Below are 144,179 nucleotides of genomic sequence, written 5' to 3'. Positions count from 1 at the left end.
GTGGCCTTTACTCGGGGTTCATAATACCGTGGTTTATGTTCACTTGGCCCTCACCCGGGAGTAACAATACTGTAGCCTATACTTACGTGGCCGTTGCTTAAGGGTAATAGTACCATGGCCAGATATGTATGAGATATTGAGTTATTTGATTATGATTTGAAAGACATATGTGCACGTAGATCCATATGATTGCTCTATTTCTAACCTCTTTACACATTGTTGTTCACTAGGCTTTGGCTCACAGTTTATATTTGTCATGTAGGTGATCAAGCTCAAGAAAGGACTTGAGGGCGTCAACCTATCTTCTAGTTGTCAAGCCAACCCTTTCGGGTCTAACTCTACGATTTTTTTTGGGTGGTGATGTATTCACCCTTTTGTTAAGTGATCATGTGTCTCATATCAAAGATCTTTTGTTTTATATATATTACGTAAAGGAATAATTCCCTAAGTATTGTATATGCTTTTGGTACATGTTTATGATAGGAGATGATTGTACAGTGATAAATACAGAGTTGTTTTTTCATTTTAATTCCACAGCTCATTGGACAATGTTTTGTGATATTATTGGTTTCCGCCAGCCCCTTATACTATTGACTGTTAAGCAGGCCTTTGGTAGTCTTGAATTATTGGCCAGTTACGTCTCTAATCCTGTAGGGCGGGGGTTAGATCGTGACAGATTGCCTTTTCAAAATGAATGTAATGACTATTGTATTTCCTATGATTAATAAAAATACATTTTCTTCTTAAGTGCTTGAGTTTTCAAATTTATGGCATGGTAGACTATGACATATTAATTATGGATCTTTGCGTATATTAATTAATATGGAATGTTTACCTAAATTTGAAATTGATCCAAATCATAAATATGAAATTTGTGTTGAGGCAAAATTAACTAAAACTCTTTTTCATTCAATTGAAAGAAGTACTAAACCACTTAAATTAATTCATAGAGACATTTGTAATTTTAAATTAATTCAAACTAGAGGTACTAAATATTGTTATGTTTATTTAATTTGAACAACGGTTGAAGCTTTAGAAACTTTCATTCTATAAGAATGAAATTGAAAATCAATTTGGTAAGAAAATTAAAATTCTAAAAAGTGATAAAGGTGATGAATATGAATCACCTTTTGGTGATTTTTGTAAAGAATATGAAATAATTCATCAAATCATCGCCCCTTAATCAACTCAACAAAATAGAATTGTTGAAAGGAAAAATAGGACTTTAAAAGAAATGATGAATGTCATGCTAATAAGTTCTAGATTACCTCAGAACTTGTGCGAGAAAGCAATACTTTCTGCTAATTATCTTCTTAATAAAGTACCCTGAAAGAAAGTGAATCAAACACCTTATGAAATGTGGCATGAGAAAGTACCATTCTACAAATATTTAAAAGTGTGGAGGTGTTTGGCTAAAGTGACTATTCCTAGTTTTAAAAAGACTAAGATAGATTCGAAAACCGTTGATTGCATATTCATCGGTTATGTCAGGAATAGTAATGCATATCGATTTTTGATTCATAATTCAGAACACTCAGAAATGCATATAAATACTATTATTGAATCTAGGAATGTATCGTTCTTTGAACATGTGTTTCCTAATAAAACTAGACAAGAGAATAGTACTATCAAAAGATCTTATGATGCTATTACTAGCCATGATCACGAAAATGGTCAAGTACAAGAGTAAAAGATATATCAAAATGAAGAAGAGGAATCTATGCATAATAAATGTTTTAAAATCTCAAAATCTTTTAGTTCATATTTTCTAAAATTTTTGTTAGAAAATGAACCTTTAACTTTTAAAGAAGCTATGTCCAGTCTTGAAACTCCTTTATGGAAAGATACTGTAAATAGCAAAGTTGAATCCATCTTGCAAAATCACACATGGAAATTGGTGGATTTGCCACCAGGTTATAAACATCTTGGACACAAGTGGATTTTCAAGAGGAAAATGAAAGTAGATGGATCAATGGACAAATACAAGACAAGACTTGTGGTCAAAAGATATAAATAAATAAAAAGTTTTGATTACTTTGACATATACTCACCAGTTACTAGAATAACATCCATTAGAATGCTAATTGTCATTTCGTCTTTATACAAATTACAAATTCATCAAATAGATGTAAAAGCAACTTTTCTTAAATGGTGAGTTAAATGAAGAAATCTATATAAAACAACCAGAAGAATTTTCTATTCTAGGGAAAGAAAAGAAAATACGTAAATTGGTTAAATTATTATATGGTTTAAACTAAGCGCCAAGACAATAGCATAAGAAATTTGACAAAGCAATGATGTCAAATGGATTTAAAATTAATGAATGTAACAAATGTGTTTATGTTAAAAATATAAACAAGGTTATGTTATAGTATGTCTTTATGTTAATGATATGTTCATCATATGTAGTAATAACGGTATGATTAAAACTTCGAAGAAAATGTTGAATAAATATTTTGACATGAAGGACATAGGGATTGCTAATGCAATTCTTAGTATGAAAATTACCAAAACATCAGAAGGATATGCTTTGTCACAGTCATATTACATTAAGAAAATACTTGACAAATTTAACAATGATAATAATCGTCTTGCTAGAACACCTGTGGATGTTAATTTGTTTTCTTTCTAAGAATGTATAGGAAAGTATTTCTCAGTTAGAGTATGCCCAAATTATTGAAAGCTTAATGTACTTGATGAATTGCACTCGCCTAAATATAGCTTATGCAGTAAGTAAATTAAGTAGATATATGAGTAATCTAAGAGTAGAAGACTAGAAAGCTATTATATGGGTTCTAAGAAAGCTCAAATTTACTCATAACATTGGGCTAAACTATACGAGATATCCAGCGGTGCTTGAAGGATACTGTGATGCAAACTGGATATAAGATATTAGAGACTCAAAACCCACCAGTGGGTATGTCTTTACTATTGGTGGTGCAGCTGTATCTTGAAAATCTTCCAAACAGACTTGCATTGCTAGGTTTACTATGAAATTATAGTTTATAGCTTTAGATAAAGCTAGAGAAGAAGCAACATGGCTTCGTTACTTCGTTGAAGATATTCCAATGTGCCTAAAACTTGTATCTACTATATGCATACATTGTGATAGTCGATCAGCAATAGGTAGAGTACAGAGTCATATGTATAATGGTAAGTCACGACACATTCGTTGTCAACATAACACCGTGAGATAATTACTCTCTAATAGAATTATTTCCATTGAATATGTGAAGTTTAAAGACAATATAGCGGATTCACTAACCAAAGGGTTAGCAAAAGAGTTAGTTGAGAATTTATCGAGGGGAATGGGACTTAAGCCTATTTAATAAGAGTTACCACAACGGCAACCTAACCTAATTGACTGGATATTCCAAGATCTAGATTCAAATAGACAACCGAGTTGTGTATAACTCATAAGGATAACTAGGAATTCGAACTCCTACCCATTTCTATGATGAAATAGTGATGTCTGCAGCATGTTAGGATAAACAATACTTTTAATGATTTTTATATCTAGGAATACCTAGTGGAGTATAGCAGATACTTTTCATAAGAATCATCTATATGAGTATGAACTGGGTCGGTTCTATGAGTCTTGTAGGGGCTACAATTCTCTAGAGCACTTATAAAGTACCAGGTTGTTCATGTGCAAAATGAACACAATCGTAATAACCAAACTGTGTCTGGAAATATACTGTATGAGTTTTATTGTCTTGTTTTACACAAATGGCTGAATAGTTCAAGACATCATGCTCATTGAATAGCTAGTAAATCCGATAGTGTCTTATAAGGGAAGGTTCAAAGTCAAAATCCGATAGAATATCTCCGATTTCTGTACTCTTTTTAGAAACATCATGTTGTTGCATTTTTTCTCTGTCAATTCAATTCATGTGGGGGATTGTTGAAAATTTGTGGTTTATAGGCTTATTTTGGGCCATCTTTGAGCTCAAATTTAAGTGGGGCCCACACGTCTTTTGAGGTGGGTTCAAGTGGTGATGTGTTCCTTGCCGCATAGCAAATCACACGGTGAAAACGGATCGTCAAAACCATTTATGAGTGAATGGGAAGTTGATGTCGTTTTCGCGTTCATGAAATGAAAAGTTGAAGAGTCAAATGTGGGTTACCATATTTTGGGTGTCCCACATAGAAACTTTAAGAGAACTTATATGAGTGTATAAGTTTTAGATTGACATACTTGGGTTAGGCCCAAAGGAGCACCCCAAGTTTTGTAAGGAGGAAAGTTATGGACAAAGTGAGCTTGACATCCATTACACGCACGTCGCTGCTGCTGCCCTCCGGCTTGGTGTGGGTTGTGGATCGGGGCTTAATTTTTTGGGCAAAATTCATTTGAATTTTTTCAAAGTATTGTGAGAAAAATTTGAAATCCTAATGGATTTATTCAAACGTTTGTGCCAAAATTTGAATTCGAATTTTGCTTCCCAGAATTAGTGCCTCTCCAATCACCTCTCTTCAAATTCTGGTCACACCTATTCGAAGGGTTGTCTACCCTTCCGAATAGACACCTCTTGCCCTATAAATATAGGGTCCCTCCAGTAGATTCATTCATTCCAAATTTCCTTTTCGTTTTCCTTCTGTGCTACATTGTTCTTCATTTAGTTCATAGAGTTTTCATACAGTTGTAGAACTCAGGTTTGGTTCGCCTGACAAATTGTTTGTAGTGCTATTACAATCTGTGATTTTGATCATTATATCTTAGGAGATAGACACCATTAATCCATGAGCACCTATGCGCCGACAAATCTATCTTAAGGCCAGAGTGTCACACACTAAACTTGATCACTGTCTTACTGGTTTTATTTTCCGAAACAAGAACTTTTTGTAGGTATTTTATTTGTTTCAGTGTTATTTTGTTTTTTACACAGAAGATTGTTCCAACATTTGATTCAACATGGAATCTAAAGATTCAACATGGAATTTGAAACTAGCATTTGCAAAACAGAGAATAATTGTGTGCATTTTTGTAGTGTGCATTTTTGCAATGTGCTACAAGACTAGTAGTTATTGTTTGTTTTAGGGGAAATTGTAATTCAGGGTCGACCAAAAAAATTTAACAAATACTCACTTTGTGATAGAATACAACTCAAACATCAGGGCCCGGTTTGTTTGGCTGCTTTAGTGGCCGAACTGGAGTAGGATTGTTTTGGGTCTACTCATAGCACGTTTGGTGTTGTTTGAGAAGGTCGGCTTCATAGTCTGAGCGATTTAGTAATCCTCCTCAGTAAGGGGATTAGCTTGGCTGGGAAACGAGTGAGATTAAGAAAATAATGAGCGGCTTCAATCTGTCCAATCTTCTGCTTGGATGTCCACCCAGACATTCGGTACAGTGCATTTTTTTTTTCTTTGTATACAAACATAGCCGATCGACCAAAAAAAATAGCTAGCCAACCAATTTATTTTATTTTAACAATCCCAAATGCACCTTTTTTTTTAATATTTATTTTAATTTTTTTAATATAAAAATAATTTTTTTAATTTAAAAATAATTTAACAATCCCATCATTAATCATCTCCCAAACTATTACTGAAACAAATACACTTTTACTTAATCTCCTCACTAACAATCCCTATATTAACAATCTCTTCCCTAACCATTCGCACTCCAACCAAATCTCCCAAATAAATGTGACCCAAGGGTGCAACTCTCTATATTTGTGTAATTCTCTCCTTTTTCTTTGTTTATTTTTATTTTTTGCTATTTCCATTGAACTATAATTCCCCTTTGCTTTGAGGGAGTCGGTGGTCAAGCTTTTTCCATTCATGCTTTCTTATATTAATCATGGCAGCTGGTTACTTGTGAACCCTTTTAAGCTGAAAATTTAGTGGTCTTAGATCATGGTCCGCTCCATTTATGGTGAGACAATTGTTCAGTTGTCTTCTTTAGACACACGCTGAAAATTTAGTGGTCTTAGATCATGGTCCACTCCATTTATGGTGAGACAATTGTTCAGTTGTCTTCTTTAGACACACACACACACACACACACACACACACACACACACAAAAAAAAAAAAAAAAGTAACGAATTAAATATAAAAATCAAGTTGGGACATTATCTCACCTTAGTTTGCTCCAAATAATTTTTCCTTCGAGCTTGTGTCCTAAACTCGGTGCTATATGTTTTGTTGCCTGATTGTTAAATCTTGAGGCAAAATCAATTTACTCCCTCTGCATTTTACCCTTTCTTTTTTAAAAATAGTGAAAGAATCTCCATGTCAACATTAACCCACGAGTGAAAAATAGCTTCAACACCCGTCTGCTATGTAATCACGTCATGTTAACCAATTAAACAACACATTAATCCAAATATCCTTAATTTTATAATCTAATTTTTATTTGGACAAAATTACACTAATATCCTTTTAACTATTGTCCAAAATAAAACTCAGCCTCACTAGTATGGAGAAATCACAAACGTCTCTTAATGGGCCTCTAAACTTAAACCCACTAACAGATATTATTAATAGACTAAAATGCCCTCATATGTTTAAAAAACAAAAACTTCTTCAGACAAGGTCCATCCTACTCCCTTCCACCCCCAATTGCCACAGTCGCTGCCGCTGCTGCAGCTGCCACCATGACCCACAAGCCAAGCCGCCATCACCTCCATCTCATTCACACCCCCCAACTTCCACCCCAAAGCCACCATTATTGAAACCCCAAAGACATACAATTTCTTTTGCAGTCAAATGCGAAGAATTGAAAAGAATCACATTTATTGACTATAGCAGACAGACTGTTCACATAATCTGCCGTAATAAAGCTTCATAGTAAGAGGTGGTCTGCCCCCATATCTGAAAAGACTGTACATAGGCGATCAACTTCCAATATTTTATTGTTTCAAAAGAAAAAGAAGAAGAAAATAAAAATACATATATTCAATAGGTAAGCAATAACTTCAAACACTTTGTGGTCGGACCAGATGTGACCAGCTCACCTCAGTCAGCATTATCAGTAATAGCTTTCACCAAACATATTGATAAAGAAAGTATGTATTGAAATGACTTCAATTTCATACCAACATTGCTGGTCATGCCACCACAACTATGATCACAATAATCAGAATGATCCCAAAGATCAATAACAATAGACAGGTCTGCACGAAAAGTTTAAAAAAACGTCAGATATTTCTTCCCCCCAAGAAAGAAAAAGAAAAGGTTGCTAGAGGTCACATTTCTACGACTTGAGGTTCACTCAAATTAGCTGCGCGCCTTACATGGTAACTTTCAATTTGAATACACCAAAACAACCCAACTAGATATTTTACTCATTGATACCATAACTACAATATTAGTCTATAAGCATATACATATATATATATATATACACATATAATGCTTTAAAAAAAAGATACTAGGCAACATTGCTTTTATGACCTTTGGCTAGACTGAAAATCCAATGTAGTTTGAAAACGGCTGACTGGTTGAACTCAGAGCTTTAAAAGTTTCAAATGAAAATTTCACCTCGTAATGTCAATACCGCCTAGGACCATAGTTACTGAAGCATAGTATGATGGTCTACATTTGATATTCATGGCATGATAGTCTTTTTTTTTTTTATTGGGTGCATCCGACTGATGGGAAGACCACCAAGAGCGTTTCCACTGGGCCAAACTACTCACTTGGTAGGCTAGGGTACTTGATTTCAATGCAAATACAAGCTAAAAAACTTCAAAGGCAATGAAGCTACAAACATTGATAAGCTTTTTGGTGTGATGCATACAACGCGAAGCCCACACCTTGGATATGATGGAATTAATAGCCTATATTTTCATAGGCCACTCTAGACAAATATATCATTTAAGTTTATATCACATTATTAAATAAACATTTAAAAGATGAAAATTAAACATAAATATTTACCAGAGACGAATTAGATTTTTGCATCTTGGATGCTTTTGCCAGATGGGAAGTAGCTTGTGCAGTTTGAGCATGAGAACTATCAATGTTCGAGCTAATGTCATCTGAAGGAAAATATATTGCAGATTTTGTAAAATAATTAGACTAAAGCTTCATACGATCAACAAAAGGAGAAATTTTACAAATTAAAAAATAACAAATAAATAAAACTAACCAATCATAACTCCTTGCTCATGAACCAGCACCGCCAGATCCTTGAAAATCTCACTCACCTCACCAATCTGCTGCTGAATTTCTTTGATCCCTTGTTCTCTTTCTTCAATAATGGCTTCATTGAAAACACTCTCATTCTCCAACATGACAACCTCCTGCCTGTATTAAATCATTCCTCCAGGGACGAATTGTGAATACAAATTCGAAGAGCATTATGATAAAGTACTTGAAATTAACACAAATAATTATGCTGCAAGGCAGTTTCCTATTTCTAGTCAACTGGATTTAAACTGGTAATTATGTCCTCTGTTCAGTACAGGATTATATGTGATAAAGGGAATAAAAAACCAATATTAATTAATAATAATAATCACTCGAAAAGACACAAAAGTGCTGCAGCTGCAACCCTTTAGCAGTTTATTATGTGCCTGTTTGATGCAGCTTAAAAACTGCTTATTTCAGCTTTCAGCTTAATTTAAGCTATTTTGATGTGTTTGGTTTAGCTTAACAATGCAGCTTATAGCTTTTTGTAAGTTAGAAATCAGCTTATTCTTTGAGTGGGGCAGGAGATGCTTAATTTATAAGTCAGAAATCAGCTTATGTTCATAGTTATAAGCTATAAGTACTTTCCCACAGCTCTACCAAACAGGGCCTATATCCGTAAGGCTAGGGCCATGCCCCATTTCAGCATTTTTCATCAAAACTGCAAGAAATTGGATCTAATCAAACCAGGGACGAACCATACTTCAACAGGAGTTGATTGGTAGACTACATCATTATTATCACTCGGGAGGAGCACATTTATAAGAAAGTCCAAATGTTCTAAAATAATTATGAATATAAATTGGATAGGCAAGCATGTTTAATAAATAATGATAATAAGTAACACAAACCAATCAGTAATTTACAGCAATACAACCATTATAGTAGTCTCTATACTTGCTAAAAAATCAGGCCTAAAGTTTTCTAGCTCAAGTTTTAACAGGTTGCCCACCTTTTAGATTCCACGAGAAGAGCAAACTGTTCAGAACTCCTTGATGAATCTATATCCAGCTCACTGCTAGCATTGCTGATCAAAATTTAATCAAGGACATTAGATGAAATATTCGAAGTCAATTTGCAGAAAATATGTGAGACACCAACCCAATTCTACATAGAAATCCAATAGAAGTTTTATTAAGTACCAAATTTCAGCCAATACTGACCAAATAATCCATGGTGAGAAGAGACTAGGATCCATATCACAATGTAGGTGTACTCAGAAACCCCCCAACACCCCACCCCAATATAGGAGTACTCAATATATCATACTGATCATTGGCACCCGTCATGTGTATAGCTTTGGCAATCTGCTGGGCAGCTAAAGAATGCAGTATTGATAAATGATAACTCACTCATGACTATATCAGTGACAGAAACACAGGGTCTAGAATTTTTACTTCTTAGTTTTCCCACACTTCTATGCCCAATCGAATCATCCATAAGGTTCCTTATATAAATTGAATGTACCAAACGGCTAAATGACATAGGACGAGTGCGGGGAAAATCTATACCACTAGTAGTGTGTCTGAAACTAATATAAGGTAGCAGAAAGAGTAGATAATAGAGGCAGAATTTAGCTGGCTTATAGTAGCTAGAAGGTTGATAAAATATAGACTTTTTGAAGGGTTTCTAAGAGGGTAATAAAAGGGGCAGCATGCTTGCATAATCTTTTTTGTTGATAATAAGTACTAAACACTTCTATAATGTTTCTCATATCATCAAACAATTCAACATTTTTTGCTCAAAAACAGTTGATGGTTGATGCCAACTAGGGAACTTGTACAAATTCCTCATTGAAAGACACTTTAGCCAAGAAACAAACAAATCTATAACACACCCAAGTAATTAATGAGTCTAGCCAACATACCGGGAAGGAAGAACATTCTTAGGAACAAAAGGAGCATATGCAGTCTCCCTCTCAGCTGCAAGTCGTTGGGCCTTCTGAAATTCTCTAAGAACCGACTGGAAATCTTTTGCCAACTTGGCATCCGCAATCTTCTTGCTGGCCTGAAGTTGAATGAAAAAATTTCAAGGTGGTCCTCTGAAGATAACTCTTTCCAAATTACAAAATATAATTTTGACAAAGCGTAGGGAAATTTTCTCACAAACAGTGACGCAAAGCTTTGAAAATGAAGTGTAAAAAGTGGTTGTCTAAAGGAAATCAAGAAAGAAAGAAAGAAAATAATAATCTGTAAAATAAAAATGTATAACATAGAATGCTAATTGCACATGCACTCACACTGACTTCAGTGTGCTGATCTGTTTCACTAGCTTCCTTAAGCTTAGCTGACGCGTCTTTCACCAATTGTCCAATATGTAACCTAGTTTTATGCCTGCCAATGAACACAATTTTATGTAAGAGCTATAAATCACAAAATAAGGGTAGATCATAAAGCAAATCCATCTAAATTACCTCTTTCAATGAAACCCAATAGAAGAATAACTCATTGAGGGGAAAAAAATATAAAAAAAATTACTCCTTTTATAAGGAAAACTGTAAACTATACTGTTTTAATCTCAACTATTTCACTAATAATTCTTCTTCAAAAATCTAATGGGCGTTATCAATTGAACTAAATTTACACAAAATTTAAAATTTAAAATTAAAGGTTAAAATTGAGCGGTTACAAGGACTAAAATGACACAATGACACAAGAGGCCAAATACAGACTAGCAATGTAATTTATCCTAAATTTTTTATAAGCAAATCCCACAATTTTTTGTGAGAAACAAAACTTATTAATTTTGAAAGTGGTTTGTCTTTCTCACCTCAATTGTTTGGACCAAATATATAAAATAAAAAAATAGATCCAATCATGCCTAATACAGCCATTGAACTTGGTTATTGTGTGATCATGATCCTGATCACGAAGAACAAACAACAAATTATATAATACAATGAGGCATTCAAAGCACAAAATCAAAGGGGGGAGAGAGAGAGAGCGCACAGTTTTTGACGGAGTTCAAGGGTGTCCTTGGGGGTTCCAAGGGAATTGACGAGACGTTGGAAGGAGGCAACGGCGGTGTTGATCTGAAAGACGCCGGCGGCGACGGACTGTGAAGGATCCTGTTGTCGGTGTTGGAGATGGGTACCATTGAATGAAGTCAAAGGGCGTCCCGATTCAAGATCTTCAAAGCTCATACTGGTTCTCTTCTGTTCTTCCTTTCGTAAGAGTTGTGGAAATCACTACTCTCTGTGAATTAAATTCAATTGAAGTCAATAATACAGATGTATGCACGCACATACATCAGAGATGAAAGCTCAAAATAAGGGTTGATGAACAAAAATGGCAGATGGGTTAGATTTTTGCTTGTGTTTCGTTGAAAAGTCGGATGGATTAACGGAGAAAATATAGGTGGAAGGAAGGCAGGAATAATCTACTGAGGGCTAGGTTTCTCTCCGGTCCATGATTGGATTGGATGGTGTTATGCGATCCGTCGAAGTTCAGGTTGGTTTGGGATGTTCTAAAAAAGTGTACTTTTTGACTTATTGGCTTATATGGGTTGGGTTTGGGTTGGATTTGATGTGATGTGTTAGATAGATGATGTGATTTAAATAAGATGATGTGACTTAAATAGAATAATGACTTTTTGACTTTTTGTATTATTTAATAGATCACAAACTTGGCCTTATTTTATTATGAGTTTTATTTGGTTGATTTGAATATTTCAATATACAAAACTTAATGAGTATTTTATTTTATAAAAGATTATATTAATCAAATATCGATAATTATTTGATTGAATCAGATTTTTGTCAATTATAAATATAATTTTTAAAATAAGTTGTTAATAAAAATTTGATTCAATTAAGTAGCTATCGATATCCGATCAACGTGATTTTTTATAAAAATAAAGTATTCAACAAACTTTACATATTAAACAGTTCGAATTATCAAAACAAGACTCGTAGTAGGCCCCACAAACCGAACAACACCGTTAAATCTACTTTGTGAATTGGAAAAATTATTTAGTGTTCATTAAGCGTCATGTATTTATACTCTAATCATCATATACTATATTTCTTATTATTTCTCACTTATTTAATACAAAAGGGAAATTATAGAGGCTCTTGGTTGTTTGAGATGATCTAAATAAGTACATTTTTTAACTTTTTATTAAATGTGAGTTGTGTATGAATTGGATTTGAAATGATGTAATAAAGATGTGATGTGATTTAAACAGAATTATTATTTTTTGACTTTTTTAAGTTATGACAAGGCCTAAATAACCGACAGAGCTACCGAATTCCAATGTGACATGACACGTATGTAGGGATTGTTTGGGATGATCTAAATAAGTGTACTTTTTAACTTTTTATGAAATATGGATTGAGTTTAGGTTGGGTTTGAAATGATGTATTAGAGAGGTGATGTGACTTAAATAAGATGATGTGACTTAAATAGGATAGTGACTTTTTGACTTTTTGTCTTTTTCAAGACATGCCAAACTTGGCCGTAATGTCCGACTCACCATTTCAAAATCAAAAATATTAGAAATCTTAAAAATTTTATCAAATGTCTTATATGTTGTGTGGGATCCACATGTCACTCATATTGTGTGAGTCCTACATTTATGTAAGATATTTTGTAAAAATTTTTATAAAATTTTTAAGATCTCTAATATTATTTTTCAAAATTATTTGAGATATTAAACTCACGTGAGCCGTACATGATCAATTCTACCCATTTGTGTAGATTGTCATTTCGATGACTATTTCGATTGCATAGATTTAAATTATATTTTTTTATTTATTTTAAAAAAAATATTAAAATATTACAACAAATTAAATTTTAAAATAAAAATTTAGAAATAATTTTTTTTGAAAAAATATCATTATTATATTTTTAATAACCAAATTAGATATTTAATAATAATTTATTATTCTTTTTTAGACCAAATTACTTTGGCTGGCATTTTGGTTAAAAATTAATTTTTTGACTTTTTGATTTTTTTAGGTCATATCACTTTTATATTTTTTTTACAAATTTAAAAAAAAAAACCAAAATAACTAAAAAACTAATTTTTAACATATTTCCCAAAATAGGTTGCTAAATTATTTTTTTTTAGAACTTTTCGGAACAATTGTTTAGCGACTATCATTGTGATCGTGATGATAAGAATTAATTCCTAAATATTTGCTACAATAAAATTTTTACTTTTAGAGATAAAACAAGTTGATCCTGAAAACTCTTATTTGTTGTATTTGGTTATTAGTATCTTCTTAATAAAAAAGGTGGAATTAAATTTTTGAGTAAATTATAAATATATCTTTTGAAGTTTATATAAAATATAGATTATCTCATGGGATTCTGAAAATCATATCCCGCACCTTTAAATTTCCAATTGCATAACAGATGAGATATTTTATTAATAAATCATCAACTTAATTAATAATTTTTAATAACTTCATAAATATATTTCAATTAATAATTTAAGTAATTTTATTATTATACAGAAGAGTAGTTAGAAATTTTATTTTTTCTATTAATTTTGTTAAATAATTAATTCTAACAAAGAGGTACATTTATTTTTTAGTACTATAATGGGCACTTCATATTTTAAGCAAATCTCAGAAAATATATTTGTAATTTATAATAATTTTTTTTAGAGACTGAGGTAGCTTAAGAGTGTATTTGGCAATAGACTATTATAGTAAAAAAAATCAATAACAATTAAAAAAGTCAAAAAGTCACATGAAAAAGTCAAAAAAAAAAAAAATCAATCTTTCAAGCTTTGAGTATTGTAAAGAAAATAAATTATGAATTTTTAATTTTATCAATTTAAATTCTAATCTTTTAAGTTGTTTTTAAGCTAAATCATTTATATATTTTCGTTAAGTAAAATTAATAAAAAAAATTAGTTATTAAATTCAATAGAAAATAAAATATTAGATATTTTGTGTACAACTACATTGAGTATAATGATTAAAATATTATATTTTTATCAATTTTATTTTAACAAAAATAAAAAATAATATAAATTAAAAACATTATTTATATTAATAAAATTAAAAATCTAAGATTATTGTAACACTCAAACCTTAAATTTTTTCTTATAACTTTTTTATCAAATTCATTTTTGAATTTTTTTAAAAAACAAATTCAACTAAACCAAAAAGAGAATATGAACCTTAACAGATAATCAAGTGACTAGTGTACAAAGGTGGGGCCTTTTTGTTGAGTTGGCATCTAAGGTAGGGTTTGGTAATGTTTACATTTTTTGTTTATGTTTATAAAAATTCTATAAATTGGTTTTTGTTTATTTTTAGAAAAACATAAATTATAAATGTGTTTGATTTGAACAAAATATTTAAAAAAATTTAAAAACATAAATTAAAAAATATGTTTATTCAGATCTAAAATATTTATATTTGTTTTTATTATTTATGACAATGAGATCACACATTAAAATTGAAAAAAAATTAATTAAAAAAATAATTGAAAAAAATTTAATTGGGAAAAAAATTAATTGAAAAAAAAATATTTGAAAAAAAATAACTGAAAAAAAATTATTTGGAAAAAAATTATTTGAAAAAAAATAAAAAAAAAATAATTAAAAAAATATTTGAAAAAAAAAATTACTTGAAAAAAAAAATTGAAAATAAATTATTTAAAAAAAATTAATTGAAAAAAAAATTGAAAATTGAAAACTGAAAACGTAAACTCATTTTTTTAGTTTAGGTTTTTTCCTCAAATTTATAAACTGAGACAACCATTTATAAACTAAAAAAATTATCAAATAAGTTTTTATGACAGTTTTTTAAATTTTTGTAAAAATAAACTAAAAATTGAAAACGGAATAGTTACCAAACAAGCCCTAAATGTATTTTCGGTAGTTCAGTGGGTCGTTTTGTTAGGGTTTGTAGCATGATTGAATGAATTTTATCATCTTCACCAATCATAATATTTTTAAAATATCATATCTTCGTGCCTCAGGACTACCAAATAATTTCTCCTACCTTTGACCGTGAGGTAAGGCAAGTAGCTACCGACTAGGAAATTGCTGGTTCGTTTTAGAGTTGGGCTAGGGATTATGAGGGAAGAAATTATTAGTGAAATTGCTGGTTCGTTTTAGAGTTGGGCTAGGGATTATGAGGGAAGAAATTATTAGTGTGAGAGTAGAAAGATTAAGAAAAATTATATTTATTTGATGCCTATGGGTATTATAAGAATTTTTTTTTGGGGTCATTTTGATATAATTAAATCTATGAAATTTTATAAATATTTCTATTATTTTTTTTATATTCTTTAAAATATATATATATATATATATTTGGTATAAATATATTATTATACTATTGTATTTTGATATATAAGAATTATTTTTGTAAAATGATGAATAAAATAGTCATTTTAACTCTAACACCATGAGATTATATTTGAATATTACCTTCGTTGCTAGTCCCCTCCTTCGATGCTTATAAATCTCTCATCTCTGTTAGTTTAATCCCACTCTCCATCTTTGAAAATAAACAGATCGTAACTTCCTTTCTTTTAAAGTTGCGGAGGTGAATGAGGAGACTATTAATGATGGTATTAAAGTCTTCGTTTGTCTAATTTAGTTGGGTTAAAAAAGCACAAAATATAAAATAGGTAAGTCAATAAGATAAAATGACATATCTAAACCATAATTATTTTATTTTTCTCTTATAAAAGTTAAAAAATAAACCAAACGAACTTTTTAATCCCAAACTAAAAAATTTTAACTCAAAAAAACTAATTAAAAAAGCCAATACTAAACGATAATTAAATTATATTTTGTTCATATACTTTATATCTAATTTTATTTTGATTTCTCATTTTTCAATGGTACATATCAACCCTTTACGATATTGACGAAGTTACAATATTGTCATTTACTTTATAAAAGTTGTCATTTGATCGTCAGATATTGTTGCGGTCAAAAATATATATATTTTCCTTTTAGTTTTTTTAATATTTTCTAAACTTAACAAAGAAAGGTTGTCGTCGGTGGTAAGTTTAAAAAATATAATAGCATGAAAAAATGTTATAAAAAAATATGGAACAGTAAAAAGATTTAGATTTGACTTCTTCCATATTGAGAATTCAATTGGAGAGAGTACTTAAGCTTAATGGGTATATATAAATATATTTTTTTTTTGTTTTTTGAGCAACTGCAGTGATTTAGACCCCCTTAAATTTCAACTCCCACCACTCCACACACACGTGGCGGGTGGTGATTGGAGGAGAAGAAAAAAAAGAAAAAGAAAAAGAAAAAGAAATAGTGACCAATCAAAAAAGAAAAGGGGTCAAAGGGGTGAGAGGAAAGGGGGTCTCAATCTTTATTCAAAGGAATATATATTAAGGGGTTGTTTGGGGTGTCCTAAATAAGTGCACTTTTTGTCTTTTTGGACTAAAAAATTGAGGTTGAAAATATGAATGTTTGGGTTAACTTTTTGACTTTTTATGGAAAAATGTGTAATAAAAAATTGTAAAAATTGATTTGTAGGGAAAAATTTGAATTGGGAGTTGTGCAGCCGTAATTGTTGACTTTTGGTGAATAGTGTTAACTTTTTAACTTTTTTAGTAACTTTTTGACTTTTTGACTTTTTTACTTTTTTACAAGTTTCCAAACTTTGCCTAAGATGTAGGAGGATAAACATCCAGGTGAGCCAAACAACTCAATTCCTGAGAGGGTGTAGCTACCTAGTTAACAAGCAGTTGTGACAGGACACATGTATGGACGCCCCAGTATGCAACATGGTTAGAGGTTCGCTTTGTCCAGCAAAAAAACAGGGGCCAAACTTGGGAAATACATCTAATGTCAGAGAAAACTACTAAGCTTAATGGGTATATTGTAAGTCTAATTTCAGTAATTCAAATCGTTCACTTTTTAAAATTTATTGAGAAGAATATTAATTAAAAAATCAACATGATTGGATTTTAATAACTATATGGTTAAATCACATTTAAAAAATATATGGTTATTCTTACAACTATATTTGCCGTCCATTTTTTTAAAATAAATGTGATTCAAACATACAATTATCAAAATCCAATCATCTTATTTTTGACATAAATATTCTTCTCAATGAGTACTAAAAAGCTAATGGTTTGGATCACATAGATTGGGTTCAAAATGGGCCCACTAAATCTAAATGCTCTCTCAAGTTGGATCTTCAACATAAGAGAAGTCAAATCCAAAAACTTTATAATTTGTTCTTAAAAAATGCTTCATGATAGAGGTGGCAAACCCAATCCAAATCCATAAACATGCTCAATTATATCCATTTAAAATCCATATAAACCTACTAAAATTAATAAATAGCCTTAAATGGGTTGCTCATTGTCAACCCAATTAAAATTGGATTTAAATGGGTTTAATTGTTTAAATTTATCTAGATGGGTACCACTTTTACCACCAATTCACCTTCATCACCACCACCGCCACCATTACCACTGGCACTCTACCGTCGCCGCCGACACACCACTATCACCACCTCCTCCAGCACTACTACTACCACCACCACCACCACTTTTTCCACCGCTACTCCACTACCACCACCACCACCACTACTACCTCTACCACTGCCACTCTACCACCATTGCTACTCTACCACCACTGTTGCCGACGCACCACTACCACTACCACCACTTCCTCTACCATTGCCACACCACTACCACCACCACTTCACCACTACCCACCACCATTATTATTGCCGCTACTCCACCCCCACCTCTACCACTATCGCCACACCACCACCATTACTTCACTGCCATCATCTCCATCGCTTTGCTACTACCATCGTCATCATAAAAAAATTAAAAATAATAAAACATGAAAAGAGATGAAGTAAATGGGTTGATTAGGTTCTGTAGCTTGACTTTTCATGCTCCTTTCAGATACGACTAGCCCTACAGTTCGGACTCCCATGGTTCTAAATCTGATCTCACAAGTTCAATGTGAAATAGAAAACCACAAAAGAGTCCAAATCTAACAAATCTTTTGGAAAATCGATTTTGAATCAAAATGCCAAAAATGGACTACTTTGCCAGATACAGAGTCGCTACCTTAATATTTTTGAAAAATTTAGAAAACCCATGACTCGTGCCAAAGGCCACGTGTCCATCATCACCAAGATTGTCTTTGCTCAGGAACTTAGGCACGAGAGAGGAAGGCCATGAATTGAGCACCCCACTCACCCGATCAAAGAGCGGTCTTTACTAATCATGATGTGATTTTTATTTACATTAGATACTCTTATTCCGATTATTAGACTATTGTTATTATGTGATGCGCACACTAGTATAGATTAATTTGCAAAAATTGAAACACTTTAATTTCATGTTTGCTTTGAAAAAGTGTTTGAATATGAACCACTTGAAAAAGTGATCGCATATGTACATTACTCAAATTATTCCAATTCAAGCAATTAGAGCATTTAAGTAATTATAGCAATTAAGCAATTAACCTCATGGAAAGCATGCTAGACATGGCAACAATCACACTCATGCAATATGCTAAAGCAATAAAAATGCTTACCTAGTACTCCGAGGCAAGCCAAAACAAGCAAAGTAATTAGAAAACATGCATGCTCCTAATTAATGTAATATGGCTAATGCAACACATGTAATATACAATTAATAAGTTCGGCTACTAATTATGACGTATGAATCAATTTGATAGCATACGGTTTTAACACGTTTTCAATGAAGTATGTAAACTATAATGCTTGTTAGAATAATGAACCAAGCCTCGATTCATACAAGACAAGTGGATGCAAACATAGAATATGCTGAAAGAAACATGATGTTTTATTCTATCCATTATAAGAAAGTAAAATAAAATGGAGAAAGACGTAGGATTGGAAGACATACATATTATTACAAGTTTTGGCCCTCGCACAAGAGGGTCTGAATAAATGAACTAGCTAACTACTACGAATTAACTAACTATTACAAACCAAATGAATAAATTAACTACACTAGCTAGTTAACTAACTATTACAACAACAAATTTAACTAACTACTTTAGCTAATTAATTAAGTACAACACAAAACTAACTAGCTATTCTAACTAATTAATTACAAATCCGTTACTCCAAGCTCAATATGCTATTATTACAACATCATTTCACGGATCCCGAGGATCGAGGGATGGCTCATGCATGGATGTGGATTTCCACCCGATAATGCTCTCCGTTTTTCTACCGGAATGCCTCTGTTGCACAGTTAGAAAATTACATTATTTTTCCACCTCAACCTCTACTTTGCTGGAAAAAGGACACTACTTGCCTGGAAAAAGTGGCTGGCAACCCAGAAGTAGTGGCCAGCCGCTACTAATGTTGTTTATTTCCTGCAGTAGCAGAGGACAAACAGAGCACAAACCAGAGTACTCTCAGGGGATATTTGTCCACCCTGCCTCTCCTTTTCAGCAAACGGGTCAAAGAAGGGGTAGACTTGATTCGCAAATCATCAATCAACGCAATTTCATTGCATGATGACTTATGAATCAAGGTACACAATTTCAATAAATGTATAACAAAAGACCAACAAAACCTCCTTCATATATCATAGATTGATCAAGAAAAGTGGTTGACCTTGGAAACTTGAACCATGTCATCACTAACAAGTATGAAATGACTCAAGTCTCCATGTGTTCAATTAACGTCCGATTGAACACCAAATTATTTTATTATCTTGGTCCATTTTAAGCCATGTTTTATTACTTCATTTGAATTACCTTTCCATTCCTTAATTCATTTGGTCCATAAGTGAAGACTAAGTCCTTTAATGGAAAGAAGTACCAAACCAAATGTTATTTTAGGCATGAGAGAGATGTCATGCCGTTGGTAATGAACCCCCAAAGGGATTAAACCATTAAGCATAACAACCTCAATCTTAAGCTTAAACAAACAATCGGTTTGAAACCACTCTCAAAGCAAAGGAAAAAACCAAGAAATTGGGGAGGTTGCAGAGATGATTAAAGGTGATCACAAGTATGGAAAGCTTGAAATAAATACTATCAACTCAAATAGGTTGGTGGGTAAGGCCTAAACCACTAAGCCTATGAGGACCAATACACTACAAGCATGCAATACAAAGCATGAATGAAGCTAGCTCACAAAAATAGTCCTAAAAGGTGCTAGAATTAAGACAAAAACAACTATAACAACTAGCTAAAATATTGAGGAATTAAAACTAGCACACAAACACAAGGAGTGGAGGCTAACCCCTCCACTTTTGAGACTTCAAAACATGTTTTTTACCTCTGAAAAATCTCAAAAAAATAGTGGTAAAAAGCTCAAAAAAAGTTAATGAAAAGGTGGGAAACACAAGGGCAAAGGACTTAGAAGCAAGGTTCAAATAAGGATTCTCAACCCCTCTACCTTTAATGGCCTTAAACCACAAGTTTCAGCCCCAAAAGACAGGTAATGAACAACTCAAAAAAAACAAGAAAAGATAGAAAACAAGTAGTGTAGAGATGGTACAAAAGCACTAGGATATATACCTCTTGAAAGAGGAATGATCCCTTGAGTTATAAACCACCAATTCACACTCTTAAGTGCCTCAAGGGCTAGAATACAAGCTCAAATCACCTCAGCAAGGAACTCTCTAGGTTTTGTTTAGAGTATTTGAGCAAAGGCTATGTAAGTTGCAAGAGAGAGAGAGAGAGGATTGTAGAGAGAGAAATTTTTCAAAATTTTGCTCTTCAAAAATATTTTTTCACTTCTAAATTTTTCTAACCTCTACAACCAAAGAGAGGATTATCTATATATATAAATATATGAGAGACCCTCGAAAATATATTTACAAATATAGCTGGAACGGTGCATGCATCTGTAGGGATAGTTGGCAGAAAAATCTATTTTTTTTTTTCTTCATTAGTACGGCATGCCACACTAGTGGGTCTGTAGGTCTCTGGATGCTTAGGCCTGAAAAACACTATTTTGGTCCAAAACAAGGCACAAGGGTTGGTTCAAAACTGAGATTTCCTGCTGAGGCAATCAAGCATTTGACAAGCGTACACATTCATCATTGAGTGATCAATCAGTGGCGCCCAAGTTTTAAGGGCTGTCAAAAATGAGATGTCTACAGTTGCCCCTCTTTGACAGAGCTTGAAGTCGTGACATGACGTGAGTGAATGTTACAGCCTGAAGACGACTTATTTTGACAAAGCCATAAGACTTGGGCAAGCAATCAAGACATAAAGTAAAATTGGTTGAACTCACAAGCTGTCTACATATCCCTTCGTAGGGAATCAAACTAGCATAGTTCTGGGGCAGGACACAAATGATATGTATGAAAAATACTTTGAAAGCTGGACTCACATGCTTTGCGAACCGGCTATTTTGAAAACTCATGATCATGCAAGATGATGCAATAAGCAATAATAGATGCGATAAGCAATAACAAGATAACAACATATGAATGAGCTTTAAGCTTAAATCGAAATAGGTTCCACGCGGGACGAACTAAAAACACGCACTCTAACCACGCTAAAGCCGTGAGAAAAGGAGAGAAAAACCACTCAAGGTCTCGTTTTCACGTATCCTGAGATACTCTAATCATGCTGAAATCATGAGAAGAGGAGAAAAACCACTCAGGGTCGCATTTCACGTATCCCGAGATACTCTAATTATGTTGAAATCGTGAGAAGAAGAGAAAAACCGCTTAGGGTCACGTTTCATGCGTCCTAAGATAAAAATCGCTCAGGGTCGCGTTTCACAGATCTTGAGATAAAAACCGCTTAGGGTCACGTTTCATGCGTCCTGAGATACTCTAATCATGCTGAAATCGTGAAAAGATAAGAGAAACCGCTCAAGGGCACGTTTTACACGTCCTGAGATAAAAATCGCTCAAGGTCACGTTTCACGCATCCTGAGATAAAAATCGCTCAGGGTCACGATTCACGCGTTAGTGTGCGATAGATGCACGAAGTGAACAAGTACGGTAGATGCACAAAGTGAACAAGTGCAATAGATGCACAAAGTGAACAAGATTATAAATCAATACAGTGACAACGCATGTTCCATGCAAGATAGACAACCGATGTATGATGTTAATTGAAAGCATGTTCTATGTAAGAAACAAAAGCGTATTCTATGCAAAATTGAAAGCATATTCTATGCATGAATCATGAACGATGCAAGGCATGCGTGCAACATAAGTGTATGTGAAAACGCACATTTTATGCAACAGAAGAGAACAAATTTGTAATTTAACAGAACAAACAAAAGCGATGTTTGGCCACAACCTCCGACTTACCCCTCGGAGACTTTGCGACATGCTCAAAAAGGACACACCTCATTTATATTGGCAAGCGGGGCACATTCACGTGCCAAAACACAATGAGTATTGGGAACGACACAATCGAAACACAGTTTCGAGCTCCTCAAAAACCAATCTAGACCCAAAAGAGAACCTCACATACACTGCTAGGGCAAAAGAGGAACAAAACAACACTAGGCCAGAAATGAAGACTGTCGGCCACTTGCCGGCCACTAATGAAAAATTAGGGCAGATTCGGGATTTCACCTCAGGTCTTCATTAGATACACATCCAAACCTCATTTGCTCACACACCCATGTCTGAAATCCTTCTCTCTCTCTTTCTAGGTGGTTTCTCTCTCTAGATCCGTGTTTTACATGTGTTTTTCAACGCCCCACGCAAACTTTTTTCGTAAACCCTCTTTGATCCTCTGCACTTTGAGCCGGTCAGATTTTGTTTTCGTTGATATTTTTGCATTTTCACCACTTCGGGCTTGTTTCCCTTGAGTTTTTCTCGGGTTTGTAAATTTTCTCGGGTTTTGTCCCCATTTTCTCTCTTATAGGGTTGACTTTTTCCAAGTTTTTCTTATTTTCTCCATTTTTCTTCATTTTTCACCCACTTTCCAGATGGTGGATGATGTTTCACATGATAGTGCTTCTCCTAAGGTTCCACTTCCACTATCACCCCCTGTCGAGGTCGAGGAGCCGGCGAGGGTACGGAGGGCATTATAGCTGACTTCGAGGCCGAGTTCACTCCAGGACTCGAGCCTGAGCCACTACCACTGAAGATACCGCCCTTTGATCCGGTCACTTATCACCCTCGCACACACATGCTGGCGCCTGGCAGTATGATGCGCTTTGACGATTTTGCTAGTGGCATGGCCGAGGACGTTTTGTTAAGAGAGCCGTACTCTCACTTTTTCTACGGCGCTTCTCAGGTACCAACTTTATTTTCATGCTTTCTTGTCTTTCATTTGATTGTATTTCTTACAATGTCTTTTATCTGAATGCTCTTTTATCACTATATTTTATCTGAATGCTCTTTTTTTGCCACAGGGGGACTCCCGTTCTTATAGGGGTTACGGGGCCGTGACAGCCAGAGATTGGTATTATAAGCTTCCTCCCGAGGTCTACGACCTTGTTGATAAGGCCGGATTTGGCCTATATTGCACCAATCTCTCGTGACAAATGGTGAGCCGGGCTCTACTCGGAGCGTTGGTAATGAGGTGGTAGAACACCACCAACTCTTTCCACTTCTCTTATGCGGGGGAGATGATAATGACTCCTTATGACTTCTCCATGATCACATGCTTAGGAGTAGGGGGTGATCCGATCCCTTTTGACATGGATATGTGTGAGTGAGAGGTGGCTTGGATCTACCTGCTTGGAGCGCGCCCACCTCTGTACAGGCCAGTGATGGTGAGATACAACTGGTTTCTCGAGCACTTTTGGCAGAGTGAGCCCAAGACACCGGAGGAGATAGAGTAGTACATCTGGAGCTTGTTGATGTTCCTACTCGGTACCACCTTGTTTGCGAATAGATGGAACACCGTAGGTCTGTACTTACTGAGCGTCCTCGTAACCTTGCACCGAGTCCGATTCTGCGACTGGGATGGAGCTGGCCTTGCCACACTCTATGGCTACATGAGTTCCATTTTTCGCATGAGGAGAGAGCGGATCGGAGGCTACTAGAGAGCCTGGGAGGTATGCCCCACACCTTTTTGCTTTTCCACTTTCCGTTAACGCATTGTGCTTTCTACTTTGCACTTTCTGTTTTACATCTGTTCACATTGTACTTTCTGCTTTGCACTTTCTATTTTACACATTATGGATAACACTGCTGACCTTTTCTTGCAGTTATAAGTTTACGCATATTTTCTGGCTCTGGCTCTAGAGCCAGTAGATGAGATCCCTCCCGTCGTGCCTTACTCGCGGCGATATGACGGCCGATACCGATGTGATGATCTGACATTCACCTTCTATTGTTGATATTTCGATATGGTGGTTGCCCACGAGGTAATTCGAAACTCATAGTCATTTTTGCTTTACTACTGTTCTAACTTATATTTCGACAACTGACGACAACTAACATTCTGTACATTATCTGTTTGTAAATCATATGGCAGCCTTAGGCAACAATACCAGCTGGAGTGAGGGACCAATACGCTAAGGCCTGGGCCACATCTCGATTCTGAATTTTACTAGAGGGCCTAGTTTAGCGGGCCTGGTTCTTGGGTAAGCGTTTCATACGCTAGACTTTGGGCTCACCCGTCTTAGTCATTCCTATACTACCTCTAGCATCCATGAGGACAGCTGACAACCTTTCGGCTGGGGCTATTATTCAGTTTATGGTGGGGCTGGATGTCGATTACTTTAGAGCGGAAGGTGATTATACGACGTTCATCTAGAGTCATCTCATGCCCCCTCCGACAGCCGTTCACGTAGACGATGCAACAGGTGCTCTCTTGGCGGGTGAGGCTGCTCAGAAGACCCAGGCTGATATTGGAAGGGCCCCTCTCGTTGGCCAGTGCGCTCACATGTTGGCGACTGACCGGGTCAGCCTATCAGATTTCGATAGAGCCACCCGAGGCAGGGCATGGAGAGTTATTACAATGAGGTGATTTTCTGGTACCTTGTTTCGTCCCTCCTTTTCTTTCTGCCATTTTTGTCGATTTATTTGGTATACAATGTTGTACTCCTTAGAAGAGTATCCCGAGAATTATGGGCAGTTCACTCAAATGTGTGTAGATCGCTTTTTGACGTGGCAACTAGGACTGTGGGAAGAGAGCCGGCGGAGAGCTCCGGTGAAGTTTGTTCCGGTGTACGAAGATCAGAGGGCAAAAATATCAAAGCTAAGGTGTCTGAACAGAAGGGTTAGCAGAGGTAACAGATCCTGTAAAAGTGTTCGTATAAAAGAGTTGGAGTTATTTATAAAAAATGGAAGGAATAGGAAGCAGCCATTACCGGACCCCCCTTGCGTACCGGAGGTCAAGGACACCGGCGGCCAGTGGATATAGGCGTAGTTACCGTAGTCGTGCACCTTTTAAGACCCAGTATGTTCGCAGACGGTACGTTCAGAATATTCCCCGATTTATTAAGAAGACAAAGAGGGGAGTAAGGAAATTACAGCTATACGATGAACAATTAAGGGACGTTAAGTTTGATAATAAAGGCGTGGCGAGATTACTTAATGGTATTGAGTTGGGTAATAAGAGATCTGACCGTCAATCAGACAAGATCGTGGTTAAGGGTATCAAATTCATTGGTAATGTTCAATTGGGACAGGATGCTAAGGACGAAGCTGTGGTCCACCACGTGTTGTTTTTTGTCATCAGTGATAATAGTCCGTCAGACTCCGTCCCTACACCTGACAAGATATTTGTTGGAGTTGGCGAGGGTAATCCTGAGACCTGGATTGTTGATCCTGACCAGTCTGACCGTTTTTGGATGCTAAAGAAAATGAGATTCAAGCTCGTTGGTGGCAAGGACAAAGAGTACGTTCGTCACGGGATAGAAGTTGTAGACCGGTTCTTCCCAGTTGATGTTTGGACGGACTACAAAGATACGCTGTTGGGAAATGTTGGAAGCATTCAAAAGGGTGCCATATATTTAGTGGCTGCTACTGTTAGTGGAAAGGAATGCAAAATTACTTTAAGGAGTCAAATGTACTTTAAAACTGTTTAGAATTGTAATTTGATGTATTTTTATTTTTAATGTTCAAGTTAATGGAGGTGGACGATATAAAAACTGGAGTTGTTGAAGGTGTTTCGGCAAGTGATTTCAGTTGTATTGAACTTGCGTTGCCTAATTTATTTTCTCAATTGAGGTTAAGATACAAACAAAAAAGTATTAAGGTTGATAAAATATTGATAAAATATTTCCCCCTTTGCGCACCCAATGCTAGTGGGTTGGTCAGAGTAAATGTTTATGATCGGAGGTTAGACGGTAATGACAGTTTCCAGGCATGGTTTATTTTCCCAGTAGATTGTCAATGCGAGTTAGTCTATTATGGGAATGGTTATTGTTCAATTAACGACAAACAGGTGCCATGGATGGTGAAGTATCGACTTGAAAATTCCAATATTAAAAGGGGGGTTACGTATTGTAAAATGAAGGGGTATCTAAAGTATTCTACAAGTGACATGCCAGAAGATTCGCAAATGAGGGCCCCCTCTATTGTTGTGTTATCTAAAAAATACACTAATGATAATGTTGATGTCTGGCATTGTCCTCCAACGAAGGCCATTCCGATTCTGACACGGACTAAGTCTGTTGGTTTACCGGAGAGGCGAAGAGATTTGTTGTTAGGAGGTTTTGGGGAAAGTGGTTCAGTCATTCATGAACGCAGAGGTCGTCTGAGTTTGTCAGAGATTGATGTACGCAGAGGTGGTGATGAATCTAGTGATGTTGATCCTGGTCCGTCGATTTCAGAGTTTGGTGAACGCAAAGAGGAAGTTGATCGTAGAGGATCAGTTGTTATGGATGCAGCAGAATTTTCTAATGTTTTACGAAATGTAATCATCAGTGTAAAAAATAGTGATGTGACTCAAGATGTAATAGTGGATGATAAGGGAAATGTAGTAAGTAAATAAAACTTTGAGCGGTTTCATAAATAAAATTAATAAAATTTTTCATTAATCATAACAATGGTCACATTAACATCAAACCATTCTCTCATTAATGGGGACATTGCATCTAACCAACTACTGTCCCCATTTGTTAATAAAATACAAGGAATTCCTCCTCTAATAGTGAGATCTGGTTGGAACTTAACAAATACATGGAAATCTCTCTGGCAGCCTACTAAATTCTTCATTAATTCGGTAGGGACTGTCGAGTATTTGATGTCGTCTATGACGTTGTAGACGGCGTCTTGGTCGTAGTCCTTGAAGCTTATTCTGCCAGAGAAGTAATTGTGTCGTCCGAGGCTTCTGGCCCAGGCGGTTTTGCCTGTTCTTGAGGGTCCTTCGAGGTAGAGAGAGATTGGGCGGATGGGCCTCTGCTTTGGTTCCTGTTATCAGAGGAGGAGGAGAGTTCTTCGTCAGTATATAAATTGTTTATATTATTTTTGTGTATCCCTAATCTAAGGAAATCGTCTTCCCTCCAAACGGAGAGACAGCAATTTTGACATAACTCGTACTGAACGCAATTTCGACTTACAAACAAAATATTATTTTCTGCCCATTTTTTTACTTCTTCATTTAAAAAAGGAAATGAATTAAAAGGGCTAGTATATGGGGGCTTCTCTCTTTTGTAATGATCCTGGAAAATGTTTTTAATTGGGGGTATTTTGTGACGTAATCGGTGGGACATCTTTCTTTGTAGAGAGCAAAGAATTGTTCCTCCGTTTCTGCTTCGCCAAGTATTCCCTTCCAGAGTTCGTCTCTGTTTTTCGAAGGACTTCTCCCCTTAGATGAAAATTCTCCCCATTCGACGAACTCGCCCCCTTTCTGTATATACTGTCGACTTGCTGTTGGCGAGTGGAGTTTTTCTATATTTGGATGGTAGATCCTCCCATTGGTTCCACTGAGATCGAAAAATCTCGGGTTGGAGGTTTGGATCTTCTTCGTACATTGGACCATGGCATGAAGGTGTAGGTTTCCATCTTCATGGAGCTCCCTTGCGACAAGTATGTAGTATGGTTGACAGGCTAGTTGGAGGAGAGACTGGAGGAGTTCTAAGAGTTGTTCTTTTGGGCATGGGCATTGTGGGTAGGTGAGGAAGACATTCTTGGCATAAAAACGGAAAGAGGCTTGGCGAGGCATTATTTAGCTTATTTAGTGATTAACACTTAATTTACACCGGTGTGAATGTTGTTAGTGGAGGCTTTATATAGAGGGAGGTCACACCAGCCGGGGGGGGCGCTATATATAATATTACTAGCGCCCCCCTGTTGAAATTGTACCCGATAGGCAATTTCATCCGTCGATGGACGTACGGATGGTGACGTGTAAGGTGGAGATTAAATCCGTACTCACACCAAATAGTATTCACTATTTGGTGTGAGTGGTGTGAGTAGACGTGGCCGGATCCTGTCCACCCACGTGTCACGATCGTGGTGGTTTTTCTTGGAGATAAAGCAAAGGTGCACAGAATTCCGCGTAAATGAACAGTAATGGGCGGGAATTCAAATTTTAAATTCCGAATCTCCGTATTTACAGCTGTCTATATATCTGGGTCCAGCCTCAGATATTTGTCGGTGGAGAGAGATATGCGAGATATGCTTTTGCAGTTGGAGAGTTATTACACTGAGGTGATTTTCTGGTACCTTGTTTCGTCCCTCCTTTTCTTTCTGCCATTTTTGTCGATTTATTTGGTATACAATGTTGTACTCCTTAGAAGAGTATCCCGAGAATTACGGGCAGTTCACTCAAATGTGTGTAGATCGCTTTTTGACGTGGCAACTAGGACTGTGGGAAGAGAGCCGGCGGAGAGCTCCGGTGAAGTTTGTTCCGGTGTACGAAGATCAGAGGGCAAAAATATCAAAGCTAAGGTGTCTGAACAGAAGGGTTAGCAGAGGTAACAGATCCTGTAAAAGTGTTCGTATAAAAGAGTTGGAGTTATTTATAAAAAATGGAAGGAATAGGAAGCAGCCATTACCGGACCCCCCTTGCGTACCGGAGGTCAAGGACACCGGCGGCCAGTGGATATAGGCGTAGTTACCGTAGTCATGCACCTTTTAAGACCCAGTATGTTCGCAGACGGTACGTTCAGAATATTCCCCGATTTATTAAGAAGACAAAGAGGGGAGTAAGGAAATTACAGCTATACGATGAACAATTAAGGGACGTTAAGTTTGATAATAAAGGCGTGGCGAGATTACTTAATGGTATTGAGTTGGGTAATAAGAGATCTGACCGTCAATCAGACAAGATCGTGGTTAAGGGTATCAAATTCATTGGTAATGTTCAATTGGGACAGGATGCTAAGGACGAAGCTGTGGTCCACCACGTGTTGTTTTTTGTCATCAGTGATAATAGTCCGTTAGACTCCGTCCCTACACCTGACAAGATATTTGTTGGAGTTGGCGAGGGTAATCCTGAGACCTGGATTGTTGATCCTGACCTGTCTGACCGTTTTCGGATGCTAAAGAAAATGAGATTCAAGCTCGTTGGTGGCAAGGACAAAGAGTACGTTCGTCACGGGATAGAAGTTGTAGACCGGTTCTTCCCAGTTGATGTTTGGACGGACTACAAAGATACGCTGTTGGGAAATGTTGGAAGCATTCAAAAGGGTGCCATATATTTAGTGGCTGCTACTGTTAGTGGAAAGGAATGCAAAATTACTTTAAGGAGTCAAATGTACTTTAAAACTGTTTAGAATTGTAATTTGATGTATTTTTATTTTTAATGTTCAGGTTAATGTAGGTGGACGATATAAAAACTGGGGTTGTTGAAGGTGTTTCGGCAAGTGATTTCAGTTGTATTGAACTTGTGTTGCCTAATTTATTTTCTCAATTGAGGTTAAGATACAAACAAAAAAGTATTAAGGTTGATAAAATATTGATAAAATATTTCCCCCTTTGCGCACCCAATGCTAGTGGGTTGGTCAGAGTAAATGTTTATGATCGGAGGTTAGACGGTAATGACAGTTTGCAGGCATGGTTTATTTTCCCAGTAGATTGTCAATGCGAGTTAGTCTATTATGGGAATGGTTATTGTTCAATTAACGACAAACAGGTGCCATGGATGGTGAAGTATCGACTTGAAAATTCCAATATTAAAAGGGGGGTTACGTATTGTAAAATGAAGGGGTATCTGAAGTATTCTACAAGTGACATGCCAGAAGATTCGCAAATGAGGGCCCCCTCTATTGTTGTGTTATCTAAAAAATACACTAATGATAATGTTGATGTCTGGCATTGTCCTCCAACGAAGGCCATTCCGATTCTGACACGGACTAAGTCTGTTGGTTTACCAGAGAGGCGAAGAGATTTGTTGTTAGGAGGTTTTGGGGAAAGTGGTTCAGTCATTCATGAACGCAGAGGTCGTCTGAGTTTGTCAGAGATTGATGTACGCAGAGGTGGTGATGAATCTAGTGATGTTGATCCTGGTCCGTCGATTTCAGAGGTTGGTGAACGCAAAGAGGAAGTTGATCGTAGAGGATCAGTTGTTATGGATGCAGCAGAATTTTCTAATGTTTTACGAAATGTAATCATCAGTGTAAAAAATAGTGATGTGACTCAAGATGTAATAGTGGATGATAAGGGAAATGTAGTAAGTAAATAAAACTTTGAGCGGTTTCATAAATAAAATTAATAAAATTTTTCATTAATCATAGCAGTGGTCACATTAACATCAAACCATTCTCTCATTAATGGGGACATTGCATCTAACCAACTACTGTCCCCATTTGTTAATAAAATACAAGGAATTCCTCCTCTAATAGTGAGATCTGGTTGGAACTTAACAAATACATGGAAATCTCTCTAGCAGCCTACTAAATTCTTCATTAATTCGGTAGGGACTGTCGAGTATTTGATGTCGTCTATGACGTTGTAGACGGCGTTTTGGTCGTAGTCCTTGAAGCTTATTCTGCCGGAGAAGTAATTGTGTCGTCCGAGGAGAGAGACATTGCTTGATCTCTATAGTATCCAGGTATTTTTTCCATTTTCCATATACATTTCACTGCTCCCTCACACTGTTGTGCACCACACTATCACATTTCCACTGGTACACTGATATGTATACCATAACATTCACATCACCCCACACTGCACTGATTCACTACACTGACATACTGTACTCATACTGTATCTTTTGCACTCATTCTGCATACATACATTATATCTGATATGTCGATAATTGTTTTCCAGATCCCATCTGTACCGAGGACACTAGCAGCAGCGGCACCAGTGGTGCCTCCTTCAACAATAGGGAGAAGAGGTAGACAGGCTCTAGTACGGGACCAAGATGAGCACCGAGGTCGAGGTCGAGGTAGAGGCAGGAGTGCTCGAAGCTAGAGCAGCGAGTCCAAGCCTGTATTGAGCAGGGATGATACCGAGGCCAGTGACTCTGAGGAGACAGTGAGTCGATGCCCTGAGTCTAAAAGCGATGGCGATATTGCTAGCTCAGGGTTAGGGAACGGAGATGACGCCGAGGCTGGCTCTAAGGCAAGAAGCGGAGATAATGAGGCCGGTTCTGGCTTAGAGTCTGATTCTGATACTGGTACTGACGGAGATAGTGCCCCTGAATCCCCTCTGAGGAAGAGGATGAAGAGGGCCTCTCGAGATTGAGATGAATGGCGCTGATTTTTGTACTTTTTGCTTAGTTTCTTTTATTTTGGTAGTTCAACACATGTACCGCTTCAGATAGACTTTTATTTTTGCTTTTGAAAACTTGTACCCTATTTTGGAAAAACTACGATCGGGGGAAACCCTACAATTTTATTAAAAGAGTTTATTGTTTTTGCATCTCAAGCACCACATTTGCCTAGAATGAAAATGGAGTTGAATTTGAAATAAAAAATGAAACTTGTATTGGCACGATGTTCTTAATCGGGTAATGTCACGACCCAAACCCGGCCCTATGGGTTTAGCACCGTAACCGGCCAGTAATCTGAGATTACCGAAGGCCTACTTAACAGTAATACAGTAATACAAAGTATAGGGGCTGGCAGAAGCCAATACAGTAAATAAACAATCTCCAATGAGCTGTGACAGTCTGTATACAAAAAGACTTTTCATTCAAATATATACAGTTGGGCAAAACAGTATGTACATATACACAATCATTCAGTTCAGGGACATAATCCCTATTAAACAGTACAGTACAGTAAACAAAACAGTTACAGAGACAGAAGGGGGAACTAAAAACACCCCTAAGCCAAAACTTGACAGGCTCGGAACCTCGCAGTGAGGCACAGTGGTTGGCTTGACAAAACTGGAGCTTAACCCGACGCTTCTAACCACGGTCTGGTGCCTGTACACCTACATATATATATGAGCAGTGAGCTAAAGCCCAGTGAATAACATAATGCGTAAAGGGGTTAAGAATGAATGTCCTTTTAGTATTGAAAACAGTTCATTAAATCAGTATTTCAGTCGTTCAGTCGGTACAGTCATATGTGGTACATCTATTAGCATAACAGTATAGTAAACGGCAGGTCTTAAAAGACCGAACAGTAAATGATGGCCATCAATCAGTAAACAGCAGTGGTTCCAACAAGGGAACCGACAGAGATCTCTGTAACAGTAACAGTAAACAATAGTTGCTAAGGATGCCACAATACAGTTCAGAATATAGGACATACATTCATTCAATTAACAGTAACAGTTCAGAAAGCAGTACAGTTCAATTGTTCAGAAGATAATCATTTTGAACATATCTTTACACAATTGTTACTCACAGAGTTCTGGGCTACAGTAAAGCTAGAGCACGTCCCCAGTCGCCAACCCTACACAGTTACAGATTGAACACACACTAAGCTACACAGTTGGGAAAGATAATAACTTAATCCCTAGTTTGCCTCGGTGTGGTTCTACATCTATATCCTCATCAAGATGCCTTAAACTAGGCCTAATAATGCCTAGGATGAGATGAGGATGCAAAAAGCACTTTAAAAGCATTTTCAAAATTTTCAGAAAATAGGGGTCATGCTCGAGCGTATATTACTCCGCTCGAGCGGACATGCAGACAAAGGTTTCCGCTCGAGCGTTCTGCAAAACAGTCAAAAGTGCTGGATAGGTGAAAATCACGCTCAATTGGATGCTCGACACCCGCTCGAGCATAAGAAACAACGTCACGCTCGAGCGTCAATTATTCCGCTCGAGCGGACTTCAAAACAGAACAAAATGCTAGGAGCACGATTTCCACGCTCGAGCGCCAGTCACCCCGCTCAAGCGTGAGTCCAAATTCTGGAAATTCCAGATTTGAACCTCAAGCTCAAAACCAAGTTTTAAACCATAAATTTCGATCCTCTTGGGCCAATTTTCCAGAAAACATCCTAAAACTCATACTTTAACATGATTCAAAGCTTAATTTGTAAAATCAAAGCCCAAGGGTGTTTCAAACAACTCAATTCAAACCAATTTTCATGAATATGAAGAACATGCAAACATGCATGAATTTAAACCATTTCAAAGCTTCAATTTCATGCTCTAATGAGCCAATTCTTCCAAGGACAAGATGAAAACATGGACTTAACATAACTATGAGCATGCATGTGACAATTTGCCATGAAAACAACTTAAAATTCAACAATTCAAACATGCATGCATGGAATGAGCTCTAATTCAACATTAATGAACCAATTCTTGACTTAATCCATTAAATTGACATGAATCATGTAAGAACAAGTTCAATTCACAAACAAGAGGGTAATTACACTACCTTAGGTCTTGAATTAGAGGTATGGAGGCTCAATTATGCAAATCTCCTACAAGTTCTTCAAGTCACTAAGCTAAATGCCTCAAGAACACATAAACTCTCTCTCACTCTCTATCTTGGTCGGTTGGCTTCTCAAATGTGGCTGAACAAATGTGTGTCTAAGTGTAATAAGGCTCAACATATTGAGGTAGTGGCCACTAAGGATGGCAAAATAGTAATTAAGTCTAAGTTGTGCACTTTATCAATAATTAACCTAATTTAATCGTGCCAAATCACATTTTAACTAAATATGCCATAAAATTGCATTAATTCTAAGGATCACAAATCATCAATCAATTTTAGATTCGGCCGCCGATAAGGCCTTCAATTCGCAATTTAAACACAAAGGCATAAACAGATAATCGTACAATCAACAGATAGACATACAATTAAACAGATATACTTAATCAATTCAGTTCCAGATTTTTGTCAGTTAGTTCAGTACTTCAATCAATTCAGTTACCAATCATAATCGGTCTCAGTTTAGTAGTAATCAATGGTTAATCGGTAAACAGTGACGAGGGTTGTTACAGGTAATGAGCCGACCAACGACCAAATATAAAATACAACTCAATAAATAAAACAAAAACACCTTAAACACAGATATGCACACTTGCTAAAACCAAAATACTCAAAACAAGACCTCAAAACACAAAGACCAAAACAAAACTAGACTGCTAAAACTACAAGGCTCACAAAGTGGACGGTAGGCTAGAAAAAGTGGGTTGTCGGCCACTCGTGATGAATCCACCAGACAGTTGATAGCTGGCCTCCACTCATAGCCTTATCTTCTACAATAGGTCTTTTTTCGTGATTTCTTCATCAGAACCTCATTTTTGTTACTGTTTCTTCCACAAATGGAGATATTTCTTACCGATAAGCTCACGGATTGGATAGCCACTTTAAACGACATGGAAAAGGTAAATTTCTAAGGTTTTGGCATAAATGTGCTTTTTTCGTTGAGCTATACTCCACTTTGCTTTCTATTTCTCCATGTTGCAGCCCGATGCTAGAACCCAATTACGCATGTATTTCGCTTCGAAACACAGGAAATGTGCTCGACTCTTGAAGAATTTCGAGCATTGATGGAAACCTGACGCGATGAGGCAATCATGTCTCAGCCCCGTCAGGCTTTGGGATGAATGTGTGGGCTTACTTTGCATGAAGCTCGGTCATTGGCCCATAACAAATAGCTAGATATACCTAGCTTGATTCATCATTTTTCTGACATCGGTAACAGAGGCGATCCTCTCTGACGAGGTTTTTGGCAACATGCCCTCTGTTTATGTATGTTTGCGCATTTCCTTCTTGTCCCTAGTTATGGCGAAACCAGCATTCAGTTGATCGAAACGACCCAATGTCTAAAAGAAGCTAAGAGTTGTATCGGTTTAGCGCTGGCCGAGACCCTGATGGGCATAGATGCTTTTTATTGGCGAGAGACCATTAGATTTGTGGGGAGTCCACTACTTCTTCAGGTATTATTTCCCACTCTTTCTGATATATGCCTCGCACATCACTCGGCACTCATGCTTTATTTTCTCTCAAAGCCCTTTCTTTACTTTTCTCTCTACGCACATCTCTCTATTCTTTAATTTCTCTTATTTTCATCCCTTCCCAGGTATGGCTCATGGATAAGATGTAGGTGGTGGACCCTTGCCCTGAGTATTTAGCTTATAGCGATCTTGATTTTGACCCAACACTTGTGATAGTCTGGACTCGGCTTTATGGTTTCTGAATGTTGTTCATTGTCGTTTTTCCCTTAATCCCCCTTAAATTTGGTTATTGGATTGTTGTTGCACGTTTGGAACAAGTTGGTTGCTTGTTTTTCCAAACTTTTATTGCCCAGATTTTTACTCTTCCGCTCGAGCGGGCATTCTTGCGCTCAAGCGGGTTTTGTAACTTTGCTCCTCCGCTCGAACGGCACTTCTCGCGCTCGAGCGGGCTTTATGAACTCTCAGTACTTTGCAGGTCTGCAAAATTACTAAGAGAGTGTTTTCTACGCTCAAGTGGCATTTCCTACGTTCGAGCGGGTGAGCGTTTGAGCGGGTGGGCGCTCGAGCGGCCTTTTTTGCGCTTGAGCTTTGGTCTGTTGTCTGCAAAACTACTAGATGTGTGTTTTCTGCACTCGAGCGGCCTTTCTTGTGCTCAAGCGGTGAGCGTCTTGTTCATTGTGTCTTGGCACTCGAGCGGCCTTTCTTGCACTCGAGCGGATTGTGCGTATATCAGATCGCGAGAATGACTTTTTATATCACTTTGTTAGATATTTTCTTCCAAAAACCCTAAAGTGAGACACTCTCTCTCTAAAATATTCTCTCTCTCTCTTTACATTTTCTCCTAGATCTGTTGATCTCTCTACCCTACTATCTTTGGAAAAAAAGTAGAGCATCTTGAGAGCTCTGTTTTGATTCGATTGGAGTTTGGTTTCAGCGTCGTTGAAGTTTCGTACTTGCTCCATTGATCTTCTAAACTTGAGGTAGGGACTCTTTATACATTAATATAACTTTTAATTTGGTTATAGGTTGTTGTGTGAAAATGGTGAGAGTTGGAAATGTTTTAAGCAAACCTAGGGTTTGGGTTCAAGTTTGAAAAGAGTAGTTTCTATGTGGGTGTCATATAAATGATTATGGGTTTGAATATGAAGTCATCTTGTGTTAAAATAATTGATTTTGGTCTTCGGGTTAATATTTGGAAAATAAGGAGCTTTGCCCTAAAATGTCTTGAATAATTATTTTGTATAAATAATGAAATTGGTATAGAAAATGTGAAATTGGGAGAATGTATACATGAATGGTGTTGTTGGATTTGTTTAATCACTCACCTATGGAAATTTGATGATTTATCTATTATACAGATTGTATATCTATTTAGAAATATCTGCTTTGGGCTATCAGTGGAGGATAGTCATGATTGTTGTAGACATCGCATGTGAATTAGGCGAATTAAAACTAATCCTTTAACCATTATCATTGAATATGATTATGAACGATATATATTGTATATATATGATATTTGGGAGGAAAAACGGGATGTACTCCATGTTTTGAGGAGAAAAAAGGGGATGAACTCCATTGAACTAAGTTGGCCTGTATGTCCAGGGCGAAAGTCCCGAAAACCATTTGTATACATGGGTGCTGAATCCTGCTGACAAAATTTTCGTAAAATGGCAAATAAAAATGAACGTATTTGTATGATGATTCTATCTGATGGAAACTTATGAGGTGTAACCTCTATTGATGAGTTAAATGAAGTGGATGTATCTATTGAACCAAAATAAATGAATTATGATGCAAGTTTGGCATAACATGGTTGTGGAAAGAGTTACACAGATTTTTTCATAGGACAATGAACATGTGCATCATACTTATATCTCGTTAATTCTCATACATTGTGTTAGTATGTTCCTACTAGGCTTTGGCTCACCCTACTTGGGAACCATTTTCAGGTGTTGGAGACATGCCTCCGCCAAGACAGTAGTTTGGGGAGACTTGAAGCAATAGCTTTCTTTTATTTTATTTATTTTGTATAGCCAAGGGCTAAGTTGTATTGAGTTAGACTCTTCTTTTTGCTGTAACCAAGCAATGTCTTGGAAAGGTGTAAGCCTGTAAGACATTTAATTTGTTGATTATTAACTGGTAGTACATGCTATAGATTCAGAATGAACATTAATGAATGTATATTGCATGTGTTATCTTTTGTTATACGAACTTTGATGAATGAAAGCATATTATTTCTATTAACACTATGTTTTAAGGATTGGATTTATTGTAATAATTTGGGGGCGTTACACAGCTCGAGCTTATTTCTTCCGCCAGCTACTAGTGGACTTTCCCAATAAGGGATGGTGGTGCAACTGGATGTGCAGTAGGTTTATAGCTGACATAGCTTGGCGTTGCCCTTGGCTCAATCTGGCTGAGATGAGTTACAGCATGACCCGGCAACCTGGCATACAGTTGATTGGCCTCACGCACGGCGTATTCTACTTTCCCTTCCAGTTCAGACACCAATTTGGGCATAATCAGACCTGTCCAGAGAAGGGAGTAGAATATCCGGCTTCATTCTTGATTCGTGCTTCACCTAGCTAGGTACATGCCGCTTGGAGGACAAGAAAGCTTCTGGCGCCTACCCCTAGTTTTAGTTATGTCCTTTCTGGCGAGTGCTTGGCTTGGCTCGAGGATGAGGCACAAGCCGGGCCCACTTTGGCTATAGGAGCTTCCACAAGCACGAGTAGAGGATGCAGGAGTATCTGACTCACCTATGCCCCTAGTTTATTGCGTTGACCTTTCTTTTCAAGTTTTATGATGTAAAAGTAACTTTGATTTGTATCAGAGAGTTGGAGAATGTATTTGTGTTGAAATCAATGGAATTAAAGTTGTGAGCCCTAAAAATTTTCCTTTTGCTCCAAAAATGGTCTAATTTGTAAGAGGTAAAATTTTAAGAAAAATCAAATTTTATTAAAACTTACCAAAACCATTTTTGAAAATGATCACTACTTGACATGCACAGAATCAAACCCTCAAAATGTACAACCTCGAATCAGCAAAATCATAACTGCCCTGGATTGCATACCATTACTACTCCACATTGTAACCAGTGTTTCTTCCCGAAATGAAGATCACAATCGAACTAACAGATAATGAACATAGATGACTTGATTAGAAAAACGGACAGGATAGTTGAGTTGGAGATGGTTACGGCCGAACTTCAAGATGAAGTTGCCTATGTATCCCAAAGATGGGAATCAGGCCTTACCTAGTTTGGTTCAGGTTCACTCGAGTATTAACTCTCTCCTTTTGCGCTCTAACTTTTGTCAAAGTCTCCCTTTAGGGATTTCAACCTTACAAGCTCAGTTTTTCTTTATTTCTAATTTTTCATGCTCTAACTTTTGGGTTTTTGGCCTAACGTGCCTTTTAGGGATAGTATTTTTTCAACTTGTCCATATTGATCGGCTGTGAAAATTCCAGGCCATCTAAGTCCATGAGAATAACCGCTCCTCCTGACCAAATAGTTTTGATAATGTAAGGACCAGTCCAACTGGGTCTGAACTTGCCCCTAGGGTCATGGATGGGAGATCGGTTGTCTTTCACTACCATTTCTTCTTCCTTGAGATTCTGGGACTTAACTTTCTTATTAAAAGCCCTAGCAATTTTGCACTGGTAGCCCTGATCATGATACAATGCCTTTAGCCTTCTCTCATTAAAGATCATTAACTCCTCAAATCTGCTTTGTTGCTAGTTCACATCTGCTATCTGATACTCGGCCATAACTCATAGCGACGGTACTTCAATTTAAATTGGCAGAACAGTCTCCATCCTGTAGACGAAAGAATAAGGGGGTTGCCGCTGTAGATGTCCGGATCAAGGTTCTGTAACCCTAGAGTGCGAATGACAGTTTATCTGGCTAGTCCCTGTAGGTCTCAACCATCTTCTGCAAGATGTTATTGATATTCTTATTGGCAGCTTCAACAGTTTCATTGGTTTGTGGCCTGTATGTGGATGGCTTATGAAAAGCCACATTGTATTTCTCTAACAAGCCTATCACCTCTTTCTTGAAGTGCGAGCCATTATCTGATATGATCTCGTTCGAAATTTCGTACCGACAGATGATATTGTTCATGATAAATTTGGCCACATGCGATGCCTTTAACACTGCATAGGATTGAGCTTCCATCCACTTTGTAAAATAATCAATCGCCACCAAGATATATTCATGTCCATTCGACCCTTTGGCAAGACCGCCCCAATAACGTCGATTCCCCAAACTGAGAAAGGCCATAACGAAGTCATGTTGTAGAGCTTTGATGACGGAATATTCATGCAATTGGCATGAATTTGACATTTGTGGTATCGCCACACAAAACCAATACAATCCTCCTCCATGGTGGACCAATAATAGCCTTGTCTAAGGATCTTTCAGGCTAGCATCACACCATTCATATGCGCCCCGCATTCTCCGCTGTAGATAGCCTTCATAACGCGCTTCAATTCCTCTTCCTCCACACATAGTTTATACATTCCTAGATGACCTCTTTTATACAGCTTACCCCTACAGATGATAAATTGGACGGCCATACGCCGTATTCCTCGTTTGTCCTTAGCATTTGCCCCTGGTGGATACGTCTCATTTTCCAGAAAGTTCCAAATATCATAATGCCAAGGGTTTTTGTCTTGCACTTCATCTATCACGGTAATAGTTTCATAAGTCGGCGCGTATTTCTATTTGATGATAATCGGATGCATCCAAACACCAAGTGGGATGTCTACCATAGAAAATAGAGTTACTAAAGCATCAGCGAACCTGTTGTTCTCTCTTAATAGATGTGTGAATGTCAACTTTTCAAACTTAGGAATCAGAGTATCCAGGGTCTGATGGTAAACCTTCGTCTTCTTTTCTTTGATTTTCTAGTCTCCATTTGCTTGAGAAATAACCAAGTTTGAGTCCTTAATGACATCCAACCTTATTGCCCCTAGTTCTAGGGCGGTTTCTAAACCAGCAATACACGCTTCATATTCTGCTTCATTATTAGACACCTTGAACAAGAGTTTGAAGGCTAAAGGTATATGGGAGTCTTCGGGTGCTATTAGCAACACACCTATCCCATAACCGTACTGATCGGATGCTCCGTCAAAGTACATCGTCCAAGTTTCCTCTTTAACTTGTAGAATGTCTTCATTTAGGAACAAGTATTCCACTGCCTCATCTCCTTCTACTGAGTGGTCTACTGGGAACTCAGCTACAGCTCTTCCTTTAACTGACTTGCGGGTGACATATTTGAGATCAAATTCAGAGAGAAGAAGCAACCAACGAGCTAGCATGCCCGTAAGCACTGGTTTCTCAAAGAGATATTTGATAGGATCTAATCTCGAAACCAGGATTACAGAGTGAGCTAACAAATAGTGCCTCAACTTTCTAGTATCCCATACCAAGGCTAGGCAAGCTTTCTCCAAGGGAGTGTAACGAGTCTCATAGTCTAGCATTTTCTTGTTCAAGTAGTAGATAGCTTTCTCCACCCTATCTTCAAATTCTAGAGTGAGCATGCATCCCATGGTCATGTCCGTTACTGACAAGTATAGAATCAAAGGCTTCCCCGACTCTGGCGGCGACAACACAGGCGGATTCTGTAGGTGCTGCTTAGCTTGTTCAAAGGCAAACTGACATCGATCATCCCATCGAAATTTCTTCCCTTTCTTCAGGAAACCAAATAGTGGTTCATAAGTCAAGGTTAATTTGGAAAGAAACCATCTTATGAATTACATTTTACCCAGAAAGCCATGCACCTCCTTTTCAGTCCTTGGTGGTGGCATTTCTTAGATGGCCTTGATTTTGGAAGGATCTACTTCAATTCCCCTCTGTGTGGTCAGAAAGCCCAGTATTTTTCCCGTCGTTGCTCCGAAGGTGCATTTCTGCGGCTATAACCTTAATCTGAATTCCCTGATCCGTTGAAAGAATTTCTCCACCGTAGTGTAGTGGCCCTCTAGTGCTTTGGACTTAATAATCATGTCATCCACGTACAACTCAACCTCTTTGTGGATCATGTCATACAGAATGGTGGTCACGGCCCTCTGATAAGTAGCTCCAGTATTTTTCAAACCAAACGGCATAACCCGGTGGCAGAAGGTACCCCACGACGTAGTGAATGCGGTCTTTTCTCTATCCCCGGGTGCCATTACAATCTGGTTGTACCCAGAAAATCCATCCATAAATGATAGCAATGCATGGCCCGCAGTGAAATCTACTAACTCATCAATATGCGACAGAGGAAAGTCATAATTCGGACTGGCTTTGTTCAAGTCCCAGAAGTCTACACACACCCAGATTCTACCATTCTTCTTCGGCACTGGGACGATATTGGCTAACTAGGTCGGATACTCAGATACTAACGAGAATCCTGCATCAATCTACTTGGTGACCTCTTCCTTAATTTTCAGTGCCCAATCTGGATGAATCTTGCGCAGCTTCTGCTTGATTAGTTAGGCCTCAGGGTTGAGAGGGATCCGGTGCTGTACAATCTTAGCATCAATTCCAGGCATGTCTTCATAGGACCACACGAAAACATCTTTGAAATCTTTTAACAAAGCGATTAAAAGCTCGCACTCCTCCAAAGACAACGTGGACCCGATCTGGACTAGGTGCAGATCCTTCTCAGTACCCATATTAATGGCAATGATTTCATCAGCACAAGGTTTAACAAATCTCTCCTCCTTTCGATTGATCAAGTTTTTCAAACCCAGAGGAATTTCTTTCCCTTCATTTTCATTAAAATTTTGAAAATCTTGGTCAATAAATAAACCAACGGCACAGAAAAGTACACAGAATCGGCAAAGTTTTCATTCAAAAGGACCATATCTTCGGTTATAGACTTCAAAACAAAAGCTGAATGAAGACCTAAACAGGACTTTGGTATCCAGGTTACCACCCCCAAAAATACCAGACTCAGACCCAAAAGAACTTGAACCTGATCTTGACCTCACAGACTCAGTGGAATCAGATTCTAACTCATCGCCTAATTTAAAACTGGACATATTGCCTTCCTTCAGCTGCCAAGTAAGAGATGGTACCCCTGATGCATCTAAAATGCCACTGGTTGGGTTCACACCCGGTTCTTCCCCGATCATGGAGACAGTAAAGTTATCCCCTAAGTTCTCTAGGTCAGCTGTGGGATTTGTTAGGAGACTAGCCAGTGCTGTCCCTACTCTAGGTTTGCTGTCATCTGAGTCACCTCTGTGCTCTGTTCAGCTTCGATGCGTAGTTTAGCCTTGATGCTTAGTTCAACCCTTTCCTAATCATCATTGTCCTGCAGCTGATGGTCAAAGAAGATCTCGAACCCGGGGATATGTTGCCTCAAAGAATTTACCTAAGGCTCAGGAAAGCTACAAAAAGGGAAATCCTCTCATTCCTGAAGAAAACAGCCATTCAGTGTCCCTTGAATTGGCCTGTGGATGGGTTTGTAGTGTTTTCCGGCTTGCTTAACCTTGGTTCTACCTCTCATTTCTTTTCTTTTTTTGATCTAGTCCTCTTTAGTGGGCACATAGCCCAGTCTGAAGGCATGTAGGTTATATGACACATCTGTTAGTGCTGTAGCACCTATTCGACCACTCCTTCCGAGCCCCATTCCTGGGACATGCTGCAGTTTGTTCATGAAATAGATGGACTGGGTGGTGATGTACATGCCATCGTCTGTGGCTAGAATGGTCTGTACTACTTGGGTTGTAGCCAGAGTGAATCCCGAGAGGAATACGTCCTCGTCGTCATGGTTGATCTATAGCACTGGCGAAGTTACCTCTGGCGACGGATGGATAGATGAATTCCCAAAAATAATTGCCTCATCCCCCATGATGGTACTTCAACATCTGATAAAGAGTGGAAGAGACAGCCTTCACATGGTGCAACTAGGGCGTCTCTAACAACAAATTAAAGGTAGTTGACACATCCAAGACATAAAACTCGATCTCCTGCTCTGATGGGCCCATCATGTGCACTGTACCCATGACCTTTCTACTCATGTTATCATACGCTGTATTACTTGGGCTGTGGGAACAAAGTCCGCTGGTTTGAGGCCAATTGCATAGGCGGTATGGGAAGGATAGACATTAATGGCTAAACCGGTATCTACCAACACCATCGGTACCCATTTCTCCCAACATTTCACAAATATATAAAATGGTTTGTTGTGAGCTGAGCCCTCCGGCAGCAGCTCTTTGTCAGAGAAAATAAGCGTTGGCCTGACACCATTTGGAAAGACCAAACCCACAAGCTTCTTGGTCGTGGTGTCAATGGACAATTTAGCCTTGTCCATTACCGACAATACTATCTGCGAATGTACTCTTGAGGCCATGAGAAGACCCCAGATGGAGATGTTAGCTTGGATTTTCTTGAGCTGTTTCATCACTACCTCTTCTTCTAGTTGTTTCTCCTTCTGTTTCTCGACTTTTTTGTCCTTTCCAGACGCCTTTGCTTGATCCAAGTACAGTGGCATAAAATACCGCCCACTTCCTGTCATATGGTCTATTTCCTCAGCATACCATGTATTGTCTGGAATGCAATCGCCCTAGTCTTCATCAGTATGGGCCAGATGCAGATCATTATCATCCCATCATTCGCCCTCAATGGCCGACAAACAATTTTCTAGCTTTGCTTGTATCACTTTCACATTATAAGTGTCCCCCACAGGGTGTTATGAATTTACAGTTTCCCTGCTGTCTTCAATTCTTTCTCATTCAAACTGCCTCAGTGCAGCTTCCTATTCAGTATCTACGGTGTTCACAATGCCCACTTCCTGGGCTGGGTTTTCCACACCAGCGCTCTCCAGCAGCTTTCCTTTCTCATCAGCCATTTCGACTACTACAGCTATCTCTACTTATTTTTCCTCTAGTTTCATTCCACTTTCTTCTTCCTTATCTGGCTCATCACTTAGCCATCCAGTGTTGTCAGTTGATCCGTTCAGGTCAAACCACCCGATTTGTACATCTCCTTGATCCTGCTCATCAAAGAACTACAAGTTGTCCAAATCCTCTTTGAGATCTGCCAAATCATCCAATCCCTGGTTCGGGCCAAATTCCCTGACCACATTGATGTCTACCAAGGTTGGCAGCACCAATTTAGGCTTGATTTGACTAGTTGACACAATATAGCAACTTGGATCATGCACCCTATCAGATAAGTCCTTAGGACACTCTGGCAACAGACTAATACCTTCCTCCAAGGTCGACTCCCCTTCCATTGTAAGTCTCATCACCACAGGCTTGGATTGAGGTTTGGACGTGTCGATCATGCACAGATCTGTGCCTTTTGGAATGAACAGCGTCAGTTTTGGTAGGTGGGAGAGAGTAATATATACGCTGGGGTCATAAAAGGTGGCCAGTGTTGGATTAGGTTAAGATTTTGAGGTAGGGGGACATGATTATGGGCTGGGAATGGATTTGTGGTTACGTTTGGTTTCTGAGGTAGAGCGATCACCTTATTGTCAATGAGATCTTGAATCTCATGACACAATCGAAAGCTCTAACCGGTGTCATGACCATGTTGGTAATTAAACGCACAGTATTTTGCGGGGTTGTGTTTGGGTGAGAGAGGATCAGGAAGCGAGCAAGGCTCTAAGGGTTTGAGGTGTCCTTTCTTGACTAGCACCTTCATGGCTTCAGAGAGAGTAATGTACAGTTAGTTAAAAGTCCTCTGGGGTCGGGTAGGGTTGGACGATGTTTGTGAGCTTATGTTGGCAAATGAGTCAGCAGTCTTGGTTGTGGTGACAACACTTACATCTGACGGCCTAGCAGCTGTGCTACCACCGACAGCATTGGAACTGCGAACAAACAGCCTTTTTGCCAGCTCTTTCTCATCTATAATAAGCCCTTGCTTTATGGCGTCTTTGATTTGTACTTTCATTTCATGAAGTTTTGTAAATGTGAATAAAGGTAGGACAATCATCTTTTGCAGCAGCTTGCCATGCAAATTTCGGGCGACCATCTAGATCTGATCCTTCTCGGAAGGCCTTGTGGTCATCATCGAGGCTTTAGCTCTCCATCTCATCACAAATTCAAAGAAACCCTCATTCAGCTCTTGGTGTGTTGCTTCGAGATCACGAGTTGTGACCTCAATCTGTGTATTGTAAGAATATTGAGCAATGAAGGCCTCGGCCATCTCTTTCCAATTCTGTTTGACGGAATCCTCCAACTTAGCATACCATATGGCCACTATATCCAACATGGTGCAACCGAAGAGAGACAGCTTCTGTAGTCTAGTTAAGCCCATCGATTGCAAGATATTCGAAAACAGTTATAGGTGGACCATCGGATCTTCAAAACCGTCGAATCGATCAATGTGCGGCATTTTAAACCGATTTGACAATGCAACTGCAAAATCAGTATACCCCGTCCTCTATGTTCCAGATGGAGTTAACCCCTTATGCTCTCTTGAACAACTTCTCTAGTTTATTGACCTTGAGTGTAGTTGGGTCGATCTCGAACTCGAACAGAGCCTCGGTCTAATAAACTGGTGCTTTGGAAGCTTGTTCTGGGATTGGCTCTGTTGGATTGCCTTGATTTTCTTGGACATTAGCAATATTAGCAGTGGCTCCGGGTGCTAAGATAGCCACGGTAGGTGCATGGGACACAGAGGCCGCAGTCAACTATGGTTGTTATTGTTGTAGCTTGGTTATAACCTCGGCCTGACGGGCTGTGACCTCAGCTTGACGGGCTGCATCGTACTGTAGGGTCTCAACTGTCTGTTGCAGATGGTGTATCAATTCTTCCACACTGATTGGGGGATACTGTGCCATTGAAATAAGTGATTGATCTCATGCTGGGCTAGAAGCAGATGACCGTTCCCGAACCAGACTGGACACAGGTGAGCTGAAGGGTGACTGCTGTAAGAACCAAATAGGTGAACTCTATCTGATTCTCCTCTGTCTTGTAACTAGTGGGAGTGAGGTAAACACGAGTTATCCCCGAACAAGATCCTCAACTTTACAAAGGCTCTTGAATCGAGTACAGAGTACTTGGAGGATATCTGAACTTTATGAAGCTATGGTTTTAAACTAGCTCGCAAAAGAAATAAAGCAAAAGAGCAGTAATCAGAAACCGCATAGTGCCTCAGCTAAGATGTTTATCAACATAGACATGATCAAAGCTGTAGGACTATACTCCACACTGAATTTTGCCCCCCAAAACAGATACCAAATTTACAACTGCAATGCACATTCCTGTATAGTTTCACTGTAAAACACATACTAGTTAAGAGAGAGCCAAAACACCCCTATGAGTAGGTATGGTTAAACTAGTGGAACATTTTAGAGCTCGCATACCTTTATAACAAGTTCACCTTGACTATCCTTTCCTCTGTATGAGAAAACAATGAAGTTAAGAATAATAAACTCATATATTTTGGGCAAGAGTGTTATATATATATATATATAATTCAACATTAAATCCGTTCATTTGAAATCCTTCAATCTAAATAGAACCTGAATTTATTTGGACAAGAGTGTTTTTTTATTTTATTTATTTATTTATTTTTATGCATATGCACCCAAGCATTCCACAATGTTTACCAATTCAATACTAGAGATGAAGTGACTCAGCTTGACTCAAATCACCACTTTATTTAGATAAAAAAAAATAAAAATAGCATGTTTGGGGTGGCTTTTTAGCTTTTTACGAAAAGATGTGCAAAAAGTAGAGAGAAAATGAATCTTTGACTTTTTGGTATAAGCTATAGGCTTTTTGGTTTTTTTAGTAGCTTTTAGCCTAAAATAGCTACTTGCCAAACGATGTCTGAGTTTTGAACATATGATAAAACTAAAAGCCATGAGATTTTACATGAACATTTGACAAACAAGAAAAACAAAACAATATTTAAAATTGGATGTAGAATCACATATAACATGTTTCTTACAAAAACTTCTGGGATAATGGGAAGATTTATAATGTCGTTGAAGCTTGAACATATTTACTACAGATGGAAATGACACGATGGTTATTCTTCACATTCATCTCACTTTCCACCATTTTCATCCGGGACTCCAATTACAGCTTGCTGCAATTTTTAGATGACATGAATGTCAGTGCTAGTTTTAAGGAGTAACATGAACCCTCCATTTGTTTCAACAACATTAGTGGTGGTGGTGGGGTGTCGGAGGTAGTGGTGGTGAGGTGTTGGAGGTAACGGTGATGGTGATAGTGGTGGTGAGACGTAGTCCAGAAAGGTTTTCCACTTTTCAGAAGTGAAAATGTTTTCCCACTCAAATAAACTTGTTTTCCTTTAATCATGAAATTGTTTTTTTGTTGACTTTCGTTTTTCATCATACTTAATTCTAGAAAATGCAAAAGATATTTTTCAAAAAATATTTTCTTCCAAAACAAGCTAAGCATAAGATGAAAACCAGCTTGATAATTCATTAGTGAAGGACAAGTCTAATTTTGCAGCCATATAATACTTGCATTAAAAAAAAAATGTCAAAAAAATAAAAATAAATAAATAAATGCTAACACCAACTTTTTGTATTTATACAGTGTTCATGTATATTCAAGGGGAGGAAATCCAAAAAAATACTATCTAGTATCCCATGTTTTATTAAGAAAAAAGAAGAAGAAGCTAATGGATTTTAAACAATGTTTTTGGCATAAAATACACTTGGATGAGCTCTCTGGTATCACACGTATGCCATGTTCTTCCAAATTCTTGCAGAGTTTTAGGGCAATAGTATTTGCGCCCTTTAAAATATCAAAATATAACTGGTCATAAGAAAAGGAAAGTGAATATAGAATTTGTTTATATTCTAAGAATGGAGAGTTAAGATTCACACTTGAATAGAAAAAGAACAAACAACTAAGTATATATAGTAAATAGACTATGTTGGAACGCAAATTCAATTGAAATGATCCAAAGTCAATCATTCAACTAGCTAAGAAACAAAACTAACACATTATTCTTCTCTTACTGTTTGGGGGAATTTGGATTCTCATCCATTCGCTAATAATTGAGCTAAACATGTTGCAACAACCTATAACCCAAAAGCTGAATGGAATTGGGAAGGTCTCAAATGGGATTTGATCCCTAAAACTCAAGCATTTTGTGCAGCTCGAGTATGAAAATTTCTACTGGCACACTATTGGTCTTTATAACTTAGATTAAACTAGAAAATATGAATTGAATTCTAATCTTGGTCCCAGAAAGACTAAATGGAGGGGGGAAACATATATTAACCAAACAAATAACCACTACAAGAATTTACACTTTTGTCACTCATTAAATGCACGTAAAGCTCACTTTTTCAACTTGTTCAAGTGCTACTAACACAAGCCATCTAATGTTACATTTAATAATTGTTAAATGATTCATCAAATTGCCTAAAATTGCTAATCAATTTTCCTCAATCGTCAAACTACCCAAAAACACCCAACTATGAATGCAAAACCATAGAAACCAAATAATACTTATAGAGATCTTAGGTGAGAAAGCTTCTAAAGGTCTGAGGCAAGTTCCCTTGCCAAGGAAAGTCCATTGAGATCCCTATACGTAAAATTAAATAGCAATACGTCATAAGATATAGTGATTCAAATTATACAATTCTAAATCCTCGTCATCAAATCTTTAAACAAATATGAGAATTAAGTTATGTATACAAATTTACTAACACACACTAATACATATAAGATAAAATTCAGAGGCCTCTTGAAATGAATGACCAAATTAGGGTCCCTCATTTTCTTGGGGTTTTTTTTTTTTGATATTTAAGTTGCAGGGTATAACAACTTTGTTTTCACCAACAATCGCATAACCAAGATCAAGAAATTATCTCTGAGGTTCAATCCAAGCTAAAATTTAGCAAAAGAAATGATTAACAATCTAAAAGGGGTTCCAAAAAAAGAGTATTTCACAAGTAAAAATACAAAAAGAATCAAACAATAAACTCATGAGCAAGCAATCTAAGAAATAAATTGTTTGTGAAAACATTGTTTGTGATGCAGCTGCACTGTTTTATAAAGACTACTATGCTCTATTTTGTATATCAATTAGCACAAGTATTGCTAACAGTGTAGTCATCCAAGAAACAAGTATTTTTGCAATTTTTTTTTTCTTGTTTCAACATGCAAGCTTATGAGGAATCCATAAAATGCGTAGCTAATTAACCGCTAAAGTTAGACATTTGCCTAAGACGTTGAGAGTAAAACCCTAAATCAACAGATATGGGTTTCAGAAAAGGGGAAAACAGAGGAACGGTCTAAATCAACACGAAATTAAACCCTAAATCAATAATAAAAAAAGAGGGAAACAGAGATGTGAGAGAGAGAGAGAGAGAGAGAGAGAGAGAGAGAGAGAGAGAGAGAGAGATAAACAGAAAGAGATTGTGAGCAAGAAAGAGACACACACACACACAGAAACATGGAGAGTTAGAGAGTGAGCTGAAGAGAGTGAGAGAGAGCACCTGCGATCTGCATCTGTGGCGGTGGTGATTTTTGGTGGTGGCAGTGGCCGTGCCGACGTCCTCCTTACGGTGGGTTGCGATGAAGTGATTTTGTGTGAGGTTTGGTGGTGAGACAGTCTGGGTATAAGAGAGTTTGAATATCATTTGTCTAACAGAGGAAGCGCGGGTAGCAATAAATTGTTTCCCTCCCTAAACTTTTACCATTTTTAGCGACTAAATCAATGCTGTGTCGGCAAATGCAATATATATCCTGACTATTCTATTTTGTAGCTGAAGATAAAATAACGGCGACTAACTTTTTAGTCGCCCCAAGTATTTTTGGCGACTAAATATAATTTTGGTTCGTAAAAGTTAACAAATGCCGACTAATTTTTTTGGTCGCCAAAGAGTTACCATAAGAATATGCTTATTATTTGGCGACTAAAATTTATTTTGTCAGCAAAACATAATATAAGACGACTAAAAAAAATTTAGTAGCCTAAAATATAGACTTACAGCGACGAATACGATTTTTAGTCGCCAAAAGTGAACTTTTTGCTGACTAAAACTAAATTTAGTCACCAATAATTAATATTTGTCGACTAAAAAATTTTAGTAGCTAAATCCTAAACCAACGCCAGCTAATAAATTTTTTAGTCGCCAAATGTGATACTTTTGGCGACTAAAATACTTTTAGTCGCCAAATTTGGTCACTAAAAGTGTAAAGTCTTGTAGTGGATATTGAATTCTTCACCCTATTATAAATGGGCAAGTTGAGGAAACAAGCAAGATTGTCAAAAACACTTTGGAAATGATGATTGAGGACAATCCTAGGGATTGGCATAATATCTTGTCAGAAGTACTTTAGGCTTACAGAAAATTCAAAAAGGAATAGCACAGGTACAACCCCATATGAGTTGGTATATGGGCATGATACTATGTTGCCCTTAGAAGTGAGGTCTAGTCAATTGGCTAGACATTTGGATATCCCTATGGATGAATACGCTGAGGCCATGTTGATTGAGTTGCAAGATTTAGAGGGAAAAAGGATTGCTACATTCAATCATTTGATAGCTCAGAAAAAGAAAGTTGAGAGGAGCTATAACAAGAAGGTAAAGAGTAAAGTGTTTTCTGAAGGAGATTTGGTTTGGAAAAACTATTTTACCACTTGGTTCAAAAAGTCAAGAGTATGGTATGTGGTTCCTAAATTGGGAAGGGCCATTTAAAATATATAAAGTCCTTAGAGGAGGGGCTTATTATCTTGCTTCTTTAGAATGTGAGCCACATAAAAGGGTCATTAATGGCAAGTATTTAAAGAAATACTATCCAACTATGTGGAAGTGCATGAATAGACCATGAAAGCATAAGAGTATATATATAAATATATGAGAGGCAAGAATGAATGTAATAGATCTTTTTATTAAAGATTGTGTCAAAAGTTCAAAATTACAATCAATCATTATATTGAGTCTAGTCCTTATGGAAATACATTAAAAGCCTACTCCGGGCTTAGAGGGCAGTTTGGTGTTTAATCTTGCTTTGCATAAGTTTGGCTTGGGCATGTCTAATGGCAGGAGGGCCACCCTCTACTTGAGCAAGAAGGCTTGGTATTTGCTTGGTGAGGTTGGCTTGTTCTTGTTTAGCAGTGGCTTTTTGAGCTCTCACATATGCCAGTTGAGCCTTTTCTACTGCAAGAATGGCAATATGAGTAGTGAGGGCTTGTGATCTGGAGGAGGTTTCAGTCAGAGAATCAACTGCCTTTTTCACCTGCTCCACTTGGGCTTCAATGTTTTTGGGCTCAGTATGGAGTTGATTGATAGCCACTAAGTGTTGTGGAAACTGTAAGAGAAAATCTTGAAAGGCCTGCACTTGGTCTAGGTCAAAAAGTTTAGGCATCAGAGGTGTAATGGCTTCAAAACATTCAGTTAGGGATGCAGTGTGAAAAAGAGCCAAGTAAATTGAAGAATTGATCCACCAATTGTTGCCCCTCATTAGATAGTTACTTCACTCTCTCCGCAATAGCCAGGTTGGCAACAGTTTGTTGAACAACAAAGATGTCTAAGATTAAATCCTAGATTGTGGAGGAGGTGGCACCTATGGGCTGCCATAGTGAAATGTCTAAGTTAATAGTTGGTTTGAGTTGTAATAAAAGATATATATGACAAACTGGAGATTGTGTGTTACCTTTGGTGAAGCCAAAATGGTAGCCACAGTATTGGTTGCAATAGTGGTGGTCAGGACCTCCCTTCTCGGACTTTGGAATGGTGTGGTTTGCACCCCTAACAGTAATTATTGTTTGGGTAGGCATAGTGGTCCGCCAAAATATGAAGGCACATTATTAGGCCACAAGGAGAAGATGGAGAAATAAGATAAGGTAAATATTTGTACAAAGAGTGTTACCTGTATTGACAGCGCTTGAGCAGTAGAAGTGGATGTGGCTAGAGCATCAGGATTAGTTCTTGGATAGGACTGGAAATGTGGGAGGTTTGAACCCCTATGTCCATTGTAGGTTGTGTAGGTAAAATTGATGTCTCTGGGCCAAATGAACTTCAAATGGAAGTTTTGGAACAGCATGATCAGACCTCCGATTGGGTGAAGAAATGAAAAAGGAGGCATCTGCTGCTGAAGCCAGATGAAAGGATGATACTTCCTGCATTGAGTTTTCTGTAGAGACAGAAAGGGAATGAATATACTTGCTGAAGGAATGTGTTATTCCCTCATGAAGAGTCCTCACCTCACTTGAGGATGATTCATTCTCCAGGACTTTAGTGTCAGCTCTGTCAACCTCACCCCTTTGATTGTGCAGAGGGAGCTTGTCGTCTTTGAAGATATTACCATCTTGTCCTTGGGTGGGTGAAATTCTGTCTAGGGGTGCTCGCGGTTCGGTTTTGGATGGTTTAGTTTGCGGTTTGGACCCATCCGCATATGTGCAGTTTGGAAAAAATTAAACCTACAACTGCCTGCAGTGTGGGTTGCGGTTTGTGCGGATAAGGTTCGCGGATGTGCGGGCAATTTGCGAATTGGACTTTTTTCTTTAAATTTTTTTTTGACTATTTTTTTTTCTATTTTGTAAATATTTATTTTAGGCCCTTTTCCTTCCATTTTCTAAAATGCTCAACATTAATAATTAATGAATTAAAACTTATAAAATTAAAAACACAAAAAAATCAATTCCTAACACAAGCAAATCATTCAAAATCCTAAACTTTTAAATAAAATTATAAATTAACACAAGCCCATCATTCTAAACTAAATCATCAAAATCATTCACTACCCAACAATACAATTAATGTAAAATCATTCAAAATCCTAAACTTACCCAAAAGTAATTCTTCATTAACTTTTACATTCATCCAAAATGCAATAGTAAAATAACAATAAATTGTTGTCAAATTTCATCCAATTCAAACCCAGTAAATGAAATAAAAACATTTGCAAACTTGCAAACTCCATCATGAATCACATCCATGACTAGGGTTTGGTTTGTTGGGAAAAAATATCTAGGATAGGGTGAATGAAATCACTGGTCCAGGTTTAAAAAAAAAAAAAGTCTAAGTGCTGGAGGGTTCTTGCAGGTGCGAGTAAAACCCGCAACCCGCAATAATGCTATATTTCAAACTGTATCCGCCCGCATTGTGTCTGCGAAACCGCCTATTTGTATGCAAATCGGTTCGAGTTGAGCAGGTTGGGCAGTTCGAATAACCCTATGCGTAGCCTTACTTCTGTCGACCGGAGAAGTATGGCTGTTAGGATTGTTGGTCAAGTCAATTGGTGTTTCCCTAATGTGGCCAGTTGTTTCTTGGGAATCCTCTGAGAAAGAAGCAACACCAAGAAAATTGATGACCTCATTAGTTTCAGGGCGAACCCCTCTGATGGGAAAGGTCATCAAATCCCCTAATGCTACTCCCTGAGGAATCTCAGACAAGAGTTGGGCCAATTCAGCTGCCAGATCCCTGAGGCCCACTCTTTCTTTCCCAGTTTGTTCCTCTTGAGTATGGTAGGGAGCTTGTTATTCTGGGTTGATTTAAGAAGGAGATGGGTTAGTGTGTTGAGTAGACAGATTTCTTTGAGCAAGGGAAGAGTTAGATATGGATTTGGATATAACTGGGGAGAGGAGTTTCCTTCTTTTATATGTTCTTTGGGAAATAAAGTGTCAACACATTAGTAATCATGATGTCTGCTAAACTATCATGGGGTATGAATGAGATTTATACCTGGTATGATTGTTCGATGGCAGTTGGAGAATAGGAATCGCTAGTAGGAAAAATAACTTGTGCAGCAGCTATCATGGGTTTGGAAGAAGCTTTTTTGACCTTTTTTCAAGAATTGGCGGGTTGTTGGTCCTTCATGGTGTGGTTTAGAAGGGAGAATCCCCTCTTGCCTACTTTTGGTCCTCCTTTTAGCTTCTTGGCAATAGGGTTTGAACCCTTCATAGCTGGTGGTATTCAAGGGGTTTCCTTTGGATTTCTTTGGTGGGTTCATTGGAGCCTTACTCTTATCTGTGAGGGTTGGAGCAGCCTAGTAAGGCATCTCTATAGCTAATGGAGTGGCTTTGATAGGGGACTTGGATGCATAAAAGAAACATTGCAAGTCAGTACCCATGCAAGCTCAAAAGAAAGTAACCAACATAAGGAAAAGAGGGGTATGAGTTGTTACCAATACTCATCTCTACTCCTCTCATATTGTCAAGATGCACATTCCAGAGGCAGACTTTGAGTTTTTTGTTAAAAATCAGTGCACTCATAAGAGACCACCATTCCTTGAATCTTGTAGTAGGGAAGGGAGTAGTGGTGTACTAGTAGAAGCTAAATTGGTTGAATAATCTCTGATTTTCAACTAGAAGACATTCCATATCTGAGGGATTCTTGAATTGAAGTTTGGTCCCATCTTGTTCATGGATTGTAGAGTGGAAATAAGGACAAGCGACAGTCTAATACAAACCCATTTGCCTGGCCCATTGGCAAGGGTTGTAGCTCTCAAAGCTGCAATTTGAAAGTTTACTAGTGGAGATGGATCCACCCACCAAGATGTATCTGGAGGTAAGGACTTGAGCCCATAAGCTTTTCTACTTCTGCCTCCAATTGTTATCTAGAGTTTGAGGCTCAGCACTGATGTATGTAATTCTAGATGAAGTAAAATGAAAGTGATGGAAAAGAATAAAGAATTGAGATTCTCCATCGATAGGTAGTTCAAAAAGAATGGTGAACACCTTAGTGAATGAGTTGGAGGTGGCTGGTCGACAAGAGAGAAAGAATTCAACATAACTCTCACATGGAAAAGTATGGGGTCTAAGTGGTAGGCCTAATTTCAGGAAAATAGACATAGAGCTAGGCTTGGAAAAGCCAAAAAGGGCTACCACAGTTATGGTCTACTTCCTTATCAACTAAGGAAAAAGGCCTCTATACAGTGTGCCCAAGAGGAAAGGAGCAAAAGCCAGCTCTGTGCCTTCTTGAATACAGGTAGCAAGGGCTAGGTACTCTTTGGTGATTTTAAAACCAGGCACACACAGAAAATGTTGAAAAACCCACAGTAAATAAAAGGCTGTTATTTCCTCATTGGTGGGTTCAAGGCTAAATTGTTGGTATTTGGTTTGGAATTTCCTATAGCTAAGGTCAATCTCAATTTTAATGGGTGACTTGGGAGCTAAAAGTGCACTAATGTGTTGGCTAGAAGTAAGAAGGCCAGTTAAATGCACAATATTAAGAATGATGAGAGAGATCATACTACACCTTAGGATGAGAGAATTGCATGACATGGACCAAAAACAAGCGGCAGCACTGATGGCCCATTTGTCCATGTCTAGAGCCAGGGTTGACAATCGAATGGCATCATAAATACCCAAAGCCCTCCAGAGGTCAATGTCATACACCATCATTCGTTGGATCTACAGTCTCCAGTTGGGGTTAGGTTTTTGCCACGAGCGTCAAGGGTTAGGGTTTGAGTCCTAGTGGTGCCAAACAAGTTTTTCTTTATAAAAAAGCATCACCTTAATGTCTGCAATAGGGTAGTAGTGAGTGAGTTCATCAAGTATTTTTGGAATAAAGGTTGGACCTAGCTCCCCTTGTGCAGTGATGTTGCGTGGGATGATACAGCTATTGTGGAGAAGTGGTTTGGAAATACTTTTCTAATCCTGGGAGGAGCTTAAGATCCGCTGATAGTCACTTGAAAAGGAATAAACACTTCGGTCGGAGTACCAGAATTAGCACTCCGACGGACAAGTCAGTCTCCACACTCAAGAATGCTTGTATTTTAGGTTAAGCACAACAATTCTCACCTGTCTTTTTCTGACTGATGTTCTTCTATTTATATCCTTTCTTTCTTGGGCCTCAGGATTCGGTCTGCTTCTAACTCCATATTCGGCACATTTTGTAGTAAACCTCTCTTTACTCGGCCCCTTGCTTAATCGGCTATTTGGCCGAGTAAAGTTGGATTCGAGCTTGCGAGCCGATGCCGAGTGCCACGAATTTCGACTCTCCCAGGTCCGACTATCCGGAATCTCTATGTCTCCCAACACTCGGCCCCTACAGCTATCAAATGCATGTTGTCAGAGTAACTGTTAGAACTCAGCCGGGAAGCGTTGCACAGATAGAGTTTCTGTTTGTTTCTTTCCCTTAGTTCGACCTCGTTTGGGTGTAATGGAAATGGATTGAACAAAGGGTTTCGAAGCTAAGAGGTTGAAGAGTCAAAACACAAAGCAAGTAGAGGAAATGAGAGTGGTGATGGTTTGAATTCTGGCGTTCAAATAGCTTGTGGTGGACCCTGCTATTGAATCTGGGCCTGTATATTAATAATTGGACTTGTCTTATTAAGGTTTGGGCCTAATCGTGATGCTTGGGCTTCTTTTGGCTGATGTTTGGGCTTGTTTTATTGTTTAGGCTTAATTTTAATTAGCAGGTCCCATTTAAATGATTAAGTGTAAAGACTTAGCCTATACGTGATATTCATTCAAAACAAAATATCCTTTTTTTTTTCTATCGATAAACATGTCCAAGTATGGAGAGATGATCCAGTATGTGGTAGAAGCAAGGATCACAAGACTGGTTGTAGCGATCCTAATTTTGCCACTTTGCTGAGTATGCCGGGGATCAAGCTGCCTGGTTAGCTTGCGGGGGTCTAGGGGGTAGCACCCCTTGGCAGGTCCTAGGGCAGCTCCCTAGAGGGGTTGAGGGGCAGCGCCCCCGAAGCAAAAATATAAAATTCATTAGAAGTTGTTTGTCTACTCAAGCGGCCGTTTATGCGCTCGAGCGGAGAATGTTTGGTTTCAGAAGTTTGACTTGTCTGCAAAAGTACTGGGAAAGTGTATTTGACGCTCGAGCGGGGCTTTCCACGCTCGAGCGGACCATGTTATATCAGTTCATGAATCTGATATTTCATATCACTTTTGTGTATCTCTCTCTCTAAAAACCCTTTCCTCTCTCTTCTTTCTACATTCCCTACGCCAAATTGGATCAAAACCTTGATTTCTCAAGATCCATTAGAGTTCTGTCATAAGTTCTTCATCAAAGTTGGTTAACTTCTCGAGAGCTTCATTGTGTGCGGTGAAGATCGAGTTTCGACACCGTTGATTTTGGGGGTTTCATCTCATTTCTTCTTTAAAACTTGAGGTAGGGATTTTCTTAAAGTTATATATATATATATATATATTTTGCAAGATCTATATTTTTTTTCGAAATCATCTTTCGATAGCTTTGAAAATTGATTTTTGATTCAAGAAGTTGAGCGATTTTGAAAGTGGGTTTGTCTCTTGTTCTTTTAAAATGATCTTATGGGTTTTGATCTTCGTTGATTGAAGAAAAGATAATTTTGAAAAGTTTTCTTTCAAATGATTTGAGTTGTATAGTTTTGGTGAGAAAACCAAGAATTTGGAGATTTTTTTTAAAAGAGACTAAAAATCCATGAATGATATTGTTGTATTTATTTTGTGTGTCAAAATAAATGAATGTTTGGAAAATTTCTTATTTATATTTTTATAAATGATAAATTTTAGGGAATTGTTGTTCGTTTTGGAAATTATTGTTCAAAACATTGAAATAGTCTTGAAATGACTAATTGTTGAGGATACTTGAGAAGAGGGAATTGTGTTATTCCTTGGATGATGAATTAGAATAAAAGTATTTATATTCATCTTGTGTTATTGACATAACAATTCATTTGATTATATTAAACTTTGAAAGTTGATTTGAAAACTTACATGAAGAAAAGAATGTTGAGAAACAAGTTTTCATGAAATGGTTTTGGGGTAAATACGTTGGTAAGTCTTGATAGGTGGTGTAGATGATATTGAAAAAGTTGGCTTGAGAGTCTAGGGTGAAAGACCGAAAACCCGCGCGGATAGGTGCCGAGCCTTCCGGTTAATATCGGTAAAAATGACAATTTGGTAGTACTTGTATAGTCTACTTGCAGGCACCGAACTAAGGATTACCAGAGTCGTATTTACCGCCCTTGAAATAAATTGTTAAGTTTTGAACAATTAAAATTGCACGACATCATTGAGCATGATGGTTTTCAAAAGATAAAAATGTGATTTATCTTCAAAAAGGGGCATAGCATGGCATGTGCATTTCATCTCGTGAGACTTGTATAAAATGTATATACTTTGTTAAGGATTTCCTACTGAGCTTTATGCTCACCCTACGGGATTTTTGTGCAGGAAAAGATATGGTGATGCCGCCTAACTAAAGGTGAGGAAATGTGTGTTGAGAGTACGAGACTCTCATTTTGCTCTGACTCTGTGTGTAAGCCAAGGGTTGTATGTGTGTGAGTTTGAATAACCGTTTTGTGTAACCAGGCTCAAGCCTTGGAAACTTGTAAACCCTTGGGGGTATTTATTTGTTTATTTACTTATTGTTGGATTAATGTATTGTTGTATGAAGAACTATTGTATCATGTAACGTAAGTTTGGAGATTTATATTCGGTTTTCTTTGAAAGAGTCATGATTGTTGTATTATCATTTGGGCAAGAAATTTGGGGCGTTACATTGGTGACACATGTGGTATCTGAAATGCAGAACAAGTGACAAGGTTGAAGCAATTAAAGGAGCAATTTCATATGCAGTGATAGCAGAGGCAGTTTCTTCTATCGATATGCCTGAAAATGTAATGGAACATGGCTAAACGTGGCGCAAGTGTTGAGCCATAAGTTTAAGGGTATGTTAATGCAGGACATGTGGTTTATTCGCACAGATTGAAGAGAAAGACAAGGCTACAGTAGAGGAAGCAATTACAGGCAGTTGTGGAGATCATAGGTAGTTATTCAAAGAAGTAGAAGTGACCTGCTTCATGATGGAACACGTTGCAACATATGGACAACATGACCAGTGGCATAAAAACTGAAAATTCGAAGAAGGAGGGATAGAAAAATCAACTCACAACTTGAGAAATCTAGGAGTAGTCTAATGTATCTAGGAATCGTTGTACTTGTAATTAGGAGTAACAATAGCAGTAGTGGTTAGCATTTGTAGTCTGTACAAAGTTTTATCGATTGTAGTGTCAAAAAACTTGTAATTTGATCCTTATGGTTAAAGTGATAAGTTTCTTTATTAAGAATCAATTTCTAGTTGTATTTACTTTGTTTTTTCAAGAAGTAAACCTTCAAAGAAGTCCTTGAACCTATCTAGACATTAAGACACTCAACCATATTGCTTGATCCTGTTATTTGTGAAAATTAGTTTGTTTGTTGTTTATCGATATTACATCCAAACCAGATTTTTGCTAACACACACACGTTTCTGTAATTCACTACTTTGATTGATTGGACTATAGAGACGAAATTGTTTTCACAAATGACCTAGCGATAGAGATTCAAATGGTTTAATCTTTTTATGGCGACGATATTAGCGATTCTACTTGTGTTTCATTAGAACTTGAGTCTCTGTTACTCTCTCAACACCTCTCTCTCTCCCTTCTCATGGGTGAGTCAAGTTGAGTGGGTTTTGGTTAGAGTCCGGATGAGTTTGTGAATTTGAGTGTAAATTAGGTATTTTATATATTGAGGGACCTTAATTAATAAGTAAATTTATATTAAATCTCTCTTACTACCTAAAGTTGAAGAGGGATATTTCACTAATTTTTTCATAAACAAAATGCACTTGATTTTAGTATAAAAAATTCATTCATAAGGTTTGAACTTACTTAAAAAAGTGATATTTTTTTTGAATTTGTTTTTATTATCTTTAGTGATATTTTTTAAAAAAATTATATCAAAATTTTTTAACTTTCATGAACCTTAAAAAAAAAAAAAAAAATCTAAATATCTAAAAAAAACCAAAAATAGCCAAAAAAAAAAAAGAAGAAAAAATCAATTATTTTTAACTTTTTGTTATTTTTGAAATTTTTTTGTAATTTTTTTTTTCACTTTTTCAATCTATCTAATCAAGTAGAAGAAAATTATATTTCCACACATTTATTTATCTCTATATATACATTTAATGAAATATTATCTTAATGATATTTTTATCCTAAAATAAAATGATTATAATGGACATCAAACACACACCCTTATTATTAAATCAAAGTGTCTCATACGTCTTTTAAAAATAAAAAAAAAATCTTAGTCCGCATCTTTTGAGTAAAAAAAAATAGGAATTTTTTTTAAGATCCCTAGTATTAAGATTTTATAAGATAAATGATATACAATATTTTCATAGTAGCTAAGGTTTCTCAACATTTCTACAGAGAAAATTCTTCTCAAAGAAATTTTGCCCGACTTAAAGAAATTTTAATTTTCACAGAGAAATTTCTTTGATTTCACAAAAAAATTTCAAAATTTCTATGTGATAATACCAGAGAAATTTGATTTTGAGTCAAAATTTCTCTGAATCAAGTGAAATTTCTCTGAATTGAATTTTCTCTATGAAAATGTTAAAGGATCTTAACTAATAAAAAAAATATCTTGGATCTCTCTTACTATACAAAGTTAAAGAGGGATATTTCACTATTTTTTTCAAAAAAAAAAAAAAAACTAAATCAAAGCTCACTTCGGAAATCAAGTTTTGAACCAAAAATATTAATTTGGAAATCAATTTTCAAAAAAATAATTATGAATTTTATTTTTTTAATTAATTATAGGGAAATTAATTAATAAGTCCCATATTTTAGACTTGTGATCTATATAGTCCTATATTTTTTCTTATAATCCATTTAGTTGTTTTGGATATGTAATAACTTATTTGTTCCCTACATTAGAGTGTTACATTTAAAAAAAGTACACTAACAACTTTTTTAATTTTTTTTGAGTGTCACATATTACATTTGAGAAAAGTATACTAAGGAGTTTGTAGTTTTTTTAGAATATCACATCATATTCGTCATGTTGTCATATTTGAAAAAAAATATACTAAGAAATTTTTAATTATTTTAAAGTATCACATCATTCATGTCACATTCACATTCAGAAAAAAAATTATATATATATATATATATATTACGAAGGGTTTAGTTGTCATATCATACCCATTATATCGTCACATTTGAAAAAAATACATTAAAGATTTTTTAATTGTCACATCATACTCGCTACGTTAGAGTATCACATGTTACATTTGAAAAAAGTATATTAAGAAATTTTTAATTTTTTTGTGTCACAATATACTCACCATGTTGTCACATTTGCAAAAAAATACACTAACGAGTTTTTAATTTTGTTGGAGGGGTCTTTTGGGAACAATGGTAAAAAACCAATTTTTTGGCTTCTTTAGTTAAAAAAGTCAATTTTTTTACCCAAAATAACTCAATTTTTTTGCCAAAAAAGTCATCAAAAAGCAAAAAAGTCAACTTTTTACCAATTTTTCAAAACACCACGAAGTATCACATCATACTTGGCGCGTTGGAGTGTCACATTAATATCTGTCACATTAAAATATCACATCATACCTACGACATTAATAAAATAATATAATCATCTACCAAAACATTATCAAAATTGAAAATATGACCACATGAAAAGAATTTCTCTACTAATAAAACTTAGCAGGCTAATAAAAAAAATTTAAAACTAATTAGAATATTTATTTGTGAGATGAAATAGTAAATATCCCTTAATTTTATATTACATAAAATTTCTAATAAGATAAAATAACTTTTTTAAAATTATACAGAATAATTTATATTTTAAATAAATTAAAAAATATATATATATATATATATTTGTAATTTAGAAAAAAAAAATTTTTTTGAGTGAAAACCACGTACACGTTAGAAGTGTCACATTTCAAAAGCGGACACGACACGACACAACCCTCACCGCCTCACTGATCACGCACCCTGCTTTCCTTCCTCCGTCCCTCGCCAACCTCAAATCTTTGATATTTCTTCCCCAAAACCAAAACCAAATTACTTTTTATATCTCTCGCAATCCTCTCTAACCTTTACCCCTTATTCTCTCTCTCTCTCTCTCTCTCTCTCTCTCTCACATATTCCTGCGCTTTGCCACCGCTTCAATTCCTAATTTGTTTCAATGTCGGTTAGTATTTGAAAATTTTATTTATTTATAGTAACATATATATTGGGTATTCAATTATATGGTGAACGTGATGATATATCTGAGTTTCGTAATTATTCCTACTGTGTGGATCGGGTTGATTCGGCCACTTTCCAGAACAACACCCAGAGAATGGATTGTTGTGTGAAGTGGTGGATGGTTTTTTTTTTTTTTTTTTTTTTATGAATTTTTGGGTGTAATTCATTCATGTTATTGTTCGTCATATATGGTAGGAGTGAGCATGCTTCGGTTTGGTTCGATTTTGAAATTCTATGAAGTTTGAAACACAATCAAACCACCAAAATCTTGGAACCAAATCGAACAAAAGCACGGTATGATTCGGTTTGGAAATATGGCCTTGTTTGGTTTGTGTTTCTTAAAAAATTTTGAGAAAAATTCTCTACAAATAAGTTTTCAAAAGTAATCAAACCAAACAAATTTTACCAAATTTTTTTTCCAAAACTTGTTTGGTTTACAAGTTTTTCAAACAAATCTCTCTCTCATACATATCAAATCAATCACTTTTTTCAAAACTCTCTCTCAAAATAATTTTTCAAAACATCTTTTGAAAAAAAATTAAACCAAACAAATTTTCATACTTTTTATCTCAAAACATGTTTCTCAAATACAAACCAAACAAGTTTTTATAAATATTGTCATAGTAACAAATGTAATAATATATCATCATTTTATAACTAATAATTATTTGAATGATTGTTTAAACCTAGTTTTGTCTTATATTTAAGAGCCCACACACTTGCAAGATAAGAGACCTTATGACTTATATATGGGATAAGAGCATCTCCAACTCTTTTTTTTTTTTTGATCGAATTTGAGTAAAGATTTGGGTTAAAAGCTTAATCAGATAGCAAGCATTCTAACACTAAATTTTCAATTTTCATCAAACAATCGGACGACCGGAAGGATGTCCAAGTGGTCATTCGGCCTAGTGTAATTTTTTTTCAAAATTTTCCCAATCTGGTCGTTCACCAGATTTTCCGGCTGGTCATTCATCCTGCCGTCCACCGATGACCTGCGAGATTTGATGAAAAGTTAAACGCTCCATTAATTTGACGAAAAAAGTAGGATTTCCTTCATTTGATACCAATTTGGTGAAACGTATTGTTTTCATCAAATTTAAATTTGATAAAAGATTTGAGTCTAAATTGGAGATGGTCTAATAATAAGATATTCTGAGTGTCAACAGCAAATAAAAAATATATATATGTATATGTATATATATATATATATATATGTGGGGGTATATATTTAAGTGGTCCAGTTTGGTTCTAAATCGGAACTATGACTATAAACCACAAACCAAACCATGAGGTACGGTTTACTTATTTTAAGAACTGAAACCAAATTATTCATTGAAAAAACCAAACCAAACCAAACCAAACCGAGTAGTTTGAACTGGATCGGACAGGTTTTTGATTTTTTCAATTTTTTCCTCAGCCCTAATTATGTTATATTCTTAAAGAACAATATAAACATATAGTAATTATTGTTTGACTATGGAGACAGTTTAGGTATGTTGAAAAACTCAAGGGCTTGAGATTTCAAGTCGAGTTATTTTTTTTAATAATAGTATCAGTGAAATCTGCGGCATCATCAACCTGTATGGTATGAGAGAGAATGTTGATAAGCATAAAATTTACCGTAGTAGTTCAAGTGTTTGCACTCCCTTGAAAAAAGGTTCGGGTTGAGGCTTTTGTCAAAAGAATGTGATTAGAGAAATACAATTTTGTATTATCACTTACTCACAATGGGAGTGGGACCTACACCATGTGATGATGTGGGCTCCACTCCCATTGTAAGTGAACACTAGAAAATGGTTTGTCCGTGGTAGGACTCTTCTGAAAATTCAAGTTTATTATTTGTTGTTTATATTCCCACACATGAAATGTGGCTTATTTTAAAACTTTCTAAATCCTTATTAATGAAATAATATAAAAATCATCTAAGCCAAACCTTTTATTTATTAAGAGTACGATATTCTTAACCTTGCCATTAAATGTTCTATTTGCAAATTGTTAAATGTTTAATAAACGTCGAGTTGCAACAAGAGTTAATAAAGAATCTGTAGAAGGTTTTCCTCCCTATTTGACTCAAATTGCAAGTGATTGTTTAGTGGGGTCCCTTTCGAACGAGAAGTTCTGTCCTTTATCTAAGTTTTGGTTTCACATGTGTTACTGTTGTTCAGTCATTGAAGGTGAATACAAGCATCAACAAGAATTTGCAGATTATGGTTGACGTAGAATTTTTGAAATGTTCTTACTTATGTGCAAATATCAATGATTTCTGTTAGTTATATTCACCTCACAGATGTGATTTGCTGATGTTTGTATCTGGAAGGTGATGATGTGCTTTGAAACATCAATGGACTATGCAATTACACACGAGCATTCTTGACTTATTTGATTTTTGTTTCTTCTCTCGGGTTTGGGTGGGTTCTTGTTGTCGTTACAGGTAAGAACTGTGAAAGTCAGCAACGTCTCCTTAGGTGCAACTGACCAGGACATAAAGGAATTCTTTTCATTTTCTGGTGAAATTGAATATGTGGAAATGCACAGGTTCGTTGTTGGAGTAATTTTGGCTTTCTGTCTGCATTGTGAACAGTTGTTCTTCCACTTTGTTACTGTGAAATTGTGGGAAAAGAACTGATTATCTGGAGTCATAAGCAATTTTTCTGAGCTTTAGTAGTCATGAAATTCCAATTATTTCTCTCCTCTTGCCTCCCCCCACCCCTGTTTGTTTTTACTTATTCCATTTTCTTGGCTGCCTATTCAAATGATATTAAATTCTATGGATGTCAAGGTTGTCATTCTTTTTTTTCTTTTCTTTTTTTTTGCAGTGAGAATGAGCGGTCTCAGATTGCTTATGTTACCTTTAAGGATCCTCAGGGCGCAGAGACAGCGGTTCTTCTATCGGTTCATACACTTCTCTACGCCTTGAAGTTATTATATTTTTTCATTTTTGAATGTCAGTTGATTTACTACTGTCCTACTCATTAGAGAGCATTCATTGTATTATACTTTATCTATAATAATCAACATGACTAAAGTTCATATAACAGTTATTTCATTTTTTCCCATAGGCTATACTTTTGGTATCCTATCTTCAACTGATAACATTATGTAAAGACTTAAATCATGTTTCTTTACAAGTTTAACTGGTGTGCTCTTTCAAGCACAAGAATTCTTGCTTTTAATTGAAGTCTGTCTTTGAAGAATTAAAATTTGAAATTCATCTCAGAATCTTGTGTGCTTTAATATTAGGGAATACTTTTGGATATCCTTGGAACTTGGGTCTATTGGTTTTACTTTTGCCACTGATGTTCAAGTTAAGAACATGGAACAGATCAGATCCAATTCCAAATCTGAACTAGACTTGTGATGTTCAATTTAAGAACGTGGAACAGATAAGACCCAATACCAAATTAGAATCAGAACTCCCTTGGTTGATGTTGATCAAGTTATCATATTATGTTCCATTCTCACAGGTCGTCTGTGTATCAATGTAGATTTTTTTTGCACCATGCACAGATGCACTATTCTATATATAAAACATTGTTTATCTCATATCACTCAATTGGGGCCCGCACTTTTTGTTCAATGAGTGTTGTATTTAGATTATGTACTTCTAGAAAGAAGACCAATGTTTGCTGGTTGTGCTTTAGTTATTTGTGTTTCAAGCTTTTGTAGTTGCTTTAGATGAAGAATGAGTTGTTTTTGCCCTTTCTGTTCTCTATAAGTTTCAAGTTTCTTTCATGTATGATAAAGTCATTTGGGTGTTCTTCAGGGATCAACAATAGTTGACCAGTCCATTGCCATAGCTCTTGCACCAGATTACAAGTTGCCACCCACTGCTTCAGTAACACCTATTGTATGATCATATCATTTTCTTTAACTTTACCCGCTAAATGGATTCACTTTCTTACATGATTCTGTCCAGTCCACAGAGAACAAAAGTGCCGGTGCTGCCGGGTCTGCTGTCCAAAAGGCAGAGGATGTTGTCAGCAGCATGTTGGCCAAGGGCTTCATATTGGGCAAAGATGCGGTCAACCAAGCCAAGGCTTTTGATAAGAAGCACCAGTTCACTTCCACTGCCACGGCCAAAGTTGCTTCCCTGGACCAGAAGATCGGTCTTAGTGAGAAGATCGGCGTGGGCACCACTATAGTGAACGACAAAGTGAAGGAAATGGATGAGAAGTTCCAAGTTTCTGAAAAGACCAAGTCTGCTTTTGCAGCTGCTGAGCAGAAAGTTAGTACTGCTGGATCTGCGATCATGAAGAACCGCTATATTTTGACGGGGACTTCGTGGGTTACGGGTGCTTTCAATAGGGCTGCAAAGGCCGCAGGAGATGTGGGACAGAAGACTAAGGAAAAAGTGGCGGAGGAAGAACAGGGAAGAAATCCAGCAGAGGAGGGTCATTCTCAGCTTAATAATCCAGCAGAGCAGGGAAGAAATCCAGCAGATGTGGGTCAGAAGACTAAGGAAAAAGTGGCGGAGGAAGAACAGGGAAGAAATCCAGCAGAGGAGGGTCATGCTCAGCTTAATAATTCTTGATCCTTCGATTTGCTAATCGTGTGTGTATATATATATATGCAAGGTAGTTTGAATGGGGTTTTATGCTTTGTTAGAAACCGGTAAATGATGCCTAGGTTGTCATATGTTGTTGGAATGTTTGCATTGATTGAACTTCCTTGTTTGTTTGGATGCCAAATAATATCGATCCTCACTATGTGCTACTTTGCATATTGGGTAGGACTTTTATGAAGTAGCACCGTCACAATTATGGAAATATTTTATGATGTGGTTCAATGATCCAATTGGCTTCTGTAAGAACCATGCTAAGGTCAAGGGCAATGAAGAAGTAGTTATTTGAAGGTTGAAATGGAAGTTAAAAAAGTTTTTTTGGGTTTTGAATTTTTAAAAGAAAATGAAAAAGAAAGACCTTCTTTGAACTTTAAATTTATGGATAAAAAAGAAAAGGAGAAGAGGAGAGAAAAAGGATTGCCTCTTTACTGTTCAAAAGTTCAAAAAAAAATAATAATTGGACAGTGGTCAATGCATGCTTGGTTTTGATTAAAAAAATTGAGGAGCACAAAAATTTTCTTGGGCATTTTGTTTTAATGCGAGAATCCATTTGGGTTGCAGTAGGCCCAAATTATTGTCATGATCGTAATAATCATCATCATATGCTCTGTAATTGGCAGTTGACTGTTAATGTGAACTAGTCCTCTCTCGATTTAGTCGCGGCCGGTACAACTGAACCGGATTACGAAACACCTTTTAATTGTTAACTCACTCCAAAATCAAATTGCTCTCGACCGTTACTGTCCTCTCTCTCTTTCTCTCTCTCTCATATATATTTATACACCATCAGCATAGAGATGTATGTGTACATATATATTCTTAATTAGGTTGTCATTGAATATATTTTGTTTAGTTTGTGAAAAACGGGTTGAACATAGATTGACTGGTATGAGCCCAAACTTATTATTGTGATCCATAAAGTTTGGATCATGGTCATCTTAGTGTATATATTATTTTATATGTAGATATATGATATGGAGGTGTAAGCTTGTTTTAAGTTATTTGGGTTCCTTAATGAGATGACCTAATAATTGTTTTATTTAAGCCTAGTCCCCTCTCCTATCCTTATTAGGGTTTACATATATGTATATATATGTAGATCAAAGGGTTGTCAGCCCCATTGAAAAGACAACATAAAGATTAGGAGAAGGAGGGAAAAAGCTAGTGCTAAGGTTTTTCAATTATGAATGCCATATTCTTTCAAGGAAGGAAAACTCAAGACAATAACGGAATCAAACGGTATGTATCCAAGTTTATATTTTAGTAGTTACCAATATTCATAGTGTTTTGATTTCTAGTATATAGATCCTATAATCGTACATGTGGTATCATAGCAAGTTTATACTAGAATCAAAATCATGGCAGATTATTTCAGTAAAATTATTTAATATAATGATAAGGAATAAATTAACATTTCTTTTACTGAATGATGCTTTTGCATCTCAAAATTGTGCTTTAGTAATTTCAAGTAAACTTTTTCAATGTAATGTATACATACTGTTTGAGTATTAATAGTTTGCTTCCAATTGTGTTTTATAAAATAAAAAAAATAGTAATTTGGATCTAGTAGTTTTATAACAATTGTAAAATATGGATGTGTGTATATTGAATCTATATTGATATATATATATATATATATATATATATATATTTCAAACCTAATCAAATATTTGCAAAACATATGAAACATATTCATTTTTATGACTTTTACATAAACATTAAGATTGTTTAAGAGTTCTATATCATGCATATCACTTTGGTGTAATTTTTGTAAATTCATATGCGAATGAGATATTATTTTGAGTAACTGTTTTGTGGTGATTCGTAATATGATATTATATATGCTTTGATGGGCACTTGGATATGCTGAAAATTTAATAAAAGTCATATGACCTAATTGTTGTGTGTCTCCCACTTTACATGTTAAAATTAATTTGTATAATTTATAAATTATGCGTTTGATTTCTTACCCCCCCCAAAAAAATGTTATTGTTTTTGCTTTATAATTAAATTATAGATTGCATGATGGGTTACAGATTGCATTATTATTATAATAAATAAATAAAGTTTTAAAGGTGGATAAATATTTATTTTTGTAGTCCTAGTTGGAAAATTTTTGAATCAATGTGGGTGATACTGTCGAAGTGGTTAACTTATTGAGATTTAAAGTGATTTACCAATAAGGATTTTGGGAAGCTCTTCTAATATTATATCACTCAATTACCTACCCAAAGGGGGTTAAAGGAGTGTATTAATTTTAGAGGTAGTGTGAGCCGCTAGTAAGGGAAATTTTACTGATGTTGAAAGAATTTATCTACCCAAAGGAGATAATTTCTTGATAAATCATTCTTGCTAGTTGACTTGTTTATAGGTGTTAGAATGTATCTTATATATTTAGCCCAAAGGTATTTATATGATGATACATTCTGAAACATCTAACAAGATTGTTAAAGTTTATTTGCAGCCCATTGTTGTGAGATTCTAATTATTGCCCATGTATAATTAATTAAGATTATATTGAAGTTTAAAGATGTTGATTGTATTCTATATATTCAACCCAAAGGTGTTTATATAGTGATACATCCTGGCACATCTGAGAATATTGCTAAACTTTATTCGCAGCATATTCTTGTGAGATTATACTAATTGCCTATGTATAATTGAAAGTTGGAGTTGTGAAAATGCTTTCTATATATTCAGTTTAAGAGTGATACATTTTAAATATTTGAGAATATTAATTGTGATTATGAGATTATTATTGTCCATATATAATTGATTGATATTATATTGAATTGAAAGCAATAAAGGGAAATATTTTAATAAAAATCAAATTTACTCCATTAAAGTTTTGATTGTGAATCCGTAAATGGATATTGACTTAGTTTTAAATCTAACTAATATAGATGTTGACATACTCGGGATTGCACCTTCTTAACCATTTATATTAACACCTCAATAGATTGTGAAAGATTGAAATTATATTCAATGTTAACTATTTAAGAAAGTAGAGTTTTAGAATATCCACTAGATGATTCTTATAAGAAAATCTAAATTATACTCAACAATATTCTATATAATACCTTCGACTTTTACAAATCGTTATTTTTTTTTCAGTGTTTTATGTTTTCATTTTTAGAATATTCCGCAAATCTCTTTACATATTATTAACTCTAGTAAGAAAAATTCTTTCAAATTTTTGTGAGCTATGACGCCCTTCCCCCCTCTGGGATATCCTTATTTGTTTCATAAACTACTTAAAAGCCCTTGTGTTAATCAAAATTTTATTTTTGATCATGTTATTTAAGTTGTAGTCTAGTACTGATCTTGTTTTAAAAAATGTTATTTTATATATTGTTCGTATAACAACAATTTAATAATGTCAAAACTAAATAAGTATGATTATTTTTTTAATTTTTGTAACCTTGGTAATAAAATAAAATAAAAAATAATAATAATAATTGAAATAGATTTTGTTTTGACTTGGATGTTAATTATCATAAAGTGTGTGGGAGAAATTATTTTATTGATTTCATAAATGAGTATTGATGTTATGCATTTGTCTAATCTCATTTATGTTAAAAAACACACTAATAAAGTTTTTAAAATTATTAATTGAAGATGGATATTATAGTGAACATGATAATTTTGGTTAATGTGCATAACCTCTTATTAATTTTTTGTAAAACTATGGAATCAGTTTAAATATATCATGCTTGTAACTTTGGAAGAAAGTTGAGTACTTGAGCGTCGTAATTGGATTTTAATAAAATGATGATGTGTATGTTAACATGTTTAAATTATATGAGTGTTTTTGTGATAGAATGTTTTTAATTACTATATATACTTGTGTATACTTTACATATAATACTAAGTTAAAAATATTTGAAAAAAAAAAAACACTTTTGAATTGTGAATTAGTAGAAAATTTAGAATAACTCGAGTTTGGGATTGTACATAGGTAAAAAAATTTTATGATATATTTTTGAAATCAAAATGGGACTTATAGCTATTTGTTGATACTTTGTAAGTTGTCAGTGCTTCTATTATCTTGATTCTGACATAAGAATCTTTTAAGCTTTTAAATTGTGAAGTTATTAGATTGGTGAACAGTTTAAATATATAAATCTTACTTTATACTTGTGCCTATTATAATAAATTGGTCTGTTCATTCTCACATAGAGAAAGTGAGAGTGCAAGTAGAATCTAAAATGTCTATTCAGTCTATTGATAAAAGTTGAACATGTATAACACGTGCAACCTTCTAGACATTCTCATACAGTTCAAGATCCTTGTGATCATATTATTTTTCTAAATGAGCAATATCAAGAAATTGAAGAGATGATTGTTGCGTATGATGAAGATATTGACGATTTGTAATATGGTAAATGAATTTATACAAATTATTAATTGGATATGAGATCATATTATACTTTTTAAAAATCTGAAATTTAATGAGTATTTTAAAGATAAATAAATAAATACAAAGCTATTGTAAGATGTTGTGATTTGAAAAGAGTATTGTTCTTACCAATGTCATAAATATAGGTTTATAATGATTATAGTGCTATTGTGACATTTTTATCTATTGTTTTGCCAAAAAAAATAAATTTGATTTGTAAGTTAAACAAATTTATATATGGTTTTAAACGAATTTATGAGCAATGATATTTAAAGGTTCACCAAATATTATTACTTAGCTTTATGAATAATACTGTTAATTTATGCATATATCTCAAGGTCCGTGGGAGCAATTTATTTTTCTTGATCCTTTATACCGATGGAATCTTACTTCTTACTAATAATTTCGAATTAATACTTAATGTGAAGCTATTGTTGTTAACAATTTTTTTTTTATATATATAAAATATCTTGATAAAGTATTTTATGCGTTTGGCATTGAGATACTTGAAAAATAACTTAGAGGATTATTTGTCTCATCTCAAAGAGCATACATAGATCACATTTTTACTAAATTTAATATGCAGAATTGAAAGCTTTACATTGCTCTTCTTAGTGATCGAAAGTAATTAAGTAACATTCAGTATTTATAAAATGATTTTGAGAAAGAGTTCATGAGAAATGTCTCGTATGCTACTGTTGTAAGAGTTTAATGAATTATGAAGTTTGGATTGAACTTGGTGCATATATAATTAGTTTGTTAGATAATTATTATTTTAATTTAAGCCTTGAGCATTGGGTTGGAACATATAAAGTGTTATGATATTTATAGAGAATTAAAGGTTATACGATTGTCTATAAAAGAATTAATCATGTTAATATTATTGGTTGTACTATGTCGACTTTGGTAGTTGCTCAAATGATATAGTATCTATTATTGGTTATATTTTTATGGTTGCATGAGGTGTTGTTTCATGAAAGAGTTTCGTAAAATCTCTTATAATTTTTTACTATGCAACATGTTTTAGAGCGCGACTTGAGTTATGTAATTAAAGAATTTTATTTTAGAGCTTGGAATTGTTAATTTCATCTCCAAACCTATAAAGATGTATTATGATATATGGTTTTAATTTTCTCTATGAAGAATAACAAAAAGGGTCTGGCTTTGGTCCAGTCCACCATCAGACTGGACTATGCTGTTGGGCCCGTGAGGGCTCACTACGGGTCCCGTTTTGAATATCTGAACCGTTCAATGTGTAGAACTCTTCGAGTACTATATGCCTGTAAAAAATCACGTTGATTGGATATCGATAGCTATGTGATCAAATCTGTTTTTTGTCAACCGTTAATTTATTCACCGTCCATTTTTTTTTTATACAAAACTGATTTGATCAAATAGCTATCGATATCCGATCAACGTGATTTTTTACAGGCATATAGTACTCGAAGAGTTTTACACATTGAAATGGTTCAGATGTTTAAAACAGGACCCGTGGTGGGCCCCAACGGGCCCAACAGCACGGTCCAATCCGATGGTAGACTGGACCAAAGCCAGATCCTAACAAAAACTCTGATAGTGTTAAATACATAAATTTAACGTACTTTAGAATTAGAGAGTTGTTAAAGATGATATTCTTTATAAGCACATGTTATAAAATACATACTAGTTGATCTTCTAAATATAGGGCTTAGGCCAAATTTTAGTTTGCTAAATATATTGAGCATATGGGTACTTTATAGTTTTTTATGTGGTTGGTTAAATTTTTTTTTTTACCCATGAATATTATCTATGATATATTTCAGTTAATAAAGTTTAATGTGTTTATTTACATTTTGTTTATAGTTATGTGTGTACACATAAATGGTAATTGTTTTATATGTATTCCTCTTATATGAGTTTTTACAGTTATATTTTAATTTTGAGTTATAAAGATTAACACTTTGATTTAGAAGTGTATATGGATCTATAAAGTATGATGCTCGGTTTAAAGCATGAAAGACCTCGGTTTAGATGAATAATGGCTTCTTTTGGAAGTGTAAAATGGAATAAAATTCCTTGCAGGGTCTTGTCAAGACCATACAGAGGACTGAATGTGGAATTAGCATGTTATATAATTTTTGGATCAATTATGCTGAAATCCCACACTATACTTTATCACATATAGGAATCCATGTTGGTGAGATATTAGTGTTTGTAATTGTGGAAGGTGTTACATTGTTCAATAGCATAATTACCGCTACAGTTTGATATTAATATTTCTCATGGAACGAGATTCTATGCTGAGATGTTTATATTCTGAATCATGTTTATGTGGCCACTAAAGTTGTTTAACCCGAGAGTCATTTTTTCTTAAATAAAATATTTTCTTAAAGTAGTAGTCAATGTTTCCTAAGTGGAAGAATGTAAGAATATATTCTTAATTAGGCTGTCATTGACTATATTTTGTTTGGTTTGTGAAAAACGGGTTGAACATGATTCAGATAGATTGATTGGTATGAGCCCAAACTTATTATTGTGATCCATGAAGTTTGGGCCATGGTCATCTTAGGGTATATTATTTTATATGTAGATATGTGATATGGATGTATAAGGTCTGCTTTAAGTTATTTGGGTTCCTTAATGGGAGGACCCAATAATTGTTTACTTAGGCTCAGTCCCTTCTCCTATCCTTGTTAGGGTTTACATATATCTATATATATGTAGATCAAAGGGTTGTCAACCCCATTGAAAAGACAACATAAAAATTAGGAGAAGGAGGGGAAGAGTTGGTGCTAAGGTTTTCTAATTGTGAATGCCATATTCTTTCAAGGAAGTAAAACTCAAGACAATAACGGAATCAAACGGTATGTATCCAAGTTTATATTTTAGTACATAGTGTTTTGATTTCTAGTATATAGATCCTATAATCTTACAATGTATATATATATATGATAATCTTAATGTTGTCTTACATTCTCTACCATTTATACACACACACACACACACACACACATATATATATATATATATTTCCTCTCTCACCTTCTCTTTTCAATTTTGAGAGATAATAATTTTGGGTTCAAAAAATTTTCATGCAAATTGATTATATATACGTAAAAATGGATTCATCATCCAATTTCTAAGGGACTTTATTTTGAATTTCAAACCTTATATGTCAAAAAGACAAAAGATTGTGAACCCACCGAACAAGACAAAGAAGATCTAAATTTGGGTAGTTTATGTTTGGATGTTTATTTACATGCTCTTGTAGTTATTATTTTCATCATTTTTTTCGTGTATTTTTTATTTTTATCTTTGTAAGAAGATAAGAAAACTAGAAGTTGGACGCGCACTACCTATCAATTAGTTACTAAGTTTGAAATAGTAATCCCCGGGTGTTTGGCAACTTGGTAAAGACTTGGGGGTTAAGGCCCTAGGTCTCAAGTTTAGAACTCCTTGGGCCAATATCTTAGGCGTAGCGTAGTTGATTAGGAGGTTAGTCTCAAGTTATTACTATCACAACACTTGGTGTGGGCCCAATACTCTCCCGCTACGCGAGTTCCGACTTAAGCGGAGTTTATCTTGGGAGGTTGAGTTAAATTCTCAGGTTATAGTCTCCTTACTTGGAATGGATAACATGACACGTTATTGCTACCACAACATTTGGTGTGTGCCCAATGCTCTCCGCTACTCGAGTCTTGACTTAAGCGAAGTTTGCCTTGAGAGGTTGGAGCAAATTCCCAGGTTATAGTCTCCTTACTTGGAATGGACAACATGATATGTTATTGCTACCACAACACTTGGTGTGGGCCCAATGCTCCCCCGCTACGCGAGTCCTGACTTAAGCGAAATTTGTCACTTGGTATGGGCCCAATACTCCACCGCTACGTGAGTTCTGACTTAAGCGGAGTTTGTCATGGGAGGTTGGGGTAAATTCCCAGGTTATAGTCTCCTTACTTGGAACGGACAATAGGATACTTTGGTGATCTCTGTAGAGGGCGCTGCCCTGGACTTGCGGGAGAGTGGGGGAATTTTCCTGTAACCAAAAAAAAAAAAAAAAAAAAGTTTGAAATAGTTAGATCTGACAAGGTATTTTGACAATTAGATAAGGACAATAACATAAGGGTAATCTAGAAAAGAAAAAAGTTATGGATGTACATTTTATAATAGTACTAAAAGTCGTGGCACGCGTGATGTATGCGCATCAGATAAATTTGTGAAGAGTCTTATCTGAATTCAATAAGACTTTCAAAATTTGAACACTATTATTGTGTTTGAATCATGGATTTGTAGAGGAAAAAAAAAATTAAAAAAGCTTCTACTTTATGCATTTTTACTTTATTCAAAATCCAAATGCATCCTATGCATTGAATGTTGACAGTGTGAATTACAAAGTGATTGGTCTTTAATTTACCTCTAAACTTGAAAAGTGATTGGTCTTGAATCTTGATTACTTTATATGGCCATAATTCCAATCCAAACTGTATAGTTTTTTGCTTGGGATTAAATTTTAACTGCTCATTTCGTTGGCAGGTGGAAGTAAAAGATTGTGTTACCCTGATGACCAAATAGGACAAGCAAAGATGAAGCATAAAAGCCCTCCAACTATGGAATCTGCAATTTCTCTTGACATTGTGGATGTTACCAATATGAAAGCTAATAAGAAAGCTATGGGTGTAAGGGCTTTAAAAGCTTCTGCATCATTTGGAACAAGATTAAGAACTGATGCAGATGCACCTTATCGATCACGTGGTGCTTTATTTGGTAAAGGTGCCTCTTCAAAATGCAAAGTGGATAAGTTTGAGAGAATTGATGTAGAATGGATAGATAAAATATCAGAGTGCCCAGTGTATCGTCCATCTAAGGAAGAGTTTGAAGTTCCTTTTGTTTATCTGCAAAACATTGCTCCAGACGCTTCAAAATATGTTATTGCATTAATGTGCTTTTGGTGGTCATTTTCTTTGATATGTTTACCATTGCTTTCGCCAAATAAATTTGCTATATTGCTCAATTTCAGGGATTTGTAAGATTGTGTCTCCTCTGAGTTCTTCTATTCCAGTGGGAATAGTACTAAAGGAGGCAAGAGATTTTAAGTTCACAACTAAAGTGCAAACTCTTTGGCTGGCAGAGTGGGGTACCAATGACAAGGTCAACTTTTTTATGAGAGGAAGGTAATTTTGAAAAATAAATAACAAACAACTTTTAGAAGCTCTTGATTTGCTTTTGAGAGCAAATAGGCACGATATTTTGCTTGCTATTTTTTCTTTAAGGTACTATACCCTCCGTGATTTTGAGAATATAGCGAACAAGGTATTTGCTCGTAGATATTGTATTTCTGGCTGTCTTCCTTCCACACTTGTGGAAAGGGAATTTTGGAAGGACATGGCTCGTGGGAAGAAAAGAACAGTTGAATATGGAGTTAATGTCGATGGTAGTGCCTTTTCATGTGCTTTGCATGATCAGCTTGGAAGAAGCAAATGGAATTTGAAGGTTTTGACCATATATCCTTATTTATTTTTTTGAATGTCCTTTCTCTTCCCATTATCTTATTTGCTACATACATTTATTTTTGTTGATTGATCTCAGACACTTCCACACCTTCCCAAATCAACATTGCGATTGTTGGAAACAGAAATCCCGGTAATTTGATGATTATAAAACCATTGTTTTAAAGATTGTCAATCTACTTTTAACCAAATGCTTTGATCTTATTTGTAGCTCCTTTTCATTCCAGGGAATAACAAATCCCGTGCTTTACATAGGAATGTTGTTCAGTATGTTTGCATGGCATGTGGAAGATCATTACTTGTACCGGTAATATGTTACTTCTTTAATCTTTCTTTTTGGCTGAATGTTTTCGTGTCTTTTGGTTATTCCTCTTTCAGTATTAATTATCATCACTTTTTGTGCACCCAAAACCTTGTATGGAGTTCCCAGTCATGCAGCTCCTGAGTTTGAGAAAGTTGTCCAGCATTATGTTTATAGTGGTGCTATTTTATCAACTAGTGGCAAGGATGGAGCTTTTGGTGTGCTTATGGATAAAACGACGATGTTTCCCCCAAATATTTTACTGCAACAGGACGCCCCTGTTTACAAGGTTGTGCAATTGCCAGGGGAATTTATGATCACCTTTCCTAGATCATATCACGCAGGATTTAGTCATGGTAAGATGCTTGATATATGTTTTTGTTATTTATTATTTATTTTTTTAGTACAGACAGCCACACAAACCCTTTATAGAGCAAGCACAAACAATATATGTACTTATTTATACAACCCCTTTCATCTTTTTAGACCTTCAAGATTTAACTGTGTTGAAGCAGTAAACTTTGCAATAGGTAACTGGTTTCCATTAGGGGCCGAAGCTAGTCAGCGTTATGCACTTCTTCGCAGGATGCCAATTGTTCCTTGTGAAGAACTTCTCTGCAAGGAAGCAATGCTTCTTTCGAAGTCTTCAAATCAGGAAGATAGCTCCTTTGTGGACTCAGCCTCTCTCCATTATGTCAAGGTCTCTTTTGCATGCCTAATGCGAGTGCATCACTATGCCCGCTGGGTTTTAAAGAGATTAAGAGCAACTCTGAGCGAATCTCCAAATTCTCAAGAAACCATTTTCTGTAGCCTCTGCAAAAGGGAATGTTACGTGGCACACGTTACATGCAATTGTTGTAGCAATCCCATTTGCCTCTTTCATGGTATCAGATCTTCATTCATTCTAACTTGCTATATATATTATTTCTTTTGATGAATTTAATATTGGTTTTTGTGTTATTACATTTGGCACAATCATTCTATTTAGTTCCAATTGAATATGCACATCTAAGGAATCTACTTCTTAACATTTAAAAATGTTTTTAAAGTTAACTGAGGATTTCAATAAGTATTTTTGTCATTAATCCTTCTACTACAATGAGTAAAATGGGGGTGAGTTATTTTTATCATCCCATTTACAATCTAATCATCTTATTTTCTTTATACGTGTCTGAAAAACTTATCATTTTGTTGATTACACTACAAAAAAAGGGAGCTTAAAAGATGAAATTTTTTGCGACGGGACATTTACCGTCTCAAAAAATGAATTTTTGAGACGACACAACTTACCGTCGCAAAAAAATGTGACTTTTTGAGACGGCACAATTTGCCGTCGCAAAAAATGTGACTTTTTGAGACGGCACAACTTGTCGTCGCAAAATATAGAATATTTGCGACAGCATAAAATGTTATCACGAAAAAGGAGAGTATTTGCGACGGCAGAAATTGCTGTTGCAAAAAAAAAAAAAAATAGAGTATTTGCGACGGCAGAGATTGCTATCGCAAAAAAATAGAGTTTTTGCGACGGCACCAGCTGCAGTCGCAAAAAAAAAAAAGAAGAGTTTTTTGCGACTGTAATAAGAACCGCTGCAAAAAAAAAAAAAGAGTAAAATATATATATATATATATTGTAGCTTTGAGGTGACTTCATATATATATAGTCACAAAATGGTTTAAATAAATGCAACGGTATTTTTTTGTCACAAAAAAAAAAAAAAAAACGACGTCGGCTTATGCTTTTGAACATTTCTCTTTTCATCCAGTTTTTCATCTTTTTCTGTCTCTGTCTCTATCTCTCTTCTCTTTCTCTCTCTCATTCATCACTCTTCTCTATCTGTCTGTCTCTCTCTTTTTCTATGTGTCTCTGTCTCTCTTCTCTTTTTCTCTCTCACTCATTACTCTTCTCTGTCTGTCTGTCTCTCTTTCTCTCTATGTCTCTGTCTCTCTCTCTTTCTCTCTGTGTCTCTCACCTATCTCTCTTCTCTCTCATCTCTCTTCTCTTTATCTCTCTTGCTCATCTCTCTCTGTCTCTCTCTCGTTTATCTCTTTTCGCTCTTTCTCTCTCTCTCTATATATCTTTTCACCCATTTTTTCATCTTCCTCTGTCTCTTCTCTTTCTCTCTTTCTCACTCATTACTCTTCTTTCTCTATCTGTCTGTCTATTTGTCTCTCTCTCTCTCTTACTCATCTATCTCTTTTCTCTCTTTGTCTTTTTCGCTCATCTCTCATCTCTCTATCTCTCTTGCTTATCTCTCTTCTCTCTCGCTTATCTCTCTTCTCTCTATCTCTCTTCTCTCTATCTCTCTTTCTGTCTCTTTTGTTCATCTATCTTCTCTCTATCCCTCTCGCTGTCTCTCTCGTTCATCTCCTCTCTCTCTTTGTTTCTTTTTCTGTCTCTCACTCTCTATCTCTTTCTCTTTTTGTCTCTTTCTCTCTCTCTTACTCATCACTCTTCTCTGTCTATCTGTCTTTGTCTCCGTTTCTTTCTCTCTTTGTCTCTCGCTCATCTCTTTTCTCTCTATCTCTCTCACTCATCTTTCTTCTCTCTCTCTCTCTCTATGTCTTTCTCTAGATTATCTCTTTTCGCTCTCTTTCTCTTTGTCTATCTCTCGCTCATCTCTTGTTTCTCTCTCTTTTTCTGTCTGTCTGTCTCTCTATCTCTGTCTCTGTCTCTCTCTCTCTCTCTCTATATATATATATCTCTTTCTCTTTCTCTCTCTATTTCTCTCTCACTCATCACTATTCTCTCTCTCTCTCTCTCTCTCTCTCTCTCTCTTTCTCTCTCTGTGTCTGTCTGTCTGTCTCTCACTCTTCTCTCTTTCTTTCTCTCTATGTGTCTGTCTGTCTGTCTATCTCTCTCCCCCATTATGTTCACCTTGCTCACTCTTTCCCTCTCATCTTCTCTATTTACCAAGCTCTCCACTACAAGAAAATGCACTTTTATCGATCACTTTATCTCTCTCTCGCTCATCACTCTGTCTCTATCTCTCTTCTCTCTCTCTCTGTCTCTCACTCATCTCTCTCTCACCACCACTACTACCACTGTTGCCACTCCACTTCTACGACTATTATTACTACCATTATCGCCACCACTCCACTATCACCACCACTACTACCATTACCTTTCCTCTACCACAATTACTCTATCTCCTCTGCCACTACCAGAACTTCACCACTAATCTCCTTTGCCACCATCGCCACCACCACCACCACTATCACCTCTTATCCACCACCTTCACCACTACTGCTGCTCCCTATCCTTTACCACAAAAAAATTTGTTCCTGATTTTTAGTAACAAAAAAAAAAAATGGGTCGTAGAAAAATATTTTTCATTGACCACAAAAAAATAACTTTATTTTCATAGAAAATATTTTTCATTAAAATATTATTCCTACTTCTACCAAATAAAAAATAATAACATTAATTTTTTATTCATTAAAATAAAAATGAAACAAATAAATTCTCAACTTTAGTAACTAAAAGAAAATCAAAAATCAAAAATCAAAAATCAAAAAAAAAATCATTAACTATAAAAAAAATTATTTTAACAAAAAAATAAATTTGTTTAGCAACGGCAACCTCCGTCGTGCAAAAAAAAAAAAAAAAAATTATTTTTTAAATATTCATTTGTGATGGAAACTAATTTTTTTTTCCCCCAATCCCGCTCGGTTTCCCCCCCTCTTTTTTTTTCCATTCCCGCCTGACACGAATGGTGTGACCCCTTTCCCACTCAAATGTCAAATCCTATCACTTCCCCCTTCTTGCCCTAATAATCTCTCTTCTTCTTCTTCGAGAAATTGAAATTCCAATCCAATCCAACTCTCAATGAAATCCACCGAATACGATCTTAGGGTTTATTCATGGAGCTGAATTTGATGATTACTTGGATTCGCTAACCCTAGATTTCTCTCAATCCTCCATGGAGGGCTCTGTGGAGGATCTCGGAGCCCCCCCTAATTCCTGGGAGGTAGCGGACTTGGAGGCCAGCGTTACCAAATTGATGCTCTCTTCCCACAACAACAACTCTTTTTCTTCAAATCCGCCATCTTCGTCTTCGTCTTCGTCTTTTTTGAGCTCTGCTTCTCATGACCGCCTTGTTTATGGTTCAGCTTCTTTGGCTTCTTCTTCGCTTGTTATGGTTCAGAAGGTTGGAGACATTTCCGAAGATGTAATCAATTCCGTGGATCAGTTCCTTCGCGAAGCTCTGCAGAACCCTCGGGAGAGGCTTTCTAGTAATTTTAAGCTCTTTAACCTTGGGTTCAGTTTGCTTAGAGTAACTAATTAATTGTTTTTCTTTTCAGTTAATTGGACCGTATAATTTACAAATATCTTTTTTTTTTTTAAAATTTTTTGTGCAATTTATTAGCTAACCTTGCTTGATGAGTTCTGCACAATTATAAATAAAATTACTTAATATGATAATGAAATGAGAATAAAAGCAAATCCATTGAAAGATAGATATGGATGAAAAGGAATTGTAGGGGCGAAGTATACAAGGGCAAAGATGGAGACTTAATGAAATAACACATTTCAGATGATCTTTGTCTGAATTTATTCTAATTTCTACAGATGCAGCTTTTATTTACATCTATGTGAGGGCTCAGCTGTCCAGATTCTTACGCAAGGGAAACTGAGTGCACCTGGTATATTGAGAATACAAAAAGTATGATTTTATTTGGTTTTGTTGGTAGTTTCATAAATTTTAAAGCTTTGTGCTTCATTTGCATGGAATAATGCACCTGTAGAAAGAGATACTACTGCTCGTTACTATTCATTCAATATTGACCACCAACTTATATTGGTTTGTTTTCCTACTAGAGGTCCTGGTTTCTAATTATTGTGAATTTGATCTCTATTTAGGCATAATTTTGAAGTCCGGCTCTGTGTTAGTGTTGCATTTTAGTTTGTTGTGTAACTTTTAAGCTTTAATTTTTATTTTCTCTTGTTAATAAGAAAGATGCAGAGCAAACATTTGTCTGAACAAGTTCTTATTTATTTAATTATTTTTGTAGGTTATGTACTATGTTGTAGAAAAGATGGTTCTTGACAAACCATTAGATAACATGGACATTGATGGAACTTTTGCTCCTGGATTGCCAGTAGGGCAGTTACAACATCCAACTATTGGAGGAGATGGTTCATTTCGGTTGAAGCCTTGGCAAAAGCTTAAGCCTTCTATAGAGATCTTGTGTAACAATCAAGTAAGTCAATATATTATACTGGATGTGCAAATATGAATGATGGCCTTTTTCTAACTGTAATGTTTAGGAGGTAGTGACATTATGTGGAAATCTATAATCAATATAAAAATAATGTAAGAATGGTGTAACGCTATTGCTTCTTGGGTGTGACTCTGTTGCTTGTTTAGTTTGTAAGAACTCTTCCCTTGTAGATTTGAGTTGGCTACGTGGGCTTCAAATTAGATTTTGTTTTGTTATTTTTTTAAGGAAAATGTTGGCACAAAGTATAACAATGCCAAAATTTGGCAGCTTGAAGGGCACTGAAATGGAGCTCTATTTTTTAACCAAGCTACCATATTAAAGCAAAGCTACTTAAATGGTAGCTGCTTGTTTGGTGTAAGTGCAACTTGTGCCATGTGCACATGTAACTTGTGTAGTTAGATTGCTTGCCATTAAATATAACTTAATTTAAAAGATTTAGCGTTGATTTGGTATTTTTAAAGTATTTTTCAAGTTATTTTCACTACTAGTTTTACTAGTTTAATGATTTAATGTGATATTTTTGTACCTTATGTTAACATTGTTGGCACATAAATTTTAACTAAATTTATGATGCGTATGGAATCTATGATAGGAAGGTTCTAGGTAATCACTTCCTAAAAAAAGATCAATATGATCCGTTGAAATACATAAATAAAATGACGTTGCATCTCAACAACGTTACTCAAGATACTCAAGTGACACGTGGAGCCTACGAAAGATGACACCTGTAGAGCCTACAGCAAGGACACCACACAAGATGAAACCTCAAATAGGGATGGCAATTTGAAACCGGCCCGACGGGGACCCGACCCCCCGTCCTCGATAAGAGTGGTTTTTCCCCGAAAGATACCCCCGACGGGCTGGGGATGGTATTTAAAATTGAATCCCTGATCAAATTCGGGCCGAGGACGGGGATCACTTTCACAGCCCCGGCCCCGTTCCTCGCCCTGTTTCTCCCCGATCTAATCTATTATATATCTATTATTATATTATATATCAAATCCCCTTATATCTATTATTATATTATATATCAAATCCCTGATCAAATCTATTATATATCTATTATACATCTCTGATCTCTCTTCTCTCTGATCTGTCTCTCTTCTCTCACTGTCTCACTCTCTTTCTTCTCTCACAGACCCTACGCAACGCAATCGGCTCCTCTCGTCGCCTTCTCCTCCTCTAGGCCACCACCACCTCCTCCTCCTACTCCAGGCCACTGCCGCCTCTCCATCGCTTCCTCCTCCTCCTTCTCCTCCGTCGCTTCTCGCAGCCTTCTCCCGTCGCCTCTCACGGCCATTTTTCTCTGCCAGGCCACCGTCAGATCTGAGAAGATTCGTCGGCTCGGCTCCTCTCTCCTACCAGACCTGTCTTTTTTTTTTTGATGATGTTACCATTGATGAAAATGATGTTGTTGAGGATCGATGATGTTGGTGTTGATAATCGATGATGTTATTGATGATGATAAGCTAAATAGAGACTGGAATTTTTCGTGGTCGGGGAAACCCGATTCCCGTTGGGGGCGGGGCCAGGGAGGGTGAGGGGTTCCCCCCCGGGGATCGGGGCCGGGGACAGGGAAGTTTGTAGTTTCGGGGATCGGGGACGGGGAGTGTGATCCCCGACCCCGCCCCGCCCCACCCCGCCCCGTTGCCATTCCTAACCCCAAAGATCAATCCGGTTAATCAGATATACGATTAATCAGATAGCGTTATTATTCAAAATTCAAATAGGCACTATCATTTAATTTGAAATTCAAATTGAAGATGAAGCATTCCTGTCACGTGATGGCCCTCCATAAATATGAGGACCATCACACAAGACGGGAATCAGAAAATCAGAGGTGAAAAGATCAGAGAGAGAGAGAAAGAAATTGAGAGCTAAAGAAATCGTTACAAGAAAGAAGAAGAGAAGCCTAGAGAACTCAAAAGTCTACGCTAATGGCGATGAATAGGTAAAGGGTTCCAAACCCAAGAATTGTAGTTTGTATTCGAGGGTTCAAAACCCATAACAATTTCAATAAAATATTTAATTTTCTTAAATTGTCTTTTGTTGTTTATTTTGTTCTTCATTAATCGGAGGTTTCATTTGTATAAAATGTGTAATTAATGATCTGAAATACAGATCAGAAATAAGAACCTGCTATTCAAATAATCAACACTGTTTAGTCCAAAAACTAAACAGTGGACATTTGTACCATAAATTTCGAAATGTGTTAAAACACTTCATGTTTTAAAATTTGTGTCTACAAATTCTGGCATGCCCAGTGGGACTTATTTCTCCTCCCATCTTCTAAAGAACAAAAAATATATATATATATATATATATTGTTGAAACTTACTGATGTATTCTTTTGTTATAGGAATGCTGAAGCAACTGTCAGGCGACAAACCTACAATCTAGTTGTTCTGAAATCACCAAGGGTGGAGAAATCACCCAAGGGGCTCCAAAGTGAATGCTCTTGGCTGTCCCAAAGGTAAAACCAACGAAATCCTGGAAAGATGCATTTTTTTCCCCTATCACCCAAAGGGCTCTGGAGCGAAAGCTCTTGGCTGTCCTGAAGGTAACTGGTGTGACAAAGAAAGTCACACTTCTCTAGAAAGTTGAAAGTTTGAGAAAGATTACTAAAGATTATGTGAAAGCGTCAAAGCAGTACGCAACTGTGAGGGCCACAGCCCGAACGGAGAGCTTTCTAATTCAGGCAAAGGAGGCTAATCAGTTTGCAACTACGACTTTTGTTGCAGCTTCAACGGGGGCAACAAAAAATGTTGTGGCCCAACTACTCAAAAGGGTAGAAGACTCCATTAAAATGGTGGAACTTGCCCAGAAGAAAGCCTTTGCTGAAAACATGGCCATCATTAGGGCCATTGGGAGGAGGGTAATGACCCAAACTCCTGTTGATGGAAAAAAGGCCCCTATTGTTGAAAAAACAGTTGCGGCCTACAAACCGATAGTTCTGTTCAGAGCACAAAATCGGTCAAACCAAACCTCAGTCAACTCTCAAGAGCCAAAGGAACACTCGTTGGCTCGACAGGGTTCAAATAAGGAACACTCATTGGCTCGACAGGGTTTGAATAAGAAACACTCGTTGGCCTGACAGAATAAGGAACACCCGTTGGCCCGACAAGGTTCGAATAAGGAACACCTGCTGGCCCAACGGGATTTGAATCAACATCAATTGGTCTGCTCTAAAAATGTAGGGACTGTTTTGAAAATTCATGAAGAGTTTGCAAAAACGCAAACGGTTCCTTCTATGCCCCTAAGGGCTCAACTTGATATGTCATCCGGTCCAGTTTCGAAATGACAAAGGCGAAGAAGAAATAAGGCCTTACAGAAACTGAAACTAAGAACAGTGGCAACAAATGTTATAGGAGCTATTGAAGGGGCTCTCTCGAAAGATGAACCCCAAAAATAAATTGAAAGTCCTATCTTTGTTGGAAAATCCAAGGTGGAGGAGGGTAAGCAACCCTTGGGAAATATTTCTACTTTGGTTGAACTATCTATGGAGGGAATAAGAAAAGGGGCTATAACAAGGTCCATAACCCGTCAGGCTCAAAACAAAGCATCGCAATCAGATGCTTCAAATATGAGTAATATTGTGGGGGTTGATAATCCTTTATATGAACAAGATGGTTCTATCTCGTTTGTTTCAACGAATATTGGAAACAATGGGGGTGTTTGGCAATCAGAGGTTGAGGCTATTATAGCCTCTTTTGGAAAATTAGCCCAAAAGCCAGCACTATAGCACCTTTTTACTGATTTTCAAAAAAAAAAAAAAAAAAAAAAAAGGCTGCTGCCCGGACAGTGTAGGCACAGCCTACATTGTCACAGTCGGATAGTGTTACAGCGAGGGCAAAATTTTCCATTTTGCCCCTTTATATCAACTTTAAAAATAAAAAGTTAGGGATAAATCTGTCATTTTAAATTTAAACATCATTTCAACACACTTTCCAATACAACAACTCAACTAAAAATTCATCTCATCTTCCCAAACACAAAACTAAAATAGCCAACTAAAATAGCCAACAAGCCAAATAGCCTACTAAAATAGCCACTTCCCAAACGAGGCTAATGAATTGAAAGATATCAACAAAGTCGCAGTTATGATGACTGAGGTTGAGAAAGAAGGTGAAAATTCGCAGGTCCAATAAGACCAAGGTCTCAAGGAAAAAGTGGTGGCCCTACAAGAACAACTCGAGAGAAGAGAACGGGAAATGGCTGCTATGTTGGAGCAAAGCAACAGTTGCAGGCACAAATGACAGGACCAGGAAGTGCACCCAAACAAATGACACAACCTGTTGTGGGGACATCCGTAGGCATACAAAGCACATTAGCCCCAGGGGACAATGGTCCCTGTTACTCTGATCTAACGAGTGGTGGTATGAATCCAATGCTCATGACCATGATTGATGATATGGTGAGGAGACAAGTAAAGAAAGTCAAAGAAAAAGATGATGAGAACTTTCGAATAATTACAAAACCTTACCCAGCATGGGTAGATGCTGTTCCATTCCCTTCTGGTTTTTCCCAACCAGATTTCAAAATGTTTGATAGAACAGGAGATCCAAGACAACATGTGGCTCATTTTCTTTCAAGGTGCGGGCCAATAGCCCATAATGAGGCCCTGTGTCTGCAGCCATTTGTTCAGTCACTTGAAAGTTTTGCATTTACTTGGTATGCTAACCTTCCTGAGGGATCGATCCTAAATTGGGATTCCATGGTGAAGGAGTTCCTTAAACAGTTCTGCAACACACAAAGGCGAGTTGGAGTACCAGAACTGATTGAGACCAAGCAACGTCACAATGAGTTTGTTACAGATTTCATTGCAAGATGGCGAGCTTTGATATTTGCTTGTCCTTAAAAGTTTACGCAATTAGAGTTAATTCGGATGTGCCTTAACAACTTTTGGCATGAGCTCTCTACAGCTCTTATGGCTCAAACTTTTGAAGGATTCAATGATCTATGCACTAAAGCTCATGATATGGAGCTGCATCTAGCTAAACGAAGGAGGCCTAGGGCCGTTGAAAGGGTTGAGTCCTCGACTGCAGCTACAATCGAAACTAGAAAGAAGGGTCCCGTTGTAGTAGGGGCTAAAAAGCCCAAGGAATTTAAAAAGGTTACTATGAAAGAGAGGTTGGAGAAAAAATATTCATTCATGGATGATCTGGTTGAAGATATTTGTAATCAATCATTTATCACTTGTGGGAGGAACAATACTATTTCATTGCTACAAGTATGGATTATTGAAAAGAATAAGACATGCGTTTGGATATTTCCTTAAAATTTAAAGAAATTTATTTTCTTCTAAGAAGTAGATTCAAAAATAAGGTAAGGAATGGTAAATATGAAAATAAGAGCTTCTGTTTATAAAATTTGTGAAAAATGTCGACTAATCCGTAGGCAGGACGAATTAGAATAATTTGTTCCAACCCGAAACATAAACAAAGACAAGGATAATCTAAAAGAGACTCTCTAAATTACAACTTGACAATTTAAAATAGACTTTTCAAGTAATTAAATATTATTTAATGGATGAAAATGGGTAAATTTATAATCCCGATCTATGCAGTAACATCATTTTGAATCCATTCAATTTGAATTGGTATTTTCTCCATCCCAATTATTGTGAAAAGACATCTACAAAAATGAGTCAGATGCTTTTTCTATTCTTTTCCCTGGCATAGCTGGGCCATCCTGGACTTGAACCAGAGACCTCGTCCGTGAAGTAAATCATCGCACCTACGGTCCAACCAATTAGAAGAGAATCAATAGATTCCTTTTCGGGAGCGATTCATCATTTGAAGATCTGTTGGAGCAAAAGTTGATTGCTCTCCCTGAGGTGAAAAGACCACATGAGGTAGGAAAGACCAACGATCCAAAGTATTGCCCCTACCATCATTTGATTAGCCATCCGATAAAAGAGTGCTTTGTTCTGAAAGATAAAATTCAAGAACTTTTGGACTCTAAGATTATCGAGCTCCCTCCTCGAGAGAAAGCATCTACTAACCCAATCACTATCGACAATGATAATGAAGGTGAATGGGTTGTTTATTAGTCAAAAAGCATGAAGAAAAAACAAAATGCCACAGTGAAAGCTAGAAGTGTGGTTGATTCGACAACACAAGGGCCAAAAGTTTCCAAAAAGCAAAAACCAAATGTTTTCAGGAAACAGAAAAAAGCCAAAGTAAGTAAGAGAAAAGGAAAGAAGAACTCAAAGAAGGAAAAATGGGAAAAATTGTTCCCTGATGAGCAGTTAGAGCAAGGTCCTTTTGTCCCAATCACATTGGAGGAATTTCTACCTTCAAAATTTCAATCTGTGGAGTTGCAAACATACTTTGATAAAAGAAGGGAGGAAAAGTTTACTTTGGCCCCTTGTCTAACCATCATTATTTTGAGTGATGACGAGGAAGATGAGGGTGAAGTTGGTTCAAAAGTTAGGGAAGGGGATTGCATTACATCTCCTATCTGCATACCTGACTCACCAGAGTATACACCAGCTTCTCCAGAATACACACCAGCCTTACCAGAGTATACACCAGCTTCTCCGGAGTACACAACAGAAGCCTTTTCTCCAAAATATTAGCCAGTACCACCAATGTACTATCAAAGCACTCCAGAATATGTAAGGGGAGCAGAACAAGGAGACACTGGGTGTAGGTTTGACTCTGAGCTTATGAAAAAGGCGAAAAAATGACTACACTTCAAGGATGATAAGGTGAATGGCAGGTGTATGTCGGATGATGAAGTATGGAAGCATTCAAGTAAACAAGCAAAATCATCTCAAGTTGAGGATCCTAATGAAGATTGGGAACTTGACTTTTCTCCTGATGGTTCGCCGTACACATCCCCAGCTAGGACATACGATGGAGAAAGTGTATCAAGTGACCAGTTTGACTTTCCTTGTAATGTCATCACTGTGGATGTAAATTTTGAAGAGCGAGAAATACATATCATTCGCAATCCAGGTGATGATGAGAAAGCAAAAATTGAAGCTAGAAGAGAAGCGGAACATCAGGTAAAAGTAACAGTCTCTTTGAAAGATGAAGGCTTTGAAGCCCATAAAAATTTGATTATTGAAAGAAATCAAATTTTTGGACACCCTTTCCCTAATTGGATCGAATGGGTTCAGTTCCCACGAGGATATGCGGTACCTCGTTTCCTTTATATAATGGGATAGGTTGTCCAAGGCGCCATTTGGTTCGTTTCCTTGCACAATGTGGAAACACAGTAAAAAGTCAGGCATTACTTCTACGGCAGTTCGTTCTTTCTTTGGAAGGATAGGCAGCAGATTGGTACTTCAGCCTGCCACCTAATTCAATCCTAGATTGGGACACCATGGCTGATCGATTCTATAGGACATTTTATAAACCATGGCCAATAGAAATTGAGATGTCAGAACATTTGGATGACGAAGGTACATCTTCTCAAACATATGATTTCATAGAAGGCACAATTGAGGAGAAGATTGAAACTGCCCTTGATCTTTGAGAGATGGGCACTTATCGCCCAAGGGATTTGTTCCCTTTATGGGTAGAGCAAACACCATTTCCTAAAGGTTACGAACTTCTAAGTTTTGTCCTATATGAAGGGTATGGAGATCCTCAAAAACATATTAGGCGTTTTTTGAAACAGTGTGGGGGAAACAGCTCAAAATCAAGCACTTTGCCTAAAACAATTCCCCCTTTCTTTGGAGGGGATCGCTTTTGACTGGTATTGCTCCCTTGATGGGGTCATGGTGCCTAGTTGGGAGGCCATGAAGAATGGTTTTGAAGAATCTCAATGCTTTTATAGGCATGACTCCCGGTATCTAAGAAATGGAAGAAGAATGCAGCTCCAGGAAGATAGAGAAGTGACTGATGATGATGATCACCCTACAGCTGGACCAGTTAACATGGTCCAAACAAGTGAGGGAATAAAAGAAGTTGAGGTCAACGAAAAGGCGGTTGCTGAAGTATGTCAGACTTACTTGACCTACCGGAGGAAATTACGAAATCCTCAGGACCCTCAAACATCAGAAGTTCCACAAGTTTTGCTGGAGAAAGAGCAAGTGAAATATGATGTACTAGCTCATCTAAAGAAAATTTCAGCATTGTTGAGCGTATATAATGCACTGAAAATGTCTCTAGAGCTTCGAAAGTCTTTAATATATGCTCTGTCCAAGCCAGAGGATTTCCACCAAGAAATCAAGGGTAGAAATCAAGAGAAGACAACTACATGCATGGCTATGGTAACCTTTGGTGACAAAGACATGTGTGCTGAAATGACAGACCATAATCGTCCTTTGTTTATAACAGGGCTTATCCATGATATGAAGATTTCTCGAATTTTGGTTGATGGAGGATCTGCGGTAAACCTCCAACCTCGAAGGGCCTTAAACCTATTAGGGGTTCAAATTTTGCAACTTCGCCCAAGTCGTTTGGTTATTCAAGGATTTAATCAGAATGAACAACGCCCAATGGGGAAGATTGAATTGCGAACTAAGTTTGGGGATATTGAAGAAAGCACTGAGTTCTTGGTCATTGATGTAGACACCTCTTACAAAGCTTTGCTTGGGAGACCATGGATGCATAATCATCATGCAGTGCCATCGACTTATCACCAATGTATCAAGTACCCGTTGCCTTCACCCAAAAAAGAGAGGACAATTGTGGCTGACAATGATCCATTTAGAGAAGTAGAGGCATATTATGCTGATGCTCACTTCTATACAAAGACTTCACAAAGAAAGGGAAAATATATGAAAAAGTCTGAAGATACTCCGAATGTCAAAGACGCTCTAGAGTCTACTCCAGTTTCAACAAAAAGAACTTTTTGATATGTGCCAAAGTCCGAAAGGAAACAGGGGGCAAAGGCTCTAACCCCAATAAATCCAATTTTGGATCTCAAGGGTGAGTTCACATTGCCATGAAGGAGGGCAGAATGCACCTATGTTGAGAAATATAATAAGATTGTTGTTCCCCCTAAAGGAAAAGGGTCGAAACCCATAATATTCCACTCACTTGGAGATGTTGAACAGAAAGTGAAAGTTGAATAAGGGCTAGAAGAAAACATCTCGAGTTTTGAGAAGCCTACCTTTAGTGCAGAAATTACATAGATGTTGGTAAAAGTTGGTTTAGATCTTGAAAAAATACCAGGAACAATGACGCCCTTTGACTTTGCATTAACACCTTCGCAAAGGCAGGCTATCCAGCAAGGCTGCATTATCACCGCTAGGACAGAAGGGTTAGGCTATCAGGGTGATGAGGAAAAATTTCCAGTAAACATAACTATCACTCAAGATGTGTTAGAAGATGTTGACCAAGATGAAACTCAACCTGCACCAACAGAATTTAAAGCAGGAGGCCAAGCCACCGTGGATGACCTTCGTGAGGTAAATCTGGGTGATGAAGGAGAAAACAAACCAACCTTCATTAGTGCAAAATTTAAAGGAAGAAGAAGCTTGGCAATATATTTCCTTCTTAAGGGAGTATCGTGACATATTTGCATGGAACTACAGTGAGATGCCTGGTCTTAATCCAGAGATTGCAGTCCATAAGCTTGCAATTCACCCTGAGAAATGGCCAGTTAAACAGCCTCAGAGGCGAACTCGACTAGAGCTTACAGCCTAAATTGAAGCTGAAGTCGACAAGCTTATCAATGCAGGACTCATCAGGGAAGTCCAATATCCAACCTGGCTAGCAAACATAGTGCCGGTCAAGAAAAAGAATGGTCAAATAAGGGTCTGCATTGATTTCCGTGATCTCAATGAGGCTTGTCCTAAAGATGACTTTCCCTTGCCCATCACTGAGCTTCTTGTAGATGCAACTACTGGGTATGAAACCTTGTCTTTTATGGATGGATACTCAGGATACAATCAAATCCGAATGGCACCTGAAGATGAAGAAATGACTGCATTCAGGACTCCGAGAGGAGTCTTTTGCTATAAGGTAATGCCTTTTGGCCTGAAAAATGTTGGGGCCACATATCAAAGGGCGATGACTGTAATTTTTGGTGATATGCTCCATGACACCATTGAATGCTATGTTGATGATCTTGTCATCAAGACAAAGGAAAAGGAAAACCATGTGGAAGATTTGAGAAGAATCTTCGAATGTTTGAGGAGATACAAACTCAAGATAAACCCACTAAAATGTGCATTTGGAGTTTCCTCAGGAAAATTTCTAGGGTTTGTGGTTCGAAACAAAGGGATTGACTACTAAGATTAAAGCCATTGCTGAAATGCCTCCTCTGCGAAATTTAAGGGAATTGAAAAGGCTACAAGGGAGGTTGGCTTATATCAGAAGATTTATTTCGAACTTGGCTGGTCGATGCTTGGCATTCTTAAGATTGATGAAAAATGGTGTTCTATTTGAATGGGATCAGCAGTGCCAAAATGCTTTTAATAGTATTAAGGAGTATCTTTTGAAGCCTCCAGTACTCATGAGCCCAATAAAAAGGAAACTACTCTTGTTGTACATAACAGCCCTGGATGGTTCGTTAGGGGCACTGTTGGCACAACACAATGAGCATGGGAAAGAAAATGCCTTGTATTACTTGAGTCATACTCTGGTTGGGGTAGAAATCAATTACTTTCCTATCGAAAAGACATGTCTTGCCTTGGTGTTCGCCTTGCAAAAACTAAAGCATTATGTCTTGGAACACAAAGTCAAATTGATATCAAGAGCAGACCCCTTGAAATATATACTTTCACGGCCCATACTTTCAAGGAAAATTGCAAAGTGGGTTGTAATTCTCCAACAATTCGCAATTGAATATGTTCCCCATAGAGCTATAAAAGGGCAGGCTCTAGCAGATTTTTTGGTAGCACATCCTATACCTGATGACTCACCTCTTGTAACTGATTTACCAAATGAAGAAGTTATGTAAGTAGAAATTCAGAAAGGATGGGAGATGTATTTTGATGGAGCTTCGAGGAGTCCAGATGGCAAGAAGCAAGAAAATCCTAAAAATAATAAAGCTGAATTGGAATTGTGTTTGTAACTCTAGACAATGCTATATACCCATTCTTTCGCCTTGAGTGAAGGATGCCCCAATAATGAGGCAGAATATGAAGCTGTAATTATTGGATTAGAATTGACATTACAAATTCCTATTGAAGAACTCTCAATTTATGGAGATTCGAAACTGGTAGTAAAGCAACTCCGTGGAGAATACATTGTTAAGAAAACAAGTCCCATCTCGTATCATGAAAGGGCTGATCAATTGCTTTCGGAATTCAGGAAAACATATATTTTCCATGTGAAGAGAAGAACAAATGCTCGAGCTGATTCACTTGCAAGTTTGGCTGCATCACTCACCCTACCAGATAGCAAAACAATTATTATCACGGTAGGTGAAAGAAGGGTGTTACAACATTTAAAAGAGGTTTCTGACCTGGTTCCAATCTTGGTCGTCACCACGAAAGGAGAAAACGAGGAGGATTAGTGGGAACCATTCATAGCTTACCTCCAACATGGTAGGCTACCTGAAGATAGAGTGAAAAGAATTGAAGTGAGACGCAGGGCTACCAAATTCGTGCTGTGAAAAGATGGAATGTTATACAAAAGGTCTTTGGATGGAATGTTCATGCGGTGTATAGCCAAGGAGCGTATTCAAGAGGTAATGGCAGAAGTACATGCAGGTGTATGTGGGGCACACCAAAGTGGTCCTAAATTACATATGCGGCTAAAATGGTTGGGATAGTATTGGCCGACTATGATTGCAGATTGCATAGATTATGCTCGAAGATGCCAAGTCTGCCAATTCCATGGGAACTTTCTCCACCAACCCTAGAGCCTTTACATTTAACAACTTGTTCTTGTCCATTTGTAGCATGGGGTATGGACATTATTGGTCCTTTTGTACCTCCATCTTCAGCAGGATATCGATACATCCTAGCTGCAACTGATTATTTTTCACAATGGGCAGAGGCCGTGGCTTTAAAGGATATAAAAAACACAATTGTCTCCGAGTTCATCCGAACCCATATCATTTACAGGTTCGGGATTCCAGAAAGTATCATCATGGATAATGGATAGCCATTCAGGAGTGATGCTTTGAACAAGTTATTTGCCAAGTACAAAACCAAAAACAACCATTCATCAAGATATCATGCACCTACCAATGGTTTGGCAGAAGCTTTCAACAAGACATTGTACAAAATTCTCAAGAAGATGGTGGATAAGAACAAAAAAGCTTGGCACGAAAAGTTACAAGAAGCTTGTGGGCTTATCGGACTTCGCACAGAACTCCTACTCAAGCAACCCCTTATTCGTTGGTCTTTGGAGGAGAAGCAGTGTTACCACTTGAGGTTCAAATACCATCATTGCGAGTGGCAATACAAGAGTCCTTAACAGAAGATGAAAGTGCAAGAGTGAGGTTGGCTGAGCTCGAGACCCTAGATAAAAGAAGGTTGTATGCTCAACAGAATTTGGAGATCTATCAACAAAGGATGGCAAATGCGTTCAATAAAAGGGTGAGGCTTCACTCCTTTAAAAAGGGAGGCTTGGTACTAATGGTTAGAACACCCATAGTAGTCTCACGAAGAACCAAAGGAAAACTTGAGCCCAAATGGGAAGGACCTTATGTGATTGAGAAGGTTTATTCTAATGGGGCCTATTTGTTGATAACAATGGATGGTGACAGAATCATTCCCCCAACCAATGCAAGGTTCTTGAAGAGATATTACCCTTAAGAAAGCCTGCTAGGTTGAAAACCCGAAAGGGCGGCTTAGGAAAAAGTTAGGGCAAAAAAAAAAAAAAAAAAACAAAAGTCAAAAACCACCAACGGTATTGTATGTGGTTAAACTGCTAAAATATCCCACCGAAATCTAAGGTGGTAAAACATTGGATACTCCTGGCCCGCAAGAGTATAAATTGTGTACGGTCAAATAAAAGTCAAAAACCACAAACGGTATTGTATGTGGTTAAATTGCTAAAATATCCCACCGAAATCTAAGGTGGTAAAACATTGGATACTCCTGGCCCACAAGAGTATAAACTGTGTATGGCCAAACAAAAGTCAAAAACCACTAACGGTATTGTATGTGGTTAAACTGCTAAAATATCCCACCGAAATCTAAGGTGGTAAAACATTGGATACTCATGTATGGCCAAACAAAAGTCGAGGACCACCAACGGTATTGTATGTGATTAAACTGCTAAAATACCTCACCGAAATCTAAGGTGATAAAGCATTGGATACTCCTGGCCTGCAAGAGTATAAACTGTGTACGGCCAAAATAAGACAAACCAATGTATTGTATTGAGAAATTTCATATAACAAATAAATCTATCATTGAGCGAAATTTCATAAATACATTATGTTCGGATGAATAAAAAAATAAAAGTGCATTCATTTATTAAGAGAAGCTTTAGCCATTTCAAAAGCACGTTCCACAACACCGTGTTGTCCATTCTTCTTCTTGTGTTGGCTCAAAACATTCAGAGCAGTTTGCACGTCTTCTTTTGATTTAGAAACACTCTGGGAAGCTTGTGCAAAATCACACATAAAGGATGCGTGTTCCGCTTGGGTGGATGACAATTCCTCTTCAAGTTGTTTGAGTAACTCTTTGGTTTGAATAATCCTTTGATTAAGATCTGCAATGTGCTCATCCGACTTGATAATTGAAGCAGACAACTGTTCATGTTCGCCAGAAACTTTGTCGAAATGAAGCTTCTTCTCATAATATTGGGCCTCAAATTCTGCAATAGACAAGTTTGAAGAATCTGCAAGTTGGGTTTTCAAAGCAAAGCACCCAAGGAATATCTTCACCTTCTCATAAAAGGAGATGAAGTCTACACCCAAACTCTTCAAAATCATGAAAACGTTGTTTGCTACAGCAATTATGCCATTAACATCCGTCATTGATTGGAGAGAAATAGTAAGACTTTTCTGAATATGGGTGGCTGCTTCGTTAGAGGAAGCTCCCAAAAGAAGGTTAGATTGGGCAAAGGGTACTTCAAGTTTGTCAAATAATTTGTTAACCCCATTTCCTTCAAGTAAGTTTGCAAGAATTTGGGCCTCTTCCGAGGTATCAGAAGTAATTTTGTCTATCTCTTCCAATGTGTCAGAAGTATTTTCTGTGAAAATAGAAAGAGATACTCAATGAAAACGTAGAAGGTAAAAACAATATATATATATATATAGATGAATGAAGTATACCTTGGTGTACGGCTTGAAAAGACTTAGGTGGAGGAGACAAGTTGTGATTCCCACAAGTGGACCATGGATTTTGCAATGTGGCATGATCTAAAGAGAAAAGAGTTCCTTGAGTATCTGTACATGATGAAATAAAATGACGTACAAGGAATGAATAAGAATACCCTTAAAGGTAGCCAATGGCATGTGCGAGGCAGCTGGGGAAGTCTGAGGCGCAGTGCCTAAGAAAATGAAAAGTATTAAAAAAATAAAAATAAAAATAAAAATAAAATAAAATAAAAAAAGAATTATACCTTTCTCTAATAGCTTGGATGACTCGTTCGAAGGAGAAGAAAAAGCTACATTTGCTGAAGGCGATTTACTCATCTTAGTCGGTGTGCCATCTAAAAGAGGGGTGTAGTCATAAAACTCATCTTCACTCTCGCTACTTCCATTGAGAGAACAATAAAAAGATTTGGTAGGAGAAGGAATTTCAACACTTTTAATGCGCATACGACCCAAGGCAGTTAATTCATACCCATCTCCCTCAAAGAGTTCTTGAATCATATTCTCATCTTTATCTTCAAGAAAAGAGTAAAAGTATGTGTAAAATTGATCCATTGGGGTTTTGGTCGCTACGGTGGGTTGGGAAGTTCCTGTACAATCACTGATAGACACGGTCTCTGGAAAAAGCTTTGCGAGACAAGCAAATTGAGGGCCAGAATCTACTTGCTCAAAGCTAAATCTTATTTTAAATAGAGAATTACACATATCCTCAAAAAGATGAAGGAGATCTGAAACCGAGTAACTAGACTGAGAAGGAGCAATAATTGGTCGACTATTATCCATTCTCTGAGGTGATGATGCTTCCAGAGCAATAGGTGAAGATGATGACCTAGCTCTAGAGTAAGAAGGATTCTTTGTCTTTCGGTCTTTAATTGGCATATCCAGTTTTCTCTTACGTGAAGATTTCGGCTGGGAATGAGTAACATATTGGAGCACGGTAAAGGAAGTTCCCAACCACCAATTGGCATAAGGCATGGTTACGTGAGAAGTAGATCGGGAACCTGGTAACTCTAATGAGACTTTTGTACCACAGCGTAGCATATGACGCCAGTTGTAATAAAATTTAGACCACTCAGAGGGCTGCCGACAAGATACATTAAGCGGTATAGGGCATGCTTGAGCAAACCCAAATTGACGACCGTATCGGTTAGGGGAGTACGGTTCAGAAATGAAATTAAATCCCATTTTAAAAGTTAAAATCCCTTGCCTCAAAGATATAAGATAGCCAAGGTGGAAAGGTGATATCCTTTTAGAGTCGACCAGAATGCCTGAAGGTTCACTTTCATGAGTAAGAGCCCTAAACTGACACTCTGTACGATAAGTTAGGAGAGAGTCCACAAATGAAAATTTATCAGTAAAAAACTGGGCAGTCGATTGGTTTCCAATAAACCCAAGATATGGCATGAAATGAATATCAGGAATCGGACAAATCGACTGAGGATCCCCATGAGAGTAAGTCTTGACAAAATATAGTGAAATCCATCCAAAACGGTAATGTAAAGGACCCTGAATATTTTCCTTCCCAGGTGAAGATGATGATGCCATTTTACCAAGAGAATGATAGAGGTATGCAAGGACGGGGATAGCCAGGCTAAATAAGGTTCCACCTGCCATTTTGGTGGCTACATGAAAGGTCGTCAGATGAATTTCCCCGGAAGAGTGAGGGAAGACAAATCCGCTAAGCCAGCTCGCCAAAAAACCAGAAAGATACACATCATCAGGGATTCTGTCTTTTCATTGAAAACCACTAATCGAAGTTGGGGATTCATCAATGAATTTGAAAGTCCAGTGGTTAAACTTCTTGGATTGAAAAGAGCTGGCATAAATGTTGAAAAGCCCACAACACGCCTTGGATGTCTGGGACGAATATAAAATGTCATTGGAGGGGGTGAACTCTTCATAAAACTCGCCATGGATAAGAAGCCCGCTAATGCGATGAAGGTCCCATAAAGAGATCCCTAGTTCGCCGTAAATGGTGTGGAAAGTGTTGGTGTCGGGTGACCATCGCTCTAAGAATCCTTTGAGGAGGGAGACATTCCTAGCATAAGCAAATTGGGATACATAGATTGCAGCATAAATCCCACACTTCTTCAAAATAGGGGCAAATGTGGAAAGAACATCATTCAACCAAAAAATCCATATAGGGGATTGCAAATGGGTAGAAATGCCACGGACATTAAAAGAATTATCCCACTTCAGTTTTTCATGCTTCATTCTCTTAAGAAGAGTATTAAATTCGGAGCAGTGAAGGTCTTCAGAAAATGGACGAAGGATTGAGACAGGGAATGAACCAATTGATTTGGAGTGCCCTTTTTCGAGAATCTCACAGCAGTTTCGAATTCCTGTATAGATCAAGTCTTCGGAAGCCGTATGTAAAGGGATGTAGGGGTCCAACTCGGTAGGTGACAATAAAGCAGTGATAGGTTTGTGCCGAATTATTTTCGGACCAGATTTATCCAATACATTCCTCTCGTCACATCGAAGATATTCAAGTGCCTTTTCCATGCTTCCTAAAAAAATAATAATAATAAAAAAAAAAGAGGTTAGTGAAGGCAAAATGCCATAATATAAAGAAATTGACGAAAGCCCCTTGCTAAGGATTCAAGCCATTGGGGTGACGAACACAATCACTGCCAAGGTTTCAAGCCATTAGGGTGAAGGACACATTGACTGCCAAGGTTTCAAACCATTGGGGTAAAGGACACATTCACTGCCAAGGATTTAAACCATTGAGGTGAAGGACACAATCACTGCCAAGGATTCAAGCCGTTGGGGTGACGGACACAATCATTGCCAAGGTTTCAAGCCATTGGGGTGAAGGACACATTCAATGCCAAGGTTTCAAGCCATTGGGGTGAAGGACACATTCACTGCTAAGGATTTAAACCATTGGGGTGAAGGACACAATCACTGCCAAGGATTCAAACCGTTGGGGTGACGGACACATTCACTGCCAAGGTTTCAAGCCGTTGGGGTGACGGACACAATCACTGCCAAGGATTCAAGCCATTGGGGTGAAGGACACAATCACTGCCAAGGATTCAAGCTGTTGGGGTGGCGGACACAATCACTGCCGAGGTTTCAAGCCATTGGGGTGAAGGACACATTCACTGCCAAGGTTTCAAGCCATTGGGGTGAAGGACACATTCACTGCCAAGGATTTAAACCATTGGAGTGAAGGACACAATAACTGCCAAGGATTCAAACTGTTGGGGTGACGGACATATTCATTGCCAAGGTTTCAAGTCGTTGGGGTGACAGACACAATCACTGCCAAGGATTCAAGCCGTTGGGGTGAATGACACAATCACTGCCAAGGATTCAAGCCGTTGGGGTGACGGACACAATCACTGCCAAGGATTCAAGCTGTTGGGGTGACAGACACAATCACTGCCAAGGATTCAAGCTGTTGGGGTGAAGGACACAATCACTGCCAAGGATTCAAGCCGTTGGGGTGAAGGACACAATCACTGCCAAGGATTCAAGCCGTTGGGGTGACGGACACATTCACTGCCAAGGTTTCAAGCCGTTGGGGTGACGAACACATTCACTACCAAGGATTCAACCCATTGGGGTGACGGATACAATCACTGCCAAGGATTCAACCCATTGGGGTGAAGGACACAATCACTGCCAAGGATTCAAACCGTTGGGGTGAAGGACACAATCACTGCCAAGGTTTCAAGCCATTGGGGTGAAGGACACATTCATTGCCAAGGATTCAAGCCATTGGGATGAAGGACACAATCACTGCCAAGGATTCAAGCCACTCATTGCTATTAGGCTAGAAGGGGCAATGATACCTGCAAACAAACTCTGATGCCTTGCGTGTTGCCTGCAACAGAGATAAAAAGACATGAAAGAATTGTTAAAAAATAAATAAATAAAATAAAAATAAAATTAGTCATCATGATTCGTACAATTAAAATTCACTTGTACGAATCACGAGGGGGCAAGGCTGATTTTCGACTTTTAACAAAAAAAAAAAAAAATCCCAAGGGCCAAAGCAAATAAATAATCTCATTTTGTTTGGTCTATTTAGATTCATGGTCTACAAAAAAATCATTTTGTTTGGTCTATTTAGATTCATGGTCTACAAAAAAAAAAAGGTTTGCTAAATAGTTTGAAAAAAAAATAAAAATAAAAACAAAAATAAAAATAAAATAAATAAATAATTTCTGTGTTCATATTTGGGAAGTTCCTGTACAATTAAAATTTTTGGAACAAACCTGATGTTAAATACCATCATGATGAATCTAGAGGTAAACTGTCATGTCTTTGTACAGGAACCTAATTTTGGTCTAAATCGGGACGTTTATTGACAAGTTGGAGGCCCAAATCTAATGTTATTTGACAACAGAAGAATAGTTCCTGATTTTCTTTAGATTAACATACACAAATTTTTAATTGGTTAGCATAACATCCCGACTATTTCTAAAAATTTATGTCATGGGAGGCCCCAGCAGATATGGACATCCGAGGGACTTTGTTTACCTCTAGATTATAACCCAAATATTAGCCATCTGCCAATCATTGGTCTATTTAGATTCATGGTCTACAAACAAAAAGGTTTGCTAAACAGTTTGAAAAAAAAATAAATAAAAAAATAAAAAATTTGAAACCTTTTTTTTTTTAAAAAAAAACAGAGGTCTATATAAAAAAAAAAAAAAAAAGTTCTGTGACAGGGACTTTGTTTGGTCTATTTAGATTCATGGTCTACAAAAAAAGGGTTGCCAAACAGTTTGAATTTTTTTTTTTTGAAACCTTTAAAAAAAAAAAAAAGTTTCTAACGACAGGGTACTACAGGCCGGAGAATCACGCAGACGATATAGATATGGCTGAGTTGCATGAGATGCTATTGAAGAACAACATCAGAAGACATTGACATGGAAATCAATCATCCAAATCAAATCACCATTATTATTGGTAGATGATGATGCTGTTAAACAAGATGAAGATATATGTGTTTTGTGTTTGTTTGCAAATGTATATTTGCTGTGTAGCCTGTAGGCTACTCTGTTCTCTTGTTGAAGGAATGATTAGTTCTTTAAAAAAAAAAAAAAAAAAAACTTGCGTTGGTTTGTTCTTCAAAAAAATTTTGTGTTCATATTTGGGTTAAAAAAAAAATGCTAATAAACAAATACATGCTGTTAAAAAAGAGAAGTATACCTGATTAAAATGAAAAAAAAAAGGGTGTAAACAAAGTATAACGCAGCGGAATAAAAATTATGGTCATACATTTCAAACAGAGTCTGAATTGAAGGATCTCGTGGGTAAATCACGTGCTTCCTGAATCTCGTCAATCAACCCAACAATGGGGTGTTATTACAATAGTGAATATCACCCACACAAACCACAGTGCAAATGGCTTTGATCGTTGTTTTTGCGAGAGAGTCAGTATATGGGAAAAAACTCAAACATACGTTAATCACCCATATCCCATATATCAGATATATATTCTATTTATCTCATTTATCCATATTAGTTATATGAGATAATATCAGTTATATGAGATAATATCTGATATCTATATCATTTATCCATATCAGGATATGATAGATATATATCCTGAGTGGCTATCCAAATAAGTTTGAATTCAAATTCAAAACCCATTTGGATAAGGTTCAAAAGGCTGAAAAGGGTCATGCCACATGGGTGCCCATTTCTAACATCTCCCAATCGCACATGAGTTGGCATGACACTGCCACATCTCTACCTTAATCTCCTCAAAAATGAACAATCTCATACTAGCCAATGCACCGTGTGACCGCTGAGAACACCTGCAAGTGGGAGCTCTATACTAGAAACTCAATATGAGTCAGCATAGAGACATCAACCCAAAAAGAACAGAAATAGTGTCTCATGTACCCAGACCCATCTAGCTACATCAGTCCAAAAACATCTCTAATCCCTCAAAGAGCATGTTTGACTCTCCTAGGTCCCGCATTATATTCACACCCAATTAGCATCCTATAAAGAGCGATGTGAGTTGTCGATAGTGAATATAGAGTAGAGATGTAGAACTAGATGATCTTCCCTTCACCCTCATATCATTCAATTTGAAATTGACCGCTTTCCCAGTAATGTCCCTTAAAGCCGAATCATACATGACCTCAGGCAACATACCAAAGTAGCTGAACATCAACTCCTCATCTTATGACATAGTCAAAGGTCACAAAAGGCACAAAGTGAAGTCATTTAGGCAAAAATGACTTTTAGGACTCACACGGTGAAGAAGCAGGGATCCATTCTTTCACCTCGCTAACGGGTCGATAATCACATGCAGTATGAATTCATGTTATAGTGGAGTTACTCTTCCAAAGAGTGATGTTAAACTCACACACCATACAGATCTTAGTCTAGTCGCTCTTAAGCGCACGAGTCGCTTCCTAGCGTCTAACTCGAATTCTCTATTTGCTCACCTCTCAGGCATCAAATGAGATCTCGCATCTGGCTATCCATAACAGGCATATCATGGAAAAAGTGGGTACTCTCATATCCATGGTCGGTCTCTAACAAGACCTCATCTTAGCTCCAACCAAGGCGACATAGCTAGTGGATAATTTTAGCTTCTAGTCTCATCCTTACTCGCTACCTAGCGCTAAGGGCGATTGCTCGTGTGAGTGAGCCAATCTTGCCTGCTAACATCAATTTAATTATTTTGTGTATTCTAATTCACAAACCATTGCTAAAAGTAGTAAACATAAATGTGTAATAGAAACAAATATGAATACTAATGGCATAAATATCCCCAAAAAAAATGAGTTCAACTGAATACACATAAAAATATCACCACCTACGTAGTCCTAAAGCCCTAACATGAGTAAGATAAATATCTCTAGTAATGGGCTTAGTCAAAGGGTCTGCAACCATGCGACTCGTAGGGATGTGCTCCATGATCACTTCTTTCTGTGCCAAAATGTCTCTGATAAAGTTGAACCTTACATCAATGTGTTTAGTTCTGCCGTGGTATTTAGGATCCTTAGCGTAAGCGAGTGCAACCATGCTGTCACAATGGATAGTCACAGGGTCTGAAGTGTGTGTGACAATATCCAAATGCAGAAGGAATCTCCTTAACCACACGGCTTCTTGAACGACAGATGAACAAGCCACAAACTCAGCCTCCATAGTCGATAAGGCGATACAGGATTGCTTCTTACTGCTCCAAGAAATAGCGCCATCGCTAAGCATGAAAGCATATCCTGAAGTAGACTTACGCTCATCTAGGTCTCCTCCCCAGTCAGCATCACAATAGCCAACTAGATGTAGATCTGAACTCTGGTAGCAAAGTGTGTAATCTGCAGTCCCTCTAAGATATCGTAATATCCTCTTAAATGCTTTCCAATGAGCTGGTCCTGGGTTGGATTGGTAACAACTCACTAATCCGACTGCATAACAAATGTCAGGACGTGTACACATCATGGTATACATCAAGCTTCCAATAGCATTTGCATAGGGAACACGGGCCATCTTTTCATTTTCTTCTTGAGTCTTAGGACCCATATCAAGGCTTAGGCTCTCGCCTTTTGCAACAGGAGTGTCAATGGGTTTGCAGCTCTGCATCTGGAACCGCTCTAGAATAGTCTTAATATAAGTCCCTTGAGACAAACCAAGAAGTCTCCTAGAGCGATCCCTAAGGATCTTAACACCGAGCACATAGCTCGCCTCACCCATGTCCTTCATCTCAAATGTAGAGAATAACCACATTTTAGTGGCGACAATCACCTCCTTGTCATTTCCAGCTAATAATATGTCATCTACATATAATGACAATATCAGAAAAATGTCCTTGGACCGCTTAACGTACACACAGTGATCTTCATCAATCATCGTAAACCCATTAGAAACAATGGCTTGATGAAATCTCAGATTCCACTGTCTAGATGATTGCTTTAAGCCATAAATAGATCGTTGAAACTTGCAAACTTTGCGCTCTTGACCTACTGCCACAAAGCCTTTTAGTTGATCCATATAGATCTCTTCATCCAATTCTCCATTGAGAAATACAGCTTTAACGTCCATCTGATATAGCTCTAAGTCCAACTGAGCTACTATGGCCAGGATTAGGCGAATAGAGGCAAACCTTACAACTGGTGAAAAAGTTTCCTCATAGTCCACACCCTCTCGTTGGGTGTAACCTTTCGCCACTAGGCGAGCCTTATACCTTTCTATGGAACCATCCGCCTTGCGCTTGATTTTGAGAACCCATTTGTTCCCAATAATCTTGTGCCCTGGCGGCAAATCAACCAAGTCCCAGACATGATTTTTCTTCATAGACTCTATTTCTTCATCCATTGCAGTACTCCATTCTTTACTAGCAGGGGATGAGAGAGCCTCTTCGAGATTCTTAGGCTCCATCTCATCACTCGGAGCAATCATGAATGCTTCCCCTTCAATCTCAAAACGACGACGGGGTATAGCTCCACGTTTGCTTCTACGTAGTTGAGAATCCTAAGAATCCTCATCCATTGGATCTAATCCATGGGCAGGTAGATCGCTCCCACTGTCCCTAGGAGCTTGAGGAATTATTTCCTCATTCTCTACTAGGCTACTAGGTGCGCCTTCACGTAGATCCTCCATCTCATAGAGTTCTACTTCTCTAGTTACCTCACATCTGCTAGGGAAATCCTCCTCTAGGAAATCCACATCTCGTGACTCAATTTCAGTCACACTTCCATCCGGATGCTCCCCAACAAACACATAGCCCTTAGAATGCTCACTATAGCGAATGAAGATACACTTCTTTCCTCTAGGGCCCAACTTCCCAAACTTATGAGAAGCGTTGTGTATGTAAGCTGCCGAACCCCAAGGTCGCAAATTGCCCAAATCAGGCTTTTTGCTAGTCCACATCTCATATGGGGTGGAAGGAACTGATTTGGAGGGCACACGGTTAAGAACGTAGGCAGCAGTCAACAAAGCATCTCCCCATAAGAAATTGGAAGATTAGCTTGCGCCATCATTGATCTAACCATGTCAAGCAATGTGCGATTCCTTCTCTCCGCTACACCATTTTGTTGCGGAGTCCTAGGAATTGTCAATTGCCTGATAACTCCTTTTTCCTCACAGAGCACTTTAAATTGCTCAAATAGATACTCACGTCCTCGGTCAGTCCTTAGAGCCTTAATGCTCTTGTCTAATTGATTCTCAACCTCATTAACATACCGTCTAAAGCAATCCAATGCTTCTGACTTGTGAGAAATCAAATAGACATGACCAAAATGCGTGCAATCATCTATAAATGTGATGAAATAAGGGGCTCCATGCCTTGCCCTCACATTCATTGGTCCACATATATCAAAATGAATAAGTTGCAATGGGATAGATGCCCTTATGGCTTTCCCAAATGGTTTCCTTATTGCCTTTCCAGCAAGATAGTGCTCACAAGTAGGCAAAGTGACTCTAGCGAGTGGGCCTAAAAGACCTTCTCTAGCCAATCTAGTCATCCTGTCTTGCCCTATGTGGCCTAATCTAGCATGCCATCTCATAGAATCATTATCACCAAAAGATGCAATATTAGAAACAGAGCCATTGACATTTTTATTAAGACTAGAATCGTCCACATCCAAAACTAAAAAACCATCTGAAAGATAACCAAAACCATAAAAAATTGTTCCCAAATAAATGCTAACACCATTATTCTCAAAACAAAAGCTAAAACCAAGGCTCATCATGCTAATAACTGAAACTAAGTTTCACCAAATATCCGGAGCATAAAGAACATCATGAAGATACAAGGTGTACCCTCGTCGCATTCCCAGCTTGAATGTGCCAATGCCAAGCACCTCCACACTGGACTCGTTCCCCATGTAAACTTTTCTGCTCCCAGCAAGTACTCGACGATACTCAACGAACCCTACTCTGTCCCTCGCGATGTGGTCTGTTGCTCCGGAGTCTACAACCCAAAAGTGAGGAGAATGAGCAATTAATGCTTGACTAGACACAAAGCATTGAATATGAGAAATTAAGTAAGGGAGTACCTTCTTCTGCTCAGGGCAATCCCGAGCGAAGTGTCCTTCTTTGTTACAGTTAAAGCATGTCAATTTAGCCTTTGCCTTCTTACCACCTCTCTTGCCCCTACGCTTGAAATTTCTAACGCCATTGGGCTTAAGCGTAGCTGCTGCTTGCTTCTTAGGGGCACCTTTTGCTTTTCCACGTTTGAACTGAGAAGTCCTACGTGAGCTTGACTCAACCACCATAGCAGAACCATCAAACTTAGCCGTCTCAAGGCGCTCAGCCTCTAGCTCCAAATGACGCGATATGTCTTCGAATGTTTTCACACTCTCATTATGCATCATGTTCTGCTTATTCTGCTCCCAAGAATTTGGCAGAGAGCGTATCACAGCCTGTACTTGCTGCTCTTGAGTCAAATTGTGCCCAGCAGTCGCAAGCTCACGTATCATGGCTGACATGACTCTCAAATGCTGCTTCATCGAGTGATGCGCCCTTTTCTAATATGAGTCAAACTTCATAGTTAGCCCACGTAGCTTTGCCAAAGAGGTAATACCAAACTTTTGCTTGAGAGCTTCCCACATCTCAAATGCAGTCGGGCAATGCTCAAACTCACTAATCAAGTCGTTGTGCATGCTGCTCAACATAGTAAAGCGCACACGCCGATCTTTGTTACGCCAAGTCTGAAAGGCTTCAAGATCACGACGATGTTGAGTTGTATTGCCCTGCTCTGGCTTAACCATCGCTTGTTCAAGTGTGGTCAACACTTCTTGCTCATTGAGGAGGTATTGGATCTTACGGCACCATATATCATAATTGTCGCCATCCAATTTCTCTCCCTTAGTTAAGTCTGCCACCATTGTCTTAGCAGCCATTTCTATCTACAGAGTAAATAAATGCGCAGGGGATATTAATGATAACATCACAAAACAAAATATTTTGCAGCAAAAAGAATCTAAATTAAGTAATGATAATTTTACACATATCTTAAGATCGAAAATTTGCTATGCTCGTAATCATCTCTTGCGCCTCTAGTGATAATTATCAAAATTTAATTTAATTCCATGCACAAAAAACAATCAAACAATCTCCCACTACTTATGGCATATACAAAGCATGATAAATTCCATACAATAGCATCTCAATGTAAATTTACAAACAACTTATGCTATATTTATTTAATAATGGAATTCAAATAAATAAATAAATAACTAATCATGCTTCTTTAATTGCAACATATTACAAACCCAAAAATATGCTGTATTCAATATTCAGATTATGCCATAATTAAAGTGTACATCATTTTGAAATTTTCTGGAATTTTAAATAACTAATAAACACACATAAAATTAGAAATAAAAAAAATTCAGAAACTGATAAACAGAAACAATATTCAGATTATGCCATAATTAAAATGTACATCATTCTGAAATTTTCTGAAATTTTTCTGAAATATTCTGGAATTTTAAATAACTAATAAATACACATAAAATTAGAAATAAAAAATCCAGAAACTGATAAACTGAGACAATATTACCAGTAAATAGTAAAACCTTTCAGAAGTCTACAATAAAAATTTCAACCCCAGAAAATAATTTATGCAATACCAGAATCATTTTAAAGCATAAATAATGAATTATAATCATAGGAAAAATACTTTTTATTTTTATAAAATTTTCAAAATTTTACAGAATATAGAAAATTTGATTCTGAGTATAACAGTACTAACTACGCATAAAACAAATCTATAATGAATTAATTATGACCATTTAACACAATTCAGAATTAAAAACAAAACAAACAGCGCCTAATACATCAGTAGCCAAGCCAGCCGAGCCGGCGGAGGAAAACGGCACGGCTCAGCGAGCCCGACTCAGCACGCGGCTCAGAGTGCGGCTCGGAGCACGGCTCAGAGCGCGGCTCGGTGCGCGGCTCAGTCCGCGGCTCGGGGCACGGCACGCGTGCGTGGCGCGGAGGGCGCGCGTGGACAGCGTCGCTGACGGGCACGTGAGGGCGCGTGCAGGTGCGTCGGCAGGGCATCTGGCGCGTGGAAGTGCGTGGCAGCACGTGGGAGCGGCTCACAGCGTCAGGTGGCGCGTGTAGACCACGCGCCGCCTTCCAGGGTGTTTTCTGGTCCGATTTTTGTACTGCTGGACTCCTTATTTCAAAATAAAACCATTTATGGTATTAAAAAAGACATTAATGAACTTAAAAAAAATATATTTATGCTCTTAGTCTAATAAAAGTAGATTTTTGTTATCCTTTACAAACATTCATGTATATAATGTATACATATACATATAAAAATATACACATGATTAAAGGAAACACGAAAATATCCATTAACGCTCTGATACCAATGTAAACAAAGTATAACGCAGCGGAATAAAAATTATGGTCATACCTTTCAAACAGAGTCTGAATTGAAAGATCTCGTGGGTAAATCACGTGCTTCCTGAATCTCGTCAATCAACCCAGCAATGGGGTGATATTACAATAGTGAATATCACCCACACAAACCACAGTGCAAATGGCTTTGATCGTTGTTTTTGGGAGAGAGTCAGTATATGGGAAAAAACTCAAACATACGTTAATCACCCATATCCCATATATCAGATATATATTCTATTTATCTCATTTATCCATATTAGTTATATGAGATAATATCTGATATCTATATCATTTATCCATATCAGGATATGATAGATATATATCCTGAGTGGCTATCCAAATAGGTTTGAATTCAAATTCAAAACCCATTTGGATAAGGTTCAAAAGTCTGAAAAGGGTCATGCCACATGGGCGCCCATTTCTAACAAAGGGACTGCTGAAAATTGTTGAAAAAAATAAAAAAATAAAAAATAAAAAATTCTGTTGGAAGAACAAAGTTGTAGGAGGAAAAATATCTATTGTCTACATGCATGGATAGGTATTATATAAGCAAATATTTTGGCTTAAGAAGGGAGGTAGTGGTCTCCTAAAATACTTCAAAGAAGCAAGAGTTTAGGTAGGATTTGAAATACTAAGTAAGAGTTTGTGTAGGATTAGAAATCCTACCAATGCCAATCCATCCTATTCCATTTAGACAAACTCCTAAAATATATATATATATATATATCTGCTATAAAAAAATCCTAAAAATAATAAGTGGCAAGTTGGAGGCCCACAAAAGAAAAGGGCCCATTAAAAAAATGGTGGCCTAGAAAAGGAAAAGTCCATGATGGTCTAGAAAAATCCATGATGGCCTAGAAAAAAAATCTGTTGTAAAAAAAAATGGTGGCAAGTTGGAGGCCCACAAAAGAAAAGGCCCAATTTAAAAAAAATGGTGGCCTAGAAAAGAAATGGTCCATGATGGTTTAGAAAAATCCATGATGGCCTAGAAAACAATCTACTGCAAAAAAAAAAAAAAAAAATGGTGGCAAGTTGGAGGCCCACAAAAGGAAATGCCCAATTAAATCTTGGACCTTACTCATGACCCTTCAAAAAAAATAAAAAAATGGTGGCAAATTGGAGGCCCATAAAAGGAAATGTCTAATTAAATCTTGGACCTTACTCATGACCCTTTAAAAAAAATAAAAAATAAAAAATAAATAAAAAAATAAAAAAATCAAGTCCACAAAAAGAACTCATGCAATAAAAGTAAAAGAGCCCATGGAAAAAGAGCCGTCAACCAAAAAAAAAAAAAAGGCCAAGGTCCAAAGCAAAGAAATAATCCCATCCAAGACCTAAAGATCATCCAGATAAAAGTGCCAAATCGTCGTGACTCGTACAGTTAAGAAAATTCACTTGTGCAAGTCACAAGGGGCATTTGTTGGCACATAAATTTCAACTAAATTTATGACACGTATATAGTCTATGATAGGAAGGTTCTAGGTAATCACTTCCTAAAAAAAGATCAATATGATCCGTTGAAATACATAAATAAAACGACGTTGCATCTCAACAACGTTATTCAAGATACTTAAGTGACACGTGGAGCCTACAAAAGATGACACCTGTAGAGCCTACAGCAAGGACACCACATAGGATGAAACCTTAAAGATCAATCTGGTTAATCAGATATACGATTAATCAGATAGCGCTATTATTCAAAATTCAAATAGGCGCTATCATTCAATTTGAAATTCAAATTGAAGATGAAGCATACCTAAAACCTGATAGCCCTCCATAAATATGAGGACCATCACACAAGATGGAGATCAGAAAATCAGAGGTGAAAAGATCAGAGAGAGAGAGAGAAAGAAATTGAGAGCTAAAGAAATCATTACCAGAAATAAGAAGAGAAGCCTAGAGAACTCAAGAGCCTACGCTAATGGTGATGAATAGGTAAAGGGTTCCAAACCCAAGTATTGTATTTTGTATTCGAGGGTTCAAAACCCATAACAATTTCAATAAAATATTTATTTTTCTTAAATTGTCTTTTGTTGTTTATTTTGTTCTTCATTAATCGGAGGTTTCATTTGTATAAAATGTGTAATTAACGATCTGAAATACAGATCAGAAATAAGAACCTGCTATTCAAATAATCAACACTGTTTAGTCCAAAAACTAAACAGTGGACATTTGTAACATAAATTTTGAAATGTGTTAAAACACTTCATGTTTTAAAATTTGTGTCTACAAACATATTGGATTATTTGATGACTTTTGGGATGATAAGGGTAAAATGATAGATTTGGCTCATTAAGGGTAAAATATTGGGTTAAAATGAGTCAATGGTTGATTTTGAAACTCTTGATAAGTCGTGGTAGAGATTAAGGGTTGCATGGATAGTTGCAAGGGTATGTTTGGCTGCACTTGTGCTTATAGATGTTTTTATAACTATGAGGTGGTGTTTGTTTTTAGTACCGTAGGCTTGTTTACTATATCAACTCAGTTGATTAGATTATGGGAAATTGACCATGCAGCTTCATGTAACTCGTTATGGTGCTGTTCTTAGTCCACTTCCTACATTTGCTTGCTACCACATCTAGAATTGCATGTGTGCATGCTTTGATATAGCTTTTCATTTACTGTTGATATTAATATGATTTATAGCAAATTATGTTCTATGCATATTGATGGTTTACTATATTAATTTAATTGAATCTAGTGTTTGAACTACTAATGGAGGCAAATATAGTAGGTAGTTGAATCTTGATTGTTCCCTTAGCTATTACTATGAGATTTTGAGTGGTTAAAAAATACAAGCATTTTGATGTGTTCATGGCATCATAGATATGGAAGTGCGTTTTAGGTTTGCTTTTGCTTATTTATTCATATGGGTTGGAATTTAACCACACAAAGAAGCAAAACACAAGGTGTAAAAGGTCATGTCTACCATTAGCAAACTAAGCAAACTAGGCAAACTAGTTCCCTAAGAAATTTAGAATTCGAGGTGTTGACGCCCCAAAATCACCAAACGGCGTCGGATTAGCATGAAACTTGGCACACACGACCGCCTAGGCACGAGAGACTTGTGGGAGAAGACGGGACTCGAATCGGATTCCCGGTTTGGGAGTTAGAGTCAGATTTCACTCTTAAGAAACAAACTAATTTCTTAAGAAACTTAGAATTTGAGGTGTTAATGTCCCAAAATCATCAAACGGCGTCGGAGTAGCACGAAACTTGGGACACACGACCGCCTAGGCACGAGAGACTTGTGGGAGAAGACGAGGCTCGAATCGGGTTCCCGATTTGGGAGTTAGAGCCGAATTTCGGTTTAGGCAAAACTAGTTCCTTAAGAAATTTTAATTCAAGGTGTTGACGCCCCAAAATCACCAAACGGCTTCAGCTTGGCATGAAACTTAGCACACATGACCGCCTAGGGATGAGAGACTTGTGGAAGAAGACGAGACTCCAATCGGGTTTCTGGTTTGGGAGTTAGAGTCGGATTTCACTCTAGGCAAACTAGTTCCTTAAGAAACTTGAATTCGAGGTATTGACGCCCCAAAATCACCAAACGGGGTTGGATTGGCACAAAACTTGGCACACACGACCGCCTAGGCACAAGAGACTTGTGGGAGAAGACGGGGCTCGAATCAGGTTCCCGGTTTGGGAGTTAGAGCTGAATTTCGGTCTAAGTAAACTAGTTCCTTAAGAAATTTGAATTCGAGGTGTTGACGTCCCAAAATCTCCAAACGGCGTCGATTTGGCACGAAACTTGGTACACATGACCACCTAGGCACGAGAGACTTGTGGGAGAAGACGGGAGTCCAATTGGGTTCCCAGTTTGGGAGTTAGAGCCGGATTTCACTCTTAAGAAACAAACTAATTTCTTAAGAAACTTAGAATTTGAGGTGTTAATGTCCCAAAATCATCAAACGGCGTTGGAGTAGCACAAAACTTGGCACACACGACCGCCTAGGCACGAGAGACTTGTGGGAGAAGACGGGGCTCGAATCGAGTTCCCGATTTGGGAGTTAGAGCCGGATTTCTGTCTAGCCAAAATTATTTACTTAATTATCTTTGTAATTATATAGTAGTTAATTTTTTATGTTTTTTTGTAATTAAAATATTAACACATAATTATATTGTCATTAATTATTTTTATTTTTTGTTTTCAGATATTTTCCCATTAGCAGTTTGCTTCTTGTGGAATGTAGACGTGTGAAGATTGCGATTAATTTTTATTTTTGTTACCCACGGAAGAAACATGATGAAATTTTTTTTTATTTACATTATTTTGAATTGTGAACAACATTATGTATTTAAACATTGTATATGTATTATGTAATATTATGTAGTGGGATAATTTTGCTGATGTATTGTTATGAATGGAAGAATATTTTTATTATGGATGAATTGTTATTTTTATACTGAAATTTTTATATTATTATGTAATTATCGATTCATTTTTCAGTTATTTTTCATTTAATACAGGTAATTTTCATATTTTTAATAATTTTATTGCAGTTTTTTTTTTTTTTTTTTTTTTTCTGAGACGGCACTACACCGTCTCAAAAAACATTAGAACTAGATTGCTTTTGCGACATAAGCAATGCTGTCGCAAAAGATATTTGCAAAAGTTAAAAAAAACCTTTCGCGACGGTATTATTTGCCGTCGCAAATAACCTTTTAGAGACGGCGTTGTCATGCGGTCTCAAATAAACTTTTAGCGATGGCAGGTTACCCGTCACAATAAAACACTTTCGCGACGGCATTTTTGCCATCACAAATAACACTTTTAGCGACGGCAACACAGTGTCGTCTCAAAAAATCCCAGATTCTTACATATTAATGGCAAAGGTAGAATTTCATTGCAAAAAGGCAACTTTGCCGTCACAAAAAAAAGGCAATGACATTGTGCCGTCGCTAAAACCTTTTAACAACGCCCTTTATTACAACCCCCCACTTACCGTCGCTAAAAGTCATTTACCGTCGCAAGAAAGCTTTTGAGACGGCATTTGGAGTATTTGCGACAGCATTTTGCTGGCGTAAAAAGTCAAATTTTTTGTAGTGAATTAGTGCTACTGACATTACTTTTGAAATGTAGAGATTTAGTTCTGCAATTGCCTGTGTCAAAGAAACCGTATTACTTTTGTACGAGGTGACATATCGGAAATGGAAAATGTAGCTAAGAAATTTGAGCAGGAGAAAGAAATATTAGAGGAGGTTGAGCAACATAAAAAATTTAAGAGTTTGTTATGGATGTAGAATATGATTGCTAGCATAAAAGATGAATACGTTCCCTATTGCAAGGTAAAGAACCACGAACACTATTTGAGCTTTGTCAAGCTGTTTTTACTTTGTATATTTGTATTTATGGGTTAGGCTATTTTTCTTTTCTCGTAATGTATCTGAGGCAGAGACATGATCGAGGTACAAATGCTGGCTTTCTGGCTTTCGAAAGCTAAGACCTGCCTACATCTTTTGTTCTTTTTTCTAAATTTTTGTCTCTTTTCTTGTGGTATGAATGGAGGTGAAGTAATTTCTAGCACTAAATTTCACACAGATGATATAGGACATAGACACATTTACTAATATTAGATGTGTAATTTTATAGGTCACAGGCAACGCCTATTGAAAATCAAAACCGTGATGGTTTTGATTTGGAGATCCCTAGGATCACAAAGAGATCTTCTGTCAGAGTAAAGAAAGATTTTGCGAAGAATGTTATGACTACAAAGCTGCCAGAAGTCTCAGAGCAGCAGGTGGGTGTTTTTTAGCTCTCATAATTTGTTACTTTTTATTCATGAAATAAATTTACACACATTAAACTCCTCTCAGTAATAATGATGCATGTGGAAAGATGAATTTTTTTTTTTAGGAAACCTTTGATGGAGAAGAATGTGATAAAATGTGAATTGAAAATTTTATTCACAAATATTTTTCACTGCATAATTTATATTTTTCTACTCACTACCATTAAATTTTATTTATTTGTTGAATCTCTCACAGATTAATTGTATGGGACAAATGTTATACTTGAAAATTTGATCTATGCAGTTTTTCTTACCAAATTGGAGATTCTAAACATGCTAATAAGCCCAAGATAGGTAGAAAATTACAGTTTGGGTTGTATTCTTCTTGAAGTTCAACGATTTTATATTGGTTTGGGAGGATGGGGAGAGAAAATAAAAAGATGGCCAGGAGAGTGAAAAACCAAAAGATAGGCATTGTTGTGGAACATGTTGTGGATTATGCATAAAATTGAATGTGTAACAGCTGAAGCTTATCTCGTTACACTTTGGACATGCCTTTACAAGTTGGCTTTGATTCTTTTGAGATAACCTAATATTGTTCAAGTACTTCCCTTGGGTACTACTGATTGAATTTTTTCAACCAATTTACCTTGTTTAATGTAATTCCGCTATATCAGGGTCTCAATAGATTAAATAGGCTTGATCTTGAAGGAAGACGTGTTAGGCGAACTACTGCAGATGTAAACAAGACCATGTCTATGCAACTTAGAACATGTCGCAGAAAAAACAATGTTCAGGTTGATAGAGAATCAAACATGGAGAGTGGGCTGAAGCATGACAGAGTAAGAGGGCCATCATTTTCTAAGGGTGGAAATAGATCTAGATCAAGTCGTAGACTGTGGAAGACAAGGAAGAAAATTAGAAAGATTGCCTCAGGCGTCTGCTCAAGAGCTTGACATTGCTACCCCTTTTTGCTCCAATTGTAAAAATTCTGAAGAATTTTTGTATATTCAATTGTATTTACTGAACAAAGAATACATCACTTATATAGAACACTAAATCTTAATCCTAAAAAAATACATCACTGATATAGAATTTTAATAGATATAGAACACTAATCCTAAATAAGAAACAAGAATAAACCTAAACCAATCCTAAAAAGGAAACAACAGGAATAAACCTAAACCAATTCTAAATAGGAAACAATATTCACATAATATATATACTAATATTATTCTTACACCCCCGCTCAAACTCAAGCTGTTTGGGAAGAAAACACTGAGAGTTTGCCAAGAAGAAACTGAAATCAAGCAGTGGTGTGAGTCTTGGTAAAGAAGTCAGCAAGCTGCAAAGCTGAAGAGACGAAATGAAGTGAGATAGAACCAGACTGCAGATGCTGACGAGCAAAGTGACAATCAATCTCAATGGGCTTGGTATGCTCATGAAAGACAGTGTTATATGCAATCTAAATAGCACTGCGGTTGTCACAATAGAGGGAGGTCAAGGAAAACTGAGGGACGCTCAAGTCAGAAAGAAGACAACGAAGCTAGACAACTTTAGCAGTAGCATGAGCCATTGCACGATACTCAGCTTCGGTAGTAAAGCAAGCAACAACAGTTTGTTTCTTGCTTTTCCAAGAGATCAAGGAATCACCAAGAAACATACAAAAACTAGACGTGGACTTGCAGTCGTGACGACACCAGCCTAATCAAAATCAGCATAGGCCACCAAATTCAGAGAGGAAGTAGAGGACAATAGTAAACCCTGAAAGATAGTACCTCAGAGATAATGAAGAATTCGAACCAAGGCAGCCCAATGTGTGGAGCGAGGAGCAGAAACAAATTGGCTAACCACATGAACAACATAGGCAAAATCAGGACGAGTAACCATCAGATAGACTAAACAACCCACGAGCTCTGGATATAGAGTGGGATCATTCAGAAGAACACCATCAATAGTGTTAAGCTTTACATTAGGCTCAATAGGGGTATCAGAAATCTTAGTGTTAATAAGACCGGCACGATGAATAACCTCATTGGCATACTTGGCTTGAAAGAGAAAGTAGCCCTTGGGAGAAGAAGCTACCTCAATACCAAGAAAATACCGCAATGGGCCGAGATAATTCATTTCAAAGGTACGGAAAAGATGCTGCTTGATCTTAGATATAGCAGAAGAGTCAGAACTAGTGATGATCATATCATCCACATACAGTAATAACGCAATAAATCCAACAGAGGTATGGAGAATAAATAAAGCAGAGTCTTGGGTACAAGGATGAAACCCAAGCTCAGTAACAACAGTATGAAAGCGATCATACCAAGCACGGGGAGACTGCTTCAGATCATACAGAGCATGCCGAAGGCAACAAACCTGTCCAGAAGAATGGTGAAGGCCAGGAGGAGGACACGTGTAAACCTCCTCAGTGAGATGGCCATTAAGAAAAGCATTCTTAACATCTATCTGATAAAGAGGCCAAGAATGACAGAGATCAAAGTACGGACAGTAGTCATCTTGGCAACAAGAGCAAAGGTCTCCTCATAATCAATACCATACTCTTATGAGAAACCTTTGGCAACCAGACGAGTTTTGTAGCGCTCAAGAGAACCATCAGAATGAGTCTTGACTTTGTAAATCCATTTGCAACCAACCAGATTCTTACCAACAGGTAAAGGAACCAACTCCCAAGTACTAGTTCTATGTAAAGCAGACAACTCATCCTCTATAGCTTGAACCTAATGAGGATCCTGACAGGCCTCCTTGCAAGATTGAGGTTCTGAAAAAGAGTGAATAGCAGATAAAAAAGTATGATAGGAAGTAGAAAAACATGTATTAGGCCAACTTAACCTGTTTGGAGGATAACGTGCTCGAATAGAATATCGGTGTGCAGCAGGATCAGAGTCATCCGAAGCAGGAGGATCAGCAGTAGGGGCAGAGACAACCGGTGGATGAGGCGCCTTGCGACGAGAATAAACTAAGGCCAAGTTTGGCAAGTCCATAAAAAGCCAAAAAGCCAAAAAGTTATTCAAAAAGTTAAAAAGTTAACACTATTCACCAAAAGTCAACAATTACGGCTGCACAACTCCCAATCCTCATTTTCCCCTACACACTAATTTATACAATTTTTTAATACACATTTTTTCATAAAAAGTCAAAAAATTAACCCAAACATCCATATTTTTGTCTTCAATTTTTTAGTCCAAAAAGACAAAAAGTGCACTTATTTAGGACACCCCAAACAACACTTAACAATGGAGGAGGAGAATAAACCAAAGGAGGGGTAGTAGCCAGAGGTGAAGCAGGAGAAGAAGATGAAACAAACTCAAGAGGAACTGTGGAGATGTACTCATCAGACAAGACCTCAGAAGGAAACGGATGAATATGAACCAAATCCTCTTTGGAAACTAGGGCGGTGAGAGGAGGAAACTAAAAGTAAGGTAGACGTTCAAGAAAAGAAACATGACGGGAGACATAAAAACAACGAGAAATAGGGTCGTAATACCAATAGCCTTTCTGAGTAGGACTATAACCCAAAAAGACACAGAGGACAGACTAGGCACTAAGTTTAGTCCTATCTTTGCGGGAAAGAAGGACAAAACACACAGATCCAAACATATGAAGAAGGGAGTAGTTAGGAATTTAGGAGAACAAAGCCTCATAAAGAGACCGACTAGAAAGAAGGAGAGTAAACATACGGTTGAGAAGAAAAGTAGCAGTAAGAATTGCCTCTTCCTAGAATGGAGCCGGAACTGAGACCGAGAGAAGAAAAGACCTAGCTATCTTAAGGAGATGATGGTGTTTACGCTCAGCTCGACCATTTTGGGCAGGTGTATCTGTATAGGAAGTTTGGTGAATGGTACCCAAATTGGCTAAATACTCACAGAACTCATTTTTAAAATATTCCCCACCCAAGTCAAACCGTAAGACTTTAATTATAGACCCAAACTGAGTAGTAATCATAGATTGAAATGTATGGTATATCTGATAGAAATCAAATTTATAAGTCATAAGATAAACCTAAGTGTAACGAGTGCAGCCATTAACAAATAACACATAGTATGCAGAACCCCCTTTGGTAAGAACAGGAGAAAGGCCCTAGACATCAGTATGAACAAAAGAAAATGGTGTAGCAGATATAAAAGTACTTTTACGAAAAGGTAAGGCTGTCATTTTGACAAATTTACACCCCCGACACTCGGTAAGTTGACTAGGAGAAACTTTATTTAATATACTTGACTGAGTTAAAGATCGTAAGTAATCAGTAAACAAATGCCCTAATCTGGAATGCCACAAATAGAAAGGACTTGACAAAGAAGCTAACTGAAAAGAAGAAAAGGCAGTCGGAGAGGTAGTCATAGGCAGATGCAAGCTCTCCGTCATATAGATGTCTCCAACTCTACGACCAGTCCCAATTTGCTGCTTGGACATCTGATCTTGCACAGAACAGATAGAAGAAGAAAAGATAACATCAAAACTAAAGACATCAAGTTGACTAATAGATAATAAACTGACAGATAATTGAGGAACATATAAGACAAATAGAATATAGACTGCAGACATAGCAGACGGTAGGACAAACTCAACAGATATAATTGACATACTAGACTCATTAGCAGTATTGACAGTAATAGGAAAGGGAGGGGGAGTACAATTCTAAAGTAAAGAGAGATAAGAAGTCCTATGATGATAGGCACCAGAGTAAAAAAGCTAGACAGACGAAGAGATACTTGAAGAAGACATAAGCAAACCTGAATGAAGAGAGGAACAATGGAAGCAGGCGAAGATGGCTGGGAGGTAGACAGTGTATGTTGAAGTTGACTAATTTGAGCACTCAAGGAAGCCAAGTCAGGATCAGGAGCTGGAGCAGATGCAGTAAAACTGACGAAAGCCTGAAAAATACTCTAAGAAGAAGGGCAAAACTAAGTCTGAGACTGTTGAGAATACGAGCTAGATAGACATCCCAATTTCTTCTTGGGACAATGATACTTCCAATGGTACCTCTGATGGCAGAAGACACACTCATCTGAAGCAAGGAGCCCATCTTGGGCTTTACGGAAGTTGAACCCGTCATCACCATAATGAACCAAAAAAACAATAGAGAACCATAATAAATTGAAAGCTGATGGGGCAACTATGTAATATCAAGAAACTTGTTTGGTCCAAACAAGAATAAAAGAGAGCAGTGGTCAGCCAAAGAAAAACACCCCGGTCCACCAGACTCAGAACAAGAGAGGGTGAGATGTCACGATGTAGGTCGTGACTTTGATAGGTGCAATTGATGTCACAATTCCAGCAACTGACGAAGACGAAGAACTGATGTCGTAACTCCAACAAGAGATCAATCACTCGTGAGTCACAAGCAAAGAACAAGAAGCACCAAGGCAACTAGCAGATACGACGTGCAAAGAGTGACGCGAGTTGCGAACCAGAGAGGACGAATTAGCGAACCGGAAAAAACTACGATCAGAGACAGCCGTGAGTCAGAGAGAAGAAGTCACGAACATATGAGGAATCGAAACACAACTACCACGTCAAACAGATGGGTTGACCAGAAAGAAGAGGCGAACCACGTCAGAGGGGAGTCCTTCGGCGAGAGAGACCCATATGACCCACGAAGCAAGGAGCTTCGATCGATCGTGAACCAGAGAGGGAAACGACGAACCAGAAATAAGAGGTTAGGGTTTCGAACACAGCTCTGATACCATGAAAGAATTTTGAAGAATTTTTGTATATTCAATTCTATTTACTGAACAAAGAACACATCACTCACTACAAGAAATTAGTGATTTAAGGACTAATATTTAGAGACCAATTGAATTTAGTGTCTAAAAACCATCATTTAGAGACCAAAATAAATTTGAAGAGAAAATTATACAAACACCGTATATTCTTTTATGATAGCCCAAAAAAATTATTTGAAGACTTTTAGGGACCAAAAAAGTTAAAGTTTATGTTGTTTTGAGCAGTTGACCCCGTGTGTAAGGTATGCAAAAGCTAGAGATGAATTAATTTGGTTACTAAAGGTCGTCAAATACGCGCATCACTCGATCGATCCCTCCTTTAGTTGTCAAATACGTGCATTCTTAAGCTGGATTCCTTCCTTCATTACAATCGGTCTCAGCTAGGGCTCAATCAATCTCAGCTATTTCCTCTATCTAGGACTCAATCAATCGATCTTCAGCTTCGATCGATCAATCGATCTTTGTGCTCAAAACAGTCAGGACTCAATCAATTGATCTTCAGCTTCGATCGATCTCAGCTAGGACTCAATCGATCTTTAGCTTCAATCTGAATCGATCTTTGTGCCGCCTCGTATCAGAATTGATCTTCACCTCATTTCTGAATTGATCTGAGTTCTTTGGCTTCAATCTAAAGGTAAATAGCGATTTGGTATGTTTTCAATCTCTTTCTCTCTGCACAGACACATCATATATACATGTACATATCTATATATATACTCCTCTGTATTCATTCAAATTTCTTGAATTTGAAATTCTGTATTCATTTAGAGCTATATAGGTACTTGATTTCATATATATATATATATATATATATATATATATTGTTGTACATGCATATGTATACTAGATTTGTGCTTTTGATTTTGGTGGTCAAGATTCTTGCTATAATATGTGACTGTTAATGAACTGTGGAGAAAGATGCTATGACGTTACATATAGAAGCTGAATAATGAAAACAATGGCAGAAAATAAACAAAGCAGAACAAGTTCTACAATTGTCACCAACTTTAATGAATTCTAAAGGAGTCCAGAAGTTTTTTTTTTTTTTTTTTTTTGAGAAGAATTTTTTGATCATACTACAACAAAGGAGAATTAAGTAGAAAAAAGAAAACTACTATACTCAATTGCACTAATTCATCTCTCCTAAGAATTAAATTATTTTCAAAAGTCTAGATAGAATGAATTGGGATTAATGCTTTCTTGAATTCAGCAAAAAAGTGAACAGTCATTTGTAATTGGACAATGCATACTGGGCCACAAATAATAAGCAAGAGTTTAGTATGAACATGCATGCATTTGCTTGATGTTTCTGTAGTTTAACGGCTCTACCAAAGGTATATTAGGCGCTAAAGAACTTTGGACCATAGATATTAACACACCATAAATCATAACACATGCATCTAATGCATGAAAGAGGGAAACAAGCCTTAATCACATGAGAGCACAAATTAGTAGATAAAGTTTGAAAAAAACTCAGGGATAGAAGAGATTAATAGAGTAAAAGGGGAAAGAAAAAAGAAACTTGCTCAGAATAATCATATGCAGGGTTTGAGAAATAAGAAAAACCCACAAAGAGAGTAAAAATCACCTCTAAACAGGATGACAGCAAATGGAAATAGTGATTTTTCCTAATTCTAAGAGACCCTAGATTTATTTCACTAATATTTATTTTGGTTCATATGATTCTAACCATAGACATGCACTATTAGAGCTGAAACTTAACGAATTAAATCCTCTCAAATCTGCTTTGAATAACAACTAGGAGAAAAACATAAAGTTGCACTCTAACATTGAAAGCAGAAATGGAAAAAATGGGGAGAAAAAGCAGAAAAGAACAAACACAATCAGACATACAGAACTTGATAAACAGGTAAGCTATAAAATCAAAGTTAACCATAAGAAACGAAAACAAATGTGCAAAGTGTAATGTATCAACTCATCAAGAAGATAAAATAATAAATAAACAAACCTCGTCAAAAAAGCACATAACAACATGAACAGGTAGCAATGTATAAGATGGTCTATGAGGGGGTCTGTGACCTTGATATATGGACCTTTAAATTGCCCGTTGCTTGTAATATAATTGCCTTGCAGCATGGAAACTGTTGTACTTGAATAGATATTGGATGGGTTGTTTTCTTGCTGGTTGAAGAGTTTAATCTCTAGTGTTGTTTTTGTATTGTTGTTGCTGTTTGAACCTAGATTTGAATATTTTGTTTGCACCTTTGATTTCTTAAGTACCTTTTTTTTTTTTTGATAACTCGTTATCCAGCTCATTGGACTGACTAATTCGGCTCATTTGATATTTTTTTCCTTAAGTACCTTAACAAATGTTATTTGGTGTGCCTTGGCAATACATCCCTGAATTTATGTTTATAGAAAGATAGATATGAATTACATAGTCCAAAGTAGATATACATATTAGTGAAACTTCTTCAAGAATTTAGTTGTGTTCCTCCTTCAAGACCACATATAGAAAGTAACAAGATATTGGAATTTAAGGATAATGTCTTTGTGTACTTTGTAATAGGGATTTTGGGATGGATAGGAGTTGGATGTAACTTCATAATAGAAGGTTACATCAATACATTGATGGGGTAAAATAATTTATCATGTTTGCTCGTGATCATATGAAGCCAGGGACGAGTAAGATTTGGTGTCCGTGTAATAAATGCAACAACCGTATCCAAAAAACCATAGATGATGTTAAAATTCATTTGTTTACGTATGGGGTTGTCACAACTTACACTAGGTGGGTGTATTATGGGGAAGACTTTGAGTTCAATGACAGTGATCCCTTGGAAAGTGAAAATGATGAATATTTCAATGATGTGACAGAGAAATCAAATTCTCCCAATACCGAGGTGCGAGAAGTTGTCCATGACATACATAGTGGACCATCCACATTTTCTTATACCGGGGAAGCAACTAGTAGTTGTAATCCTGACTTGTCTGATGCTCATGGTAGTGAAACAAATACATTTGCAAGATTAATGAGGGATACAGAACAGGAATTGTATCCGAATTGCCAACGATATTCCAAATTATCATTCATTGTTAAGCTGCTACATCTAAAGATGCTCAATAAGTGGAGCAACAAATCATTCACGATGATGCTAGAACTGTTGAAGGATACACTTCCCATCGGTGAAACACTCCCATGCTCATACAATGAAGTTAAACAAATAATTCGAGATTTGGGCCTTGATTATCAAAAAATACATGTATGCAAGAACGATTGTGTACTGTTTTGAAAGGAGTATGGAAATGAAGATAAATGCCCTACTTGCAAGGAGCCTAGATACAAATTTCATAAAGGTAAAGGTAAAAAGATCCCTTACAAGGTTCTGCAGTACTTTCCTTTAAAACCAAGGCTACAAAGGTTATTTATATCAAGGAAGACAGCTACTGATATGAGGTGGCACAAAGATAAATGCGTAGAGGAGAAAAATGTAATGCACCATCCGGTGGACTCTGAAGCATGGAAAGACTTTGACAAAAAGTATGAGTCATTCGCCAAAGATCCTCGAAATGTTAGGCTCGGATTAGCAAGTGACGGCTTCAATCCATTTGGGAATATGAGTACCTCGTATAGCATATGGCCAGTTTTTATTGTCCCGTACAATTTGCCACCATGGAGATGCATGAAAGATCCATTTTTTATGATGCGTTTGCTTATTCCTGGGCGTACAGCTCCTGGATTTGACATTGATGTATTTTTACGACCGCTAATAGATGAGCTAAATGAGTTATGGGAGATAGGGGTAGAGACCTACGATGCATCAAGTGGCTCTAATTTTCAATTGCATGCGGCATTATTATGGACTATCAATGACTTCCCTGCGTATGGTAATTTATCCGGTTGGAGCACCAAAGGCAAATTGGCTTGTCCGTCACGCAATGAGAATGCATCTCACCAATACTTGCATCATTGTAGAAAAACTTGTTACATGGGACATCGTCGTTTTTGCCTCATGATCATTTTTTGCGAACAAGCAAGTCATTCAATGGTGAGCCAGAGCTTAGGTTAGAAACTAAGTTGTTGTCAGGAGAGGAGGTTTTGGGACAATTGGGGCATATAGACCCATCATTATTTGGGAAAATAGATCAACGTGGGAAGAAGCGAAAACGTTCTCCTCAATATTTAAATTGGACAAGGAGGAGCATTTTCTTTGATTTACCTTATTGGAAAACCCTCAAAGTTCGTCACAACCTTGATGTTATGCACATTGAAAAAAATATATGTGATAGTGTTCTAGGAACATTAATGAACATTGATGGAAAAACCAAGGACACATACAAGGCTCGTCTTGATCTAATGGATATGGGTATAAGGCCTGAATTACATCCAAGGGAAGTACATGGCCAAACATTCCTACCTCCTGCTTGCTTCATGTTGTCTCCAGCTGAAAAGAGGAACTTTTGTGAATTCTTGAGTTCAATTAAATTGCCAGATGGCTATGCATCGAACATATCACATTGTGTGAACACTAGTGATTGTCGAATTACGGGGTTGAAAAGCCATGATTGCCATGTTATCTTGCAAAGATTGCTTCCTATTGCTTTACGTGGATGTTTGAAAAAGGATGTGAGCAAGGCATTAATTGAGTTTAGCTTGTTCTTTAAGGAGTTATCGTCAAAGACATTAAGAGTTGATGTCTTAGAACAACCTGAGAAAGATATTGTTTTAATTTTGTGCAAGCTCGAGAAGATATTTCCACCACCTTTTTTTGATATTATGATTCATTCATCTGTTCACTTATCGCGTGAAGCAATCCTTGTAGGACCGGTGCAATACTAGTGGATGTATGGATTTGAAAGGCACATGCATATTCTTAAGGGTTATGTGCGCAACAAAGCTCGTCCAGAAGGATCTATTGCTGAAGGTTACATTGACAATGAGGCTCTCACTTTTTGCTCTATGTACTTCCACGAAGGCGAGACAAGATTTAATAGACCTGAACGAAACTATGATGGGCCTATTGAGGTAGCACAAGATGGAAACTTGTTTGTATTTAGGCAAAAAGTTCGTGGATTAGGAGTTGCAATTAATGATGTGTTGAATTTAGCGGATTTGAAAAAAGTTCGATGGTACGTGTTGAATAATTGTGATGAAGTTCGACCATATATGCTGTAAGTAAACTACCATATGATTATATTCACTAGAATATTTTACTTTTTGAATTATATTATTTTCACAACCATTTGTGTCGAATAATGTTGTTATAATTTATAGGCAATACATGGATGAACTTGAAGGACAAGGTTTGACAAATATGCAAGAGAGGCTAGAATCAGAGTTCCATACATGGTTTCTAAAATACGTAAGAGTTATAATTTTTGAACATTATTTGTGTATTGAAATAATGAATTTAAGTGTATGCTAATGCATTTCATATTAACAATGGAATTAGGTCACAAAGCTGCAAGTTGAAGGGACAATGGATGCTTCCAATCAACTTATGAACTTAGCTCGAGGTCCCGATTACCGAGTGACACGCTACCATGGTTGTATCATCAACGGGATTCGGTTTCGCACTCAAGATTGTGACATGTACTGAAAAAATCAAAATAGTGGTGTGGTTGTGAAGGGAGATCATAAAGGGAAACCTATTGATTTTTATGGTGTTATTAGAGAGATAATTGAGTTGAAATATCTAGGTGGGAATAGTGTGTTTCTTTTTAAGTGTGAATGGTGGGATGTTGGTAACGAAAAAATTGGAATAAAAGTTGATGAGTTTAACTACATTAGTGTAAATGTTACGAAGACTTCGTACAAAGATGAACCATTTGTGTTAGCATGCCAAGCGGAACAAGTGTTTTATTTGCAAGATACGAAGTGGGGCAATAATTATCGAGTTGTACAAAGAGTATTACCACGGTCTATTTATGACATCTTAGTGAAAGAGGATGAAGAGGAAGAGGAAGACAAAGACAAAGATGAACCATACCAACAATTTGATTCGTATAGACTTGGGGATGTGGTGCACATTGATGATCAACCCATAGAATTATGCAAAGAAGACATGAAAATGATATGTGTTGATATTACTGGCGAATTTCACGAGGAGGAACTTGAAGTTGATGACGAAGTGCTCATTAATGATAATAATGCGGATGATGATGACACTAACATGGATGATCAAGTTGATGATGATATGATTGATGGTGATAGTGATCCGGAAGATGAAATTGATGAAGATTATATCTATCGATGAATATTTTGTCTTGTTTCCAAATAATTTCCATTTTAACATCATGTAAGATTTATAATTGCTATTGCTTATTTCCATTTCAAGTTTTCTTGTCAAAAAAAGTGTGCTTTGTTTTGTTGCTCATTTCATTTTAATATTTTGTCTTGTTTCCAACGTTATCATATTTGTCCTTTAAGATGGAAAAGCTTGAGAAAAGATACTGTGTGCTTCTGTTTCTAACTACCTTATTTTGAGGATGTATGCTTTGTTTTGTTGTTTGTTTTTAGTATCATATTTGTCCTTTAAGATGTTGTGTTTCATGTTCATGTTATAAATTTCTATTGATCATAGGGATCTTGCGGATTTTAGGATGGGCATCAATCCTGGAACCCCCATCATGAGTAGAGAGGAATTTGAAACTCGGAAAGCTGATCATGGAGGAAGCGTGTGTAGACGTCCCCGAACATCCAGGGAGGAAATCCCCCGTTTTGTTTGTATGGGCTCACTACAGTTCAGGACTCAATGTCACGGTTTTGTATCTAATCTCGCAGAGTGCAATGCAAGACCGATGAAATCATCAAAGAGTCCAAATCTGGCAAATCGTTTTTGAAAACAGATTTTTTTGAAAGAAGTGCCAAACATGGACTGCTTTGCCAGATACAGAGTCACCACTTAAATATTTATTTTGGGAAATTTAGGAAACCCTGACTCGTTGCCTAAGGTCACGTGTCCGTCATCACCAAAGTTGCCTCGGCTCGGGAACTTGGGTACGATTGGGGAAGGTCACTTCGTGAGCACCCTCGCTCGCCTGATCAAAGATTGGCCTCTACTAACCATGATACCTAGTTTTGAAAACATTATGCGTTCTTATTCCGGTTATTAGCCTAGATTTACTATGTGATGCGCACAACATACAAGTATAGACTGGATCGCCTGAATTGGAACAAAACATCTCATGTTTGTTTATTTGAAAATGGTTTGATGGTGCTACTCGTAAGTAGGCTAAGACGTGGATTTGCCACCCTTGGGTGGGCTTAGAAAAAATGATTTTGCCACTCTCAAGTGGGCTTAAAACTCGCAATTAATGAATTGTTCCAATTCAAATAACCCAACCTTCACCCACAGGCATTCAGGCAGTTATATCATATAAGCACATAGCCTCATGATAAGCATTCTATCATGGCAGTCACTCACACACATGCAAGGATGCTAAAGTATAAACACTTACCGAGTACTCCAAGCCAAAACAAAAGCTATGTTAGAAATCCATGCATGATCCTAACTATACAGAAATGCCAAATGCAACACATGCAAAATGCAACTAAGATAAGCTCGGCTATTCTAAAGATGGCATATGAAATGCTACAACTAACAAGTATTCAACTCGGAATTGAAATACAATACAGTTAGTATGATTTGCCGAGCCCGGTGTATACAAGACAGATGAATGAATGCAAACATGCTATCATGCTGTATGTTAATTGAAACATGCCCTAATCTAACCATCATAAGCTGGTAAATAAAAGAGAGAAAGACGTGGGGTTGGAAGACGTACATCACACGCACGCACACTTATTACAACATTGCCCTCGCTCGGAGGGTCCAAATAAATAATACAGTCCGAATAATAATTACAGCTAATTATTACACAACCACTAACTAATTAACAAATTAGCTAAGTAGGCTATAAACTGGCATGCAAATGGACTGCCCTGGCTCTGTTTTGGATGATAATGAATGCATGCATGCTCGATGCGCTTTGTCGGTAAATTCCATCGCGATGCCTTGTCTCGCCATTGTTTGCAGCTGATTTCAGAAACTTACACAAAGCTCCAGGAGGCTGAAACTCCACCTTGGGAAAGCCACCGACCAGGTATTGGCTTGGAAACCCCCTGCCGACCACCCCTCATGGTGAAAACCAAAAAAGTGGCCGGCCTACCAGAAAACTTGGTCGGCCGACCACTTTCTGCCCATGGACTGTGGTTTTTCTGCAACAAAGGCAAGAAAGAGAGAAAGCAATATATTTTCAACATATGTATACGCGACAACTCCTCCCCGTCCTCGCATAAGCTTTAGGGATTGTGGCCCTCGATTCTTGAGCCACCAATCACGCATCTCGATGCATGATGGCCGAGCGACCGAATTGCACGTTTTAATATGACATGAATGCAGGTATGAACATATGAAGCCAACAATTCTATCATAGATAATCAAGAACGTCGGGGACCGGGAAGCGAGGCACGTTTCGTCACTTGGAGTACGAAACGGCCCTCATTTCCCCTACTTGGACTAAACCCTATTCCAAGCACCATGCAAATGGAATGGCATGCATAGTGTGACTAACATGCAACTTAGCATACGCAATGCTCTGTACTAAAATGGCATACACAATGCGCGTGATGTAACATGGCATACACAATGCTCTAAAATGCAACCTAACATACGCAATGCTATGGATTGAAATGGCATACATAGTGCACGATGGACTTACACCAACATGAGTGGGCCTTAGCCACACTCACATCAGTGGCCATGAGATGGAAAAGAGACAACCGAAATGTGTGCACACATGCACGCATACTAAGGACCTAACCTAAGGCATAAAATGCCACTCTACCAAAGCATGGAAAGGGATGAAAGATGGCATACAAACATGTAATTTCCAGCACTGAAACAGCCTGAAATATAGTCCCGAAACATGTGAATATGACCCACAATGTAAGCTAGGGGGCTCGGGTACTGAAACTAGTGAAGTGCGTTACACTAGAGGTACCCAAAGCAATGCACCAAAGGAAAAACCAACCCCAAATAGACCCTAGGCAGGTCTGGAATAGTGGGAAATTGGCCTAAAATGATGGCTCAACATGCATGAAAATGAAGCTCATTCATTGGTCGGTAAACAAGGCATGCACGCACAACTCTCTAGCACACTTAAAGAGATGAAAACATGGCAATATGGCATTCAAACCAGCTCTGAAATGTGATGAAAAATGACCTTAAAACATGAACACACCTCAGCACATGCATGCAATGGGCCTCAAAACTCAAAGTTAAGAATGGGTATTGAACTACAAGCATGCAAAACAAACATCATTCAACCATGAGGCCTAAAAACAGAGCTAGGGTAGTCTAAAATAAGCACATTATCAGTTTAAAGCATGACCAAAAAGTGCTAACATGAAGGGCTAAAACAGCATGCAACATTGGCTAGTAAGCATGGTTTACACTACACATATGAAGCAAATAAGATCTCACCAAATCAGCTAAAAATAGTGAATAAAACATGTCAAAAAATGCCCAAATACCCACTGAAATTCAGTCAATGCATGCAAAAATGAGGGGCTCATTTGGAAGGCCATGCAAGGGGCTATTCTACACCTATATAATAGACAAACAAAAGGGCAAAACCACCTCTAGAAATGAGTTATGACAGCCCTAAAACCCACCAAATAGGCCCTGAAATTGGTCTAAGAAACATGCAAATGAAAGCCCCTTTGAAAGGCCTTGAATAGGATTGCTCTACACATGCATCATAGACATAAAATATGGCAAAATAGGCTCTTGACAGAGCTTAGGCAGACCTTAAAACCCTCAGAATGAGGCCTGAAACATGACTTTGATGCATGCAAAATAGGGTCCCTTTGGAAGGCCAACCATGCTAATAAAGAAAATGAGGGGTGAGAAGGTCACTCCTCTATGATTTTGGGGCTCGAAGATACATCAAGGTCACTGAAAATCCACTGGATTTTAGTGGCCAAGATTCCAAAAAAAGACCAATTCAAATGCTCAAATGCATGGCTCAAAGCATGAAGAAATGAAGCATGCAAAGAAGAAGATGATTCCAAACAGAAAAGAGTCCTTAAACAAACATGTTTAGAAGATCAAAGCAAGACTTTTTCTAGTTTATTTCAAAGTCCAAAAATGCTCACAAATAGGGCTAAGATTTGAAGCAAAATAAGCCTTAAAAGAGAGATTGAGAAAACAAGAATGTAGGAGACCTTAAACAGAAAAGTACTCTTAAACAAACATGAAGAGGAGCTCAAAATAAGATCTTTTCCAGTTTAGCTCGAAGTCCAAAAATGCAAGCAAAAGGGGCTAAGGTATGGAGCAAAAGAATGCAAGAAAAGGGAAAATGGAGACTTACCCTTATAGCACAGCAATGCAGCGACTTTTGGTCCAAGATTGTGAGCTCTCAACCTCTGAAAATCAGCATCAAGGAGCTGGAATAGATGGTGGAGGTGGTAGGCTATGAGTTGTAGTGTAAATGACCAAGGATAATGGCCTTTTGAGCTTTGGAGAAGAGAGCTATGGAGGATGGAATGTCTAAGCCTTAACCAAAATTTTCTAACCCTTGCAAATTGAGATGGAGGGTTGGTTATATAGAGGGAGAGAAGTAAAGCTTCTTGGAGAAGCCAAGAGGGAGGTTCAAAGCTTCTAAAAGAAGCTTGACCAAAGGGGTCAAGCTTCCTCAAGAAGCTTGACCAAAAGGGTCAAACTCCTTCTACCAACCAAGCAAAGGGGTCAAAACACCCTTTTAAGGACCAAAACAAGGACAAAACCCTCGGACAGTGGGTCAAGTGCTTCACAGCTGGCGCAGCTGTGTTGCACTTGAGAAGAGCAAAAAGCAGAAAGCTAGCCGACCAGCTAAGGTGGCCGGCCGACCAGCTAAGGTGGCCGGCCGGCCACTCCCCCTGGTCGGCCGACCAGGGGTCAAAAGGGTCAGGCAAAATTGCTGGTCGGCCTACCCAGAAAGGTGGCCTCCTAGATGAGTAGAACACAGCCCTGTGGTGAAAAACTAGAAAAAGTGACCCAGGAGAGAGGAAAACCAGCTTTTTAGAGGGGTTCAAAAGGGTCAAGAAGAATTACTGGTCGGCCTACCCATATTGGTGGCCTCCCAGATGAGCACAACACAATGGTGGTATGAAAAGCTAGAAATTGTGGCTCCAAAGTGAGAAAAATCAGCTTTTTGTCAGAAAAATCGGCTTTTGGAGAGAGAAAATGAGAAAACTGGTTTTTCAGGGGAAAAGGTGGCCTCCCACCATCCTACCATCTTCCTAACAATGAAAATAGGGTCTCTACCAAAAATGAACCAAAATGGATGCAAAACGAAGGTTCAGGGGCCAAAACGCGCGGTTCAGGGCCCCGTAAGCAGGCTGTTAGGCACCCGAAGTGGCATATGACCACGAAGGTGGTCTCCTGGGCCACAGTGTCCCTCTAAAGGGAGGAAATAAGATGTGTGCCAAAAATCGGAGCAAACGGAGGTAGTTAAGCGGTCCCGAACCGAGGCACACGGCCGACGGCTCCGAAAATCGAAAACCGGGCTCCAAACGGAAAAAATGGCCTACGACCACGAAATGTAGCCTACGGCCACTGAGAGATGGTCTACGAGACCTCTCCCTCCCTTTGGAAAGAGAAAACAGAGAAAACGGGATCTGGTTCGCAAACCGAGGCAAAGTACAAAAGAGTCCGGAAGTCCGGAGGCAAGGCTCGCAGCCGAGACTCTAAATCCTCAGAACGAGCACAATATGCAATATCACCGAGCGCTCAACCAGTGACGTCTGAGTCTTAAGGTCGGTCAAAAATGGGGTGCCTACAGCTGCCTCTCTTTGACAGAACTCGGAAGTCATAAGTGACGGGAGTGAATGTCAAAGCCCAGAGACGACCCATTTTTGACAAGGCCGAAGACTTAGACAAACGGGTGAGATAAACAGAGACATGCCCGCAGGCGGGGGCAAAATGCAGAGAGATATGCACAAAGCCGGATGAAACTCATGATCACGCAAAGCGGCAAGCTGTAATGAAGCGCACACACAACAGTTTTAAGCAAGAATGCAAAGCAACAACTACATTTCATGCAGTTTAAAAATGTGGAGAATTATTCAATTCTCGCCACGTCTCACACGGAGAATACAATACCTGTCCGGTTTGTCTGGTCGCGCCAGCCTCAAATGAACCGTACATACAATATCGTGCCTCAGCAATGTTAGGGATCTTTCGCTTTTTCTTGGTTGAACTAGAGGTATTACTTTTCTCCCTGACTATGGTTGCAGCTTTCCCTATTCTCCAACAGGGTGACAGACTAGGTTGGTTCAGTATCCAGAATTGAGGCACATACATATGCTATCTCAATCTATGGGGCTGCCATACAGATTTCAAGCCGAGAATATATCCCAGGGTATTTAAACCAGACTTTAGTCTCGGAAATCCCGAACCTTTGCGTTCTAGGCATGAGCCATTCGAACTCTAGTTTCCACCGTCTCAGTTGGTCTCCTAGAAACTCACCGCAAACACAGGCAGATGGCTATACTAGACCACCGGAAGTCATTCGGGAACGACAAACACCAAAGGAATTGCACCTTTAGAGGATTTAAGGTCTCCTAGACCGGAAAGTGCACAAGACAGTGCGAATAAAGACGCAGGATTTAAGGTCTCCTAGACCAGAGGATTTAAGGTCTCCTAGACCAGTGAAAAGGTGTACAAAACAATGCGAATGAAGATGCACCAACAAGTGCAAGGGAGGTGCGCGAGAAATGCAATGCACTAACAAGTGCAAGCAAGGTGCGCAAAATAGCGCGAACAATGCAATGCACTAACAAGTGCAGGTAAGGTGCGCAAGATAGCGCGATAAAATGCAAAGCACAAGACAGTGCGATTGAGGTGCGCAAAATAGCGCGAATGAATGTAAGGCACAGGACAGTGCGATGCGCAAAGTAGCGCGAATGATGCATGCACCATGCAAGACTTGGCACACAGCTTATGACATAGCATTCCATTCATTTGGCACACAGCTCACAACACAACACTTTGTTTGGCACGCAGCTCACAACACAAAATTCTGTTCTTTCGGCATGCAGCTCGAAACACAGCACTCTGTTTATCTGGGCACACAGCTCTTTTGGGAACATAGCTCATTTTGGGGGCACACAGCTCATTTTTGGACACACAACTTATTTCGGGCGCAAAACTCATTTTTCAGGCACACAGCTCATCTTTGAAAAGGTTCATTTTTCGGGCACACAGCTCATCTTTGAAAAGGTTCATTTTTCGGGCACATGGCTCATTTTTCGGGCACACAGCTCGTTCTTCGAGCACACAGCTCATCTTTCGGGCGCACAGCTCGTTCTTCGGGCACACAGCTCATAACACTGCTCAATCTGAACACTCAGTCCATAGCACAGTATTCGGTTTGCATTTTGAACACACAGCTCAAGCACTCGAACTTCTGAACACGCAGTTCAAACTTTTGTCGTGAACACGCAGCCCACATTTCTGAAATCCGAACACACAACTCAAACTCTTGCGGTGAACACGCGGCCCACACTTTCTTGAAATCTGAACACATAGCTCAAACTTGTTGTCGTGAACACACAGCCTACTGTTTTTGAAAGTTGAACACGCAGCTCACAGTTTTTGAATGTTGAACACGCAGCCCAAACTTTTGATGGTGAACACACAACCCACACTCTTGATGGTGAGCACACAGTCTACAGTTTTTGAATGTTGAACACGCAGCCCAAACTCTTGATGGTAAACACACAGCCCACACTGTTGTAGTGAACACGCAGCCCACAGTTTTTGAAAGTTGAACACGCAGCCCAAACTCTTGAATTTCTGAACACGCAGCCCATTTTTTATTGTGGACACATAGCACACACTTGTTGAAAGTTGAACACGCAGCCCATACTTTTGAATTTCTGAATACGCAGCCCCTTTTCGAATGTGAACACACAGCGCACATTTGTTGAAAGTCGAACACGCAGCCCAAACTTTTGAACTTCTAAACACACAACCCATTTTGATTGTGAACACGCATCACACACTTGTTGAAAGTTGAACATGCAGCCCAAACTTTTGAATTTCTGAACACGCAGCCCATTTTCGAATGTGAACACGCAGCACACACTCGTTGAAAGTTGAACACGCAGCCCAAACTTTTGAACTTCTGAGCACGCAGCCCATTTTTGATTGTGAACACGCAACACACACTTGTTGAAAGTTGAACACGCAGCCCAAACTTTTGAACTTCTGAACACGCAGCCCATTTTTGATTGTGAACACGCAGCACACACTTGTTGAAAGTTGAACATGCAGCCCAAACTTTGAAGGTGAACACGCAACACACACTGGTTGAGAGTTGAACACGCAGCCCATATTTTGAAGGTGAACGCAGCACACACTGGTTGAGAGTTGAACACGCAGCCCTAACTGTTGAATTTCTTAACACGCAACCCATATTTTTGAATGTGAACATGCAGCACACACTTGTTGAGAGTTGAACACGCAGGCCACTATTTCTGAACTCTGAACACACAGCTCAAACACTTGATGTTGAACACACAGCTCACACTTTGAAAGTTGAACCCACAGCTCACACACTTCAATTCTGAACACACAACTGATATACTTCATGTTGAACACGTAGCTCACACACTTCAATTCTGAACACACAGCTCATATACTTCATGTTTAACACGCAGCTCACACACTTCAATTCTGAACACACAGCTCATATACTTCAATTTTTGAACACACAGCTCATACATTACGTTTGCACGCAGCTCATATACTTCATGTTGAACACGCAGCTCACATACTTCAATTCTGAACACACAGCTCATATACTTCAATTTTTGAACACACAGCTCATATACTTTAATTTTGAACACGCAGCTCATAACACAACACTGCTCGATTTGAACACACGGCTCATAACACAGTATTCTTTTAATTTTTGAACACACAGCTCATTCTAAACATACAGGATGCGACAGCGGAACTTGCAGAAGTTGAAACAAACTCGGATGCCCGACATTTTTCCTTTTTCTTTTACTTCGAAGTCTGGAACCTATATAGCTTTTGATAGGTCCTGGTTTTACTGTTCTCACATGACCTAGGTTGAACCCGTGGTTTTTGAAAGAACAAAATCTTGTTTTGCACAAATGTGGAGAATGGCACGGCACTCTGAGCACAAAACGGTTTTTTTGAAATTGAGAGGGAGAATAAGTTCTCAACTGGATATTGAGCCTACGACTGAACACAGCACGCCACGACTTAACAACAAAGAGAAAGACAAGGTAGAACAACCTCGACACTTCGAGTAACACTTGAACCAACTCAAAACAAAAATCGAGACAAAACAAAAGACACGACACTCAGACGCATTGAAAAGACGAGAGGCCTCTCAGATCGCGAGGAGCCAGTTTCTCCGGGTATTGTTTCCCACCCCTTCCTTATTTGTGATTCTCACATCACTCGGTCCTCAGGCTCTTTTTTATTATTATTTTTATGAAAAGCCCTTTTTCCTCACTTTTTCTCTCATCGCACATCTCTTTATTCTTCAATCTCTCATTGTTCATCACTCCCTTGGGTGGTTGATGAATGAACAGAAAGCTGTGGATTTATGCCCAACATTGTTAGCTTGTGGCTACTCCCTCTGGCGACATCTAGTCGATATTCGAGATGAGGGAGTGGAGTATCTTGATCCATTCCAATTCGTGCTTCGCACTTGATTTGATACCTCACTGCTTGGAGGGTGAGAGAGTTTCTAGCTCTTTACTGATAGCTTCAGTTGTGCCATTTCTGGCAGGTAGAGTGCCCTTCTTGGCAAGTAGAGTGCCCTCTCTGGCAACTATTTTGAAAATGGGGAAAAGACAGAACACCTAACTCAAATGTGCCCCTAGTTCATCATTTTGACCATTTTTTTTGTTTTGGTTTTCTACTAAAACAATTTTGACCAACATGAGAGTTAGATTAACACACTTGTTCGATTTTTGATTTGAAATCATGCAAGTCAGGTTATAAGCACTGGAAATTTTCCTTTTTTGAGTCCAAGAAATGGTCCAGTTTTTGGAAAAGATAGAATAATTTTCGAGAAAATTAGTCAACCTCAGTAAAAATTCTCAAAAACTATTTTTGCAAACGGCCACTACTTAACGAGCATGAAACTTACTTTTGAGATGCACAACCTCAGATCTTAAGGAAAATTGCCCCTTGCTTGAAGAGAGCTTCATGGCAACAGAAAGTTGCCCCTTGTTTGAACGGCACCGCAGCGCATTGAATGGCAACGGAAAGTTGCCCCTTGTTTGAATGGCACTGCAGCGCATTGGAGTCAATCCTCAGAGTGACGAACACAACCAAACTCTCGGATACAAAGAAGGCAAAGATGATCAAAACCATTATATGGGCACAATCAATTTGAAGTGTTTTACGGCTGGACTTCAGAATGAAGTTGCCTACGTATCCCAAAGATGGGAATCAAGCCTTACGTAGTTCGGGATTAAGGTACACTCGGGTATTAACCTCTCCTTTTACGCTCTAACTTTTGCCAAGGCCGCCCTTTCTGGATTTTCAACCTTGCGAGCTTTGTTCTTATTTTCTTTTCATTTATTTTCTTCTTTTTTTCTTTTTCATCTTTTCTTTTCATTTTCTTCATTTTTCTTCTTTTTCTTCTTCCTCTTTTTTTTCTTTCTTTGCATTTTTCTTTTTTTTTATTCTTTTTTATTTTTTTTCTTGCTCTAACTTTTGCCTGGGTCGCCCTTCCGGGTTTTCGGCCCAGCGAGCCTCTCAAGGGTAAAAGTGTAGCTGATCCATGTCAAATGGTTTTGAGATCCTGAAGTCATCTGAATCCAGGAGAATGGCTGCTGTTCACTAACGATGTAGGAGTCCATCCAAAGGGGGGCCGAATTTGCCCCTAGTGCTGTGGGTAGGAACTCAGTTGTCTTTTAGCAATACTTTCTTCTTTCCTCCCTTCTGGGATCTGGCATTTTTGCCAATCTTCGTCTTTGACTCTTCGAGCACATCTGACATCTTTTGCCCCTAGTTCGAGGGGTGCTCCTGATCTAGTTTCGCAAGCTTCTTTTGATGACATCTGATCTTCTTGATCTGACTTCCCTGGCCCTAGTTCGAGGGCTACTTTGAATCTGGCCACACAGGCCTCACATTGTGGTTAACCGTTGAACATTCTGAATGCAAGTTCAAGGTTTGAAAGCAAGGGGCCGAGTCTTGAGGTTGAGAGCGATCCTAGGCCGCACAATCTCAAGAGCGATTCCACATAGGTCTTCGCTATCACGCAAAACATTTTTTGAAATCTTTTAAGAAAGTGACAAATCGCTCGCGCTGAAGACAGTGTGGAGCCAATCTGGATCAAGCCAGGATCCTTCTCAGTACTCACATTAACAAGCATGATCTCATTCATTAAGGGCCTAGCATGCCTCTCTTTCTCTCAATGGATCAAATTTTTGCAAAACTCGAGGAATTCCTTCCTCTTCGTTTTCACCACAGTGTTAGAAAAAGTTATGAAAAACTTAGGTTAATGTAATAATTTCAGAGCACAAAAGAGCAGGTGGAATGCACTGTCGTTTCATTCAAGCTTCTGGCATAACTGGCGCAAGGCGGAAGCAAACACAAGAGTGTGAAAACTACTGCTGCTTCATTGAGATCTGTTGGCACAACTGGCTCCTCGGCAGAAACAGACTCAAAAGAAAGCAAAAAGCCAAACACAAAACAAAAATAGTGACGTCCGAGGTAACACCCCCAGAATCACCCGACTCCTATACAACAGGACTGACTCGATACAACAAGACACACCTGAAACAAAAGGACTGACTTAGGACAATGAGACAGACTCAAAACAAAACTACAGAACTGACTCAACACCTAAGTCAGAAACTACAAAACTAGCATTCGAAAATGCCCCAAAACAGTGCGTGCCAAACGCCACATCTAAAGTAAACTGAACACCGCCCGTAGGTGGTTCATCCCCTGATCACATTCTTGTATTATCCTCGAAATTTGCTGACCCAGTGATGGTGGACTTCGCCGAGCTTGGCGGGAGGATAACCCCGTTGTCAAACAGATCCTGTACTTCATGACGAAGACGGAAGCAGTTGTTGATGGCGTGACTAGTCTGTTGGTGGTACGCACAGTACAAGGTAGCGTCATGTGAGAGAGGGAGATTACTTCGGAGAGGTCGGGGCTCGAGGGGTTTGAGATACCCCTTTTTAGCGAGGATTTGAAGTGCCATAGACAAAGGCATGTAGAGGGCGTGAAAGACCCTACGACCTCGGGGCAGATACTTCGAGGTCTGCGTGCTTTTGCTGGACGCACTTGAAAAAGGATCGGCAGGTGCTGCCTTGGCTCTCTGATCTTTTCCAGGTGTAGGGTTAGGATTGGCAGGAAAAGTTCCGGTGCGACGATCCCTATCCTGATTTTCCCCTCGGCCTAAACTGCTCTCGGCTTGAGTGGGAAAGACGTCATCTACAGTCTTAGCCACAACTGCAAGTATTTGTTGCTTATTCAACCCCCTTGCTTTCAGAGCCTCAACAGCTTGCTGGAGTTGTTCATAGGGATCAGTGTCCACCTTCATCTTGTTCTTTCCACTAGCCTCAGCTTGGCAAAAGGTTTGGGTTACTTGGTCAGAGTGGAGCCTTGTTGTCGGCGTGTCATTGTCGGAGCAGGAGACAACTTCACGTTGGTTGAGCTCGATCACAATTCGCCCCAGCAGTGGGGGCTCCTGTGGTATGAAATTCCCGGCATACGGTGTAATTAGTGGTGAAGCCGACATCCCATAGGCGAGATCAGCCACAGACCTCTGAAGGTCACCAATCATTCCCATCAACTCAAATGTTGTGGGTTCACGAGCTTGAAACAACTGGGGTTCCCAAATCGAGGGTGCGACAGGCGACCTGGGCGGGTGTGGTATTTCAGCGTCGATTTCACCCTATAAGATGATTCCTTGATCGAATGCGGCTGCCATAACCACAATTTCCTCTGAAATTTGTGTCATCATAAATCCGTTGAACTGAACGGAGGTGAGGTGACTGGTGACTGACGGATATGATGAACCGGTGAGCCTTTTCCTGCCTTGCCTCAACAAAGGAGAACACTGGTTGCTCTGAACTGAATCTCTGAACTGAAAGAGAAAACAGGCAGCATCTCAGCCCAATCAATACATAGCTGAATAACTGTATTCGACCACTGATCACTGTTCCCCAAATTACTGTCTCAAAACTGAATCTAATACCCGCAGATAACTGATTCCCAAAATACCGAAACTGGTGCCCGCAGGCCGGATGCCTAAACTTGCAAACTGATACATGCATTCCTGTAGAGACGCACTCTAAAAGCACATAACAAACAAGTGAGAGCCAAAACACCCCTATGTTGGGGTAGGGTTTCCCTGTCCTATTTTGTCAAGAGCTACGGTTTCACTACGCACGCAACAATTTCAAACAACCTATAATCGGGTAAGCAACCTGTCCTATCTTGGAATGGTCACTATGGATTCCGAATATGCACTAGGTCGAATGGCCAAAAAAGGTGCCCTGGTAAAAATTGGGGTTTGTGTTCCCGTCGTGGCAGAGCCCGCAATCGGTCAGCCTTATGGCACGCTTCTCGAAGCGAGCTTCCGGCAAACCGTTCAGGAATAGCATACGGCAAACACGGTGTCCTAGGCGCATCAATGCAAATGCAATGCAAAGAAACATATAAGTGCAGTCAAAACCAGCTATCATGAGTTCGAGTCAAGTTCTCTAAGTCCCCAGCGGAGTCGCCAGAAACTGTAGACGTCCCCGAACGTCCCGGGACGAAATCCTCCGTTTTGTTCGTATGGGCTCACTACAGTTCAGGACTCAATGTCACGGTCCTGTATCTAATCTCGCAGGGTGCAATGCAAGACCGATGAAATCATCAAAGAGTCCAAATCCAGCAAATCATTTTTGAAAACAGATTTTTTTAAAAGAAGTGTCAAACATGGACTGCTTTGCCAGATACAGAGTTGCCACCTGAATATTTATTTTGGGAAATTTAGGAACCCCTGACTCGTTGCCTAAGGCCACGTGTCCATCATCACCAAAGTTGCCTCGGCTCGGAAACTTGGGTACGATTGGGGAAGGTCACTTCGTGAGCACCCCCGCTCGCCCGATCAAAGATCGGCCACTACTAACCATGATATCTAGTTTTGAAAACATTATGCGTTCTTATTCCGGTTATTAGCCTAGATTTACTATGTGATGCGCACAGCATACAAGTATAGACTGGATCGCCTGAATTGGAACAAAACATCTCATGTTTGTTTATTTGAAAATGGTTTGATGGTGCTACTCGTAAGTAGGCTAAGACGTGGATTTGCCACCCTCGGGTGGGCTTAGAAAAAAATGATTTTGCCACTCTCAAGTGGGCTTAAAACTCGCAATTAATGAATTGTTCCAATTCAAATAACCCAACCTTCACCCACATGCATTCAGGCAGTTATATCATATAAGCACATAGCCTCATGGTAAGCATGCTATCATGGCAGTCACTCACACACATGCAAGGATGCTAAAGCATAAACACTTACTGAGTACCCCAAGCCAAAACAAAAGCTATGTTACAAATCCGTGCATGATCCTAATTATACAGAAATGCCTAATGCAACACATGCAAAATGCAACAAAGATAGGCTCGGCTATTCTAAAGATGGCATGTGAAATGCTACAACTAACAAGTATTCAACTCGGAATTGAAATACAACGCAGTTAGTATGATGCGCCGAGCCCGGTGTATGTAAGACAGATGAATGAATGCAAACATGCTATCATGTTGTATGTTAATTGAAACATGCCCTAATCTAACCATTATAAGCTAGTAAATAAAAGGGAGAAAGACGTGGGGTTAGAAGACGTACATCACACGCACGCACACTTATTACAACTTTGCCCTCGCTCGGAGGGTCCGAATAAATAATACAGTCCGAATAATAATTACAGCTAATTATTACACAACCACTAACTAATTAACAAATTAGCTAAGTAGGCTATAAACTGGCATGCAAATGGACTGCCTTGGCTCTATTTTGGATGATAATGAATGCATGCATGCTCGATGCGCTTTGTCGGTAAATTCCATCGCGATGCCTTGTCTCGCCATTGTTTGCAGCTGATTTCAGAAACTTACACAAAGCTCCAGGAGGCTGAAACTCCACCTTGGGAAAGCCACCGACCAGGTATTGGCTTGGAAACCCCCTGCCGACCACCTCTCATGGTGAAAACCAAAAAGGTGGTCGGCCTACCAGAAAACCTGGTCGGCTGACCACTTTCTGCCCCTGGACTCTGGTTTTTCTGCAACAAAGGCAAGAAAGAGAGAAAGCAATGTATTTTCAACATATGTGTGCGCGACCACTCCTCCCCGTCCTTGCACAAGCTCTAGGGAGTGTGGCCCTCGGTTCTCGAGCCACCAATCAAGCATCTCGATGCATGATGGCCGAGCGACCAAATTGCACGTTTTAATATGACATGAATGCAGGTATGAACATATGAAGCAAACAATTCTATCATAGATAATCAAGAACGTCGGGGATCAAGAATCGAGGCACGTTTCGTCACTTGGAGTACGAAACGCCCCTCGTTTCTCGTGCTTGGACTAAACCCTATTCCAAGCACCATGCAAATGGAATGGCATGCACAGTGCGACTAACATGTAACCTAGCATACGCAATGCTCTGTACTAAAATGGCATACACAATGCGCGTGATGTAACATGGCAGACACAATGCTCTAAAATGCAACCTAGCATACGCAATGCTATGGATTGAAATGGCATACACAGTGCACGATGGACTTGCACCAACATGAGTGGACCTCAGCCACACTCAAATCAGTGGCCATGAGATGGAAAAGAGACAACCGAAATGTGTGCACACGTGCACGCATACCGAGGACCGAACCTAAGGCATAAAATGCCATTCTACCAAAGCATGGTAAGGGATGAAAGATGGCATACAAACATGTAATTTCTAGCACTGAAACAGCATGACATATAGTCCTGAAACATACGAATATGACCCACAATGTAAGCTAGGGGGCTCGGGTACCGAAACTAATGAAGTGCGTTACACTAGAGGTATCCAAAGCAATGCACCAAAGGCAAAACCAACCCCAAACAGACCCTAGGCAGGTCTGGAACAATGGGAAATTGGCCTAAAATGATGGCTCAACATGCATGAAAATGAAGCTCATTCATTGGTCGGTAAACAAGGCATGCACGCACAACTCTCAAGCACACTTAAAGAGATGAAAACATGGCAATATGGCATTCAAACCAGCTCTGAAATGTGATGAAAAATGACCTCAAAACATGAGCACACCTCAGCACATGCATGCAATGGGCCTTAAAACTCAAAGTTAAGCATGTGTATTGAACTACAAGCATGCAAAACAAACATCATTCGACCGTGAGGCCTAAAAACAGAGTTAGGGTACTCCAAAATTAGCACATTATCAGTTTAAAGCATGACCAAAAAGTGCTAACATGAAGGGCTAAAACAACATGCAATATTGGCTAGTAAGCATGGTTTACACTACACCTATATGAAGCAAATGAGTTCTCACCAAACCAGCCAAAAACAGTGAATAAAACTTTTCAAAAAATGTCCAAATACCCACTGAAATTCAGTCAATGCATGCAAAAATGAGGGGCTCCTTTGGAAGGCCATGCAAGGGGGTATTCCACACCTATATAATAAACAAATAAAACGGAAAAACCACCTCTATAAATGAGTTATGACAGCCCTAAAACCCACCAAATAGGCCCTGAAATTGGTTTAAGAAACATGCAAATGAAAGCCCCTTTGAAAGGCCTTGAATAGGATTGCTCTACACATGCATCATAGACATAAAATATGGCAAAATGGGCTCTTGACAGAGCTTAGGCAGACCTTAAAACCCTCTGAATGAGGCCTGAAACATGACTTTGATACATGCAAAATAGGGTCCCTTTGGAAGGCCAACCATGCTAGTAAAGAAAATGAGGGGTGAGAGGGTCACTCCTCTATGATTTTGGGGCTCGAAGATACATCAAGGTCACTGAAAATCCACTGGATTTTAGTGGCCAAGATTCCAAAAAAAGACCAATGCAAATGCTCAAATGCATGGCTCAAAGCATGAAGAAATGAAGCATGCAAGGAAGAAGATGATTCTAAACAGAAAAGAGTCCTTAAACAAACATGTTTAGAAGATCAAAACAAGACTTTTTCTAGTTTATTTCAAAGTCTAAAAATGCTCACAAATAGGGCTAAGATTTGAAGCAAAATAAGCCTTAAAAGAGAGATTGAGAAAACAAGAATGTAGGAGACCTTAAACAGAAAAGTACTCTTAAACAAACATGAAGAGGAGCTCAAAATAAGATCTTTTCCAGTTTAGCTCGAAGTCCAAAAATGCAAGCAAAAGGGGCTAAGGTATGGAGCAAAAGAATGCAAGAAAAGGGAAAATGGAGACTTACCCTTATAGCACAGCAATGCAGCGACTTTTGGTCCAAGATTGTGAGCTCTCAACCTCTGAAAATCAGCATCAAGGAGCTGAAATAGATGGTGGAGGTGGTAGGCTATGAGTTGTAGTGTAAATGACCAAGGATAATGGCCTTTTGAGCTTTGGAGAAGAGAGCTATGGATGATGGAATGTATAAGCCGTAACCAAAATTTTCTAACCCTTGCAAAATGAGATGGAGGGTTGGTTATATAGAGGGAGAGAAGTAAGGCTTCTTGGAGAAGTCAAGAGGGAGGTTCAAAGCTTCTAAAAGAAGCTTAACCAAAAGGGTCAAGCTTCTTGAGGAAGCTAGACCAAAAGGGTCAAGCTTCCTCAAGAAGCTTGACCAAAAGGGTTAAACTCCTCCTACCAACCAAGCAAAGGGGTCAAAACCCCCTTTTAAGGACCAAAACAGGGACAAAACCCTCAGATAGTGGGTCAAGTGCTTCACAGCTGGCACAGCTGTGTTGCACTCGAGAAGAGCAAAAAGCAGAAAGCTGGTCGACCAGGGGTCAAAAGGGTCAAGAAAAATTGCTAGTCGGCCTACCCACAAAGGTGGCCTCCTCGATAAGTAGAACACAACCCTGTGGTGAAA

General features: G+C 37.8%; 2 protein-coding genes and 1 pseudogene across 3 annotated transcripts; 2 read left to right on the top strand and 1 right to left on the bottom strand.

Annotated features, from left to right (window-relative positions):
- Window positions 1-6,714: 6,714 nt before the first annotated feature.
- SYP21 (syntaxin of plants 21) lies at window positions 6,715-11,600 on the bottom strand. Its single transcript, XM_028270050.2, has 7 exons — window positions 11,084-11,600; window positions 10,375-10,468; window positions 10,003-10,142; window positions 9,088-9,162; window positions 8,095-8,252; window positions 7,884-7,984; window positions 6,715-7,117 (listed from the first exon to the last, which is right to left on the bottom strand). The coding sequence occupies exons 1-7, from the start codon at window positions 11,275-11,277 to the stop codon at window positions 7,052-7,054; spliced, it is 828 nt and encodes a 275-aa protein (XP_028125851.1). The 5' UTR covers window positions 11,278-11,600; the 3' UTR covers window positions 6,715-7,051.
- A 50,185-nt stretch (window positions 11,601-61,785) lies between these two features.
- On the top strand, window positions 61,786-66,893 carry BPA1 (binding partner of acd11 1). Of its 2 annotated transcripts, XM_028270035.2 has the most exons (5): window positions 61,786-62,092; window positions 64,583-64,686; window positions 64,968-65,043; window positions 65,915-65,998; window positions 66,068-66,893. In XM_028270035.2, exons 1-5 carry the CDS (start codon window positions 62,087-62,089, stop codon window positions 66,680-66,682), a joined length of 885 nt encoding a protein of 294 aa, XP_028125836.2. In that variant the 5' UTR covers window positions 61,786-62,086; the 3' UTR covers window positions 66,683-66,893. The 2 variants fall into 2 exon arrangements, with proteins under 2 accessions (XP_028125836.2, XP_082741947.1); XM_082885821.1 differs by lacking the exon at window positions 65,915-65,998 and having other exon boundaries at window positions 61,790-62,092.
- Window positions 66,894-75,629: 8,736 nt separating this feature from the next.
- Window positions 75,630-115,329, top strand: LOC114299887 (lysine-specific demethylase JMJ13-like; annotated as a pseudogene).
- The last annotated feature ends 28,850 nt before the right edge of the window (window positions 115,330-144,179 follow it).

The sequence above is a fragment of the Camellia sinensis genome, chromosome 1, assembly GCF_055761805.1.
Source record: "Camellia sinensis isolate YWXY chromosome 1, ASM5576180v1, whole genome shotgun sequence".
Taxonomy (NCBI): Eukaryota; Viridiplantae; Streptophyta; class Magnoliopsida; order Ericales; family Theaceae; genus Camellia; species Camellia sinensis.
This window is presented reverse-complemented; position numbering and strand designations above follow the sequence as displayed.

Excerpts from the sequence above, each read along its gene's own strand:
- BPA1 (XM_028270035.2), top strand. Across the intron at positions 65,044-65,914 it reads AGACAGCGGTTCTTCTATCG|GGATCAACAATAGTTGACCA; the intron begins GTTCATACACTT and ends GGTGTTCTTCAG. Across the intron at positions 65,999-66,067 it reads CTGCTTCAGTAACACCTATT|TCCACAGAGAACAAAAGTGC; the intron begins GTATGATCATAT and ends GATTCTGTCCAG.
- SYP21 (XM_028270050.2), bottom strand. The coding sequence starts at position 11,277 with ATGAGCTTTGAAGATCTTGAATCGGGACGCCCTTTGACTTCATTCAAT. Across the intron at positions 10,469-11,083 it reads CTTGAACTCCGTCAAAAACT|GCATAAAACTAGGTTACATA; the intron begins GTGCGCTCTCTC and ends GTTCATTGGCAG. Across the intron at positions 9,163-10,002 it reads AAGAATGTTCTTCCTTCCCG|CAATGCTAGCAGTGAGCTGG; the intron begins GTATGTTGGCTA and ends AATTTTGATCAG.